This window comes from Physella acuta, unplaced genomic scaffold, assembly GCF_028476545.2.
Source record: "Physella acuta isolate Inbredline_101_S28 unplaced genomic scaffold, ASM2847654v3 ptg000225l, whole genome shotgun sequence".
Classification (NCBI taxonomy): Eukaryota; Metazoa; Mollusca; class Gastropoda; family Physidae; genus Physella; species Physella acuta.
In genome coordinates, this window is record NW_026731744.1 from 1,033,859 (window position 1) to 1,142,500 (window position 108,642).

At 47.0% G+C, this 108,642-nt stretch overlaps 2 protein-coding genes across 2 annotated transcripts; one reads left to right on the top strand and one right to left on the bottom strand.

Annotated features, from left to right (window-relative positions):
• Positions 1-23,489: 23,489 nt before the first annotated feature.
• On the top strand, positions 23,490-35,250 carry LOC131937915 (uncharacterized). The gene is made up of 2 exons (XM_059295652.1): positions 23,490-24,090; positions 33,869-35,250. The coding sequence occupies exons 1-2, from the start codon at positions 23,740-23,742 to the stop codon at positions 34,379-34,381; spliced, it is 864 nt and encodes a 287-aa protein (XP_059151635.1). The 5' UTR covers positions 23,490-23,739; the 3' UTR covers positions 34,382-35,250.
• A 19,535-nt stretch (positions 35,251-54,785) lies between these two features.
• LOC131937907 (uncharacterized) lies at positions 54,786-94,323 on the bottom strand. The gene is made up of 10 exons (XM_059295626.1): positions 93,998-94,323; positions 77,670-77,809; positions 70,697-70,855; positions 70,208-70,479; positions 66,566-66,767; positions 65,875-65,976; positions 60,065-60,255; positions 57,487-57,591; positions 55,995-57,299; positions 54,786-55,260 (listed from the first exon to the last, which is right to left on the bottom strand). Exons 2-10 carry the CDS (start codon positions 77,775-77,777, stop codon positions 55,227-55,229), a joined length of 2,478 nt encoding a protein of 825 aa, XP_059151609.1. The 5' UTR covers positions 77,778-77,809; positions 93,998-94,323; the 3' UTR covers positions 54,786-55,226.
• Positions 94,324-108,642: the final 14,319 nt, after the last annotated feature.

A 108,642-nucleotide genomic window follows, 5' to 3' on the forward strand; every position in this document is an offset into this window, starting at 1 on the left:
AGACAGGAGAGTTGTTGAATCTGAATCCACCCCTAAACACGAGTTCTCACATTAGACATTTTTTTTTACTCTATTCTGCCCTATACACCGTTACACGTACTACGCTGAAAGTCTGGGAGACAACTCTGTTGATAACTTTTTTGAAAGAAATAATTTTAACGGTAGCTTCCCCTACACCTCTGCCTAGCGATGGAAATTTAATAAAAATGAAATAAATTAAATAATAATTAAAATAAAATAAATAAAATAGGCCTAATTTTTAATAATTTTTTATTTAAACAGCTTAACTACATATTTACACTCAAACGAACTTTTTATCATCGTCACAAAACACCAGACAAGCCTTCTGCAATAAAATGTATTAAGATTCCATCCTGTGTTTCTTCCAGACTTTTCTACGGGGGTGCACTTGAAATTTTCGGGGGGGGGGGGGGGGGGCAGCTATTTCCGGGGGGGGGGGGGGCGGAAAACTGTCAAAAGTATATATTTTCTAAATAAATTTCATTTCGTTCGGGTGGGGGGGGGGCGGACTTTCTTCGGGTGGGCCCCCCCCCCCTCCCTCGAAGAGATGCCTGGATGAACTGATTCCATCACAACCCTTCCAAATATTTACAAAATTCTGACGAAAATTCAAAGGATTTCCAATATTGTACTTTTATGAAATAAAAAATTAAAATTATCCACCATATTTTTTAAAAAATAGTTCTTTGCTGCTAAATGTTTTTAAATGTAATTAGAGAAGATATTTAACCTTGTTCAACTGTAAGGTAAACCAAAAAACAAAATAGAATGAAAAACATAGTTCGTCTGTGTGTCAACAATAATTTTATGATCAAGTGAAAGCTGAACCAACAGGAAAGATGTCATTAAAGTATTTCCTGAGTTACACCACGAAACCAGCCTCTTTGTGGGTAATCTTTTGTTATGGGAGTTTTTAGTTGCACACCATGTGACCAGCGTGTGCTTTAGGGTCACGAAATTATTTTTCCGTGTCTACAAATTGTAGTCTCTTCCATGTTCACTGTCGTTGATCTCTGTCCATCCGAAAATTTCAGTCCCCTCCCCCTCGAAACTTTCAAGATCAACAACCACCCTAGCCCCTCACCCGGAGAAATTTTTTGTTTTGAAAGAACTACAGGATACATATAATCCGAAAGCAGTGTCTATTTTTGGAGAAATAACATCAAGTGTTTACGTTTTGGTGAGCTGATGGGGACAGGTGGGGGCGGGGGAGGGGGTGAGAACAGGTATTGATGGGGACGGAGGGGGCGGGGGAGGGGGTGAGAACAGGTATTTAAAAAAACTTGCTATCTCTAACGTCAGACAGCTGCTTAGTGAAACCAGTGAGCAGTGGCGTAGCTACAGCTAGAGTAAGCAAGAGATAGGGGCCCAAGGCACATAGGGGCCCAAGGCACAGGGGCCCAAGGCACATAGGGGCCCAAGGCACATAGGGGCCCAAGGCACACAGGGGTATAATTTCAAAAAGAAAACGGAAATCCAGTTTCTTTTCTACTGTAGAAATAATTACTGGTTCCAAAAAGGCCACCAGCTATTTCTTACTGTACAGGCAGTTGCTTTCGAGGGGGGGGGGGGGCGGCAAACAGGGTCCTAGATAGTGTAACAATATTAACAGTACAGCGTTGCTGCATTGTCGTGCGAGCCATTTAGAGAATTAGTCAATAAATAAATGTGAACTTCGACTCTTTTGTTAGATTGGCATCCGGCACCCGTAAATTGGCATGTATCGCTGCAAACCTCGACTGCCTGGGAAATTCCCTGCCCCACTCAACAGTGGGACGGAGTGGTCTAGCGGTAGAGGGCTAGACTGCTAACCCGTTAGTCTCGAGATCGAATCCGGGTATAAATCAGTAGACCGTCCCTGGGTTCACCCAATTCTGATGGGTACCTAATTCACGTTAGGGAAAGTAAAGGCGGCTGGGCATAGTGCTGACCACACTATCTCTTCATATGCCGAGGTCACAGAAACAAGTGAACTCTACTTCACTTGCCCTATAGACCGTCAGGTTTGAAAAAGGGAACTTTTTACTTTACTTACTCAACAGACAGCAGATCTGCCGAAAATCCTAGCTACGCTACTGCAAGTGAGGTAAGTGGGAGCAGGACTGGGGTAAGTGGGAGCAGGATTAGGGTAAATGGAGGCAAGACTGTGGTAAATGGGAGCAGGACTGTGGTAAATCTGCCGAAAGGAAAATTATAAGTGGTTGTGAGACCATCTGGACATGCACAAGCTGTTTTTGTGTGTCAACAAGCACCCAGGCTATTTGTGTCAACAAGCACCCAGGCTATTTGTGTCAACAAGCACCCAGGCTATTTGTGTCAACAAGCACCCAGGCTATTTGTGTCAACAAGCACCCAGGCTATTTGTGTCAACAAGCACCCAGGCTATTTGTGTCAACAAGCACCCAGGCTATTTGTGTCAACAAGCACCCAGGCTATTTGTGTCAACAAGCACCCAGGCTATTTGTGTCAACAAGCACCCAGGCTATTTGTGTCAACAAGCACCCAGGCTATTTGTGTCAACAAGCACCCAGGCTATTTGTGTCAACAAGCACCCAGGCTATTTGTGTCAACAAGCACCCAGGCTATTTGTGTCAACAAGCACCCAGGCTATTTGTGTCAACAAGCACCCAGGCTATTTGTGTCAACAAGCACCCAGGCTATTTGTGTCAACAAGCACCCAGGCTATTTGTGTCAACAAGCACCCAGGCTATTTGTGTCAACAAGCACCCAGGCTATTTGTGGATGTCCCCACACGGTTGTGAGACAGAAATAAGACTGGCCTTGTCTTGTTTGTCGGGCTAAATCTATCAGGGACGACACAGGCCCGAGTGTGTTGTGGCAACAATTGTCTCGCAACTCTCCGCCAGCGTCTGCTTGTCTCAGCGACCGCTTGAGCTTTGTTGGCCGGACGCCGGCCGTAAGGGCCTTGGACAATAGGGCAGAGGGAGGGGATCTGTTGCAGCAGACGGCGGGAAGTTTGCTCTGGTCGCGTGAGTTTGTTGACAGGATTGGCTACTGTTGACACGTGGGACAATACTACCGCTGGTCAATTGTTTAGCTCCACTTCTGCTTCCGCCTTTTCCTCCGCTATTTTTGTCTGTTCCTAATTTTAAGGTATTCTAAAATAAATGATTTAAAATAAAGAGTACCCAACACATAAGAACTACATCTAGGTCTAGATCTCTAGGTCTGTTTGTATGGGTGAAAGACGGTGTGTAGACTACAAAGTGAGACTGTGGGTAGACCACAAAGTGAGACTGTGGGTAGACCACAAAGTGAGACTGTGGGTAGACCACAAAGTGAGACTGTGGGTAGACCACAAAGTGAGACTGTGGGTAGACCACAAAGTGAGACTGTGAGTAGACCACAAAGTGAGACTGTGGGTAGACCACAAAGTGAGACTGTAGACCACAAAGTGAGACTGTGGGTAGACCACAAAGTGAGACTGTGGGTAGACCACAAAGTGAGACTGTGGGTAGACCACAAAGTGAGACTGTGGGTAGACCACAAAGTGAGACTGGGTAGACCACAAAGTGAGACTGGGTAGACCACAAAGTGAGACTGTGGGTAGACCACAAAGTGAGACTGGGTAGACCACAAAGTGAGACTGTAGACCACAAAGTGAGACTGTGGGTAGACCACAAAGTAAGACTGTGGGTAGACCACAAAGTGAGACTGTGGGTAGACCACAAAGTGAGACTGTGGGTAGACCACAAAGTAAGACTGTGGGTAGACCACAAAGTGAGACTGTGAGTAGACCACAAAGTGAGACTGTGGGTAGACCACAAAGTGAGACTGTGGGTAGACCACAAAGTGAGACTGTGGGTAGACCACAAAGTGAGACTGTGAGTAGACCACAAAGTGAGACTGTGGGTAGACCACAAAGTGAGACTGTGGGTAGACCACAAAGTGAGACTGTGAGTAGACCACAAAGTGAGACAGTAGACCACAAAGTGAGACTGTAGACCACAAAGTGAGACTGTAGACTACAAAGTGAGACTGTGGGTAGACCACAAAGTGAGACTGTGGGTAGACCACAAAGTGAGACTGTAGACCACAAAGTGAGACTGTAGGTAGACCACAAAGTGAGACTGTAGGTAGACCACAAAGTGAGACTGTAGACCACAAAGTGAGACTGTAGACCATAAAGTGAGACTGTAAGTAGACCACAAAGTGAGACTGTAGACCACAAAGTGAGACTGGCGTGTAGACCACAAAGTGAGACAGTGGGCAGACAACAAAGTGAGACAGTGGGCAGACCACAAAGTGAGACTGTAGACCACAAAGTGAGACTGGCGTGTAGACCACAAAGTGAGACTGTGGGTAGACCACAAAGTGAGACTGTGGGTAGACCACAAAGTGAGACTGTGGGTAGACCACAAAGTGAGACTGTGGGTAGACCACAAAGTGAGACTGTGGCTAGACCACAAAGTGAGACTGTGGGTAGACCACAAAGTGAGACTGTGTGTAGACCACAAAGTGAGACTGTGTGTAGACCACAAAGTGAGATTGTGGCTAGACCACAAAGTGAGACTGTGGGTAGACCACAAAGTGAGACTGTGGGTAGACCACAAAGTGAGACTGTGGCTAGACGACAAAGTGAGACTGCGGGTAGACCACAAAGTGAGACTGTAGACCACAAAGTGAGACTGTGGGTAGACCACAAAGTGAAACTGTGGGTAGACCACAAAGTGAGACTGTGGGTAGACCACAAAGTGAGACTGTGGGTAGACCACAAAGTGAGACTGTGGGTAGACCACACCAAAGTTATACTGTAGACCACAAAGTGAGACTGTGGATAGACCACAAAGTGAGACTGTGGGTAGACCACAAAGTGAGACTGTGGGTAGACCACAAAGTGAGACTGTACACCACAAAATTAGACTGTGAGTAGACCACAAAGTGAGACTGTCTGTAGACCACAAAGTGAGACTGTGGGTAGACCACACCAAAGTGAGACTGTAGACCACAAAGTGAGACTGTAGACCACAAAGTGAGACTGTGGGTAGACCACAAAGTGAGACTGTGGGTAGACCACAAAGTGAGACTGTGGGTAGACCACAAAGTGAAACTGTAGACCACAAAGTGAGACTGTGGGTAGACCACAAAGTGAAACTGTGCGTCGACCACAAAGTGAGACTGTAGACCACAAAGTGAGATTGTAGACCACAAAGTGAGACTGTAGGTAGACCACAAAGTGAGACTGTAGGTAGACCAGAAAGTGAGACTGTGGGTAGACCACAAAGTGAGACTGTGGGTAGACCACAAAGTGAGACTGTGGGTAGACCACAAAGTGAGATTGTAGACCACAAAGTGAGACTGTAGACCACAAATTGAGACTGTGGGTAAACCACAAAGTGAGACTGTGGGTAGACCACAAAGTGAGACTGTGGGTAGCCCACAAAGTGAGACAGTGAGTAGACCACAAAGTGAGACTGTGGGTAGACTACAAAGTGAGACAGTGGGTAGACCACAAAGTGAGACTGTGGGTAGACCACAAAGTGAGACTGGCGTGTAGACCACAAAGTGAAACTGTGGGTAGACCACAAAGTGAGACTGTGGGTAGACCACAAAGTGAGACTGGCGTGTAGACCACAAAGTGAGACTGGCGTGTAGACCACAAAGTGAAACTGTGGGTAGACCACAAAGTGAGACTGTGGGTAGACTACAAAGTGAGACAGTGGGTAGACCACAAAGTGAGACTGTGGGTAGACCACAAAGTGAGACTGGCGTGTAGACCACAAAGTGAGACTGGCGTGTAGACCACAAAGTGAGACAGTGGGTAGACCACAAAGTGAGACTGTGGGTAGACCACAAAGTGAGACTGTGGGTAGACCACAAAGTGAGACTGTGGGTAGACCACAAAGTGAGACTGTGGGTAGACCACAAAGTGAGACTGTGGGTAGACCACAAAGTGAGACTGTGGGTAGACCACAAAGTGAGACTGTGGGTAGACCACAAAGTGAGACTGTGAGTAGACCACAAAGTGAGACTGTGAGTAGACCACAAAGTGAGACTGTGGGTAGACCACAAAGTGAGACTGTGGGTAGACCACAAAGTGAGACAGTGAGTAGACCACAAAGTGAGACTGTGGGTAGACCACAAAGTGAGACTGGCGTGTAGACCACAAAGTGAGACTGTGGGTAGACCACAAAGTGAGACTGTGGGTAGACCACAAAGTGAGACTGTGGGTAGACCACAAAGTGAGACTGGCTTGTAGACCACAACGTGAGACTGCTGGTCCCAGCACATTTGAAAGTGTTTACACGATGTTGACCCACTGGTAAATGTTTACTTCTGGTTCAGACATCTGTCAGTCATCTGTCAGTCATCTGTCAGTCATCTGTCAATACATGTAGCAAATCACGAGGCATCAGGTGATGCACCTCGTGATGTTATTTAGGATGGAGGGCTGGAGCTGACCCTGAGTCCATTTGGTGAGGTACCATCAGACCATTTGGTGAGGTACCATCAGACCAACCATTTGGTGAGGTACCATCAGACCATTTGGTGAGGTACCATCAGACCATTTGGTGAGGTACCATCAGACCAACCATTTGGTGAGGTACCATCAGACCATTTGGTGAGGTACCATCAGACCATTTGGTGAGGTACCATCAGACCAACCATTTGGTGAGGTACCATCAGACCAACCATTTGGTGAGGTACCATCAGACCATTTGGTGAGGTACCATCAGACCATTTGGTGAGGTACTATCAGACCATTTGGTGAGGTACCATCAGACCATTTGGTGAGGTACCATCAGACCAACCATTTGGTGAGGTACCATCAGACCATTTGGTGAGGTACCATCAGACCATTTGGTGAGGTACCATCAGACCAACCATTTGGTGAGGTACCATCAGACCATTTGGTGAGGTACCATCAGACCATTTGGTGAGGTACCATCAGACCAACCATTTGGTGAGGTACCATCAGACCATTTGGTGAGGTACCATCAGACCATTTGGTGAGGTACCATCAGACCATTTGGTGAGGTACTGTGACCTACTTAGGTCGAGTCAGGTTCCATTTTTATTTTGACATTGTATAATACCTTATATGGAATGATTGTGCAACTCCTGGGGATTTTCCACTGTCGTATTAAGGGTGTCTAAGACTAAGAAATTTTCCATTAAGATCTGATCGAATGATTCTGATCATATGACCCTCCCAACCAATGGCTACATGAGTTGAGGATGACCTCCCCTGTGGCAGAAGTCTTTAATTGCCCCGCACACTCGCCACACGTGGCAGTTTTACCTTGATCAAGAGTCTACCTGGAACAAACGGTCCATTACGACCAAGCCGTCCATATTGTCCGGCAATAGATTCTGACCATTTGAACGTGAGAGAACTTAAGTCCTGTGTGTGCCTTGCTTTCTTAAGTTGATTTAGTCTTCTAGTATAATATTACTTGTCGCCAAGTAATTCTTGAAGCTGTAGCAGTGTTGTTTGGCCTGTGGCTAGTTTTTACAGTGGTGAAATCTGTGATAGTGTTTTTTCTTACATTTTGTAAGTTGGGTTTTGATATTTTATACATTAAATATTTTATCTAGTTTAACTTTGTGTTCTGCCACAACTGTGTTCGCTTATTAAAGGTTGTATGCAGATTGGATGAGTGTTAATTACAATAGTATCACTAGTTTTCCCTAGACATCGAATTCGAGCCCTAGTGTGCCGTTGTGTTAGTGTTCATCCATTTAGGCCGCAAGGCATTTGCATATAACCCCGAAAAAAGAATCCGGGGACGTTCTCCTTCTATCTGGCTGATAGATAGGTAAACGTTACAAAGTGGGGGCTCGCCGAGATTTAATCTGTCGTTCCAGTTGTTGGTTATATCAGTAAACACTAAGTTTAGTTTGATTTAGTTGTGTTTATATCCAGTGAAGCCGTGTTATTGAAACGCGCGCAAGGCTAGAATTATCTAGGTCAATAGCCAGACGTGTCGTCCTAGATTGAAGAGGTCAAGTACACGGCCCAACGCACCGTGTTAAGTTAGTGAACCTAGGCTTGTTGTGATTTGAAAGTTAGTGTTATGGAGTCTTTTTTGGCTAATCCCTCTTTTGAGCAGGTAGAAAAGTTGAGTAGAAAAGTTTTGATTAATGTTGTTAAGGAATTGAAATTGGATTATTCTGTTACGCAGAAGTCAGAGGTGTTGAGAGATAAAATTGTTGTTCATTTTATTAATGAAGGAGTATTTGATGAAAGTTTGTTGGCTGGTGTGTTACTCCGCGAGGAGAAATCTCTAGAAGAGAGAGAGCTTTTATTAAAAGAAAAGGAGTTAGAGGCTAAAATTGCTTTAGATAAGAGGAGGTTGGAATTAGAGTTTGGTCAAGTTAGTGATGTCACTTCTCTGGTAGATCCAAAAAAGTTGTCGGTAGGGCAAGTGATTGCCAAATTTGGGAAATTAGTTCCTAAATTTGATGAAACAGATTTGGTCGTTTTCTTTAACTCATTTGAGAGTTTAGCGAAGACATGTGAATGGCCCGAAACTTCCATTACTGCTTTATTGAGCTCTGTCCTTACTGGGAAAGCTGCAAAAACATACCAGGCACTCTCTCACGACGTTCAAAATAACTATAGTTTGGTCAAGACTGCCATTTTGAAGGCCTACGAACTGACGCCCGAGGCCTATCGGACAAAATTCCGAACACTCCGCAAGTTACCCACTCAATCATATGTGGAGTTTCTCTTTGAAAAGGAGAAAATATTGTCAAGGTGGCTACACTCTGAAGAAGTTTCTGAGTTTGAGAAACTCAGGTCACTTATCCTAAGGGAAGAATTCCTATCGTCCCTGCCTGAAGAGATACGACTACACATACTGGATAACAAGATAATTGACATCCAGAAGGCTGCTGAGTCGGCTGACACATATATGTTGGTGCATAAGAAACCATTAGTGTCAGGAAACCGCCTCAACCCCGTGCTTCCCCTTTTTGGCAGCAATCCTCCTGTTGGCCAACACGTGAAGGCATTACAGTCCAGAGAGAAATCAAGATCAACTCTCAATCGTCGAGCAGTTTGCCAGTTCTGCAAAAGACCTGGTCACCATGTCAAGGACTGTTACAAACGTCTTCAATTTAACAGAGAGGTGGTGCGTACTTCTGCGCACTATGCTCTATCCCCTCAAGCTGCCGGTTCAAATATGAACTCTAGAATTCCAAGGGACGCTAACCCTAAGTGTCCGCAAGAAGGCAGTCAAATTTCCACGCATTATGTGCAGTCACATTTTGACTGTTCTCGCCACCATCCAGTTTCTTCCGAGTCTACCGATCTCGAGGGATCGAGAAAAGTTGACTTTTCATCTTTTATTGCCGAAGCCATCATTAGCAAACCAGGTGATCCGTTGTCTCAGCGGAATATCACCGTCCTAAGAGACACAGGAGCGTCACAATCACTTCTTTTGAAAAGTTCAATGGACATTACACCTGAGACGAACACCGGAAATATTTCCATTATCCAGGGAGTGGGGACAAAATCAACTGTCGTCCCTCTACACAAGTTTGCCCTGAAACATCATCTCGTCGAAGGTGAAGTCATTTTAGGTGTGATAGATAGTATTCCTGTCCCAGGAGTACACCTACTTCTAGGGAATGACCTTGCGGGAAGCAAAGTATACCCCTGTACGGTTTCAGACCCTTTGTCAACAGTTCCAGATAATGATTATGAACTGTATCCTGCATGTGCGGTGACAAGAAGCCAGACCAAACAATTGGCTGACATAACGTCTGAACCACACCCGCCATCATCGTCAAGAAATTCGACTCCCAAATTGGAGTCTATGCTTCCAGAAAACACAAGTCTGGGCTTACCCCTGAGGATATCTCAGGAAGACATCATTAAAGCTCAACAAGTCGACGCGGAACTCAAAGCAACGGTCGAAAAATCTCTATCATCTGACGATGGAGAATATTTCTCCGAGAACGGCCTCTTCTTTCGTCGCGCTATACCAGTGAATGCCTCACCAGCCGAACCATGGTTGGGTAAAAACCAGCTGTGGGTCCCTCCACCTTATCGGCATGAAATACTTAAGCTGGCACATGACCATCCAATGTCAGCGCACCCAGGAGTCACTAAAACGACGGCGAAGATCAAAGAACTGTTCTTTTGGCCCAAAATGAGAAAAGATGTGTCGCGTTACTGCAGAAGTTGCACGAACTGTCAGTTGGCCGGAAAGCCAAACCAGACAATTCCTAAGGCCCCTTTGAGTCCGATTCCTGTATTAGAAGAACCCTTTTCAAAAATCGTCATGGACTGTGTAGGTCCCTTGCCTAAAACCAAGGCGGGCAACGAGTACCTACTTACCTTTATGTGTTCAAGTACCCGTTTTCCCGAGGCGATTCCCTTACGGAACATTAAGGCTAAGACTGTAGTCAGAGCCATGACCCGGTTCTTCACTACCTTTGGATTACCTAGAATCGTGCAAACAGATCAAGGCAGCAACTTCACCAGTCACCATTTTCAGGAAGCACTAGCCAAGCTAGGCGTTACCCACATCACCAGCTCAGCCTACCACCCTCAGTCTCAAGGCGTACTTGAGAGGTTCCACCAAACCCTCAAAACCATGCTAAGAACGTTCGCTAACAGTAACACCCAATGGGATGAGACTGTTCCTTGGATTATTTTCGCCGCGAGGGACTGTGTCCAGGACTCTTTAGGCTACTCTCCTTTTCAACTTGTGTTTGGACATTCTGTCCGTGGTCCCCTGAAGCTGATACACGAACGGTGGACAGGTACCAGCGATCATCCTGTGGAAAACTTTGACGATTTTCACGTTCGACTGAAAGCCGTGTGCGAAATGGCTCACAAGAACTTAAGAAGGGCCCAAGTGAGAATGAAAGGACTGTATGATAAGAGTTCTTGTAAACGAACATTCAATCCAGGCGACAAAGTTCTTGTGCTAGTGCCTAATCTGAACAATGCGTTATCCTTGAGATATTGTGGACCCTTTACGGTGCATTCAAAATTAAGTGATTTGAACTATGTTGTCAATACGCCCGACAGAAGAAGGAAACAGACAGTGTATCATGTTAACTCACTGAAAAAGTATTATGATAATTGTAACAATGTTCATTCCACAGCTAAAATTACTTTACCTGTATGTTCAAATGTTTCTGATGATGTGATACATGATAAATTGAAACCCCCAAAATTGGTAAATTCTTCCTTTTTAGATAATTTGAATGTCCACCTTATGCATTTGACCACAGAGGAAACCCATAGATTGTCTCAGTTATTTGAGACATTTCCCTCTATTTTTGGGGATGTCCCCAAAGAAGCGAAGGTTCCACCTCATGATGTAGACGTAGTTGACGCAAAACCCATTAAACAACACCCCTATAGAGTTAACCCGGAAAAAGCTGCTTTGATAAAAGATGAAATTGATTATATGCTCAAGAATGATATCATTGAGCCCAGTTTCAGCAACTGGAGTTCCCCATGTCTCCTAGTACCGAAAGACGGTGGATCTTTCAGGTTTGTGACCGACTTTAGGAAGGTAAATGCGCTCACCAAAGCTGATTCCTATCCTTTACCTCGAATAGAAGACGTTATTGATAAAGTTGGTCAGGCTAAGATAATTTCCAAAATTGATTTACTTTCAGGATACTGGCAAATCCCCTTATCTGACCGTGCAAAAGAAATATCTTCTTTTGTAACCCCTAATGGTTTTTATAGATACAAACGTATGCCTTTTGGTATGCGCAATGCTGGTCAAACTTTCCAGAGGGTCATTAACTCTGTCATTGCTGACATAAACCAATGTGAGGCCTACATAGATGATATAGTTGTATTTTCCAATACTTTTGAAGAACATATTGTTCAGTTGACTAACCTTTTTAGAAAATTGTCTGAAGTGAATTTTACTGTAAACTTACATAAAAGTAATTTCTGTAAAGGCTCAATTACCTATTTGGGTTATCAAGTGGGAACGAACCAAGTTCGGCCCATTGAAGCTAAAGTAGATGCTATTGTAAGGTTACCTCCTCCCAAAAATTGTAAAGAAATCAAAAAGTTCCTTGGGATGGCTGGTTACTATAGGCGGTTCTGTCAAAACTTTTCAGCTATTGCTGAACCTCTTACTGCATTATTGAAAAAGGGTGTTGAGTTTGAATGGTCAGATAAATGTCAAGAAGCTTTTTTAACCATTAAGTCATTTCTATCTAATGCTCCTGTTACGGCTGTCCCAGATTTCAGCAAGCCCTTTAAACTTGCCATTGATGCTAGCAACTTAGCCATTGGCTCAGTCCTATTTCAAGAAGACAACATGGGAATTGACCATCCCATTGCCTTTTTTTCCAGGAAGTTAAATGAAAACCAAAAGAATTACTCTACTATTGAAAAAGAAGCTTTAGCTTTGGTTTTGTCATTACAACATTTTGAAGTCTATGTCTCTTCTTCAACCAATCCAGTCAGAGTGTTTTCTGACCATGATCCCCTGAAATTTACTTCTAAGTTAGGACAGACAAATCAAAGAATATTGAGATGGTGCTTATATTTCCAAAATTTTAATCTGGAAATTTCACACATTAAGGGTAGTGATAATGTTGTGGCTGATTGTTTGTCAAGGATGTAAGATCTTATTGTATACATTGATCATGTGACATGTTTTGTGGTTCATTGGGGCCATACTCAAGTGTTGTGTTTTAACATGGAAATGAGTGGTATGATTTTTGATTTTTTCAAAATTCCTTTCCTGTTGAATATTTTGTTTATTTTCAGGTGAACCTTAATTAAAGGTGGTTTTTGATTATATGTAATCTTTTATAATAATATGTCTCATATGACTCAATTGGTATTGTAGCTAGTCATTGAAATAAAGGTCTTACCCTGGCGGGTTTACCACTTTTAATATCCAAATGGAAATATTGTAATGCCCTTTTTTGAGGGATTTTGATGTATAATTACTTTTTGAAGGGTTACTCCCCTTTCACCAATTGTAAAAGGTTGAGTTACTTCCCTTTTATGTTCAGGGATATTTTCATCTGGTATTAAGATTTTGATTGACTACATTTGTAAAACATTTTTTTTATTTCATTGCCAGATTGGTTCCTTGTGTATGCTTTTGTGGAACCTATCTGTCACTTCCAAAAAGGGAGGGGATGTGACCTACTTAGGTCGAGTCAGGTTCCATTTTTATTTTGACATTGTATAATACCTTATATGGAATGATTGTGCAACTCCTGGGGATTTTCCACTGTCGTATTAAGGGTGTCTAAGACTAAGAAATTTTCCATTAAGATCTGATTGAATGATTCTGATCATATGACCCTCCCAACCAATGGCTACATGAGTTGAGGATGACCTCCCCTGTGGCAGAAGTCTTTAATTGCCCCGCACACTCGCCACACGTGGCAGTTTTACCTTGATCAAGAGTCTACCTGGAACAAACGGTCCATTACGACCAAGCCGTCCATATTGTCCGGCAATAGATTCTGACCATTTGAACGTGAGAGAACTTAAGTCCTGTGTGTGCCTTGCTTTCTTAAGTTGATTTAGTCTTCTAGTATAATATTACTTGTCGCCAAGTTATTCTTGAAGCTATAGCAGTGTTGTTTGGCCTGTGGCTAGTTTTTACAGTGGTGAAATCTGTGATAGTGTTTTTTCTTACATTTTGTAAGTTGGGTTTTGATATTTTATACATTAAATATTTTATCTAGTTTAACTTTGTGTTCTGCCACAACTGTGTTCGCTTATTAAAGGTTGTATGCAGATTGGATGAGTGTTAATTACAATAGTATCACTAGTTTTCCCTAGACATCGAATTCGAGCCCTAGTGTGCCGTTGTGTTAGTGTTCATCCATTTAGGCCGCAAGGCATTTGCATATAACCCCGAAAAAAGAATCCGGGGACGTTCTCCTTCTATCTGGCTGATAGATAGGTAAACGTTACAGTACCATCAGACCATTTGATGAGGTACCATCAGACCAACCATTTGGTGAGGTACCATCAGACCATTTGGTGAGGTACCATCAGACCATTTGGTGAGGTACCATCAGACCATTTGGTGAGGTACCATCAGACCATTTGGTGAGGTACCATCAGACCAACCATTTGGTGAGGTACCATCAGACCAACCATTTGGTGAGGTACCATCAGACCAACCATTTGGTGAGGTACCATCAGACCAACCATTTGGTGAGGTACCATCAGACCATTTGGTGAGGTACCATCAGACCATTTGGTGAGGTACCATCAGACCATTTGGTGAGGTACCATCAGACTAACCATTTTGTGAGGTACCATCAGACCAACCATTTGGTGAGGTACCATCAGACCATTTGGTGAGGTACCATCAGACCATTTGGTGAGGTACCATCAGACCAACCATTTGGTGAGGTACCATCAGACCATTTGGTGAGGTACCATCAGACCATTTGGTGAGGTACCATCAGACCACCATTTGGTGAGGTACCATCAGACCAACCATTTGGTGAGGTACCATCAGACCATTTGGTGAGGTACCATCAGACCATTTGGTGAGGTACTATCAGACCATTTGGTGAGGTACCATCAGACCATTTGGTGAGGTACCATCAGACCATTTGGTGAGGTACCATCAGACCATTTGGTGAGGTACCATCAGACCATTTGGTGAGGTACCATCAGACCAACCATTTGGTGAGGTACCATCAGACCAACCATTTGGTGAGGTACCATCAGACCATTTGGTGAGGTACCATCAGACCATTTGGTGAGGTACCATCAGACCATTTGGTGAGGTACTATCAGACCATTTGGTGAGGTACCATCAGACCATTTGGTGAGGTACCATCAGACCATTTGGTAAGGTACCATCAGACCAACCATTTGGTGAGGTACCATCAGACCATTTGGTGAGGTACCATCAGACCATTTGGTGAGGTACCATCAGACCATTTGGTGAGGTACCATCAGACCAACCATTTGGTGAGGTACCATCACACCAACCATTTGGTGAGGTACCATCAGACCAACCATTTGGTGAGGTACCATCAGACCAACCATTTGGTGAGGTACCATCAGACCATTTGGTGAGGTACCATCAGACCATTTGGTGAGGTACCATCAGACCATTTGGTGAGGTACCATCAGACCATTTGGTGAGGTACCATCAGACCATTTGGTGAGGTACCATCAGACCATTTGATGAGGTACCATCAGACCAACCATTTGGTGAGGTACCATCAGACCATTTGGTGAGGTACCATCAGACCATTTGGTGAGGTACCATCAGACCATTTGGTGAGGTACCATCAGACCATTTGGTGAGGTACCATCAGACCAACCATTTGGTGAGGTACCATCACACCAACCATTTGGTGAGGTACCATCAGACCAACCATTTGGTGAGGTACCATCAGACCAACCATTTGGTGAGGTACCATCAGACCATTTGGTGAGGTACCATCAGACCATTTGGTGAGGTACCATCAGACCAACCATTTGGTGAGGTACCATCAGACCAACCATTTGGTGAGGTACCATCAGACCATTTGGTGAGGTACCATCAGACCATTTGGTGAGGTACTATCAGACCATTTGGTGAGGTACCATCAGACCATTTGGTGAGGTACCATCAGACCAACCATTTGGTGAGGTACCATCAGACCATTTGGTGAGGTACCATCAGACCATTTGGTGAGGTACCATCAGACCATTTGGTGAGGTACCATCAGACCATTTGGTGAGGTACCATCAGACCATTTGGTGAGGTACCATCAGACCAACCATTTGGTGAGGTACCATCAGACCATTTGGTGAGGTACCATCAGACCATTTGGTGAGGTACCATCAGACCATTTGGTGAGGTACCATCAGACCATTTGGTGAGGTACCATCAGACCATTTGGTGAGGTACCATCAGACCATTTGGTGAGGTACCATCAGACCAACCATTTGGTGAGGTACCATCACACCAACCATTTGGTGAGGTACCATCAGACCAACCATTTGGTGAGGTACCATCAGACCAACCATTTGGTGAGGTACCATCAGACCATTTGGTGAGGTACCATCAGACCATTTGGTGAGGTACCATCAGACCAACCATTTGGTGAGGTACCATCAGACCAACCATTTGGTGAGGTACCATCAGACCATTTGGTGAGGTACCATCAGACCATTTGTTGAGGTACTATCAGACCATTTGGTGAGGTACCATCAGACCATTTGGTGAGGTACCATCAGACCAACCATTTGGTGAGGTACCATCAGACCATTTGGTGAGGTACCATCAGACCATTTGGTGAGGTACCATCAGACCAACCATTTGGTGAGGTACCATCAGACCATTTGGTGAGGTACCATCAGACCATTTGGTGAGGTACCATCAGACCATTTGGTGAGGTACCATCAGACCATTTGGTGAGGTACCATCAGACCATTTGGTGAGGTACCATCAGACCATTTGGTGAGGTACCATCAGACCATTTGGTGAGGTACCATCAGACCAACCATTTGGTGAGGTACCATCACACCAACCATTTGGTGAGGTACCATCAGACCAACCATTTGGTGAGGTACCATCAGACCAACCATTTGGTGAGGTACCATCAGACCATTTGGTGAGGTACCATCAGACCATTTGGTGAGGTACCATCAGACCATTTGGTGAGGTACCATCAGACCATTTGGTGAGGTACCATCAGACCATTTGGTGAGGTACCATCAGACCATTTGATGAGGTACCATCAGACCAACCATTTGGTGAGGTACCATCAGACCATTTGGTGAGGTACCATCAGACCATTTGGTGAGGTACCATCAGACCATTTGGTGAGGTACCATCAGACCATTTGGTGAGGTACCATCAGACCAACCATTTGGTGAGGTACCATCACACCAACCATTTGGTGAGGTACCATCAGACCAACCATTTTGTGAGGTACCATCAGACCAACCATTTGGTGAGGTACCATCAGACCATTTGGTGAGGTACCATCAGACCATTTGGTGAGGTACCATCAGACCATTTGGTGAGGTACCATCAGACTAACCATTTTGTGAGGTACCATCAGACCAACCATCTGATTGAATGTACCATCACACCAACCATCTGATTGAATGTACCATCCCATACTGTGAGGTGTGTGTAACCGGAAGTGGCGGAAGTGTTGCGGTCACACACACACACACACACACACACACACACACACACACACACACACACACACACACACACACATCTAGGGGCGTGCTCTATCGGCACGAGGGAACTAATCAGACATTGTTGACATACTTCCTCGTGACGTCGCTAATGAGCAATTAATATTCAGCATGGAAACTGTTAGTTCAAATCTGAAAAGAATTATGAATACCAGCAAAACGTGACAAGCAAGCTATTGCATGATTTCAAATTGTCTGTGAAGTTAAAGAAAATGACACGCGATTTCGACTCCATGCCAAAAACCAATCAACATACTACGGCTGGGGGGGGGGGGGGATCATACATGTGGGCCTGCTTCTTGTGGAGGATGGAGGAACATTCTGGAAGTAGGAGGAGTAGAGTGACATAAAGTGAATAGCAGGCGTTTGTGTCTGTGTGCTGTTGCGCGACGTGCAGTGTGAGTGTGTGTGAGGGGGGGGGGGCAGGGATGGGCGCAGTATGACAGGCTACAAGGAATGGGGCCAGGGGCTTTGAACCCACGTAAAAATAGATTGTTTTTTTCCGGAGAGAAATAAAGGAGTTAGCTTTACATAGAGGAAAACAATTGACCCAAATCTGTGACGTCATCCCACAGTTTATGACAGCAGAGGTAAACAGCGCTGACGTGAAACTTTTCCGTTGAACGTTTGGTGAGTAGATTGGTGAGGGGGGGGGGGGGCTGCTCACTTTCTTAACCTAGTTGAAATGGGCGGGGGAGGAGTGGGCGTGGGCGGCGCTGCTGTTGTTTTATCAATGACGTGGGCTTAAATAAAAACCTGGGCTGATAAAGCTAAAAATAGCTTAGAGACACGTGGAACACTCACACACAGACGCACACACACGCACACACACGTACACATCTACCAGAGCAGGTTGTTTAGAGACATACCCGGACCTGTTGTACACAATTTGTACACATGTTCTGTGTAGCAGCGACCACAGAAGCTGCTGAACGAGTTGTGTACATGTACACATGTCCGGGATGTCTAACATTAACCGCAGGTCAAGTTTTAAGGACAAACAGGAATTGGCCATCATTGATGGCCTTGGGCCAACTGCCGAGGGACGGCCTTGAGTCAGTTGACCTCCCGTCTCCTATCGTTTGTCTCAAAGCTGCATCGGACACAAGATTTGTGCGGCTAATTCCAGATCCCGGGGGGTGTCCAGATCTGTCAGTTGACACTTCTGTCAGGTGACACTTCCTGTTGCTCACTGCCTGCTCGATGTTGACCGGAGCTGGTTACAGACCTGCTACACACGTCTGCTGCCAACAAGCAGGGTCAAGGTCACGGGTCGACTCTTGCTGTCTCTCACATCCAGTGTTTCTTCCAGACTTTTTTCTCCGGGGGGGGGGGGGGGGCACTTGAAATTTTCGGGGGGGGGGGTCTACATTTTTCGGGGGCGGACACTAGTAAAAGTGTATGTTTACTATATAAAATCCATCTCGTTCGGGGTTGCCAGATTTTGGTGAGGCTTTATTCCGGTGTGGTCAGATTTTGGTTCCCTCAACTTGTTCACGTGACTCTGGTTCTCTCAAACTTGTTCCCTCAACTTGTTCCCTCAAATTGTTCCCGTTACTCTGGTTCCCTCAACTTTTTCCTGTTACTCTGGTTCCCTCTACTTGTTCACGTGACTTCTCGGCTTACCATTTCACCATCTTAGTTTGACGAGCTCTAATTAATTATACTAAATATAAATTATACTAAATTTTATGTTTTTAACGGAATCAAAACCTTTATACTTTAGGTCAGGGGTTCCCAACCCCGTGCCCGCGGGCGCCATGGCGCCCGCCGAACGATTCGTATGTGCCCGCCTCTCACTAGAGACAGAGACAGAATTTTTTTCATAAACATTTCAAATCGAATGTTTGAGGAGGGGGGGGGGGGGTGCAAATCGAAAGTTTTGTCCCCGGGTGACGGGAAGGGTCGCTACGCCTCTGGAAGGAGTTTGTCAATTTAAAATAGGTGGTGCCTGCCACCCTACCGATATTTTAGTATGTGCTCTAGAGTAAAAAAAGGTTGGGAACCCCTGCTTTAGGCTAAATATTTTTCGTGTGTTATAAACATTACCACACAAAAGCAACCTATGCACATATTATATCTAAAATGTTTACATTGTATATTTATTTGCACTTAGTTCATAAACGTATTAATGAATTCCAAGCAAATAAACTAAATACTTGATTTTTTTTTCCTGTGACTTTTTCCTGTGGCTTTTTTCCTGTGACTTTTTTCCTGTGACTTTTTTACCTACAATCTCTATCACTAGAGGTCATTAACACGCGGACTACAAACTCCGAAAAACAAAAAGCCTAGTTTAGACATCCATCCAATCAACGAGCATGGAACATGCAGTGTCAGCCAATCAGACAGACCGTATCAAAAACTTACCCGGTCTGCGTGGGAGCGGATATTGACCGAGGCTCGTCCATTCACAAGTTGAAGGTGGGGATCTATCCTGATTGTTGCCGATTGGGTGCTCTGTGAACCTGTGGACATAGTTGTGGCGTGAGATAAGGGATCGACATGTCAGTGGCCAGCAGAGTAGGTTTAATGGTAGATTTAACGTGGTCTCAATGGTAGGTTTAACGTGGTCTCACAATCAATGGTAGGTTTAACGTGGTCTCACAATCAATGGTAGGTTTAATGTGGTCTCACAATCAATGGTAGGTTTAACGTGGTCTCACAATCAATGGTAGGTTTAATGTGGTCTCACAATCAATGGTAGGTTTAATGTGGTCTCACAATCAATGGTAGGTTTAACGTGGTCTCAATGGTAGGTTTAACGTGGTCTCACAATCAATGGTAGGTTTAACGTGGTCTCAATGGTAGGTTTAACGTGGTCTCACAATCAATGGTAGGTTTAATGTGGTCTCACAATCAATGGTAGATTTAACGTGGTCTCACAATCAATGGTAGGTTTAATGTGGTCTCACAATCAATGGTAGGTTTAATGTGGTCTCAATGGTAGGTTTAACGTGGTCTCAATGGTAGGTTTAACGTGGTCTCACAATCAATGGTAGGTTTAACGTGGTCTCACAATCAATGGTAGGTTTAACGTGGTCTCAATGGTAGGTTTAACGTGGTCTCACAATCAATGGTAGGTTTAACGTGGTCTCACAATCAGTGTAGGCTAATCCTGATGTCAAAATCATAAAGGGGGGGGGGGCACGAAAGTGTGGGGTGCCGTAGCCAAAAAAAAGGTGGGGTAGGGCCACCAATCAGAGTCTCTTCCAGGCATTTTTCGGGAGGGGGGGGGGGGGGGGCTAACGAAATGAAATTTATATAGAAAACACATACTTTTACCACATTGTTGTCGCCCCCTCCCCTTCCCGGAGCAAAAAATATTTGGAAGAAAAAATGGCACCAATAAATAAGGATCGGTCGGGTGGGGGTCGGACTTGGGTCAGTATCCAGTTGGAAAAAAACAATAGTAGGGGGGGGGGGGGGGGGGGCAGGTGACTTGTTAAAAAATGAGGCGGTGATGGGAAAGAGAGGGGGGGGGGGCAGTATTTAATGACGACCCCCCCATTACATTTAAAAACTGTGTGAGCCGCTCCTTCCATGTTTGTTTAGCCAAGGAACTTTCTAGAACATCTGTGGAATGTGGGCTATAAGACAACCGTGCTCTTGTTAGTCAAGATCCATCGGTACACGTGAAATTATGGGATATCTCTCCCACCCCCGCACACCATCTCGTGGAATGTTGTTGTACGCGGCCTGGGGCGGTTCATTCACAACTCCATCACGTGACCTGAGGTGTCGGCCTGCCACATACACCAGCTCGGTGAGGGGGGAGGGGGGCGCTAAAACAATGGCGTCACTATAGTATAGATGTTATGTATTGAAATGTTCAGGGATGGTCTAGAGTCTAGAGTCTAGAGTCTAGAGTCTAGAGTCTAGAGTCTAGAGTCTAGAGTCTAGAGTCTAGAGTCTAGAGTCTAGAGTCTAGAGTCTGAGTCTGAGTCTAGAGTCTAGAGTCTAGGCTGTGAGCATTCAGCAGAAAGCCAAGCCCCAGCATTCACATAAGCGGAAAATACGGAACGTAAAAATACGCACTGAAAACATTTACACTGTAAACATACGCAATAATAATACGCACAGTAGAGGCGCACACAATAGTTTACGTGCAAGGAAACAAAAAAAAGTATGTGGGGGAGGGGGCACCATGAGAAATAAGTTTGGTTACCTATTCTATGTCGAGACAGCGGACTAGACGATGAAATATTTAACACTGACGGAGTGCTGAGAGTGGACAGACATATGGCGAGAGCTTAGATTAGCCAGACTATTTTAATCTGGGCTCAGGTCAATGACCTCGACATACATTTTACTTTCGGCGTAGGCTGGCGATGGTACCAGAGAAAGTAAAGTACCAGAGAAAGTACCAGAGAAAGTAAAGTACCAGAGAAAGTACCAGAGAAAGTAAAGTACCAGAGAAAGTAAAGTACCAGAGAAAGTAAAGTACCAGAGAAAGTAAAGTACTAGAGAAAGTACCAGAGAAAGTAAAGTACCAGAGAAAGTAAAGTACCAGAGAAAGTACCAGTGAAAGTAAAGTACCAGAGAAAGTACCAGAGAAAGTAAAGTACCAGAGAAAGTAAAGTACCAGAGAAAGTAAAGTACCAGAGAAAGTAAAGTACCAGAGAAAGTAAAGTACTAGAGAAAGTACCAGAGAAAGTAAAGTACCAGAGAAAGTAAAGTACCAGAGAAAGTACCAGAGAAAGTAAAGTACCAGAGAAAGTAAAGTACCAGAGAAAGTAAAGTACCAGAGAAAGTAAAGTACCAGAGAAAGTAAAGTACCAGAGAAAGTAAAGTACTAGAGAAAGTACCAGAGAAAGTAAAGTACCAGAGAAAGTAAAGTACCAGAGAAAGTACCAGAGAAAGTAAAGTACCAGAGAAAGTAAAGTACCAGAGAAAGTAAAGTACGAGAGAAAGTAAAGTACCAGAGAAAGTAAAGTACCAGAGAAAGGAAAGTACCAGAGAAAGTAAAGTACCAGAGAAAGTAAAGTACCAGAGAAAGTAAAGTACCAGAGAAAGTAAAGTACCAGAGAAAGTACCAGAGAAAGTACCAGAGAAAGTACCAGAGAAAGTAAAGTACCAGAGAAAGTAAAGTACCAGAGAAAGTACCAGAGAAAGTACCAGAGAAAGTAAAGTACCATAGAAAGTACCAGAGAAAGGAAAGTACCAGAGAAAGTACCAGAGAAAGTAAAGTACCAGAGAAAGTAAAGTACAAGAGAAAGTAAAGTACCAGAGAAAGTACTAGAGAAAGTACCAGAGAAAGTATCAGAGAAAGTACGAGAGAAAGTACGAGAGAAAGTACGAGAGAAAATACACAAGCTGGCTGTATCAGTAACCACCAGCTGCTCCTTATGGTAATTCTAACCAGAGTTTCTGTTTTGTGTGTGTGTGTGTTTGGGGGGGGGGGGGCATGTACAATGGTATCTCCCCACTAGAGAAATTCCAGGCAAGAATTCCCAGGTAACAACAATCACCTGTCCGTGACTTCTGCTAGCGAGGAAATTCCCGCCTGTGACAGGAAGTTATGTGGGACTATCGTGATAACTCGAGTGATCGTTGGTTAAAACTTATCAATTCACTGGACGCAATTATTTTTAGTAACAGCTTTCCCCGAATGTTTTCATTTCCTAGATTTCGAACCATTCTTCTGACGTCATTCTACTGACGTCATTCTAGCCTCCCTAAAACGTCCATTGTCCTAGTGATGGTCACATGTCTCACATGGTGCCAAGTTGGTGCATGTCTTTAGATTGGTCAGTCTTGCTTGTTGGTCACTTGTTCGAACGTTGGTCTATCATCATTAGAGAAGAATATCTGTTGGCAGTGTTTCTTTCAGACTTTTTCCCCCGGGGCTGAAGGGGGGCTCTTGAAACTTTCGGGGGTGGGCTGTCTAAATTTGTGTGTGGACTGGGGGGGGGGTATATGACAGTAATAAATGTGTGTATTTTCTACATATATTATATTTCGTTCGGGGGGGGGGGGGTAATCGTGACGAACTGTGTAGTGACCTTTCATCAATTTTCAACTTACTTTACCGTCTGCACCCTGCTGATATACGTGGGATACTCAGCCATCTAAGTCAAGTGAATTGATTCATTCATGAAAATATTTTTAAATCACCTGCTGTAGACTCGCAGTTTAAAATTTAAAAATTTAATCCCGACTGAAACAACAGCAGGGACATGTGCCAATTTTCCCTGGGAAAAGTTCCAACCCTGATCTAAAATTGCTTCACTCTAAAAATAAAAACGGTACAAACAAATCTTTTATCTCGTGCGGCGCGCGCTGCGCCGTGTGAAGCAGACGCAAGGGGGCGCTGCGACTGATATACTCCGGTCGTCTGCTGTGAACAGCCAGAACAGAAAACAACACCGCAGTGTACGCGTGAGGTTTCATTGACTAAAGTATTCACACCATTCATAAACTTAGGACATTCCAGGATACTCTCATAAACTCGCGGTATAATTCTTTGGTATTCATGGATTGAATTCATTTTATTTATTGAAAAAAAAAAGTTTTAATATAATTTATTCCTTCAAACTTGATTATTGTATCTGTGTGTGAACTGAACTATGGAGGATAACTATAACAGCAACTATCTTCAAGTGCCTGGGGTGGACTCGAACCCCGACAACCGACTGTGCGGCAGTTGGAGGCTAGACGCCAGCGACAAGTACACGGCGGCCATCGAACTGTCCAACAGGTGTCGCGAGTTCTACAACTCTCGCGTGGTGGTGGCCAACAGCATGAAAACACGCTGGAGGGACAGCCTCTCAGACACATCCTCATCATCATCATCGTCTGCTGCATCCTCGCCGACCTCGTCGTCGTCTTCTCTATCTCAGGGCTCAGACGACAGCAGGTCTAGCAGACGACAAAGAAGCGGAGTAGATCTTGCTATGGAGAAACTTCGCGCAGAAATGGTGAGCATTGTTTCACGTCGAATAATTAAATAATTAATTAATTAGAACTAAATAATGAAATAATTAATTAGAATCACTCAAAATAAAAATAAAAAACTCGTGTTTACGGCCTCGGCAAACGGGGGACGTTAGGGTTTAACAGAACTCAAGTTGTGACTTCATTAATGGACCCCGTGGTCTCATGTTGTGACTTCATTAATGGACCCCGTGGTCTCATGTTGTGACTTCATTAATGGACCCCGTGGTCTCAAGTTGGGACTTAATTAATGGACCCCGTGGTTATGAGGGCTATTGTGGTTTGTGGAATTTTTTACTTTTACTGCCTGGCTCAATATTTGGCTCACACATAGCTCACTATCTCAAGTGTCACACAATATTTGACTCACACATAGCTCACTATCTCAAGTGTCACATATTATTTGCTCAGATTCCTCATCACGTGATCATCACATGACCTACATTCTGACTGACTTAATTGTCAACTTGGGGCCCTTGTTTCTGATGACATACTGCATGTCCATTAAGTAGAGCTCCACATCTGCTGACCACTCTGGTGACGTGTTCTGGTCAAGCCTCTATGATGTAACATCCGCTGCTAATGAACAGCCCAACAGTTATGTAACACACCTCACATCCAATTAGCACTAATGACTGGACACTTGAGCCAACATATTACATCACTCACTGACTGGTCAAAGATTTGTCCTGTATCTGTGCCATTATAGTCGTGACTCACCTGACCGCTAGCTAATTAAAGAATAATTAAGGGCTAATTAGGGCTAGAAAGGCAGTGATTTGTGAGTTTCCTTGTGTGGCGTTGGTATTCTCTCATTGAGCAGGTCAGGTCTGTGTTCGCACACTCAACACGCAGTGAGCACCAGCCTTTATATCTGTACTCAGTGAGTGAGTACTAGCCTTTATATCTGTAGAGTGACCACCAGCCTTTATATCTGTACTCAGTGAGTGAGTACTAGCCTTTATATCTGTACTCAGTGAGTGAGCACCAGCCTTTATATCTGTACTCAGTGAGTGAGCACTAGCCTTTATATCTGTACTCAGTGAGTGAGCACCAGCCTTTATATCTGTACTCAGTGAGTGAGCACTAGCCTTTATATCTGTACTCAGTGAGTGAGTACTAGCCTTTATATCTGTACTCAGTGAGTGAGTACTAGCCTTTATATCTGTACTCAGTGAGTGAGCACTAGCCTTTATATCTGTACTCAGTGAGTGAGTACTAGCCTTTATATCTGTACTCAGTGAGTGAGCACCAGCCTTTATATCTGTACTCAGTGAGTGAGCACTAGCCTTTATATCTGTACTCAGTGAGTGAGTACTAGCCTTTATATCTGTACTCAGTGAGTGAGTACTAGCCTTTATATCTGTACTCAGTGAGTGAGCACTAGCCTTTATATCTGTACTCAGTGAGTGAGTACTAGCCTTTATATCTGTACTCAGTGAGTGACCACTAGCCTTTATATCTGTACTCTCTGCCAGCACCATACATGTACGTCTGTGCAACACTAGGGTACCAAGTTCGAATCCACGCTGCTCCGTTCTGTAATCTGGTCAACTAATTATCCAGTACAATGTCATGATCCGGTCCACTAATTAGCCGGTACAGTGTCATGATCCGGTCCACTAATTAGCCGGTACAGTGCCATGATCCGGTCCACTAATTAGCCGGTACAGTGCCATGATCCGGTCCACTAATTAGCCGGTACAGTGCCATGATCCGGTCCACTAATTAGCCGGTACAGTGCCATGATCCGGTCCACTAATTAGCCGGTACAGTGCCATGATCCGGTCCACTAATTAGCCGGTACAGTGCCATGATCCGGTCCACTAATTAGCCGGTACAGTGCCATGATCCGGTCCACTAATTAGCCGGTACAGTGCCATGATCCGGTCCACTAATTAGCCGGTACAGTGCCATGATCCGGTCCACTAATTAGCCGGTACAGTGCCATGATCTTTCCCACTAATTAGCCGGTACAGTGCCATGATCTTTCCCACTAATTAGCCGGTACAGTGTCATGATGTGCTCCACTAATTAGCCGGTACAGTGCCATGATGTGCTCCACTAATTAGCCGGTACAGTGCCATGATCTGGTCAACTAATTAGCCGGTACAGTGCCATGATCCGGTCCACTAATTAGCCGGTACAGTGCCATGATCTGGTCCACTAATTAGCCGGTACAGTGCCATGATGTGGTACACCTAGCCGTAAACTGAATGAACATACCAACGTCCTAAAATAGCTGCCTGGGGCCACACGATACCTGTTATCTGGGTGGGGGTGGGGGAGGGAGGGAGTTGTTAATTTTCGTCCGTGGTGTATGGGATGTGTTCGTTACAGAGTTTCTTCCAGGCATCTCTTCGAGGTGGGGTGGGGGCTTAGCCCCCCCCCCCCCTCCCCCCGAAAAAATTCTACCGCCCCCCCCCCCCCCCCGAACGAAATGAAATGTATATAATTTATATAGAAAATATATACTTTTAACGGTGTCCGCCCCCCCCCCCCCCCTCCAGGTATAGCATTACTGAGGAAAGCGTCGACCTCACGAAAAAAACACAATGTATTTATAAATACACAAAGTACCAGCTAAAAGTTAATTGTCCTGTTAATTAAGCCCCCCGTCTCGACAATTTGAGATACGCTGTGAGCAGTCAGAAGGAAGTAAACAATAGTCAGTACTCATGACGTCACACTTGACATGTGTACTCCTGATGTGACACTTGACGTGGGTGACCACAATGAGTGTTCACTCTCTGCCCCATTAGCCAACAAAACAAACCAGCTGTTATTCGAGGCAGCACGCGAGCCCTTGCCGCCACTGAGCGCAGAAAGAAACCTTTGAATATTCATGTTCTACAGCACGTGCCGTCCACTCGACAACGGTCTCGTACAAAGATACAACCTCCACCTCGTACAAAGATACAACCTCCACCTCGTACAAAGATACAACCTCCACCTCGTACAAAGATACAACCTCCACCTCGTACAAAGATACAACCTCCACCTCGTACAAAGATACAACCTCCACCTCGTACAAAGATACAACCTCCACCGGTTGACATTAGAAAGAGCAGCGATCTATTTTTAGCATCCATGTTTATAATATATATTCAGGTGTTTAAAAGATTCTTGACATGTTGCGTCCCTTGTTGAGGCGGCTTTTCGAAGGGTCACTGTCAGACTCACTGTGAGGATCTTTGTGTTGAAGTTTTTTTTTTACCTGTTAAATTATTCACGTTCACATAACACACACACACACACACACACACAGTCGCATTGTTACGTGGGGTCTGTTTGAAACAGTTTTTGTGACTGACCGTCTGACCATCCGTGTGTCTAACGGCCGAGTAAAATCGTCGCCTCCAACAGACACGTCACGCTTGTCGTGTCTGGGCGTAACACGTGTTGGCTAGACGACCGGACAGTGTGTAGGTCACAGGTGTCGTCTGGTCACACAGATGGTAGACAATGGCGGGAAGGGACAGGTTACCAAACGACATGATTGTCTGCTGCGTGTAAACCTTTGGGTGACGTCACAATCCAATGAGTTATGGTTCGTTTCGTCGTCTTTTGTGTACAGCGCATAATTTTATTGGCTCTGGATGAGGTGGGTGAGGGGGGGGGGGGGGGGTGGAAATGGGGGACAACTAATTTGGTGCTAATGATCTGACCTAATAACTTGTGACGTATGAGTGACCTACGAGCTACTATTGACCCAGTCTGACCCCTGGTGTACTTCCTGTTGGTAGCCCGACCCCCGTCCCGTACAAGTCAACATGTCCTCACCTGCCCGACGGAGCAGACGATGGTCCGTGTCAACAGACCCCAAGCAACCGTTAAATGGCGGCAATCCCCCACCTCCACATCCCCGCTAGATTTTAGACTGACTGCCCCTCACCCTACCCCCCCCCCCCCCCCCCGTGACTATTTTGTCACAATTGCCCCAAAAATGTTGATGCAACGAATTTTTCAGATACGTCACATCTTACTTGACCCCACACGTGACGTCACACCCTACCTGACCCCAGGTGTCCCCACAAGACACCACATTGACAGACTCGCATCCCGCCCTGACGCGCGTGATTTATGACGCCTCGTGTTGACGTAACGACGCCATTAACCGAGCTTCTCGGAGTCGGCCAACTGAAGACAATTTCAAATTCTGACACGGGATATGGTCGGCCGGGGGAGGGGGGGGGGGGATCAAAGTCAAGGTCGAACAATGGCGTTGTCCTGTTGCTATGTATAAAAAGACTGAAATAGACGTGCATTATCTACTCCTTGTTGTACAATCACAGCTACAGGCGGGACCAAAGGGCGATAATTTTAACCAGCAATGTTGTGGTTTCTTATCGCCCCTGACGTTACCAGCAACTCTGCCATGAGTCACACTGTTGTGGGTAGTTCACCACGTGGTTACCGTGTACACAAGGGACACTTTACCTAGGTGGGAGGGGGAGGGGGAGAACTACGTTAGGTAAATGACATATCTGCGCATGCTTGAGAACTTCTTCTCGTGTCCTAACTTTAATCATGTCGGTGTGTAGGGGAATCGATTACTCATGTCCGTGTGTAGGGGAATCGATTACTCGAGTAAGGTATTCGATACTAGAGCGGTATCTGTTCATCAATAAGACACAAATTTTGACCGACAATGGAACAAATCTTGACCGACAATGACACAAATCTTGACCGCCAATGACCACAAAGATTAGTTGACCTTAGGGCCAGAAACAAACGTAGATTTGCGATGGCCAAGTTGTTGTAACAATTGAAAAGCTTTTAGCGAACCCTAAAGCTTTTAGCGAACCCTAAAGCTTGTCAACAAACCACACTGCCTTTTAATTCACTAGCATCAGACGTTTGAATAAGCAGGTGAAGTAGTTTAAATCAATTGTTAGTCCATCCGTCGATAATGGTGTTGATGTCTTAGTTAGCCCATGAGAATTATTTCCTTGTTGGTTCATGTGACCTACTTACATTGCTGGCCTGTGACGTATTACCCAACTCCCCGTGACCTACCAAATACCACACGACTGCTCTGTATGGTGTGACGTAGCGAGTCTATAAATAGAACTTACGTGATACGATTCCAAGCCTGCCTTCATCGTTTTATTCCCCTCTGGCTGTGCTGTGGGTGATATCAACCCAAACCCGTCAGGGGGTGATATCAACCCAAACCCGTTTTTGTAAGGTTGGCCTACTAATGGTCTCAACCTTTTCAAATCCCCCAGACAACATTGTCCTAACGTTGGTGAAATCTTCTGCTTGTAGTCACGTGATTGTAGTCAGAACACATCTGGTCACACTTCGCTGGTTCAGTTCACATTCTCTCCTACAACAGCTGGTTCTGACCATATGGACTTTAAGTCGTATGTAGGTTTAAGTCATGTGTAGGTTTAAGTCATGTGTAGGTTTAAGTCATGTGTAGGTTTAAGTCATGTGTAGGTTTAAGTCATGTGTAGGTTTAAGTCATGTGTAGGTTTAAGGCTTTACGTTTGGTGTGGCTACCATTTTTTTTATACCACACAAGTTATTTCCCTTCCTAGTCCATTAACCCGATCCAACGGTTTTTATAAAGGGTGTCAAACCGATCCAGACAACTCGCCTTCGAGCAGCCCTCCTCCCCTCCCCCTCCCCATATTCGATCGATGGATGCTCCAGGAACTTGTGGACCGGTCAAAGTCACGCGGTCAAGTGGACTCGCCGATCTATCAAAAGGGGTCAGAATGTAAACACATAAGACCCCCCACGCCTCCAACACCCCCCCCCCCCCCCCTCACACACACAAAATCTCACGAGACTGCCAGTTAAAATAGATTTCTGCTGGGCACGTAGATAGGTTACAGTCAATTTCAAAGGACATCTTTAACAGTGGCCAGTTCTTGCAGGCAGAGAGCACCAGTGGTCACCTGACATTGGCCAGTTCTTGTAGGCAGAGGGCACCAGTGGTCACCTGACATTGGTCAGTTCTTGTAGGCAGAGGGCACCAGTGGTCACCTGACATTGGCCAGTTCTTGTAGGCAGAGGGCACCAGTGGTCACCTGACATTGGTCAGTTCTTGTAGGCAGAGGGCACCATTGGTCATCTGACATTGGTCAGTTCTTGTAGGCAGAGGGCACCAGTGGTCACCTGACATTTGCCAGTTCTTGTAGGCAGAGAGCACCAGTGGTCACCTGACATTTGCCAGTTCTTGTAGGCAGAGGGCACCAGTGGTCACCTGACATTGGTCAGTTCTTGTAGGCAGAGGGCACCAGTGGTCACCTGACATTGGTCAGTTCTTGTAGGCAGAGGGCACCAGTGGTCACCTGACATTGGTCAGTTCTTGTAGGCAGAGGGCACCAGTGGTCACCTGACATTGGTCAGTTGTGTTGCTACTGCTTGAAACAAGGGTGACACAACCACCTTTCTAGACCAACCACCTTTCTAGACCAACCACCTTTCTAGACCAACCACCTTTCTAGACCAACCACCTTTCTAAACCAACCACTTTCTAGACCAACCACCTTTCTAGACCAACCACCTTTCTAGACCAACCACCTTTCTAGACCAACCACCTTTCTAGACCAACCACCTTTCTAGACCAACCACCTTTCTAGACCAACCACCTTTATAGACCAACCACCTTTCTAGACCAACCACCTTTATAGTCCAACCACCTTTCTAGACCAACCACCGTTCTAGACCAACCACATTTCTAGACCAACCACCTTTCTAGACCAACCACCTTTCTAGACCAACCACCTTTCTAGACCAACCACCTTTCTAGACCAACCACCTTTCTAGACCAACCACCCTTCTAGACCAACCACCTTTCTAGACCAACCACCTTTCTAGACCAACCACCTTTCTAGACCAACCACCTTTCTAGACCAACCACCTCTATAGACCAACCACCTCTCTAGACCAACCACATTTCTAAACCAACCACCTTTCTAGACCAACCACCTTTCTAGACCAACCACCTCTCTAGACCAACCACCTTTCTAAACCAACCACCTTTCTAGACCAACCACCTTTCTAGACCAACCACCTTTCTAGACCAACCACCTTTCTAGACCAACCACCTTTCTAGACCAACCACCCCACGTATTCAGAGGATTTAGTCACGTGATCTCGTTGGACTTTGTCGTTTCCAAACTGCGCATCAAATGTAACAATCATCTGACTTATGAAGTTGAGAGGTTGGTCAAGTTTTGTGACGCACTTCAAAGAAATAAAGCTCCACTGACCACTTGAATGACGCGGGGAAATTAGCTAGTCACTATCACAGACACCAACAGATAGTGCCTTGGGACAACCCGAGGGGGGGACGGGGACGGGGGGACGGACAGTCACAACCGGAGGGGGAAACATGAACTGATGACATAATGTGAACCAATTAGTTGATAACTGGTTCACCCCCTCCCCCCCCCCCTCCCCCCGTCCATTAACGTAACCTCCAAAGATGTCAATGATCTAACCTTGCCTAGATGGCGGACATTTCTAGACGCCACAGGTTTCATATGGCTCGAGTCTCGCTCCACCTCACTGCCGGTATGCAAGGGGGGGGGGGGGCGGGTGACCCGGGGAGGGGGGGGGAGTTATGCCGCTTGGCACTAGGGTAGATGCTCCAGTTAGATAGTTAATGTTTTGTTGAGGTTTCGGATGGCCGGTCTTGTGTTGTTGAGGTTCTGCTTGGGTTTAATGTAACTTCTTGTATGATTGTTGTTACGCTGTGATAGTGTGTAGCCCACAACGTGTGTGTAGACGGGTCATGCAGCTTTCATTAGAGGTATTCACGTCATCTGTGTTTACATTTGAAAGTTACATTTTGTTCTATCGTCATGTAAAGTTTCTAACTAGGACCTGCCCCTTACAACCCACACCAACTGACATGACACGAACCCTGACCAACTGACATGACACGAACCCTGACCAACTGACATGACACGAACCCTGACCAAATGACATGACACGAACCCTGACCAAATGACATGACACGAACCCTGACATACCTGACATGGTGGCACCACTGGCACCGGGTTAAAGGTCAGGCTAATCACGCCACAGTCTGCAACAGCAGTCATGTGACACGCTCCCTGGCGCCACCTGGAATAATTAGGGCCCCGTCTAGACCTGCAGGACCCAGTCCACGGGGCCCCGCACGGGCCCCAAGCGGGTCCACCTCGAGACATGTGCTTGGTTCATTAACTCGCCACCTCGTTAATTAGCGTGGGCGTGGTGCAAGCAAGCTAATGCCGGGCTGGATGTCTTTGATGACATGTAAATGACAAAAATGACATTTTACACCACTTACCCCCCCCTCACAAAATTACCTTCTGCATAACTAGATACAACACGGCGTTGTTGTCCCAGCGAGGTGGCCCCAGGTGAGTGGCCAGGTGAGTGGCCAGGTGAGTGGCCAGGTGAGTGGCCAGGTGAGTGGCTCAGGTAAAGGACCGAGGTATGCTGGCAAACACACAGGTGGGGGGGGGGGGGGGGGGTGCCGTGTCGCCGTACGTTGGTTTGTCAGTGCATAAAGGTGATGGATTTTTGTGGCTATATCCTGGGGACTGGTATAATACATCCTGGGGACTGGTATAATACATCCTGGGGACTGGTATAATACATCATGGGGACTGGTATAATACATCCTGGGGACTGGTATAATACATCATGGGGACTGGTATAATACATCATGGGGACTGGTATAATACATCCTGGGGACTGGTATAATACATCCTGGGGACTGGTATAATACATCCTGGGGACTGGTATAATACATCATGGGGACTGGTATAATATATCCTGGGGACTGGTATAATACATCATGGGGACTGGTATAATACATCCTGGGGACTGGTATAATACATCCTGGGTGACTGGTATAATACATCATGGGGACTGGTATAATATATCCTGGGGACTGGTATAATACATCCTGGGGACTGGTATAATACATCATGGGGACTGGTATAATACATCATGGGGACTGGTATAATACATCATGGGGACTGGTATAATACATCCTGGGGACTGGTATAATACATCATGGGGGCTGGTATAATACATCATGGGGACTGGTATAATACATCATGGGGACTGGTATAATACATCCTGGGGACTGGTATAATACATCCTGAGGACTGGTATAATACATCATGGGGACTGGTATAATACATCATGGGGACTGGTATAATATATCCTGGGGACTGGTATAATACATCCTGAGGACTGGTATAATACATCTTGGGGACTGGTATAATACATCCTGGGGACTGGTATAATACATCGACCGAATTCCTTTCATCACACGAGAATGACGCAATCAAGTTGTATTTTGTAATGAGAAAGTATGCGACATCAGGTGCTAAAGTATGGTGCAACATTTGGCCATTTGTTTAATGAGTCATTAGCTTGCTCGCAGCCTGTTGCAAAAGTATGGTGTAACACCAGACCATTTATACGTTTTCTGTTTAAAAATCCCTTTATCAACCAGCTGTGTATAGCGCACGACCTACAGCACGCGAGCACACAACAACTCACACGTTTAGCCAATCAGATTTCTTGTACACAACTGGTTTAACTTTTGGTCACTTTTTACCAAGACCACTTAACTTCTGACCCCTAACTGTCCTGTCTGTGTCCCCAACCACTTAACAGCTGACCCCTAACCTGTCCTGTCTGTGTCCCCAACCACTTAACTTCTGACCCCTAACTGTCCTGTCTGTGTCCCCAACCACTTAACAGCTGACCCCTAACCTGTCCTGTCTGTGTCCCCAGGTGTCGCTGATGGACCAGGACCTGTCCCTGATGAAGCAGCTGCTGACCCTGAACGAGACCATCGAGGAGCTCAAGTGGCAGCGACAGTACTACAGCTGCAGCTCGCTGTCCAGCAGAGACGTGGGCAGCAACTGGTCAGTCTCGGACACGGAGATGTACGAGTCGGACGATGACCTGGTCAAGCTGGCAGACAGACAGCTGACCACTGACATACAGCTGACCACTGACAGGCAGCTGACCACACTCGTCGCTTCAGATGTCGAGAAGAATGTCGTCGACCAGAACGCCAACTCCAGCAGACGTCCAGCCGACAGGGTCAGCTGTCCGCAGGATGACGCGCCACGGCCCGACCCCCCGGGCTCTGTCAGTAACGTCTGGTACAGTCAGCTGGCCAGCAGGGGTCACGTGATCAACAGCGGACCAATCGTCATCCGACATGAACGAGATCAGAATTCTTTTGATTCCGGAATCCACGAAGCAAGCGCCAGTGATGACGTCATCTGGAATGTGTGAGTGACCGGACATACGTCACTTGCTCAACATTATTTGGTGTGTTGTCCACTAACAACTCACTCATGTGCGGCTTACGACACGTGCTATTTATAGCATCCGACCAACTAAATAAGGTTGCAAACGACAGAGGATTCGAACCCGCAACTTTCTCAACACGGAACTAGTCTCAAGTTTTAGCTTTAATCGACCAGCCACAAGACGGAGAGCTGATGATGTCTCGTTCTCCAGGATCTTGTGATGTTCCATCCTCCATGATCTTGTGATGTTCCATCCTCCATGATCTTGTGATGTTCCATCCTCCATGATCTTGTGATGTTCCATCCTCCATGATCTTGTGATGTTTCATCTTTGTTGACTTCATCCAATGGATGATACAGCCAAATGACTTCTGTATACACTCCATGTAACGGGTGTCAGACTATGACAGCTAGAGTGCGCGCGTGTGTGTATATATGTATATATGTATGTGTGTGTGTGTGTATATAGAGTATGTGTTGTAATTTAATGACCAGATTTCATTTGTTGAAATGACCAAGTTTGGATTATCCAGATATCATTGACCGACCTAGGGTCAGGTGGTGACCCAGTTGTAAACATGTTACGTGCCCAACAGAATGCAGGCTTGACACCCGAGTTTTAAATACCGTGTCTACTTTTAGCATCTTTATCTTATGATACTGTGGTATCAGTCGGGGGTGACTAATTTAGTCATTCTCGTCTGCTGAGGTGACTAATTTAGTCATTCTCGTCTGCTGAGGTGACTAATTTAGTCATTCTCGTCTGCTGAGGTGACTAATTTAGTCAGTCTCGTCTGCTGAGGTGACTAATTTAGTCAGTCTCGTCTGCTGAGGTGACTAATTTAGTCATTCACGTCTGCTGATGGTGGTGTGTGAGTGATTGAATTGTGTATGTGTGACAACGGTTTGCTATAATATTTGAGGTCACATATGTGTATGTCAAGGTCACGCCATCTTCTGGATCTTTCTGATATTACTCGGCTATTTATTCCTGTCACAGGCGGCAACCTTGACCTTAGAAACTTACCCACAACACGTACAGACCTACCACTGGACCTTAGGACATACAGACCACTGGACCTTAGGACATACAGACCTACCACTGGACCTTAGGACATACAGACCACTGGACCTTAGGACATACAGACCACTGGACCTTAGGACATACAGACCACTGGACCTTAGGACATACAGACCTACCACTGGACCTTAGGACATAAGACATACAACATAACCCTACATATAAAACTGTGACTCATCCAATTGTTTTTATTGTATGTTAATGTTGTTACTTTGACCTACTTACAAGGGCGTCAGTCAAGAAACTTTCAAGGTCAACACGAATTGTCATCGGAAACTTGAGTCCAACTTTTTGAAGAAATTTAAAATCAAATCTGGACTGAAAGTTTTAATTGACACACAGTTACAGCTAGATTTAATAGACACACAGTTACAGCTAGATTTAATAGACACAGCTAGAGCTAGACATACAGTTACAGCTAGATTTAATAGACACATCTAGAGCTAGATTTAATAGACACATCTAGAGCTAGATTTAATAGACACACAGCTAGAGCTAGATTTATATGGGGACTGGGATATGAAGGTGTACGAAGGTGCTGGTTTTAACGGTGACAATTTGCTGGCATGACTCACTAGGCCGACCAAAAAGTTCTGATAAAATGTTTTATTGAAATGTGTGACATGTCTGGGGTCACGTCTGCGTGTACCAGCAGACGACTAGTTTATCGTCTGCCGATAACCTTATCGCTAGTCACGTCCAACTGCGCTTTAAACCGCCATAGATTGATCCAGTTTTTTAAACAAACCAGACTTTGATGTTAATCTGCTCGTGTCGATTGGCACGTTCCTCTGACGTCATACATTTTAATTATTTTAATTAGCTGATGAACTGGCACGACTGATGTAAATGTTGAAGTGATACCTTTGGTAAATGTTGAAGTGATACCTTTGGTAAATGTTGAAGTGGTACCTTTGGTAAATGTTGAAGTGATACCTTTGATAAAAGTAACTTAAAGAAATACTCTGTGATGATTGATTGCACGTCACTTCCCTTCTACTGCAGAAGTGAGGTGACGTCACCTACCGCCATAGTCTACACGTTTTATACATTTTATAAATACAAACTTTTTAATTTATGTTATCAATGCTGGCTCATGTCTTCCTTGAATGCAAATAAAAATGTGAAACTAAAAGTTACCGGCTTATACTTTCAATACTTGTGTTGACTAAGTGTGAGACTGTTGTGTTAGCCTTAGAGAATGTGATATTTGCGTCCCCAGCTCCGACACTAGAGGATATCGACAGCTCACGGTTTAGCTCCGAGACTAGAGGATATAGACAGCTGACGGTTTAGCTCCAGCTGTTGTATTAGGTCACGTAAAAACTGTACACTCACACTCACATGTGACATAACATACGTCATCAGAACGGCCAGAAATAGACTTTGGTAATCGACCCCGTCAAAGGGGACTGAGACAAAAAGACCCCGTCCATGGGAAGGTAATGGTTCCCATTACAATCGCCTCGAAGAAAAGGTGAAGGGAAAAGAAGTCACGGGGGAAATAAAACGGGAGTGATCTCCCCTAAACTTTCTCGAATATTCTCATAGAACACTACGGGGGATGGCAACTCGGAATATAGACATGATTTTTAATCCATTTTTAATTACTTAAACTTTTATAAATGTAATATAATCTCGTAGAAAAAAATTGCGCAGCAATTGAACGGCAAACAATATGTGTATAATAGTGCGGAATAGTATTAGTACTTTATAAATTCATATTCATTGTTTTATGAGAAATCGGAAATAGCGTAAAGTACTAGTTCCGTTCAACGGAAATTACTCAAAATGTGAAAGAAGGCAGAGAATTAGATCTTTTACTTATATGTGAAATTTCGTTATCTAGCTGAAACAGTAGGCCCTACTCAAAAATTCTTGAGTCTGAAGTTGTGGTTTCAATCGGATATGTTTAACTTTTGGTCAGTTATACAAGACTAGAGGATATAGACAGCTGACGGTTTAGCTCCATGACTAGAGGATATAGACAGCTGACGGTTTAGCTCCGAGACTAGAGGATATAGACAGCTGACGGTTTAGCTCCATGACTAGAGGATATAGACAGCTGACGGTTTAGCTCCAAGACTAGCGTATATCGACAGCTCAAGCAAGCTTTAGTCATACTAGCTCTACTGTCTTTGTATCTACAGATACGGGGTGTGGCTCGGTGGTAGAGCGCTCGGTTAGTATGTGAGGGTCAGTATCTCTAGGATACTTTTTTCTCGAGGTCAAATGGAGGTGATCTATTTATAACCTAAACTTTGGCGCGTGATCTGTTAAATTGTCTGTTGTTTCATCCTGTGTGGCTGACGGATTAGCAGACGACCTCGACGCTTTTGTTCTTCTAACGGTCCATTTCCCGCCAGGATTTGACCGGTGGCGTGAAGCCGCTTGGTCAACTGTGAGCGTTTGCAGGGTCAGTGGCCGTTCTGTAGTAGGGTCAGTGGCCGTCCTGTAGTATGGCCGTCCTGTAGTAGGGTCAGTGGCCGTCCTGTAGTAGGGTCAGTGGCCGTCCTGTAGTATGGCCGTCCTGTAGTATGGCCGTCCTGTAGTATGGCCGTCCTGTAGTATGGTCAGTGGCCGTCCTGTAGTAGGGTCAGTGGCCGTCCTGTAGTAGGGTCAGTGGCCGTCCTGTAGTAGGGTCAGTGGCCGTCCTGTAGTAGGGTCAGTGGCCGTCCTGTAGTAGGGTGAGTGGCCGTCCTGTAGTAGGGTGAGTGGCCGTCCTGTAGTATGGCCGTCCTGTAGTAGGGTGAGTGGCCGTCCTGTAGTATGGCCGTCTTGTAGTATGGCCGTCCTGTAGTATGGCCGTCCTGTAGTAGGGTCAGTGGCCGTCCTGTAGTATGGCCGTCCTGTAGTATGGCCGTCCTGTAGTAGGGTCAGTGGCCGTCCTGTAGTAGGGTCAGTGGCCGTCCTGTAGTAGGGTCAGTGGCCGTCCTGTAGTAGGGTCAGTGGCCGTCCTGTAGCATGGCCGTCCTGTAGTATGGCCGTCCTGTAGTAGGGTCAGTGGCCGTCTTGTAGTAGGGTCAGTGGCCGTCCTGTAGTAGGGTCAGTGGCCGTCCTGCAGTAGGGTCTATGGCCGTCCTGTAGTATGGCCGTCCTGTAGTAGGGTCAGTGGCCGTCCTGTAGTATGGCCGTCCTGTAGTAGGGTCAGTGGCCGTCCTGTAGTAGGGTCAGTGGCCGTCCTGTAGTAGGGTCAGTGGCCGTCCTGTAGTATGGCCGTCCTGTAGTATGGCCGTCCTGTAGTAGGGTCAGTGGCCGGCATGTAGTAGGGTCAGTGGCCGTCCTGTAGTATGGCCGTCCTGTAGTAGGGTCAGTGACCATCCTGTAGTATGGCCGTCCTGTAGTATGGCCGTCCTGTAGTATGGCCGTCCTGTAGTATGGCCGTCCTGTAGTATGGCCGTCCTGTAGTAGGGTCAGTGGCCGTCCTGTAGTAGCATCAGTGGCCGTCCTGTAGTATGGTCAGTGGCCGTCCTGTAGTATGGCCGTCCTGTAGTAGGGTCAGTGGCCGTCCTGTAGTATGGCCGTCCTGTAGTAGGGTCAGTGGCCGTCCTGTAGTAGGGTCAGTGGCCGTCCTGTAGTAGGGTGAGTGGCCGTCCTGTAGTAGGGTCAGTGGCCGTCCTGTAGTAGGGTCAGTGGCCGTCCTGTAGTATGGTCAGTGGCCGTCCTGTAGTAGGGTCAGTGGCCGTCCTGTAGTAGGGTCAGTGGCCGTCCTGTAGTAGGGTCAGTGGCCGTCCTGTAGTAGGGTCAGTGGCCGTCCTGTAGTAGGGTCTATGGCCGTCCTGTAGTAGGGTCAGTGGCCGTCCTGTAGTAGGCTCAGTGGCCGTCCTGTAGTATGGCCGTCCTGTAGTAGGGTCAGTGGCCGTCCTGTAGTAGGGTCAGTGGCCGTCCTGTAGTATGGCCGTCCTGTAGTATGGCCGTCCTGTAGTATGGTCAGTGGCCGTCCTGTAGTAGGGTCAGTGGCCGTCCTGTAGTAGGGTGAGTGGCCGTCCTGTAGTATGGCCGTCCTGTAGTATGGCCGTCCTGTAGTAGGGTCAGTGGCCGTCCTGTAGTATGGCCGTCCTGTAGTATGGCCGTCCTGTAGTATGGCCGTCCTGTAGTATGGTCAGTGGCCGTCCTGTAGTAGGGTCAGTGGCCGTCCTGTAGTATGGCCGTCTTGTAGTAGGGTCAGTGGCCGTCCTGTAGTATGGCCATCCTGTAGTAGGGTGAGTGGCCGTCCTGTAGTAGGGTCAGTGGCCGTCCTGTAGTATGGCCGTCCTGTAGTATGGCCGTCCTGTAGTAGGGTCAGTGGCCGTCCTGTAGTATGGCCGTCCTGTAGTATGGCCGTCCTGTAGTAGGGTCAGTGGCCGTCCTGTAGTATGGCCGTCCTGTAGTAGGGTCAGTGGCCGTCCTGTAGTAGGGTCAGTGGCCGTCCTGTAGTATGGCCGTCCTGTAGTAGGGTCAGTGGCCGTCCTGTAGTAGGGTCAGTGGCCGTCCTGTAGTAGGGTCAGTGGCCGTCCTGTAGTAGGGTCAGTGGCCGTCCTGTAGTATGGTCAGTGGCCGTCCTATGTAGGGTCAGTGGCCGTCCTGTAGTAGGGTCAGTGGCCGTACTGTAGTAGGGTCAGTGGCCGTCCTGTAGTAGGGTCAGTGGCCGTCCTGTAGTAGGGTCTATGGCCGTCCTGTAGTAGGGTCAGTGGCCGTCCTGTAGTAGGGTCAGTGGCCGTCCTGTAGTAGGGTGAGTGGCCGTCCTGTAGTATTGCCGTCCTGTAGTATGGCCGTCCTGTAGTAGGGTCAGTGGCCGTCCTGTAGTTTGGCCGTCCTGTAGTATGGCCGTCCTGTAGTATGGCCGTCCTGTAGTATGGTCAGTGGCCGTCCTGTAGTAGGGTCAGTGGCCGTCCTGTAGTATGGCCGTCCTGTAGTATGGCCGTCCTGTAGTAGGGTCAGTGGCCGTCCTGTAGTATGGCCGTCCTGTAGTAGGGTCAGTGGCCGTCCTGTAGTAGGGTCAGTGGCCGTCCTGTAGTATGGCCGTCCTGTAGTATGGCCGTCCTGTAGTAGGGTCAGTGGCCGTCCTGTAGTATGGCCGTCATGTAGTATGGCCGTCCTGTAGTATGGTCAGTGGCCGTCCTGTAGTATGGCCGTCCTGTAGTATGGCCGTCCTGTAGTATGGTCAGTGGCCGTCCTGTAGTAGGGTCAGTGGCCGTCCTGTAGTAGGGTGAGTGGCCGTCCTGTAGTATTGCCGTCCTGTAGTATGGCCGTCCTGTAGTAGGGTCAGTGGCCGTCCTGTAGTTTGGCCGTCCTGTAGTATGGCCGTCCTGTAGTATGGCCGTCCTGTAGTATGGTCAGTGGCCGTCCTGTAGTAGGGTCAGTGGCCGTCCTGTAGTATGGCCGTCCTGTAGTATGGCCGTCCTGTAGTAGGGTCAGTGGCCGTCCTGTAGTATGGCCGTCCTGTAGTAGGGTCAGTGGCCGTCCTGTAGTAGGGTCAGTGGCCGTCCTGTAGTATGGCCGTCCTGTAGTATGGCCGTCATGTAGTATGGCCGTCCTGTAGTATGGTCAGTGGCCGTCCTGTAGTATGGCCGTCCTGTAGTATGGCCGTCCTGTAGTAGGGTCAGTGGCCGTCCTGTAGTATGGCCGTCATGTAGTATGGCCGTCCTGTAGTATGGTCAGTGGCCGTCCTGTAGTAGGGTCAGTGGCCGTCCTGTAGTAGGGTGAGTGGCTGTCCTGTAGTATGGCCGTCCTGTAGTATGGCCGTCCTGTAGTAGGGTCAGTGGCCGTCCTGTAGTATGGCCGTCCTGTAGTATGGCCGTCCTGTAGTATGGCCGTCCTGTAGTAGGGTCAGTGGCCGTCCTGTAGTATGGCCGTCCTGTAGTATGGCCGTCTTGTAGTAGGGTCAGTGGCCGTCCTGTAGTAGGGTCAGTGGCCGTCCTGTAGTAGGGTCAGTGGCCGTCCTGTAGTATGGACGTCCTGTAGTATGGCCGTCCTGTAGTAGGGTCAGTGGCCGTCCTGTAGTAGGGTCAGTGGCCGTCCTGTAGTATGGCCGTCCTGTAGTATGGCCGTCCTGTAGTAGGGTCAGTGGCCGTCCTGTAGTATGGCCGTCATGTAGTATGGCCGTCCTGTAGTATGGCCGTCCTGTAGTATGGTCAGTGGCCGTCTTGTAGTAGGGTCAGTGGCCGTCCTGCAGTATGGCCGTCCTGTAGTATGGCCGTCCTGTAGTATGGCCGTCCTGTAGTAGGGTGAGTGGCCGTCCTGTAGTAGGGTCAGTGGCCGTCCTGTAGTATGGCCGTCCTGTAGTATGGCCGTCCTGTAGTAGGGTCAGTGGCCGTCCTGTAGTATGGCCGTCCTGTAGTATGGCCGTCCTGTAGTAGGGTCAGTGGCCGTCCTGTAGTAGGGTGAGTGGCCGTCCTGTAGTAGGGTCAGTGGCCGTCCTGTAGTATGGCCGTCCTGTAGTATGGCCGTCCTGTAGTAGGGTCAGTGGCCGTCCTGTAGTAGGGTCAGTGGCCGTCCTGTAGTATGGCCGTCCTGTAGTATGGCCGTCCTGTAGTATGGCCGTCCTGTAGTATGGCCGTCCTGTAGTAGGGTCAGTGGCCGTCCTGTAGTAGGGTCAGTGGCCGTCCTGTAGTAGGGTTAGTGGCCGTCCTGTAGTATGGCCGTCCTGTAGTATGGCCGTCCTGTAGTATGGCCGTCCTGTAGTAGGGTCAGTGGCCGTCCTGTAGTAGGGTCAGTGGCCGTCCTGTAGTAGGGTCAGTGGCCGTCCTGTAGTAGGGTCAGTGGCCGTCCTGTAGTATGGCCGTCCTGTAGTATGGCCGTCCTGTAGTATGGCCGTCCTGTAGTATGGCCGTCCTGTAGTAGGGTCAGTGGCCGTCCTGTAGTAGGGTCAGTGGCCATCCTGTAGTATGGCCGTCCTGTAGTAGGGTCAGTGGCCGTCCTGTAGTAGGGTCAGTGGCCGTCCTGTAGTAGGGTCAGTGGCCGTCCTGTAGTAGGGTCAGTGGCCGTCCTGTAGTATGGCCGTCCTGTAGTATGGCCGTCCTGTAGTATGGCCGTCCTGTAGTATGGCCGTCCTGTAGTAGGGTCAGTGGCCGTCCTGTAGTAGGGTCAGTGGCCGTCCTGTAGTATGGCCGTCCTGTAGTAGGGTCAGTGGCCGTCCTGTAGTAGGGTCAGTGGCCGTCCTGTAGTATGGCCGTCCTGTAGTATGGCCGTCCTGTAGTAGGGTCAGTGGCCGTCCTGTAGTATGGCCGTCCTGTAGTATAGCCGTCCTGTAGTAGGGTCAGTGGCCGTCCTGTAGTATGGCCGTCATGTAGTATGGCCGTCCTGTAGTATGGTCAGTGGCCGTCCTGTAGTAGGGTCAGTGGCCGTCCTGTAGTAGGGTGAGTGGCTGTCCTGTAGTATGGCCGTCCTGTAGTATGGCCGTCCTGTAGTAGGGTCAGTGGCCGTCCTGTAGTATGGCCGTCCTGTAGTATGGCCGTCCTGTAGTATGGCCGTCCTGTAGTAGGGTCAGTGGCCGTCCTGTAGTATGGCCGTCCTGTAGTATGGCCGTCTTGTAGTAGGGTCAGTGGCCGTCCTGTAGTAGGGTCAGTGGCCGTCCTGTAGTAGGGTCAGTGGCCGTCCTGTAGTATGGCCGTCCTGTAGTATGGCCGTCCTGTAGTATGGCCGTCCTGTAGTATGGCCGTCCTGTAGTAGGGTCAGTGGCCGTCCTGTAGTAGGGTCAGTGGCCGTCCTGTAGTATGGCCGTCCTGTAGTAGGGTCAGTGGCCGTCCTGTAGTAGGGTCAGTGGCCGTCCTGTAGTAGGGTCAGTGGCCGTCCTGTAGGTCCTGTAGTAGGGTCAGTGGCCGTCCTGTAGTAGGGTGAGTGGCTGTCCTGTAGTATGGCCGTCCTGTAGTATGGCCGTCCTGTAGTAGGGTCAGTGGCCGTCCTGTAGTATGGCCGTCCTGTAGTATGGCCGTCCTGTAGTATGGCCGTCCTGTAGTAGGGTCAGTGGCCGTCCTGTAGTATGGCCGTCCTGTATTATGGCCGTCCTGTAGTATGGTCAGTGGCCGTCCTGTAGTAGGGTGAGTGGCCGTCCAGTAGTAGGGTCAGTGGCCGTCCTTTAGTAGGGTCAGTGGCCGTCCTGTAGTATGGTCGTCCTGTAGTAGGGTCAGTGGCCGTCCTGTAGTATGGCCGTCCTGTAGTAGGGTCAGTGGCCGTCCTGTAGTATGGCCGTCCTGTAGTATGGCCGTCCTGTAGTATGGCCGTCCTGTAGTATGGCAGTCCTGTAGTAGGGTCAGTGGCCGTCCTGTAGTATGGCCGTCCTGTAGTATGGTCAGTGGCCGTCTTGTAGTAGGGTCAGTGGCCGTCCTGTAGTATGGCCGTCCTGTAGTATGGCCGTCCTGTAGTATGGCCGTCCTGTAGTATGGCCGTCCTGTAGTAGGGTCAGTGGCCGTCCTGTAGTATGGCCGTCCTGTAGTATGGTCAGTGGCCGTCTTGTAGTAGGGTCAGTGGCCGTCCTGCAGTATGGCCGTCCTGTAGTATGGCCGTCCTGTAGTATGGCCGTCCTGTAGTAGGGTGAGTGGCCGTCCTGTAGTAGGGTCAGTGGCCGTCCTGTAGTATGGCCGTCCTGTAGTATGGCCGTCCTGTAGTAGGGTCAGTGGCCGTCCTGTAGTATGGCCGTCCTGTAGTATGGCCGTCCTGTAGTAGGGTCAGTGGCCGTCCTGTAGTAGGGTGAGTGGCCGTCCTGTAGTAGGGTCAGTGGCCGTCCTGTAGTATGGCCGTCCTGTAGTATGGCCGTCCTGTAGTAGGGTCAGTGGCCGTCCTGTAGTAGGGTCAGTGGCCGTCCTGTAGTATGGCCGTCCTGTAGTATGGCCGTCCTGTAGTATGGCCGTCCTGTAGTATGGCCGTCCTGTAGTAGGGTCAGTGGCCGTCCTGTAGTAGGGTCAGTGGCCGTCCTGTAGTAGGGTTAGTGGCCGTCCTGTAGTATGGCCGTCCTGTAGTATGGCTGTCCTGTAGTATGGCCGTCCTGTAGTAGGGTCAGTGGCCGTCCTGTAGTAGGGTCAGTGGCCGTCCTGTAGTAGGGTCAGTGGCCGTCCTGTAGTAGGGTCAGTGGCCGTCCTGTAGTATGGCCGTCCTGTAGTATGGCCGTCCTGTAGTATGGCCGTCCTGTAGTATGGCCGTCCTGTAGTAGGGTCAGTGGCCGTCCTGTAGTAGGGTCAGTGGCCGTCCTGTAGTATGGCCGTCCTGTAGTAGGGTCAGTGGCCGTCCTGTAGTAGGGTCAGTGGCCGTCCTGTAGTATGGCCGTCCTGTAGTATGGCCGTCCTGTAGTATGGCCGTCCTGTAGTATGGCCGTCCTGTAGTAGGGTCAGTGGCCGTCCTGTAGTAGGGTCAGTGGCCGTCCTGTAGTATGGTCAGTGGCCGTCCTGTAGTATGGCCGTCCTGTAGTATGGCCGTCCTGTATTAGGGTCAGTGGCCGTCCTGTAGTATGGCCGTCATGTAGTATGGCCGTCCTGTAGTATGGTCAGTGGCCGTCTTGTAGTAGGGTCAGTGGCCGTCCTGCAGTATGGCCGTCCTGTAGTCCTGTAGTATGGCCGTCATGTAGTATGGCCGTCCTGTAGTATGGTCAGTGGCCGTCTTGTAGTAGGGTCAGTGGCCGTCCTGCAGTATGGCCGTCCTGTAGTATGGCCGTCCTGTAGTATGGCCGTCTTGTAGTAGGGTGAGTGGCCGTCCTGTAGTAGGGTCAGTGGCCGTCCTGTAGTATGGCCGTCCTGTAGTATGGCCGTCCTGTAGTATGGCCGTCCTGTAGTATGGCCGTCCTGTAGTAGGCTCAGTGGCCGTCCTGTAGTATGGCCGTCCTGTAGTATGGCCGTCCTGTAGTAGGGTCAGTGGCCGTCCTGTAGTAGGGTCAGTGGCCGTCCTGTAGTAGGGTGAGTGGCCGTCCTGTAGTAGGGTCAGTGGCCGTCCTGTAGTATGGCCGTCCTGTAGTAGGGTCAGTGGCCGTCCTGCAGTAGGGTGAGTGGCCGTCCTGTAGTATGGCCGTCCTGTAGTAGGGTCAGTGGCCGTCCTGTAGTAGGGTCAGTGGCCGTCCTGTAGTATGGCCGTCCTGTAGTATGGTCAGTGGCCGTCCTGTAGTATGGTCAGTGGCCGTCCTGTAGTATGGTCAGTGGCCGTCCTGTAGTATGGCCGTCCTGTAGTATGGCCGTCCTGTAGTATGGCCGTCCTGTAGTATGGCCGTCCTGTAGTAGGGTCAGTGGCCGTCCTGTAGTAGGGTCAGTGGCCGTCCTGTAGTAGGGTCAGTGGCCGTAGGGTCAGTAGGTGTATTTTTTGATAGCATAAATTATTTATAGACGTTACAAGTATTATGATTTATAAAAATTGTAAGTAAAAATACTCTAAGATAATTTACACAACAATCTTAACGTTTGTTACGTATTTAGTTACATACGCGGTAGAAAAGTTAACTATAAAAGAAATTTAGGCACATCATTGTGTTTTGCATATGTTTTGCCTTAGGCTATTCTATGGTCGGCCTCCCCTCAGTAGGCATTGTCCGAACATATTTTGTGTTGTTGACGTTTTATGTCAATGACAGCCTTTCAACCTTGTCGGCTTTCTGTTTTGATCCTAAGTTTTGTTATGTAATGAGCGTGATAAATGTGGGAAGTAAAGGTATTTGAACTAAGCATAACTATTGTTGCGATGAGTTGAGGGCAGTAATTCAGATGACCTTACCATTTCACGGTAATTTAATTTAAAAAAAAACAATGAAAACCGTGGACATTCTATTAAATGCTATAAATATTATGTTTAACATAATTACAATCTACATAATTCATGCTAAATATTTTTAGATGAATTATAAAAATTACTATACGTATACAACATACACACATTACATTACATTTAATTAATCATAAGTTAATTTGCACTCTCTGAATATTTAATACATAAAAGTATTAACAAATCCCATGCAAATATATATTTGTGACTTTTTTTCCTGTGACTTTTTTTCCTGTGACTTTTTTTCCTGTGACTTTTTTTCTGTGTTTTTTTTTTCCTGTGTTTTTTTTTCCTGTGACTTTTTTTCCTACAATCGGGGAATGACTGCCTTATTGGTGCCCATAAACCAGCAAAACCTGACGTCATCAAGAAGAAATTAGGTCGCCTGAAATCGGTCATGATTTCAACCAGCTGCCGTTTGCCACCATTCAAGTCTTAAATTGGATGTCTAATCAACCAGCTGTCATTAATTAGCCCGTAAACTTACCAGATTTGTACTCTCGGCGATCGTCAGACCTGTCTAGGGACCTGTTTCTCTAGGTCATTGATGACCTTCGCTGATGACCTGTTTATCTTGCATTCGATTGGTTGGCGCCCTGTCTACCAGCCCACGACATTGTGAAATAAACATGTGGTTGGTAAAGTGCGAACTTGGTACTGTCTTTTGCCCATTGATAGACTGACCCACGCAGTGCTCTCTCTCTCTCTCTCTCTCTCTCTCTCTCTCTCTCTCTTTCTCTCTCTCTCTCTCTCTCTCTCCCCGTCTCTCTCTCTCTCTCTCTCTGTGACGGCGACAGCAGTGACATCATGTTTACGTCTAAAGTCCAAACCTGTCGTTGAGACAGCTGTCTGTTGTCTGTTATCTGCTGTCTGCTGTCTGTTGTCTGTTGTCTGCTGTCTGTTGTCTGTTGTCTGTTGTCTGTTGTCTGCTGTCTGCTGTCTGCTGTCTGCTGTCTGTTGTCTGCTGTCTGTTGCCTACTGTCTGCTGTCTGACAGACCACAACAAAAACATAGCTGGTACAGAAAGCTGCAGCTCACCTGCTATATCACCTGTTGTTTTATCTGGTATGTCACCTGGTATGTCACCTGGCTGTCACTATGACGTGGTACTGTAGGACCAGACGATCATTCAAAGCTCCGTGACGTCATAGAACCCAGTCACGTGGACCGGCCAGCCAATAGAATGTGGAGATTTTGTTGACCAGAATGGTGAATGAAAACATTTTTTTTTTCGTCAAGGTCAAAGTAATTAATACAAACAGCTGATTGGTTGCTGTTGTGTTTGCTGTTGTGGTTGTTGTTGTGGTTGCTGTTGTGGTTGTTGTTGTGGTTGCTGTTGTGGTTGTTGTTGTGGTTGCTGTTGTGGTTGTTGTTGTGGTTGTTGTTGTGGTTGCTGTTGTGGTTGCTGTTGTGGTTGTTGTTGTGGTTGCTGTTGTGGTTGTTGTTGTGGTTGTTGTTGTGGTTGCTGTTGTGGTTGCTGTTGTGGTTGTTGTTGTGGTTGCTGTTGTGGTTGTTGTTGTGGTTGTTGTTGTGGTTGTTGTTGTGGTTGCTGTTGTGGTTGTTGTTGTGGTTGCTGTTGTGGTTGCTGTTGTGTTTGTTGTTGTGGTTGTTGTTGGAAAAAACAAACATCCATCTTGACGGATTTATTATAGACAACACACACACGCATATATATATATATATATATATATATATATATATATATATATATATATATATATATATATTCATGTATATATACATATATAAAACAAAGTGGGGTTAATAGACTTTGATAGAATGTTCAAACCTTCTGTGTTTTCATCTTGTTTTTTAATATTAACTTTAAACTAGAGTGAGAATGGATAAAGACGTGACTTGCTGCCCTCACCACAAGAGTAGGTAACGTGACTTGCTGCCCTCACCACAAGAGTAGGTAAAATGACTTGCTGCCCTCACCACAAGAGTAGGTAAAATGACTTGCTGCCCTCACCACAAGAGTAGGTAAAATGACTTGCTGCCCTCACCACAATAGTAGGTAAAATGACTTGCTGCCCTCACCACAAGAGTAGGTAAAATGACTTGCTGCCCTCACCACAAGAGTAGGTAAAATGACTTGCTGCCCTCACCACAAGAGTAGGTAAAATGACTTGCTGCCCTCACCACAAGAGTAGGTAAAGTGACTTGCTGCCCTCACCACAAGAGTAGGTAACGTGACTTGCTGCCCTCACCACAAGAGTAGGTAACGTGACTTGCTGCCCTCACCACAAGAGTAGGTAACGTGACTTGCTGCCCTCACCACAAGAGTAGGTAACGTGACTTGCTGCCGTCATCTCACCACAAGAGTAGGTAACGTGACTTGCTGCCGTCATCTCACCACAAGAGTAGGTAACGTGACTTGCTGCCCTCACCACAAGAGTAGGTAACGTGACTTGCTGCCGTCATCTCACCACAAGAGTAGGTAACGTGACTTGCTGCCGTCATCTCACCACAAGAGTAGGTAACGTGACTTGCTGCCCTCACCACAAAAGTAGGTAACGTGACTTGCTGCCCTCACCACAAGAGTAGGTAACGTGACTTGCTGCCCTCACCACAAGAGTAGGTAACGTGACTTGCTGCCCTCACCACAAGAGTAGGTAACGTGACTTGCTGCCCTCACCACAAGAGTAGGTAACGTGACTTGCTGCCCTCATCTCACCACAAGAATTGTTTACTCCCGTTACATACTCAAGCATGGGATCAAAACAAAAAGCCGACACGGTACAAAGGCAGCCATTGACGCAAAACGTCAACAACAAACAATTTGGACGGACAAGGGCAAACCGAGGAGAAGCCGACCAAGGAATTGCTTACGGCTAAAACATGCAAAACACAATGATGTGCCTAATTTTTTTTATAATTAATGTTTCTACAGCGCATTAACGTAAAACGTTGCAAAAGTTGAGGTTGCTGTGTAATTTATCTTATATTTTTTTTTACTTCACCCTCTACAAACTTCATGCAAATACAAATTTTTTCCTTTCTTTTTTCCCGCAACCGAAAAGCATGCCAGGATTTGTATACATTGTATCCACATAAAGTCTCAAATGTGTTTTTGTTATCTCCCCCCCCCCCCAGACCCCCTCCCCCCCCCCCCAGGACCCTCCCCCCAGGCCCCGCCCCCACCGGTCACGTGAATTAGGAGCTAAAAGTGTACGTGCACGCTTATCTCGTCCGGTCAACAACTGAGGTCAGTGACCCCTATGTAAATAAGTTGTTTGTGTCCAGCATCTCAGGCCCGTTACGTCATCACACGTGGCGGAAGTTTACTGCTTACAAGATGTAAGTGTAAGCTGTAAGGACAAGGGAGGTCAGCTCTCCGGTATTTTGTTTACATCTAACATTGTTAACGACTCGACTGAATTGTGTTTACATCTAACATTGTTAACGACTCGACTGAATTTTGTTTACATCTAACACTCGACTCGACTGAATTTTGTTTACATCTAACAATGTTAACGACTCGACTGAATTTTGTTTACATCTAACATTGTTAACGACTCGACTGAATTTTGTTTACATCTAACATTGTTAACGACTCGACTGAATTTTGTTTACATCTAACATTGTTAACGACTCGACTGAATTTTGTTTACATCTAACATTGTTAACGACTCGACTGAATTTTGTTTACATCTAACATTGTTAACGACTCGACTGAATTTTGTTTACATCTAACATTGTTAACGACTCGACTGAATTTTGTTTACATCTAACATTGTTAACGACTCGACTGAATTTTGTTTACATCTAACATTGTTAACGACTCGACTGAATTTTGTTTACATCTAACATTGTTAACGACTCGACTGAATTTTGTTTACATCTAACATTGTTAACGACTCGACTGAATTTTGTTTACATCTAACATTGTTAACGACTCGACTGAATTTTGTTTACATCTAACATTGTTAACGACTCGACTGAATTTTGTTTACATCTAACAATGTTCACTCGAGATGGCGCCTTACCTCCGCGCCACGACTTAGATATGATAGAGCTGACACATTTATAAAAGTGGTGGTGCTTTATAAAAGTGGTGGTGCTTTATAAAAGTGGTGGTGTTTTATAAAAGTGGTTATGTTTTATAAAAGTGGTGGTGCTCTATAAAAGTGGTGGTGTCGTCAGGTGTGAGGTCGGCTTTAGCAGACGGCCGTCCTGAGATCTCAAAGTAGACGTTCACTGGCTTGTTTACAAACAGCAAAAACCTGGACAGACGATTCTATTGTGGACAGGTGTTCTCACCCCCACACCACCCCAATACCCGGGACACCGGGCTTTAGATCTTGACGTGTTTTAATGAGGACAAATTGGGTAGTTTGAAAATTATCTCAGAACTTTCTGGTCAAAAGACAACCTGTTGTTTAGTGAGCAGATGCTGTTGTAGTGTTGAGACATGCTGTTGTAGTGGTGGTGAGAGATGCTGTTGTAGTGGTGGTGAGACATGCTGTTGTAGTGGTGGTGAGACATGCTGTTGTAGTGGTGGTGAGACATGCTGTTGTAGTGGTGGTGAGACATGCTGTTGTAGTGGTGGTGAGACATGCTGTTGTAGTGGTGGTGAGACATGCTGTAGTAGTGGTGGTGTGACATGCTGTTGTAGTGGTGGTGAGACATGCTGTAGTAGTGGTGGTGAGACTTGCTGTTGTAGTGGTGGTGAGACATGCTGTTGTAGTGGTGGTGAGACATGCTGTTGTAGTGGTGGTGAGACATGCTGTTGTAGTGGTGGTGAGACATGCTGTTGTAGTGGTGGTGAGACATGCTGTTGTAGTGGTGGTGAGACATGCTGTAGTAGTGGTGAGACATGGTCCGGTGGTGAGGCACGTGGTCTAGTGGTGATACATGCTGTTTCTAGTGGTGAGACATGTGTCTAGTGGTGAGACATATGTTATCCAAATGTCATTGTGTGCTGTCATTCATCTAAATGTCATTGTGTGATGTCATCCATCCAAATGTCATTGTGTGATGTCATCCATCCAAATGCCATTGTGTGATGTCATCCATCCAAATGTCATTGTGTGATGTCATCCATCCAAATGTCATTGTGTGATGTCATCCATCTGTTACGACACATACGTCACTACAGCAACCAACTAGACCATCCAGTGTTTCAACTGTCGAGATGGCCGTCTGTGTACCACGTGATTCATTAAGTGTTTAATCTTCCAGGACTTTAATTACGAGCTTAATTGTCCCGGATGGCCACGCGATAACGTCAGAAAAAAAAGGATTCACCTACATAGTTAGGTTTATAAAATATATCACTGTAAACCTGGTTAGTTAGGCGTATATCTAGGTCAACCTGATTATTTAGATTATGACTAATCCGGCTCGGTTACTTTCACTTAACACCCTTACACCAACATAAACTTGAATGAACATGGAGCAATTAGTAACTCATTAGTTCTCACCGCTCTAAGACGAAATGTTTCAAATAAAGCAATCAAGGGACAGGCTAGGGATTGACCATCAGGTGGAGGTAACTCTTCCCACCATTCAGACCAGCCAGGCTAGGACCAGTTCCCTCCCCTGCCTATCCCAGCGTAGAGGTCACGTGAGGTGCTGCAGCCAATGGACATAGCTGGAGCAAACGTTTGATTAATTGAGTAATTAATTAACCTCAGGATCGGGTGTCGTTTTTTGATGTAGATCCAACTCTGACGGCAACACTTCTGCTAAAACTCAGTAGCTAGGCAACACATCAGCCATTAGTAGCTAGGCAACACATCAACCACCAGTAGCTAGGCAACACATCAGCCATCAGTAGCTAGGCAACACATCAGCCATCAGTAGCTAGGCAACACATCAACCACCAGTAGCTAGGCAACACATCAGCCATCACTAGCTAGGCAACACATCAGCCATCACTAGCTAGGCAACACATCAGTCATCACTAGCTAGGCAACACATCAACCATCACTAGCTAGGCAACACATCAGTCATCACTAGCTAGGCAACACATCAGCCATCACTAGCTAGGCAACACATCAGCCATCACTAGCTAGGCAACACATCAGTCATCACTAGCTAGGCAACACATCAGCCATCGGTAGCTAGGCAACACATCAGCCATCACTAGCTAGGCAACACATCAGCCATCACTAGCTAGGCAACACATCAGCCATCGGTAGCTAGGCAACACATCAGCCATCACTAGCTAGGCAACACATCAGTCATCAGTATTTAGGCAACACATCAGCCATCAGTAGCTAGGCAACACATCAGCCATCGGTAGCTAGGCAACACATCAGCCATCGGTAGCTAGGCAACACATCAGCCATCGGTAGCTAGGCAACACATCAGCCATCGGTAGCTAGGCAACACATCAGCCATCAGTAGCTAGGCAACACATCAGCCATCACTAGCTAGGCAACACATCAGCCATCACTAGCTAGGCAACACATCAGCCATCACTAGCTAGGCAACACATCAGCCATCACTAGCTAGGCAACACATCAGTCATCACTAGCTAGGCAACACATCAGCCATCGGTAGCTAGGCAACACATCAGCCATCACTAGCTAGGCAACACATCAGCCATCACTAGCTAGGCAACACATCAGCCATCGGTAGCTAGGCAACACATCAGCCATCACTAGCTAGGCAACACATCAGTCATCAGTATTTAGGCAACACATCAGCCATCAGTAGCTAGGCAACACATCAGCCATCGGTAGCTAGGCAACACATCAGCCATCGGTAGCTAGGCAACACATCAGCCATCGGTAGCTAGGCAACACATCAGCCATCGGTAGCTAGGCAACACATCAGCCATCAGTAGCTAGGCAACACATCAGCCATCACTAGCTAGGCAACACATCAACCATCATTAGCTAGGCAACACATCAGCCATTAGTAGCTAGGCAACACATCAGCCATCAGTAGCTAGGCAACACATCAGCCATCACTAGCTAGGCAACACATCAACCATCACTAGCTAGGCAACACATCAGCCATCGGTAGCTAGGCAACACATCAGCCATCGGTAGCTAGGCAACACATCAGCCATCAGTAGCTAGGCAACACATCAGCCATCACTAGCTAGGCAACACATCAACCATCATTAGCTAGGCAACACATCAGCCATTAGTAGCTAGGCAACACATCAGCCATCAGTAGCTAGGCAACACATCAGCCATCACTAGCTAGGCAACACATCAACCATCATTAGCTAGGCAACACATCAGCCATTAGTAGCTAGGCAACACATCAGCCATCGGTAGCTAGGCAACACATCAGCCATCGGTAGCTAGGCAACACATCAGCCATCGGTAGCTAGGAACCCACCCACACATGATGGCTGTGTGGGGGAGAGATGGGATCAAAAGTTTCAGGATCTAGAAATCGGGATAAACAAATCCCGGCCAAACGAATCCGGAATTTTTGATCAAACCCTTTTCTCTGTCATTACACATACACTCATAGTTTAAACAAAGACATTTGTAGAGGCACAAATGAGTACTTGTCGAGCCGGAAAACCGGTTGAGTACTCGTGTATCCGGCCCTAGTTGAAGCACTAAACACAACTTGACACCACCAGTCTCTCAAGCAGTGCTAACTTCCTTCTAGTGGTACTATGTAAACACAAGGGAGGTAACCATGAAATATATTCATAATTTTAAGACGCCTAGGAGTTGTCCCGCTGAAAATTCTGTGATTTTTGGATTTGTGTGTGCATTTTATCAACTTTTTATTCAATGGTCCAACCCGCCTGTACCTAAGGTCCAACCCGCATGTACCCATGGTCCAACCAGCCTGTACCCATGGGACTTATGGTCCAACCCGCCTGTACCCATGGGACTTATGGTCCAACCCACCTGTACCCATGGTACATGGTCCAACCCGCCTGTACCCATGGTCCAACCAGCCTGTACCCATGGGACTTATGGTCCAACCCGCCTGTACCTATGGTCCAACCCGCATGTACCCATGGTCCAACCCGCCTGTACCCATGGGACTTATGGTCCAACCCACCTGTACCCATGGTACATGGTCCAACCCGCCTGTACCCATGGTCCAACCAGCCTGTACCCATGGGACTTATGGTCCAACCCGCCTGTACCTATGGTCCAACCCGCATGTACCCATGGTCCAACCCGCCTGTACCCATGGTACATGGTCCAACCCGCCTGTACCCATGGTCCAACCAGCCTGTACCCATGGAACTTATGGTCCAACCAGCCTGTACCCATGGGACTTATGGTCCAACCCACCTGTACCCATGGGACTTATGGTCCAACCCGCCTGTACCCATGGGACTTATGGTCCAACCAGCCTGTACCCATGGGACTTATGGTCCAACCAGCCTGTACCCATGGGACTTATGGTCCAACCCACCTGTACCCATGGGACTTATGGTCCAACCCGCCTGTACCCATGGGACTTATGGTCCAACCCGCCTGTACCCATGGGACTTATGGTCCAACCAGCCTGTACCCATGGGACTTATGGTCCAACCCGCCTGTACCCATGGGACTTATGGTCCAACCCGCCTGTACCCATGGGACGTTTGGTCCAACCAACGTACCCACGGGACGTGGTCCAAAAAAAAAGTTGACCAAACCAAACAAAGGTCGACAACCAAATCAGAAGGCTTTAATTACAAGGCATCTCGACATAGTATTATATAACACATAGATAACACAATCATTAAAATAAAGCCATAATTGATTATTCACAATTCAGTTATTGTAGGCGACAGCTGACAATGTCTGTCTAATACAAAAAAATCTGTTGACATTTCTGAAAGAATTGACACTGAAAAATGGCCGATCTTATGTGGCCAACATGCTCAATAGGCTCCAGACGTGGCTCTGTCGTCGATCGAGTGATTGATTTTATCCCAGAGAGCACATCAAAGGCATCACAGCTACACCACGTCCAACTCTCGTGGTGACGTAATCGTACGAGATTCACGATCCTGAAGCAGCTTGTGGTGCGCCACACAGACAGTGCGGCCAAATTTTGAGCGTAGCAGGGGAAACAACCGTCGCTTCACAAAGTTATTTTAATTTTATCAGTTATTGGACTTGGCCCGTCTTGCGTTTTGCCTGTAAAAAACAACAACAACAAAAAAACAACTATTTAACAAAGAATTTTTAAGGGTTTTTTATAAATTTAAATTTTTTTATTCAGATAATCTAATTCAATACAATTTTATAAAGGGGAAAGATGAGACAAGGAGGGAGCACTTATTAATTGTATAGATATTTTTTTTTTTTAAACTGAACTTAAGCAGTTTTTTTTAACTATAAAAACATTTTGGAATTTATTATACACAATTAATTTTTTATGACAAATGAATATAAGAATTCCCGGCTTAATGAATATTTTCAACGCGTTTTTTACATACCAAGGGAAGCTACTCTGTTAATAATCGATAAATAATCCTACCTTGGTTATATCCCCTTATGGAAAAAGTAAAAGTTCCCTTTCAAACCTGACGGTCTATATGGCAAGTAAAGAAGAGTTCACTTGTTTCTGTGACCTCGGTATATGAAGAGATAGTGTGGTCAGCACTATGCCCAGCCGCCTTTACTTTCCCTAACGTGAGTTAGGTACCCATCAGTTGGGTGGACTCAGGGACGGTCTACTGACTTGAACGCGGATTCGAACTCGAGCCTTACGGGATAGCAGTCCAGCTATCTACCACTCCGTCCCACTTAGGGAAGTTTTTTTTTTAAATGGGGAGGGGAGAGGGGTGGGAATGGAGGGGCTAACGATCGGCAAAAAGTCTTGATAAACCTTTCAAATAAAAACCAACAGAGAAGAGAAATTAACTGACTTGACCGTGGGCCGCTCCTCGTGTGTGACGTCAGACTGCGACTCCTTCTTCCTGAGCCACTTGGCCCTGGCGCCCAGATCTCTGCTGGTCCTGACTGGAGACTCGGCGCTAAACACGCCAGACGAGCCCTCGTCCTCGTCAGCTGATTCGCTGCTCTCTGACCCTTCGTAGCCGCCATTTTTGTAAAGGTCAAGGCCATTTGGGGACTGGAAATCAAAAGTGCTGTTTGTGGCCAGATAAGTGGCCGCCCCTTGTGTGGCCACCTGTGTTGCCGCCCTGCTAGAGTTGAGTTGGCCGTCAGTGGCTAGTAAATGGTCTGAGTTGTTTGGTATGGAACATTCTAGAGAATCATGGATGACCTCCAACTTGTTGACCAACGGGAGACGACCGTGCCCCGGTGTCAAGGCCGTGGCCTCTGAAAAGTTCAAGCACGTGGAGTCAGTGCGAATGCTGGAAAAGCCGTCTGTGGTTGTGTCCCTTCGTGTGTCATCGAGTGTGTCGTCAAAGACGTCATCGTAGTCCCGGCTGTCGTCAAGGAAACCGTTGGCGTGCTCCACGTCATTGTGAGCTGACCTTGAACTTTCGGCACGTCTGCGAGTGTCGGGCGAGCCCAGGCCCTGCGTGACGCCGTCTGCTGACCTGCTGGTCTGCAGCCCCGACTTCCCGCCAGAGGCCGACCTGACGCTCGCGCTGGACTTGATCGGACCTCGAGGCTTGTGCATGTGCTGGGACAGGCGGGAGTCACGTGACCAGACGTAGACAGGATGTGACGTGTCACGGGATGAGCTGAGCTCGAAATCTTTCTTGGACATTTTCCTGACCACCCCCGCGCTGTGTTCACAGGCCCCGGGCGGGGGTTTGGTTTGGGCGGCGCCATCTTTAAGCCCAGGGGTGCGGCTGTTGGTGGGCTTACCTTGCGGGCCACTGTGCGGACGGGTCTGGTAAAACTTGTGCAGGTAGTTCACAGACGGCTCATCCTGCGTGAAGGCGATTCGTCCGTTGCCAAAGACAAGTTGGCTGTGCTCGGCGCTGGAGTTAGCCGGACACGGCGGGATGTCGTCCCTCTCGCTCAGGAGCGTCATCTCGCCCTCCTGGTGCCCACACCGCTCCAAGAAACATTCGTGGCACATGGCCTTGACATTGCCGACGTTGCCGACGCTGTGACTGTGTGAGACCCTGCCGCCGTAGGACTGGGCCCTGGCCACGTCGGGCAGCATGTCCAGATCTCTGCGGCCAGTGTTGACCATCATGACGTCAGGCAGGGACATGGCGGCTGGGATGGCCAGTTGGATGGACTTCCTCATGCTGGGGACAGAGGGACAAGTTTTACATAGTTTTTTTTTTCTAACGAATGCGCTTCGTGGGGGTGATGATGGGAGGTGGGGGGGGGGGGAGGTGGGCGTGTGTCTCGTCTTGGGGGAGGGATTTATTTTGGTGATGTCTGTCTATCCGATGATAAAATCTCAGCTGTCAGTGACCTACAGTGACTCACCTGTCAGTTAACGACTCGTCCACGTCACCGCCCACAAAGTTGTTCCGGTGACACAGCTGGTTCCTCACGTGCACGTACTGATGGCGTCGTCCGACGGGGACGGTGCTGGAGGGTGGACAGGTGAAACGTGGGTTAAACATGGGTTCAACACGGGTTAAACACGGGTTAAACACGGGTTAAACATGGGTTAAACGTGGGTTAAACATAAGTTCAATTAGGTTGGGTTAGGTTGAGGGGTTTGGTTTATGATAATATTTGTAAAAACGTTAACTGAGAATACCATTCCCGCCCTTCCACCCCCCCTCCCCCCACCCCCAATGTCAAAAGCCCACCCACGCCAGTGACCGACAAATAACGATGACAGACGGTAAAACACCTCGACCGAACCAGACCATTGGTCATGTGACACGCTAATGGTCTCACGTGATAGCCATTGTCTTCCTGCCGGTTCATGTTTACGGTTACCAAGCAACCGCTCCCTAACGACCAACGGCTGCTGTCCCGAGAGATGGCAGACGACATTGATACTGGAACTATTGAGTCAGACGCGAGGTGTTGTATTAACAAATATTTCATCACACGGGAACACGTGATCATGGCACACAATTAGTCACGTGATTAGATAAATTATGCAGAGTTTTAGTCCCCCGATAGCTTTTCTAGGTAGGCGGGGTGTAATTAATGTCTCGTGGTAAGCGGGATGTAATTAATGTCTCGTGGTAAGCGGGATGTAATTAATGTCTCGTGGTAAGCGGGATGTAATTAATGTCTCGTGGTAAGCGGGATGTAATTAATGTCTCGTGGTAAGCGGGATGTAATTAATGTCTCGTGGTAAGCGGGATGTAATTAATGTCTCGTGGTAAGCGGGGTGTAATTAATGTCTCGTGGTAAGCGGGATGTAATTCTCGTGGTAGGCGGGGTGTAATTAATGTCTCGTGGTAAGCGGGATGTAATTCTCGTGGTAGGCGGGGTGTAATTAATGTCTCGTGGTAAGCGGGATGTAATTAATGTCTCGTGGTAAGCGGGATGTAATTCTCGTGGTAGGCGGGGTGTAATTAATGTCTCGTGGTAAGCGGGATGTAATTAATGTCTCGTGGTAAGCGGGATGTAATTAATGTCTCGTGGTAAGCGGGATGTAATTAATGTCTCGTGGTAAGCGGGATGTAATTAATGTCTCGTGGTAAGCGGGATGTAATTAATGTCTCGTGGTAAGCGGGGTGTAATTAATGTCTCGTGGTAAGCGGGGTGTAATTAATGTCTCGTGGTAAGCGGGGTGTAATTAATGTCTCGTGGTAAGCGGGATGTAATTAATGTCTCGTGGTAAGCGGGATGTAATTAATGTCTCGTGGTAAGCGGGGTGTAATTAATGTCTCGTGGTAAGCGGGGTGTAATTAATGTCTCGTGGTAAGCGGGATGTAATTAATGTCTCGTGGTAAGCGGTATGTAATTAATGTCTCGTGGTAAGCGGGGTGTAATTAATGTCTTGTGGTAAGCGGGGTGTTATTAATGTCTCGTGGTAAGCGGGGTGTAATTAATGTCTCGTGGTAAGCGGGGTGTAATTAATGTCTCGTGGTAAGCGGGGTGTAATTAATGTCTCGTGGTAAGCGGGGTGTAATTAATGTCTCGTGGTAAGCGGGATGTAATTAATGTCTCGTGGTAAGCGGGATGTAATTAATGTCTCGTGGTAAGCGGGATGTAATTAATGTCTCGTGGTAAGCGGGATGTAATTAATGTATACCGTTATATCACATCAACACTGACCCCGTAAAACACTAACCCACCTCACAATAGACTCAGCGGACCCACGAACCCGAATCGGCCCTGACCCGGCTGACCCACATGACCTATGACCAGTGTTCCCACTAAGCTGCGCGGTTGCGCGGCCGCGCAGTAGTTTGAACCTGCCGCGCAGTCATTTTGTAAAATATATTTATCCTTAGACTTTTAGAACACCGCGCACACAAAATGCGTAGCACACACACGCCTATGTTGCCTATGACCCACCACACACACGCCTCTGTTGCCTATGACCCACCACACACACGCCTCTGTTGCCTATGACCCACCACACACACGCCTCTGTTGCCTATGACCCACCACACACACGCCTCTGTTGCCTATGACCCACCACACACACGCCTATTTTGCCTATGACCCACCTACCCGACCCTGACGACCCACATGACCTGTGACCCACCTACCCGACCCTGACGACCCACATGACCTATGACCCACCTCCCGACCCTGACGACCCACATGACCTATGACCCACCTACCCGACCCTGACGACCCACATGACCTATGACCCACCTACCCGACCCTGACGACCCACATGACCTGTGATCCACCTACCCGACCCTGACGACCCACATGACCTATGACCCACCTACCCGACCCTGACGACCCACATGACCCACCTCCCGACCCTGACGACCCTGACGACCCACATGACCTGTGATCCACCTACCCGACCCTGACAACCCACATGACCCACCTACCCGACCCTGACGACCCACATGACCCACCTCCCGACCCTGACGACCCACATGACCTATGACCCACATGACCTATGACCCACCTGAGTGTCTGCCTCCTCCTACAACACCTCCTCCAGCGGCAGCAGTACCTCTTGACCCGGATGATGAGGGCCCGCCGGAGGATGACGTAGAGCCACGGGTTCAAGGTCTGGTTCAAGCTGGCCAGCCGCACGGCTACCAGCCCAAACACGTCGTTCGTGTTGCCCACAGCTAGAGTCACGGCTATGTGGATCTGTGGAGAGATGACACGGCTATATGGATCTGTGGATAGATGACATGGCTATGTGGATCTGTGGAGAGATGACACGGCTATATGGATCTGTGGAGAGATGACACGGCTATATGGATCTGTGGATAGATGACATGGCTATGTGGATCTGTGGAGAGATGACATGGCTATGTGGATCTGTGGATAGATGACATGGCTATGTGGATCTGTGGAGAGATGACATGGCTATGTGGATCTGTGGAGAGATGACATGGCTATGTGGATCTGTGGAGAGATGACATGGCTATGTGGATCTGTGGATAGATGACATGGCTATGTGGATCTGTGGAGAGATGACATGGCTATGTGGATCTGTGGAGAGATGACATGGCTATGTGGATCTGTGGATAGATGACACGGCTATATGGATCTGTGGATAGATGACACGGCTATATGGATCTGTGGATAGATGACACGGCTATATGGATCTGTGGATAGATGACACGGCTATATGGATCTGTGGATAGATGACATGGCTATGTGGATCTGTGGATAGATGACATGGCTATGTGGATCTGTGGAGAGATGACATGGCTATGTGGATCTGTGGAGAGATGACATGGCTATGTGGATCTGTGGAGAGATGACACGGCTATATGGATCTGTGGAGAGATGACATGGCTATGTGGATCTGTGGAGAGATGACATGGCTATGTGGATCTGTGGATAGATGACACGGCTATATGGATCTGTGGATAGATGACACGGCTATATGGATCTGTGGATAGATGACACGGCTATATGGATCTGTGGATAGATGACACGGCTATATGGATCTGTGGATAGATGACATGGCTATGTGGATCTGTGGATAGATGACATGGCTATGTGGATCTGTGGAGAGATGACACGGCTATATGGATCTGTGGATAGATGACATGGCTATGTGGATCTGTGGAGAGATGACACGGCTATATGGATCTGTGGAGAGATGACACGGCTATATGGATCTGTGGATAGATGACATGGCTATGTGGATCTGTGGATAGATGACATGGCTATGTGGATCTGTGGATAGATGACATGGCTATGTGGATCTGTGGAGAGATGACACGGCTATATGGATCTGTGGATAGATGACATGGCTATATGGATCTGTGGAGAGATGACATGGCTATGTGGATCTGTGGAGAGATGACACGGCTATATGGATCTGTGGAGAGATGACATGGCTATGTGGATCTGTGGATAGATGACATGGCTATGTGGATCTGTGGATAGATGACATGGCTATGTGGATCTGTGGAGAGATGACATGGCTATGTGGATCTGTGGAGAGATGACATCTTTATGTCCAGCAACATGCTGCAATACATCACGACATCATCTGACATCACGTCAGACACCACGTCTAACATCACGATGTTTTAAGATTGCGTCGAGTCACGTGACTGGGTAGTTAGACTTGTACAGGTACCATGGGCCAATCTAGTGGATACAATTGTCTGGGTAACCTCCCCTTTTCTGCACCAGTTGTTCCCCCTCGAGTCTGGGTAACCTCCCCTTCATATTCGCACAATTTGTTCCCCCTTCAAGCCTTCAAGAGTTTCCTATCCTTCATTATCGCACCAGTTGTTTCCCCTGCAATATCTTCCCGATACGTCAGGCGTGAAAATACCTCGCACCATTTAGTGTGCTCCGTATTTAACAAGGGGAGTAATCGCAACAAGGGGAGTAATCGCAACAAGGGGAGCTATCGCAGCAAGGGGAGCTATCGCCAGCAGACATTAAGGGAGCTAACCTCAAACATTCAAACCATGGGAGCTAACGCGGGGACTGAGACAAAGGGAGAGGACGCTACATATTCTATTCTCACCGCATCATCACCTGCGGAGATTGCTATCATCAAATAAGGGGAGGTAATGAATAGATAAGGGCGGTAATAAAGAGAAAATAGTTCACAATTAGCCTCAAGTCATAGCAGAAATCACGTGACGTCACATTTACCTCCCAACACTGCTCAGCAAGATAAAAAAAAAAACATTTTTAAATGGAAACAATCGAACAAAAGGTAGAGAATCAGTCGAGTGGAAGAGATAAGGACACGACCAGTGTGGGAGGATGTTATCTCACCAACAAATCTCTAAAACTCCGATCGATACAAATTGTTCTAATCAATCGATACTCAATCATCGATACTCAATAATCGATATTTTAAATTAGCTCACACGGTTGTAGGTGACGTCAGAAGAAGACACCAGACGACAAAATACGACAAAATGTGGACACGACAAGGTAATCAGGGGGTGGAAGGGGGGGGGGTGGGAACCATGGAGGTAATCTCCCTTGACCTCCAACATTGACATCGTCCGACCTGTCTCTTTAGTTTACCCACTCAATCGGATCCTAACCCAAGCCAGACCCTCACTAGCGCCCCCCCCCCCCAGCTGACCTGACATTATGCAAATGCTGACCTGACATTATGTAAATGTCATGGCCACATCTCATGTTTATGTATGACACCATTTACATGTTTACATGTCAGTTATACACGGCATATTTTGTTGTTAGCAGATGGTGGCGTTGGGGTACCTGTAGCCCTCAGGATGGGTGTGATGGGGTACCTGTAGCCCTCAGGATGGGTGTGATGGGGTACCTGTAGGATGGGTGTGATGGGGTACCTGTATGATGGGTGTGATGGGGTACCTGTATGATGGGTGTGATGGGGTACCTGTATGATGGGTGTGATGGGGTACCTGTAGGATGGGTGTGATGGGGTACCTGTAGGATGGATGGGATGGGGTACCTGTAGGATGGGTGTGATGAGGTACCTGTAGGATTGGTGTGATGGGGTACCTGTAGGATGGGTGTGATGGGGTACCTGTAGGATGGGTGTGATGGGGTACCTGTAGGATGGGTGTGATGAGGTACCTGTAGGATTGGTGTGATGGGGTACCTGTAGGATGGGTGTGATGGGGTACCTGTAGGATGGGTGTGATGGGGTACCTGTAGGATGGGTGTGATGGGGTACCTGTAGCCCTCAGGATGGGTGTGATGGGGTACCTGTAGGATGGGTGTGATGAGGTACCTGTAGGATTGGTGTGATGGGGTACCTGTAGGATGGGTGTGATGGGGTACCTGTAGGATTGGTGTGATGGGGTACCTGTAGGATTGGTGTGATGGGGTACCTGTAGGATGGATGTGATGGGGTACCTGTAGGATGGGTGTGATGGGGTACCTGTAGGATGGGTGTGATGGGGTACCTGTAGGATGGATGGGATGGGGTACCTGTAGCCCTCAGGATGGGTGTGATGGGGTACCTGTAGCCCTCAGGATGGATGTGATGGGGTACCTGTAGCCCTCAGGATGGATGTGATGGGGTACCTGTAGGATTGGTGTGATGGGGTACCTGTAGGATTGGTGTGATGGGGTACCTGTAGGATGGGTGTGATGGGGTACCTGTAGGATGGGTGTGATGGGGTACCTGTAGGATGGGTGTGATGGGGTACCTGTAGCCCTCAGGATGGGTGTGATGGGGTACCTGTAGCCCCAAACACCGCTCTTATTTGTCAGACTGACGTGACATGTCCAACCAGTTTTGTCAGACTGACGTGACCCGTCCAACCAGTTTTGTCAGACTGACGTGACCCGTCCAACCAGTTTTGTCAGACTGACGTGACCCGTCCAACCAGTTTTGTCAGACTGACGTGACCCGTCCAACCAGTTTTGTCAGACTGACGTGACCCGTCCAACCAGTTTTGTCAGACTGACGTGACCCGTCCAACCAGTTTTGTCAGACTGACGTGACCCGTCCAACCAGTTTTGTCAGACTGACGTGACCCGTCCAACCAGTTTTGTCAGACTGACGTGACCCGTCCAACCAGTTTTGTCAGACTGACGTGACCCGTCCAACCAGTTTTGTCAGACTGACGTGACCCGTCCAACCAGTTTTGTCAGACTGACGTGACCCGTCCAACCAGTTTTGTCAGACTGCCGTGACCCGTCCAACCAGTTTTGTCAGACTGACAAAAGACAGCTACTATGTCACCACGAACCACGTGACTAAAGCCAACTATCGATTTTTTGTGGTCTCGAGTTGTTAGATCGATAAACATGATCAGGATTATTGGGTCCACCAAAGCTGATCGATCACACGCCATAGTTATCTGTCCTCGACTGGTCCAACCATGGTCGTCTGGCCATGCGACCCCTGGACAGAGAGGTCAACTGACCCCTGGACAGAGAGGTCAACTGACCCCTGGACAGAGAGGTCAACTTACCCCTGGACAGAGAGGTCAAGTGACATCAGAACAAAAAAGGTCAACTGACGTCAGGGTAAGGTGATTAAAGCGTGCACTCGTGGTGAAAAAGTGGGTTGGGGTTACAGTTCACAATGTATCTAAGTTTTTTTTATCCGCCAATCAAACTGTGTAGGCGGCAGGTCATGCTGACATTGGAGGCTGCCACTTAGAGATAATGGCAGATCGCTAACGATTGGCCCGCTTGATGTGGTGGGAGCGGGGGGGGGCTTATTCAATTAAACGGTGTAATCTATCCAGTTGTCAAATTAAACGATAGTTAAACATTCGTTTAATCAGGCAACTATGTGACACGCCCCCACTTTCTCTGGCACGCCCCCACTTTCTCCAGCACGCCCCCACTTTCTCTGGCACGCCCCCACTTTCTCTAGCACGCCCCCCACTTTCTCTAGCACGCCCCCACTTTCTCTGGCACGCCCCCACTTTCTCTGGCACGCCCCCACTTTCTCTGGCACGCCCCCACTTTCTCTGGCACGCCCCCACTTTCTCTAGCACGCCCCCACTTTCTCTGGCACGCCCCCACTTTCTCTGGCACGCCCCCGCATCTATCTGGCACTCCTGTCTGTGGTCAAGCGTTATTGTAGACATCAGTTCCAGCGATGTGTGTGTGTGTGGGGGGGGGGTGGCTGAATGTCAAGATCGATCATATATAACACTAGACCAGGGACAAAGTGATATGGGCGCCTAAAGGATTTTACTTGGTTATTTCCCTTCGTGTGATTCAGTCGGTGGTCAGTGGGACAGTAGTGTCGCTTTGTGGATCAATATAAGAGTGTCTAGCATAGGGGTGTCATAGAGGTGTCATAGGGGTGTATAGCATAGGGGTGTCATAGGGGTGTCTAGCATAGGGGTGTCATAGGGGTGTCTAGCATAGGGGTGTCTAGCATAGGGGTGTCATAGGGGTGTATAGCATAGGGGTGTCATAGGGGTGTATAGCATAGGTGTGTCTAGCATAGGGGTGTATAGCATAGGGTGTCTAGCATAGGGGTGTCTAGCATAGGGGAGTCTAGCATAGGGTTGTCTAGCATAGGGGTGTCTAGCATAAGGGTGTCATAGGGGTGTCTAGCATAGGGGTGCCTAGCAAAGGGGTGTATAGAATAGGGGTTTATAGCATAGGGGCGTCTAGCATAGGGGTGTCTAGCATAGGGGTGTCTAGCTTAGGGGTGTCTAGCACGGGGGTGTCAAGGTAAAGTTAAACATGGCCACATCTAGGATTGTCTCTCTGTGCTTATTTATGAAGTCACACAAGAGTGGGGGTGGTGGGGGTCTAACCCCTAACATGAGTCGGCATCATGTGATCGGCATCACGTGATTGAGTACTCACCATGAGCGGGGCCCAGCAGACGGCGAAGATGGTGGTGATGGCGCACATGACGACTATCATCTGCAGCTCGATGTCTTTCTGTTTTCTTCTCTTGGCCATGGCCTGTCAACATACAGGTCCCACATCAGCTAGGTCAAAGGTCGTAGGTCAAAGGTCATGGCTAACATGTCACAAGTCAAACAAAAGTCTGCTGTCTGTCAAACTTTACCTGACGTCTGTCAAAGTTTACCTGACGTCTGTCAAAGTTTACCTGCCGTCTGTCAAAGTTTACCTGCTGTCTGTCAAACTTTACCTGACGTCTGTCAAAGTTTACCTGCTATCTGTCAAAGTTTACCTGCTGTCTAGCCGTGTTTACCTGCTGTCTAGCCGTGTTTACCTGCTGTCTAGCCGTGTTTACCTGCCGTCTAGCCGTGTTTACCTGCCGTCTAGCCGTGTTTACCTGCTGTCTAGCCGTGTTTACCTGCTGTCTAGCCGTGTTTACCTGCTGTCTAGCCGCGTTTACCTGCTGTCTAGCCGTGTTTACCTGCTGTCTAGCCGCGTTTACCTGCTGTCTAGCCGTGTTTACCTGCTGTCTAGCCGCGTTTACCTGCTGTCTAGCCGTGTTTACCTGCTGTCTAGCCGTGTTTACCTGCTGTCTAGCCGTGTTTACCTGCTGTCTAGCCGTGTTTACCTGCTGTCTAGCCGTGTTTACCTGCTGTCTAGCCGTGTCCTCCAGCACCGAGTCCGCCATGATGACGCTGTTGGTGCTGCCTGTGCTGTGTTTCCTGCGGTAGTCTCGAACCCGCGCCAGTGTGGCCACAACCACCAGGTTACACACCACCATCACCAGCACCAGCAGCAGGTTCAGCAGTGAGTACAGGTAGCCGTAGGCCGCGGTCACGGGATTGCTCGTCCTGGGGACACAAGGGGGGGGGGGGGGCTCAAACTTTGTTGTAACAATAAGATTTTATATGTTCGCGTCAAGTTTGTGCAGCTAAGTACAGGACGTGCCAATATGCCAAGTTTGTGCAGAGAAATAATGTGACGTCAGCAGACATTTGCATAAATCACGTGACCGTTTAAAGGGCGGGGTGATGTATCTGGCCAGCTCGTCACGACAGTGGGTTGCATGGAGGGGGGGGGGTATCTGTGGGGGTGGAGGTGGTCTGCAGTCGGTGTTGGCTTATGGGGGTCGGGATGTGTGCTAATTCCAAGGTCAGTTGAGGAGTTGTGGGTGGGAAGGGAGGATGCTGGTCAGGGTTGTAGCCTACAGCCCGGTTTTACCACTACAATGTTAGCCCATCTCTCCCCACTACAATGTTAGCCCATCTCTCCCCACTACAATGTTAGCCCATCTCTCTCCACTACAATGTTAGCCCATCTCTCTCCACTACAATGTTAGCCCATCTCTCCCCACTACAATGTTAGCCCATCTCTCCCCACTACAATGTTAGCCCATCTCTCTCCACTACAATGTTAGCCCATCTCTCTCCACTACAATGTTAGCCCATCTCTCCCCACTACAATGTTAGCCCATCTCTCCCCACTACAATGTTAGCCCATCTCTCCCCACTACAATGTTAGCCCATCTCTCCCCACTACAATGTTAGCCCATCTCTCCCCACTACAATGTTAGCCCATCTCTCTCCACTACGATGTTAGCCCATCTCTCCCCACTACAATGTTAGCCCATCTCTCCCCACTACAATGTTAGCCCATCTGTCCCCACTACAATGTTAGCCCATCTCTCCCCACTACGATGTTAGCCCATCTCTCCCCACTACGATGTTAGCCCATCTCTCCCCACTACGATGTTAGCCCATCTCTCCCCACTACAATGTTAGCCCATCTCTCCCCACTACAATGTTAGCCCATCTCTCCCCACTACAATGTTAGCCCATCTCTCCCCACTACAATGTTAGCCCATCTCTCCCCACTACAATGTTAGCCCATCTCTCCCCACTACAATGTTAGCCCATCTCTCCCCACTACAATGTTAGCCCATCTCTCTCCCCACTACAATGTTAGCCCATCTCTCCCCACTACAATGTTAGCCCATCTCTCCCCACTACAATGTTAGCCCATCTCTCCCCACTACAATGTTAGCCCATCTCTCCCCACTACAATGTTAGCCCATCTCTCCCCACTACAATGTTAGCCCATCTCTCCCCACTACAATGTTAGCCCATCTCTCCCCACTACAATGTTAGCCCATCTCTCCCCACTACAATGTTAGCCCATCTCTCCCCACTACAATGTTAGCCCATCTCTCCCCACTACAATGTTAGCCCATCTCTCCCCACTACAATGTTAGCCCATCTCTCCCCACTACAATGTTAGCCCATCTCTCCCCACTACAATGTTAGCCCATCTCTCCCCACTACAATGTTAGCCCATCTCTCCCCACTACAATGTTAGCCCATCTCTCCCCACTACAATGTTAGCCCATCTCTCCCCACTACAATGTTAGCCCATCTCTCCCCACTACAATGTTAGCCCATCTCTCCCCACTACAATGTTAGCCCATCTCTCCCCACTACAATGTTAGCCCATCTCTCCCCAGTACAATGTTAGCCCATCTCTCCCCACTACAATGTTAGCCCATCTCTCCCCACTACAATGTTAGCCCATCTCTCCCCACTACAATGTTAGCCCATCTCTCCCCACTACAATGTTAGCCCATCTCTCCCCACTACAATGTTAGCCCATCTCTCCCCACTACAATGTTAGCCCATCTCTCCCCACTACAATGTTAGCCCATCTCTCCCCACTACAATGTTAGCCCATCTCTCTCCACTACAATGTTAGCCCATCTCTCCCCACTACAATGTTAGCCCATCTCTCCCCACTACAATGTTAGCCCATCTCTTCCCACTACAATGTTAGCCCATCTCTCCCCACTACAATGTTAGCCCATCTCTCCCCACTACAACACAGAAGACTGTGGGCTAAATCATCATCCAGAGGTCAACTGTCATCCCCACCGTCATCGTCGTAACGACTGACCCACACGTTGACCCACACGTTGACCCACACGTTGACCCACACGTTGACCCACACGTTGACCCACACGTTGACCCACACGTTGACCCACACATACCACACGAGCGTCTAGGACTGACCCACATGGGTCACATATTTCCGACCTCATCTGATCCACTGGATCTAATTCAATATAACATGACAGCAGGATGACGCGTTCTATGGTTGGGAGTGGGGGAAATGTGGGGTGGTGGTAGGGAGAGGGGTAGTGGGTAGTGGGAGTTTGTCGGAACTGTACGTGATCGGTTGCTTCCACTTGGCATTTCGTTTTCTCTCCCTTTCTCTCTCCCTCCTTCTGTCTTTGTATTGCTTAGCTGGTCACACTGTCACGTGGTCACACAGCTGGTCAAGTGGTTACACTGTCACGTGGTCACACATCTGGTCATGTGGTCACACATCTGGTCACGTGGTCACACATCTGGTCACGTGGTCACACAGCTGGCACTAACCGGCCAACAGATGACCAAGACAATCATTGAATGATTGAACTGATTTATTCAGACCTCGCGTGCAAGCATGCTGGACGTCATCACGTGATATAAACTAATGACGTCATCCATTCACTCGTGTACATTAAAAGGTGAGCGAGAGGTCAGCTGTTTAACTGTCGGCACGTGCTGTTTCTAATTATACTGGTGTTTAATTAATTTATGCATGGCTATATTTAATTAGTAGTCAGACATTTACATATTGTTTTTATCGAATGTATGTTGTTGTGCTATTTTTGTTTCCGTCAATCTGTGCTGATAATAAAAGAATCGAAGCTAAAAATAGATGAGAGGACACAATTTTCAGATACATGTCTAGACATTGAGACAGAGAAACTCAACAATTTCTTTAGACTCTAATATTGACCCATCTCTTCTTCCCCCGTCCTGGCTAACACAGCTGAGAATGTCTAAAGCGTTAGAAGCGTACAAGTGGGTGTTGAGAACACATTGGCTGTAGTTATAGCTGGTTGAACACCCACACTAAACGGAAGTTGAACAAGCACCAAGACTTACCGGAAGTTGAGAAAGCACCAAGACTTACCGGAAGTTGAACAAGCACCAAGACTTACCGGAAGTTGAACAAGCACCAAGACTTACCGGAAGTTGAACAAGCACCAAGACTTACCGGAAGTTGAAAAAGCACCAAGACTTACCGGAAGTTGAACAAGTACCAAGACTTACCGGAAGTTGAGAAAGCACCAAGACTTACCGGAAGTCGAGAAAGCACCAAGACTTACCGGAAATTAAGAAAGCACCAAGACTTATCGGAAGTTGAACAAGCACCAAGACTTACCGGAAGTTGAGAAAGCACCAAGACTTACCGGAAGTTGAGAAAGCACCAGGTCTTTGGATACTGCAGGACGTATTCACCGAAGCCGAACATGGGCAGCAGACCGAAGAAGAGCACGAAGCCCCAGATGACCAGCATGACGAGGCGCGCGGCCCCAGGAGCGCAGTGTTTGGTGTAGAAGAAGGTGTACTTGACGAACAGAAACCGCTCGATGGCCATGGCGCTCACAATCAGGGGCGTGGTCAGCCCAAAGCAGATCATGATGAATCCGTTAAACCTGCACAGGTGCTGACCCCCGGGCATCTAAACATCAACACATCATGAATACATCATGAATACATCATGAATACATTATTATACAATTCAAAAACATACCTGAACTAAAGTCACTTCCTCCCTTCCTTAGGTTTTTAACATTTTAAAAACAAATTTATTTCTAAATAATTCACAAACAACATAAAGTTCAAATCGCATTGACCTTTGACTATCAAATGTCACGTGACCACGAGACGTAACACACCTGAATGTCGTTAATGTACGACGCCAGCGTGACCGGTGTGGTGAGGACGATGCCGATGAGATCGTTCCACACCAGCCCCGCCACCAGACTGTGGAACATCAACCTCTGGGACTCCATGCGGCTCCTGTGGAGGATCTTCAGGGCCAGGATGTTGCCCACCTGCAAGGGGTCAAAAGTCAGAGGTCATCTCGGGGTCGTTTCCAGATTTGATGTCTGCTATACGGATGCAGCTGTTGTAAGATGGGACGGCGTGGTCATTTGGTAGAGCACTCACTTCTAACCCTAGTCTCGAGTTCGAATCTCGGTCCTGACGAGTCTGCAGGACCTACCTGAGTCCACCCAGCTTTAATGGGTACCTGACTCACTTAGGTGAAGTAAAGGCGGCTGGGCATAATGTTGACCACTTCATACCGTCAAAAGGCCAAAGTCAAGAAACAAGTAAACGGATTTTCCCGATGGATCCTTTGGGCTGATAGAGAACTTTAATGTTACGATACCTGAGTATGGCTCACATTGACCCATGTAATCAACTATTATGGCGACCCATGTTGACCCATGTAATCAACTTTATGGCGACCCATGCTGACCCATGTAATCAACTATTATGGCGACCCATGAAATCAACTATTATGGCGACCCATGATGACCCATGTAATCAACTTATATGGCGACCCATGTTGACCCATGTAATCAACTATTATGGCGACTCATGATGACCCATGTAATCAACTATTATGGCGACCCATGATGACCCATGTAATCAACTATTATTGTTGTCATGCGCTGTCAATCAGGTTAATTTAATTACCATATTTCACGCTAGGATGTCTCATGACGAAATTGATTTCTCTAAGACTACCCCATGACTCCAAATCCTAAGAGATTTTAAACCACGTGACTTGTTTAATGGCAGTTTTAGCATACAACGGCCATGCGCTTATTTTTAGCCTTATTTGCATATTTGTCCAATGCAGATGCGTGTATGTGAGTGGACCCCAACCATTGTTTGTATGAAGCCCCACATCTTAACTAGCCCCACATCACAACTAGCCCCACATCACAACTAGCCCCACATCTTAACTAGCCCCACATCACAACTAGACCCACATCACAACTAGCCCCACATCACAACTAGCCCCACATCACAACTAGCCCCACATCTTAACTAGCCCCACATCACAACTAGACCCACATCACAACTAGACCCACATCACACCACAACATCACAACTAGCCCCACATCACAACTAGCCCCACATCACAACTAGCCCCACATCACAACTAGCCCCACATCACAACTAGCCCCACATCACAACTAGCCCCACATCACAACTAGCCCCACATCACAACTAGCCCCACATCACAACTAGCCCCACATCACAACTAGCCCCACATCACAACTAGCCCCACATCACAACTAGCCCCACATCACAACTAGCCCCACATCACAACTAGCCCCACATCACAACTAGCCCCACATCACAACTAGCCCCACATCACAACTAGCCCCACATCACAACTAGCCCCACATCACAACTAGCCCCACATCACAACTAGCCCCACATCACAACTAGCCCCACATCACAACTAGCCCCACATCACAACTAGCCCCACATCACAACTAGACCCACATCACAACTAGCCCCACATCACAACTAGCCCCACATCACAACTAGACCCACATCACAACTAGACCCACATCACAACTAGACCCACATCACAACTAGACCCACATCACAACTAGACCCACATCACAACTAGACCCACATCACAACTAGACCCACATCACAACTAGACCCACATCACAACTAGACCCACATCACAACTAGACCCACATCACACCACAACATCACAACTAGACACACATCACAACTAGACCCACATCACAACTAGACCCACATCACAACTAGACCCACATCACAACTAGACCCACATCACAACTAGACCCACATCACACCACAACATCACAACTAGACCCACATCACAACTAGACCCACATCACAACTAGACCCACATCACAACTAGACCCACATCACAACTAGACCCACATCACAACTAGACCCACATCACAACTAGACCCATATCACAACTAGACCCACATCACAACTAGACCCACATCACAACTAGACCCACATCACAACTAGCCCCACATCACAACTAGCCCCACATCACAACTAGACCCACATCACAACTAGACCCACATCACAACTAGACCCACATCACAACTAGACCCACATCACAACTAGACCCACATCACAACTAGACCCACATCACAACTAGACCCACATCACAACTAGACCCACATCACAACTAGACCCACATCACAACTAGACCCACATCACAACTAGACCCACATCACAAGTAGACCCACATCACAACTAGACCCACATCACAACTAGACCCACATCACACCACAACATCACAACTAGACCCACATCACAACTAGCCCCACATCACAACTAGCCCCACATCACAACTAGACCCACATCACAACTAGACCCACATCACAACTAGACCCACATCACAACTAGACCCACATCACAACTAGACCCACATCACAACTAGACCCACATCACAACTAGACCCACATCACAACTAGACCCACATCACAACTAGACCCACATCACAACTAGCCCCACATCACAACTAGACCCACATCACACCACAACATCACAACTAGACCCACATCACAACTAGACCCACATCACAAGTAGACCCACATCACAACTAGACCCACATCACAAGTAGACCCACATCACAACTAGACCCACATCACAACTAGACCCACATCACAACTAGACCCACATCACAACTAGACCCACACCACAACTAGACCCACATCACAACTAGACCCACATCACAACTAGACTTACATCACAGCACAACATCACAAGATTTCTGTCTTAAATATTTCAAGCCAGCAACATTTTTGCCAGACAAAAGTTTTAGAACATTCGGCAGTCAGCCAGTAGTTTTTACTGTAAAGGTATTTGGTTTATCTATTTTAGACCTATTTGTCTTGGCTTGACTAAACGTCGATTGTTTGACTTATGCGTTCCTCGACTAATTTGTTCCACGACAAATTTGCACCTAGACTAATCAGTTCCTATTCTAATTTGATTTACGACTAATTTGTCCCTCTAATAACAGTTTCCTCGATTAATCTGTTCCCTGACTAATCTGTTGCCTGACTAATCTGTTCATTGACTAATCTGTTCCTCGGATAATGCCTTCCTTTCATCATCCGTCCAAATACCAAACCTATTTTCACATGGTTAAAATGTTAAAATTCCCCACCTAACAGTCTTCTCCCCTAACCCAGCTGCCGTCTGCCGCGGCTCAAGAACTTTAACTCGTTTAACTCGAGCATCGTCTGCTGTTTCCGACCTTCACCTTCAGGGCAAACTATAATTAGCGCGTGGCTGGAAGGAAGAGTTAATGAGTGCTAATTTCTGGGGTAGGAAATGAAGGGTTTGTGCTATGGGATGGGGTAGCGCCGGCTAATCGGTTGAGATAATCCGCTCCTGTCCAGGTAACCCAAAATATTATGGTACATCCGGGTCTAACGGGGTCTCCACAAACTAGGTCACGTGCGAGTACCCGAATAGTTGTCAGAACAGTCCCACGGCTAAACCACAAATTATCGTGCGATTAGGCCGATGTTTTAAAAAAAACGCTTGACCAAAAAAAATGTTTATAGGAAACATTGAATGAAAATGTTTTACAGCGAGTTATAAAAACAGAATCCAGTCTGGTAGCATCACGAAGTCAGTGAATCAATACACCAGCAGCACTGACCTGCATCACCAACTAGCACCATCATCACCACCCCACAACTCACACCACCACCATCTCAAACCACATCACCACACACACACACACACCACCACCATCACTCACACACCACCACCACCATCCCCACCACCACCATCCCCACCACTCACACACCACCACCACCATCTCCACCACTCACACTACTACCACTCACACCACCACCACCAACATCCCCACCACTCACACCACCAACATCCCCACCACTCACTCACCACCTCACACACCACCACCACTCACACACCATCTCCACCACCCACACCACGACCGACTTAGCGAGACAATCAGCTAGTGCAAACGTTCCCCCCCCCCCCCTCAGTGTGATGAAAGCTGTTAACTAACCCTGTAATTACTGTCGTAAAATTTGACCGTGGAGAAACTCTGTTTACACGTGTACAGCTCCAAGTTATTTGGAAGCTGTAAGTTAGTTTATTGGGAGCTGTAGTTAGTTGATTGGGAGCTGTAGTTAGTTTATTGGGAGCTGTAGTTAGTTGATTGGGAGCTGTAGTTAGTTTATTGGGAGCTGTAGGTTAGTTTATTGGGAGCTGTAGTTAGTTTATTGGGAGCTGTAGATAGTTTATTGGGAGCTGTAAGTAAATTTATTGGGAGCTGTAGATAGTTAATTGGGAGCTGTAGGTTAGTTTATTGGGAGCTGTAAGCTAGTTTATTGGGAGCTGTAAGTAGTTAATTGGGAGCTGTACGATGCTGTGATGGTTGCTGTTCTGTTAATCCCAACCCTGTTAAGTTTATGTTAAAAATTAGGTACTGGAAAAAAACCATGTAACCTACTTAAGACAATGTGTGTGGTTTGTCTGTGTGTGTCTATGAGGTGGGGGGGGGGCGGTAGTTACGTGTGGGGGGGGGGGGGGCGGTAGTTACGTGTGGGGGGGGGGCGATGCCAGGCTAGCAGATTGTGTGGGTTCAAAAAACGTTGGTCGTTTGCTTTTCTACCTACGGCAAACATGACGGCAATAAAGTGCCGCCTACAGCCGAGATTTAGTAAAACGTCACACAACCTGGGGGGGGGGGGGGGGGGGGGATTTCCAATTCGATTATCAGAGCTATAAAAAGCCCAGCGCGCCATTTCCGCTGGCCACTATATCAACAGAAAAACTCCGTCAAGTAGTGGCCAGTAGATTATCTCCCCTTGTTTTCATAATTCACTTTTTATTGCCCAGGACTCGATACTTGAGATCGATATTCGGTCGCTGCACCCACTGCGCATGCGTTATTGTACAGGAAATGGGTTCGGCAAGGACACGGCCTTCAAGTTTACACCGGAAGTTCAACACAGTGCCAAGAAAAAAAATCTCGACAGAAAGGGTATGAAACCGGAAGTGTACAAAAACACCATAAAGTCTACCTTTGACACCTAAACACCATAAAGTCTACCTTTGACACCTAAACACCATGAAGTCTACCTTTGACACCTAAACACCATAAAGTCTACCTTTGACACCTAGATGGGCAAGTCTGAGCAATTATACTTTGTCTTGCATATATTTGCATACATTAACCTTGGTCACAGTCAACACGATGTGTGGTGTCATGTCATGTGTGGTGTCATTTCTGACTGTGTATACTTTTTTTCTACGCACTGGGTCAAAGCTCATAAGGGACCACTTTTAACTATAACCAACAGGCTCTACAGGTTTTTACAAACGTGTTGTATTTTAAACAAATGATGTGATGTTAAATAAAAAAGACAGCAAAGCTTAGTTTTGTTATAGGATAGTAAACTCCATTAGGAACAGTAGCCTACGTCATCTGCGTTTTTTTGGCTGGGGTATTACTGGTGTGGGGTGATGGGGTGTTAAGGTGGTTGGTTAGTGGGGTGTTACGATAGTGGGGTGGTGGGGTGTTAAGGTGGTTGGTTAGTGGGGTGTTACGATAGTGGGGTGGTGGGGTGTTAAGGTGGTTGGTTAGTGGGGTGTTACGATAGTGGGGTGGTGGGGTGTTAAGGTGGTTGGTTAGTGGGGTGTTACGATAGTGGGGTGGTGGGGTGTTAAGGTGGTTGGTTAGTGGGGTGTTACGATAGTGGGGTGGTGGGGCGTTAAGGTGGTTGGTTAGTGGGGTGTTACGATAGTGGGGTGGTGGGGTGTTAAGGTGGTTGGTTAGTGGGGTGTTACGATAGTGGGGCGGTGGGGCGTTTGGTGATGTGACGGGGTGTTTGGTGGGGTGACGGGGTGTTTGGTGGGGTGACGGGGTTCTTGAGAGACTGGAAGCGGTCTGAATGCCAATAATTTTAAAATCTAGACTGTTACATCAGTCAGATATTCAAATCAGTCATATATTTACATCAGTCATATATTCACATCAGTCATATATTTACATCAGTCAGATATTCAAATCAGTCATATATTTACATCAGTCAGATATTCAAATCAGTCATATATTTACATCAGTCAGATATTCAAATCAGTCATATATTTACATCAGTCATATATTTACATCAGTCATATATTTACATCAGTCATATATTTACATCAGTCATATATTTACATCAGTCAGATATTCAAATCAGTCATATATTTACATCAATCAGATATTTATGCCAGTTTGTTAAATTTAAAAAAATAATGACTCGATGAGTTTAATTTAATTGATTACAATCACAGAATGTACAGCCGATGAAAAACGTTTGATTAGGGTCATTAACCTTTTTGACATTTTGCCTAAATCTTGTGGCTGTACGCCCTGTGACGTCAGCATTTTTTGGGTAAACATAAAAAACACAGCACAACAACTTGGGTCAGGTAATTGGATTAGTAGACACGGTGGTTAGCAGGTAACACAAATAGGTGAGGGGGAGGGGCTGGTGGGGAGGAGGGGCGAGAGGAATGTGACGTCACCAGACACACATGACCAATTGACCTTGACTCACCAGACACACATGACCAATTGACCTTGACTCACCAGACACACATGACCAATTGACCTTGACGTCACCAGACACACATGACCAATTGACCTTGACTCACCAGACACACATGACCAATTGACCTTGACGTCACCAGACACACATGACCAATTGACCTTGACGTCACCAGACACACATGACCAATTGACCTTGACTGACCAGACACACATGACCAATTGACCTTGACTCACCAGACACACATGACCAATTGACCGCTACTTACCAGTCCAGCCAGACACATCAGGATGGGGGAGACGATGGTGGCGCCAGTGTACACGAACTGGGTGCTGTTGCCAGTTGTGTTCATGGTGGTCTCCTGGTTCAAATCCATCTCAGCTCAGTCTGTCGAGACGACTACATCACCTGGAACAAGATCAGATGGAGATATATATATATATATATATATATATATATATATATATATATATATATATATATATATATATATATATATATATATATATATATATATATATATATATATATATATATATATATATATATATATATATATATATATATATATATATATATATATCCCAAATGTGCATATAGCATTGCTTTAGGTGCGATAGTATCTCGCCCTTTATTTTATTTACATTTATCATTTGAGAGCTCATCACTATTTCTCACCTGGAACAGGCGAGGGGGTTGGGCGAGGGGGCTGGGGAGGGGGCAGAGAATCCCACCTGGAGCAGCCACTCAGACAATAAATAAAATCTCTCACAACTTCTCGCACTCCCCTGGTATTTTTGTTCTCTCCCTGGTGATACCGCCCACATGGCGCATCCTGTTCTCGCCTCGTTTTGTTTACCGCAGTTTACATCGAGTGATTGTGGGTGGTTTCAGTGATTGTGGGTGGTTTTTAAGGGAATGTGGGTGGTTTCAGTGATTGTGGGTGGATTCAGTGATTGTGGGTGGTTTTTAAGTGAATGTGGGTGGTTTCAGTGATTGTGGGTTGTTTTTAAGTGATTGTGGGTGGTTTCAATGATTGTGGGTGGTTTCAGTGATTGTGGGTGGTTTTTAAGTGAATGTGGGTGGTTTCAGTGATTGTGGGTGGTTTCAATGATTGTGGGTGGTTTCAATGATTGTGGGTAGTTTCAATGATTGTGGGTGGTTGCAGTGATTGTGGGTGGTTTCAATGATTGTGGGTTTGTTTTTTAAGTGAATGTGGGTGGTTTCGGTGATTGTGGGTGGTTTCAATGATTGTGGGTGGTTTTTAAGTGAATGTGGGTGGTTTCAGTGATTGTGGGTGGTTTCAGTGATTGTGGGTGGTTTTTAAGTGAATGTGGGTGGTTTCAGTGATTGTGGGTGGTTTCAGTGATTGTGGGTAGTTTCAATGATTGTGGGTGGTTGCAGTGATTGTGGGTGGCTTCAATGATTGTGGGTTTGTTTTTTAAGTGAATGTGGGTGGTTTCAGTGATTGTGGGTGGTTGCAGTGATTGTGGGTGGTTTCAATGATTGTGGGTGGTTGCAGTGATTTTGGGTGGTTTCAATGATTGTGGGTTTGTTTTTTAAGTGAATGTGGGTGGTTTCAGTGATTTTGGGTGGTTTCAGTGATTGTGGGTTGTTTTTAAGTGAATGTGGGTGGTTTCAGTGATTGTGGGTGGTTTCAATGATTGTGGGTGGTTGCAGTGATTTTGGGTGGTTTCAATGATTGTGGGTTTGTTTTTTAAGTGAATGTGGGTGGTTTCAGTGATTTTGGGTGGTTTCAGTGATTGTGGGTTGTTTTTAAGTGAATGTGGGTGGTTTCAGTGATTGTGGGTGGTTTCAATGATTGTGGGTTGTTTTTAAGTGAATGTGGGTGGTTTCAGTGAATGTGGGTGGTTTTAGTGATTGGGGGTTGTTTTTAAGTGAATGTGGGTGGTTTCAGTGAATGTGGGTGGTTTCAATGATTGTGGGTTGTTTTTAAGTAAATGTGGGTGGTTTCAATGATTGTGGGTGGTTGCAGTGATTGTGGGTAGTTTCAATGATTGTGGGTGGTTGCAGTGATTGTGGGTGGCTTCAATGATTGTGGGTTTGTTTTTTAAGTGAATGTGGGTGGTTTCAGTGATTGTGGGTGGTTGCAGTGATTGTGGGTGGTTTCAATGATTGTGGGTGGTTGCAGTGATTTTGGGTGGTTTCAATGATTGTGGGTTTGTTTTTTAAGTGAATGTGGGTGGTTTCAGTGATTTTGGGTGGTTTCAGTGATTGTGGGTTGTTTTTAAGTGAATGTGGGTGGTTTCAGTGATTGTGGGTGGTTTCAATGATTGTGGGTGGTTGCAGTGATTTTGGGTGGTTTCAATGATTGTGGGTTTGTTTTTTAAGTGAATGTGGGTGGTTTCAGTGATTTTAGGTGGTTTCAGTGATTGTGGGTTGTTTTTAAGTGAATGTGGGTGGTTTCAGTGATTGTGGGTGGTTTCAATGATTGTGGGTTGTTTTTAAGTGAATGTGGGTGGTTTCAGTGATTTTGGGTGGTTTCAGTGATTGTGGGTTGTTTTTAAGTGAATGTGGGTGGTTTCAGTGATTGTGGGTTGTTTTTAAGTGAATGTGGGTGGTTTTAGTGATTGTGGGTTGTTTTTAAGTGAATGTGGGTGGTTTCAGTGAATGTGGGTGGTTTCAATGATTGTGGGTTGTTTTTAAGTGAATGTGGGTGGTTTCAGTGATTGTGGGTTGTTTTTAAGTGAATGTGGGTTGTTTCATTATATCTGGATGGTTTCAGTGATTGTGGCCTGATTGGAAAACAGTAAGGCTTACAGTTCTTATAATAGGTGACTCCCGACCCCCTCAAATCTCACCCGGTGACTCTTGTGGAAGTGGCGTCACACTCTAGTCCTACGTGTGGGAGTAGCGTCACACTCTAGTCCTACGTGTGGGGGTGGCGTCACACTCTGCTCCTACGTGTGGGAGTGGCGTCACACTCTAGTCCTACGTGTGGGAGTGACGTCACACTCTAGTCCTACGTGTGGGGGTGGCGTCACACTCTAGTCCTACGTGTGGGAGTGACGTCACTCTAGTCCTACGTGTGGGAGTGGCGTCACACTCTAGTCCTACGTGTAACTCCCGATCAGACATGTTAAAAAATATCACGTGATTATTATTTTTTTGACTTGTAAACATATTTTTTGCCATCAAAGTTTCCGCTGACATCTCCTGGTTACACGACTGCCATTTTTTCTTTGCCTTCTCACCCCCTCCCGGGAACACTTTTCTCTAATGGACATGTTGGCTAGTTGTGTTAGAGTGTTAGAGGACAAAAACAGTTTAGGAAGAAGGGGGGGGGGGGGGGGGGCAGCATGCTTGTCGCTTTATTTAGACGAGCCATTTTGTCACTTTATGTAGTCTGGCCATTTTGTGAGTTACTTAGATTGGCCAGTTTGTCACTTTATTTAGTCTGGCCATTTTGTAAAGTTATTTAGTCTGGCCATTTTGTAAATTTATTTAGTCTGGCCTTCCTGAACGAGGCTACTCCATTAACTGACTGGACGAGTCGCCGAGAGTGACGAGGTTAAATAAGACAGCGAGAGTAGCTCATCGTGTCCAGAGTTTTTAACAGTGAGTAGCTCATCGTGTCCAGAGTTTTTAACAGTGAGTAGCTCATCGTGTCCAGAGTTTTTAACAGTGAGTAGCTCATCGTGTCCAGAGTTTTTAACAGTGAGTAGCTCATCGTGTCCAGAGTTTTTAACAGTGAGTAGCTCATCGTGTCCAGAGTTTTTAACAGTGAGTAGCTCATCGTGTCCAGAATTTTAACAGTGAGTAGCTCATCGTGTCCAGAGTTTTTAACAGTGAGTAGCTCATCGTGTCCAGAGTTTTTAACAGTGAGTAGCTCATCGTGTCCAGAGTTTTTAACAGTGAGTAGCTCATCGTGTCCAGAGTTTTTAACAGTGAGTAGCTCATCGTGTCCAGAGTTTTTAACAGTGAGTAGCTCATCGTGTCCAGAGTTTTTAACAGTGAGTAGCTCATCGTGTCCAGAGTTTTTAACAGTGAGTAGCTCATCGTGTCCAGAGTTTTTAAAGCTTTTTTGGTTCCTGTAATAAAACATGTCACCCTGTCAGACAATAATTGGCCACCCTGTATTGTGGCCACCCTGTATTGTGGCCACCCTGTACTGTGGCCACCCTGTATGGCGGTCAGCCCCAGCTGTTTAAATTTCCACCATTAGCTTCTACAATGTCGCCATTTGCATTGGACTCTTTGTCCTGGCCAACTGGAGTCTTTATTGATCAATACAGCACATCAATTCTCGCGGTCAATACAGCACATCAATTCTCGCTGTCAATACAGCACATCAATTCTCGCTGTCAATACAGCACATTAATTCTCGCTGTCAATACAGCGCATCAATTCTCGCTGTCAATACAGCACATCAATTCTCGCTGTCAATACAGCACATCAATTCTCGCTGTCAATACAGCACATCAATTCTCGCTGTCAATACAGCACATCAATTCTCGCTGTCAATACAGCACATCAATTCTCGCTGTCAATACAGCACATCAATTCTCGCTGTCAATACAGCACATCAATTCTCGCTGTCAGGGTCAATTTTTTACCTGGACAGTTAAACCACAGAAAGTTTCTCCACTAAAAGAAGGTTTACTTAAACGGAACTTAAATTGCAATAGTCTGTGGAAGACCTACATGCTACAAGATTGTATGGAAGACCTACATGCTACAAGATTGTATGGCAGACCTACATGCTACAAGATTGTATGGAAGACCTACATGCTACAAGATTGTATGGAAGACCTACATGCTACAAGATTGTATGGAAGACCTGCATGCTTACAAGATTGTATGGAAAACCTACATGCTACACGATTGTATGGAAAACCTACATGCTACGAGATTGTATGGAAAACCTACATGCTTACAAGATTGTATGGAAAACCTACATGCTTACAAGATTGTATGGAAAACCTACATGCTTACAAGATTGTATGGAAGACCCATATATCTTAACGCTTGTAAGAATGGTGGATGTAAGTGGCTGATGAAGTAAAAATTCATTTAGGATGTCACATCAGATACTGTTGTGATGTGAGGATCAATACATCATCACTACTGGCGTGATGCGGGAGTAATGATGTACACATCACCACGTACACATCACCATGTACACATCACCACTGATGTGAGAAACGGAAAGTTTTAAAGTGCCGGGTATGTTGTATGTGGTAATGGAAGCGGTGTATGTTGTATGTGGTAATGGAAGCGGTGTATGTTGTATGTGGTAATGGAAGCGGTGTATGTTGTATGTGGTAATGGAAGCGGTGTATGTTGTATGTGGTAATGGAAGCGGTGTATGTTGTATGTGGTAATGGAAGCGGTGTATGTTGTATGTGGTAATGAAAGCGACCAATTGAATGCAGGGGAAACAACATCAAACTAAGGGAGAGAAATCAAACAACATCAAACTAAGGGAGAGAAATCAAACAACATCAAACTATGGGAGAGAAATCAAACAACATCAAACTAAGGGAGAGAAATCAAACAACATCAAACTAAGGGAGAGAAATCAAACAACATCAAACTAAGGGAGAGAAATCAAACATCAAACTAAGGGAGAGAAATCAAACAACCTTTTGCGGGTAATGACGTAGTCTAGTCTCGGGGTGGCAATCTTCTCCCCACAAACTGTGATAAACGTCACGTCCGGCGGAAGTGGTTCAAGGCGGAACTAGCTTTGTCAAAGTAAAGTTTAATTGCATGCAAATGATTGGGCGGTTCCAGTACAAAATGTCACGTGATAGGTCTACTAAACAGGAAGTGCTATTTTTAGACACAATTCAAGGTCAGAAATTACGTCAGAATCGTCCGATTGTTTCTTCAAGTCCATTCTTACACAATCTTTTTGTGACATTGTCATTTGTCATTTTGATTGGACGCTAGTCCTAACTTGGGACCATAGCTTGCTTTATAAGTCATATCATCTTCAAGTCATGTCATCTTCAAGTCATGTCATCTTCAAGCCATGTCATCTTCAAGTCATGTCATCTTCAAGTCATGTCATCTTCAAGCCATGTCATCTTTAAGCCATGTCATCTTTAAGTCATGTCATCTTCAAGTCATGTCATCTTCATATCATCTTCAAGACATGTCATCTTAATTTCATGTCATCTTCATGTCATGTCATCTTTAAGCCATGTCATCTTCAAGACATGTCATCTTCAAGTATTGGTCATATTTAAGCAACGTAAAGTCTGCACCAAAGAACACAACCGAGACTAGTCTGGAAGCTTTTTCAGGCCCATTAAATCGTGTACACTGCTTAGAAAATAAATTTGGTTATAAAGCAAATATTGCTTTATAAAAAAAAACCTTTATAGCATCAAGCTTACAAATGCACTGAATATTTAAAAAATAAAAACTAATTTGCTTTTTTTTTCATAAAAGCTTTTGTCGCTCATGAAATCTGTAACATATTTTAGCGACAAAAGCTTTTATGAAAGAAAGCAAATTAGTTTTATTATCTTATTCTTTTTACTGATTCCTGATTAATGAAGACGACACGACTAAAAATATTTGCCGTGAAACGCCATCAGCAGCAGCTCGCGATATCTGAGAGACGATTATTTTAATGACAAATTAAACATGCAATTACATTTTTTTTAAAAAAGATATGCTTGTATTGTCATCGAAGTGGAACGTATTTAGAAAGTTTGAACGAGATCGCTGCATTAGAAGTAGGTCAAAATTGAGTACAATCAAAGTACATGCTACGGAAGTGAAAGTTTATATTAGATTATATAGCTTCCATTTTTACAGCTAGTGACTACTGACAACAACAACTGTCCACCCACTGACCGATAAAGGCCCGACCTTGACCTTGAGAACACGGCTAAATGCTCCATGTGGTTGTCTGTGGTCCACTCACCCCCTTCTCTAATGTAGTTAGCCCCTCCCCCCACCCCCTCCCCCACCCCCACGACACAACAGATTAGTTCGACTCGTCGTGACGCTGCGCAGGGACCCGAAGGTGGGGGGGGGGGGGGGGGGAGTGGGGCTCGTGCCACTGGCTGGTTTAACCCAGCTGACAAGTTGAACCGGAACTTGAGCTAACCCTAACCAGAGGTCTAACATTATCGAGTTCATGCTTACGGTCATAGATGCTACACGGTGACTGGAAAGTTACGGTCAATGATGCTACATGGTGACTGGAAAGTTACGGTCAATGATGCTACATGGTGACAGGAAAGTTACGGTCAATGATGCTTCATGGTGACTGGAAAGTTACGGTCAATGATGCTTCATGGTGACTGAAAAGATGCGCAACGGAAAACTGCGCACAAAAAAGTACACAAAGGCATTTTTGTTTTCTTAAATCAGGCGTTTGTGTTTGTGTTTTCTTTTGTGTTGTGTTTGCGTTTGTGTTTTCTTTTGTGTTTGTGTTGTCTTTGTATTGTGTTTGGTTTTGTTCTGTTCCCAAGTTGGTACATTTAAAAAAGATTTACCGTGGCGGAGCACGGGTATGCAGCTAGTCAAAGTATAACCACAAGTACATTGCAGCATAAAGTTTACTATTATAACTAGTTTGTATTTTGCAATTTTCTTTTTTCGCAATTTTCTTTTTTCGCAATTTTCTTTTATCGCAATTTTCTTTTTTCGCAATTTTCTGTTTGCGTAATTTTCTGGGAACCATGTTACACAGGTTGACTCCACTGTCCCCATAGTCTAGATGACCCCATGTACAGTAGCTGACCCCTTCTCTTAACCTCTGACCCCATGTACTCTAGCTGACCACTCCCCTTAACCTCTGACCCTAAACTCCAGATGCCTACTGTGAGAGATCAACAAAATTAACCTTGACATAGCAACGTGCCTGATAATTATAGAAGCAGCTAATTACCGAAGCAGCTAATTATTAGCATCATCAAAGGCCGGGTACATAAACACCCAGCCCATGCTATCAGATATTTGATGGGGGGGGGGGGGGTAGTAGACATTTTTACCGAAATGTGTTTTAACGTGGGCTAATTAAAACTCTAAAAAAATTAACTTGAAACTTAAATATTGAGAAACGTGAAATACGACACGTATGACGTCATCCAGCAGGCGACACAACTCTAGCAGACGTGAGTTGAAAAGTTTGAGCGTTCCATCATGTCAGCCTGACCTCAGTGACACAGATTTGATTCTGCTAGACCTCGTGACCAGATAGACCTCATGACCAGAGTTTTGTAACAACGTCAGTAAATTAACTGTAGATCAAGAAATGGTCAACAACAATGGTCATTTCTACGCGTCATGGGTGAGTGTGGTAGAGCGGAGGGGGGGGGGGGGGGGGGGGGGGGGGCTTTGAGTGAATGACAAACCAGGAAATGAAAAAGTTTTTCTGACGGAATTTGTGTCCTGGACTGGTCAGGTCCTGCTGGGGCACTGTGGGTCCGGCCTGGTCATGTGGTGCTAGTTACATACTGGACCTTGTGGGTCATGTGGTGCTAGTTACATACTGGACCTTGTGGGTCATGTGGTGCTAGTTACATACTGGACCTTGTGGGTCATGTGGTGCTAGTTACATACTGGACCTTGTGGGTCATGTGGTGCTAGTTACATACTGGACCTTGTGGGTCATGTGGTGCTAGTTACATACTGGACCTTGTGGGTCATGTGGTGCTAGTTACATACTGGACCTTGTGGGTCATGTGGTGCTAGTTACATACTGGACCTTGTGGGTCATGTGGTGCTAGTTACATACTGGACCTTGTGGGTCATGTGGTGCTAGTTACATACTGGACCTTGTGGGTCATGTGGTGCTAGTTACATACTGGACCTTGTGGGTCATGTGGTGCTAGTTACATACTGGACCTTGTGGGTCATGTGGTGCTAGTTACATACTGGACCTTGTGGGTCATGTGGTGCTAGTTACATACTGGACCTTGTGGGTCATGTGGTGCTAGTTACATACTGGACCTTGTGGGTCATGTGGTGCTAGTTACATACTGGACCTTGTGGGTCATGTGGTGCTAGTTACATACTGGACCTTGTGGGTCCGGCCTGCTAGTTACATACTGGACCTCGAGACCTTAATCCGCACCGTGGCCGAAGAAAGGATTGGACATTCACTGGCCACTACAGACATGTGGCTTATCCGATGAGGTCAAATGGTTAAAGGAACACCGACATGACAAACGGCCAACATAGTAAATGGCCGACATGGGAATAATTAACTAAGACCAATAAAATAAGAAAAATGTTTTTGCAATTTTATAAACAGGAGGCATCAAAAACATGATAAAAGAGAGCGCCTTCAGCTTAATGTGATATTCTGCTATGATTTTTTAATGTCACATTTTAAACATTTCCCCAAGCACATATCGACATGGCTAACGGGGGCGTCACACAAGTGCAATGAACTTCAGTCTCATGTGTGGTTGTCGGTGGGATAAGGTTGTGTGGTTGTCGGTGAGATAAGGTTGTGTGGTTGTCGGTGAGATAAGGTTGTGTGGTTGGTGAGATAAGGTTGTGTGGTTGGTGAGATAAGGTTGTGTGGTTGGTGAGATAAGGCTGTGGTTGTCGGTGAGATAAGGATGTGTGGTTGTCGGTGAGATAAGGTTGTGTGGTTGTCGGTGAGATAAGGTTGTGTGGTTGGTGAGATAAGGATGTGTGGTTGGTGAGATAAGGATGTGTGGTTGGTGAGATAAGGCTGTGGTTATCGGTGAGATAAAGTTGTGTGGTTGGTGAGATAAGGATGTGTGGTTGTCGGTGAGATAAGGTTGTGTGGTTGGTGAGATAAGGTTGTGTGGTTGGTGAGATAAGGATGTGTGGTTGGTGAGATAAGGCTGTGGTTGTCGGTGAGATAAAGTTGTGTGGTTGGTGAGATAAGGATGTGTGGTTGTCGGTGAGATAAGGTTGTGTGGTTGGTGAGATAAAGTTGTGTGGTTGGTGAGATAAGGTTGTGTGGTTGGTGAGATAAGGATGTGTGGTTGGTGAGATAAGGATGTGTGGTTGGTGAGATAAGGCTGTGGTTGTCGGTGAGATAAAGTTGTGTGGTTGGTGAGATAAGGATGTGTGGTTGTCGGTGAGATAAGGTTGTGTGGTTGGTGAGATAAGGTTGTGTGGTTGGTGAGATAAGGATGTGTGGTTGGTGAGATAAGGCTGTGGTTGTCGGTGAGATAAAGTTGTGTGGTTGGTGAGATAAGGATGTGTGGTTGTCGGTGAGATAAGGTTGTGTGGTTGGTGAGATAAAGTTGTGTGGTTGGTGAGATAAGGATGTGTGGTTGGTGAGATAAGGATGTGTGGTTGGTGAGATAAGGCTGTGGTTGTCGGTGAGATAAAGTTGTGTGGTTGGTGAGATAAGGATGTGTGGTTGGTGAGATAAGGCTGTGGTTGTCGGTGAGATAAAGTTGTGTGGTTGGTGAGATAAGGATGTGTGGTTGGTGAGATAAGATTGTGTGGTTGTCGGTGAGATAAGGTTGTGTGGTTGGTGAGATAAGGCTGTGGTTGTCGGTGAGATAAGGATGTGTGGTTGTCGGTGAGATAAGGTTGTGTGGTTGTCGGTGAGATAAGGTTGTGTGGTTGGTGAGATAAGGTTGTGTGGTTGGTGAGATAAGGGTGTGTGGTTGGTGTGATAAGGCTGTGGTTGTCGGTGAGATAAAGTTGTGTGGTTGGTGAGATAAGGATGTGTGGTTGGTGAGATAAGGATGTGTGGTTGGTGAGATAAGGATGTGTGGTTGGTGAGATAAGGATGTGTGGTTGGTGAGATAAGGCTGTGGTTGTCGGTGAGATAAGGATGTGTGGTTGTCGGTGAGATAAGGTTGTGTGGTTGTCGGTGAGATAAGGATGTGTGGTTGTCGGTGAGATAAGGATGTGTGGTTGGTGAGATAAGGATGTGTGGTTGTCGGTGAGATAAGGCTGTGGTTGTCGGTGAGATAAGGTTGTGTGGTTGTCGGTGAGATAAGGATGTGTGGTTGGTGAGATAAGGTTGTGTTGTTGGTGAGATAAGGATGTGTGGTTGTCGGTGAGATAAGGTTGTGTGGTTGGTGAGATAAGGCTGTGGTTGTCGGTGAGATAAGGATGTGTGGTTGTCGGTGAGATAAGGTTGATGTACTAATACGATGACAATTACCTAACCCCCCCCCCCTATCCATGGCACTACCCGTTAAGTCGCTGAACACTATGGAAGACGTCACAACCCCGAGCGATGTACAATAATTAACCCCCTCCCACTCCCCCAACTCCCTCCCCCGACCTTATGAGACGAATGAGTAGCCGCAGTAAGTCTACAAGGGAGGCTATACATCATTGTGTTCTGACTAGAGGACCAGTGAATTATCTTTCTTGATTACACCCTGGCGCTCACTATATCATGGGACTCGCTGGCTGGGGGGGGGGGGGGGGGGGGCAGCACTGAACTAGTGATGTCAGATGTCACGTGTATGGATGTGTAGAGGTCATCAGACCGGGGGGGGAGATAATTATTTGAGATGAAACAATATGAGGGAAGTAACCGGCATTTTTAGGGGGAAGTAATCCATTGTGTAGGTATTTCTTTACTTCCTACAGTTGTTAAATTACTCCGCCTGGTGCACCTTTTGTTGACGTGAACCAACAGGTTTGTTTACATCTTGAAGGTCAAGCGGAAGTAGATGTCACGTACAACAGGAAGGCTGACTGACTGCTGATCATGCGCAGATCAAGTCAACTAAAACGTCTAGACAACGTGGATATTTGGTATGGATGGTCACTGGTCAGTGTATCCAAAGGTGGATTGATTGGATTGAACATGATGGATGTCCTGGCTGTTGTCCGACCGGAAGTGGTCAGGATATTGTCTTGTTGAGATAGATCTGATAAGAGGTCAAGGTCAGTCTAGCCAGACAACGGAAGTCTGTCTGATAAAGATAACGTCACTAGCTATCGAAGTGACGTCATCTACAGTTGGGAGACTTCCTCAAAGGACATACAGCTTTCAAATGTCATACATTTTGACATATAGCTTTCAAATATCATACGTTTTGACATATAGCTTTAAATATCATACATTTTGACATGTAGATGGACACACTTTTTTCGACAAAAAATTTAGTTATATTGATTGTGATCATTTGTTGCTCAAAGTTTTCTAGAATTTAAGTTTTCACTGGAGTCTGTTACATCATACATCTCCGTGTGTGGATCACCTGAGTACCCCAGACCTACAGGTAGGTGACTGGCTAACGACGTGTCAAAACACGATGACACAGTCACAAAACGTGACGACACAACTAGGTCATGTGTACACCGGATCCACCGATGTCAGTCGTGTCACTGTGACCTGCTGCTGTGAACACCTGGCACACCTTCCTGCCACACGAGTGACCTGCCACTGGCCTGCCACACCCAGGTGTGGCAGGCGTACGGTGTGGGGAGAAAGTGATCCAAGGTGTAACAAGAATAACATGACCTGTGCTGTGTTTGAGGTGTGTGCTGTAAAATTAGCATTTCAATACTTCGTGAACTTTGACCCACTTGCTAACCCCATTTCCCAGATCTAGGCACGGCTGTGATTTAGTCTATCAAGGTTAGTTATCTAACAGACCCATAATGACTGACAGACTGACACCTTGGCTAACAGACTGACCTATTGTCTGACCTAATGACTGACAGACTGACCTAATGACTGACAGACTGACCTAATGGCTGACAGACTGACCTAATGACTGACAGACTGACCTAATGACTAACAGACTGACCTAATGACTGACAGACTGACCAAATGGCTGACAGACTGACCCCTTGGCTGACAGACTGACCTAATGACTGACAGACTGTCCTAATGACTGACAGACTGACCTCTTGTCCAACAAACTGCCGACATGGACGTACTATGATCAAGCGCGTGTGATCTCTTGTCTATAAATAGCCGCAGCCTGAAGTGTGAGTACTTATCTTTGTGAATGGGCAGTTGTATGAGAGGAGAGGGGGCGGGTCTAAGTCACGTGGTCATTAAGGGATGAAATCCAGGGGAGCGTGCGGGTTTAATTACTCGAGGCAATCAACAGAGACGGTCAGGGTGGGGCGGGGTAGTGTGTAGATACCATGATACCACCAAACACCATGACAATTACGTAATGACAATATCACCATCAAACACCACTATAATGGACGGGATAACCTTATGTAAACAGTTTAACAACCAACCAAAGCTTAGTAACATCACTAGTACACATAGACACAACATCACTAGTACACATAGACACAACATCACTAGTACACATAGACACAACATCACTAGTACACATAGACACAACATCACTAGTACACATAGACACAACATCACTAGTACACATAGACACAACATCACTAGTACACATAGACACAACATCACTAGTACACATAGACACAACATCACTAGTACACATAGACACAACATCACTAGTACACATAGACACAACATCACTAGTACACATAGACACAACATCACTAGTACACATAGACACAACATCACTAGTACACATAGACACAACATCACTAGTACACATAGACACAACATCACTAGTACACATAGACACAACATCACTAGTACACATAGAACCCAATGACATCACTAGTACACATAGACACAACATCACTAGTACACATAGACACAACATCACTAGTACACATAGACACAACATCACTAGTACACATAGACACAACATCACTAGTACACATAGACACAACATCACTAGTACACATAGAAGCCAGTGACATCACTAGTACACATAGAAGCCAGTACACGTATGATAATTAAAAAATTCCTCAAGAATTTGTTGTTGTTTTTTTTGGCGATCTCACAGGAATGTATTTCTTAGACACACTCTCGCTACTCACATACACACCAAAACTTTCTTAGACACACTCTCGCTACTCACATACACACATACACACCAAAACTTTCTTAGACACACTCTCGCTACTCACATACACACATACACACCAAAACTTTCTTAGACACACTCTCGCTACTCACATACACACCAAAACTTTCTTAGACACACTCTCGCTACTCACATACACACCAAAACTTTCTTAGACACACTCTCGCTACTCACACACACACCAAAACTTTCTTAGACACACTCTCGCTACTCACATACACACCAAAACTTTCTTAGACACACTCTCGCTACTCACATACACACATACACACCAAAACTTTCTTAGACACACTCTCGCTACTCACATACACACATACACACCAAAACTTTCTTAGACACACTCTCGCTACTCACATACACACCAAAACTTTCTTAGACACACTCTCGCTACTCACATACACACCAAAACTTTCTTAGACACACTCTCGCTACTCACATACACACCAAAACTTTCTTAGACACACTCTCGCTACTCACATACACACATACACACCAAAACTTTCTTAGACACACTTTCGCTACTCACATACACACCAAAACTTTCTTAGACACACTCTCGCTACTCACATACACACATACACACCAAAACTTTCTTAGACACACTCTCGCTACTCACATACACACCAAAACTTTCTTAGACACACTCTCGCTACTCACATACACACATACACACATACACACCAAAACTTTCTTAGACACACTCTCGCTACTCACATACACACATACACACCAAAACTTTCTTAGACACACTCTCGCTACTCACATACACACTCTCGCTACTCACATACACACATACACACCAAAACTTTCTTAGACACACTCTCGCTACTCACATACACACATACACACCAAAACTTTCTTAGACACACTCTCGCTACTCACATACACACCAAAACTTTCTTAGACACTCTCTCGCTACTCACATACACACCAAAACTTTCTTAGACACACTCTCGCTACTCACATACACACATACACACCAAAACTTTCTTAGACACACTCTCGCTACTCACATACACACTCTCGCTACTCACATACACACATACACACCAAAACTTTCTTAGACACACTCTCGCTACTCACATACACACATACACACCAAAACTTTCTTAGACACACTCTCGCTACTCACATACACACCAAAACTTTCTTAGACACTCTCTCGCTACTCACATACACACCAAAACTTTCTTAGACACACTCTCGCTACTCACATACACACATACACACCAAAACTTTCTTAGACACACTCTCGCTACTCACATACACACCAAAACTTTCTTAGACACACTCTCGCTACTCACATACACACCAAAACTTTCTTAGACACACTCTCGCTACTCACATACACACATACACACCAAAACTTTCTTAGACACACTCTCGCTACTCACATACACACCAAAACTTTCTTAGACACACTCTCGCTACTCACATACACACCAAAACTTTCTTAGACACACTCTCGCTACTCACACACACACCAAAACTTTCTTAGACACACTCTCGCTACTCACATACACACCAAAACTTTCTTAGACACACTCTCGCTACTCACATACACACATACACACCAAAACTTTCTTAGACACACTCTCGCTACTCACATACACACATACACACCAAAACTTTCTTAGACACACTCTCGCTACACACATACACACCAAAACTTTCTTAGACACACTCTCGCTACTCACATACACACCAAAACTTTCTTAGACACACTCTCGCTACTCACATACACACCAAAACTTTCTTAGACACACTCTCTCTACTCACATACACACCAAAACTTTCTTAGACACACTCTCGCTACTCACATACACACCAAAACTTTCCACCCCCCCCCCCCCCCCCGTATCTCTCTTTCTCTAAACCAAATATCTTAACGTTTTTTATTTATTTAGAAAAACAGTTGTTTCAAGCCTTAAAGTTGTTCAACACCAATCCTTTATTGTCCTACAGACACGGGTCATGGTCCCTCATTGTCCAACAGACACGGGTCATGGTCCCTCATTGTCCTACAGACACGGGTCATGGTCCCTCATTGTCCAACAGACACGGGTCATGGTCCCTCATTGTCCTACAGACACGGGTCATTTTGTCCAACAGACACGGGTCATTTTGTCCAACAGACACGGGTCATTTTGTCCAACAGACACGGGTCATTTTGTCCAACAGACACGGGTCATGGTCCCTCATTGTCCTACAGACACGGGTCATTTTGTCCTACAGACACGGGTCATTTTGTCCAACAGACACGGGTCATTTTGTCCAACAGACACGGGTCATGGTCCCTCATTGTCCTACAGACACGGGTCATGGTCCCTCATTGTCCAACAGACACGGGTCATGGTCCCTCATTGTCCTACAGACACGGGTCATTTTGTCCAACAGACACGGGTCATTTTGTCCAACAGACACGGGTCATTTTGTCCAACAGACACGGGTCATTTTGTCCAACAGACACGGGTCATGGTCCCTCATTGTCCTACAGACACGGGTCATTTTGTCCTACAGACACGGGTCATTTTGTCCAACAGACACGGGTCATTTTGTCCAACAGACACGGGTCATGGTCCCTCATTGTCCTACAGACACGGGTCATGGTCCCTCATTGTCCTACAGACACGGGTCATGGTCCCTCATTGTCCTACAGACACGGGTCATGGTCCCTCATTGTCCTACACTAGCGGGCCTATGAAACAAGAAAGACAAAAGAAAAACTTACCTGGTGGATTAAATCCGGCATCTCGTGTAATCCAAATAATCCAGAAACACACCGCCGTTATGTAACACACTACACACGGGCCACACGGTGATTTAGATCCACCGCTCTACTAATACGATCCACCCCTCCACTCAGTCGATCCACCCTTCCACTAAGTGGCCATCAACTGAAAGCACGAGTTTGAAACTTTTGCCCGCACTTCATCAACATTCTTGGTCGTCTGCTAAAGACAATCGCGAGTCAGTGTCGGGATGTGATGTCATTTCATGCACCTGTAGCGGGGAGGGAGGGGTGCACTCGGCGGTTAACCGCGCTGGCGTGGGCCGCTGGAGTCTCGTCTGCTACCGTCACGAGCGCTGGCGTGGGTGGCGTTACAAGACGTCACGCGTGAGAGGTGCCGGTGTGATATCGGTGGCCAGTCAAGCGTGGCGCGGCAGGCAGGGTGACACAATAAAATAATCAGACAGCTTCTTGTGAAGGTCACGGGTGGTCGTGTGGGCTTGGCATTTGAGGGGGGGGGGGGGGTGACTAGCCGATAACGGCTGGGTCCTAGTGGGTGGTTAGTGTAGCTGGTCACAGCTGGGTGGTAAGTGTAGCCGATTATGGCCTGATGGTGACCGTAGTTGGTGTTATTAACCAGATTTGAAATCGATGACTAATCATTTTTTGAATGTTCATGTCATGATCGACCTTGTTTAGATTGCCATAATGACCAGAGAGTATGGCGGCATGCAGCATACGAATCAAGTGGTTAAGGACGTCAGTTGAGACGCTAAACATTGACAGGCCGAACAAGGCCAGCGGATGTGGGGAACATCATATGGTGTACCAGGATTTCTCTCCCTTGGGCTATAAATAGTTTTTTTATTATCCAATGGGAGATAAGGTCTAATCTAAACCGGAATGGCGATATGTCATTCAGTGACATATGGTAATATGAATGACATGTGGCTGGCTTTTATTGTATAATGAGTTGACATTACGTCTGTGATTTGATTATGTGGTATACGTCGAGACTGGGCTGGTGTGGGTCTTTAACCGACCGTTGGCCTAGTGTGTGGGTCTTTAATCGACCGTTGGGTTAGTGTGTGGGTCTTTAATCGACCGTTGGGTTAGTGTGTGGGTCTTTAACCGACCGTTGTGCTGGTGGAAGACTGGGTTTCTTTCATATATTTTTGTTTGGGTACTGTGGGAGGGGGCAGGTTTTAGATTTTCTGGGGAGGGTGGCGGACTATGATTATTTTTAAAATTTCGTTCGGGGGGGGGGCTGTCGGTGGACTGGTCTAGTAGGTCCTGGAGTAGACGGCTGGGCCATTGTTAGGTCCTGGAGTAGACGGCTGGGACAGTGTTAGGTCCTGGAGTAGACGGCTGGGCCAGTGTTAGGTCCTGGAGTAGACGGCTGGGCCAGTGTTATGTCCTGGAGTAGACGGCTGGGACAGTGTTATGTCCTGGAGTTGACGGCTGGGACAGTGTTAGGTCCTGGAGTAGACGGCTGGGCCAGTGTTAGGTCCTGGAGTAGACGGCTGGGCTAGTGTTAGGTCCTGGAGTAGACGGCTGGGACAGTGTTAGGTCCTGGAGTAGACGGCTGGGCCATTGTTAGGTCCTGGAGTAGACGGCTGGGACAGTGTTAGGTCCTGGAGTAGACGGCTGGGCCAGTGTTAGGTCCTGGAGTAGACGGCTGGGCCATTGTTAGGTCCTGGAGTAGACGGCTGGGCCAGTGTTATGTCCTGGAGTAGACGGCTGGACCATTGTTAGGTCCTGGAGTAGACGGCTGGGCCAGTGTTAGGTCCTGGAGTAGACGGCTGGGCCAGTGTTAGGTCCTGGAGTAGACGGCTGGGCCAGTGTTAGGTCCTGGAGTGGACGGCTGGGCCATTGTTAGGTCCTGGAGTGGACGGCTGGGCCAGTGTTAGGTCCTGGAGTGGACGGCTGGGCCAGTGTTAGGTCCTGGAGTGGACGGCTAGCATCCGTCCATTCTACGACCCAACTCGAGTAAGATTTGAACCAGAACCCAGCGAGAGACAGAGCAACGTTGGGTTGACCAACCACCTACACCCTGTGACCAACCACCGACACCTTGCTACCTGTGACCAACCACCGACACCCTGCCACCTGTGACCAACCACCGACACCCTGCCACCTGTGACCAACCACCGACACCCTGCCACCTGTTACCAACCACCGACACCCTGCCACCTGTGACCAACCACCGACACCCTGCTACCAACCACCGACACCCTGCCACCTGTGACCAACCACCGACACCCTGCCACCTGTGACCAACCACCGACACCCTGCCACCTGTGACCAACCACCGACACCCTGCCACCTGTGACCAACCACCGACACCCTGCTACCTGTGACCAACCACCGACACCCTGCTACCTGCTACCAACCACCGACACCCTGCTACCTGTGACCAACCACCGACACCCTGCTACCTGTGACCAACCACCGACACCCTGCTACCTGTGACCAACCACCGACACCCTGCTACCTGTGACCAACCACCGACACCCTGCTACCTGTGACCAACCACCGACACCCTGCTACCTGTGACCAACCACCGACACCCTGCTACCAACCACCGACACCCAGCCACCTGTGACCAACCACCGACACCCTGCTACCTGTGACCAACCACCGACACCCTGCTACCAACCACCGACACCCAGCCACCTGTGACCAACCACCGACACCCTGCTACCTGTGACCAACCACCGACACCCTGCTACCAACCACCGACACCCTGCTACCAACCACCGACACCCAGCCACCTGTGACCAACCACTGACACCCTGCCATCTGTGACCAACCACCGACACCCTGCTGCCTGTGACCAACCACCGACACCCTGCTACCTGTGACCAACCACCGACACCCTGCCACCTGTGACCAACCACCGACACCCTGCTACCTGTGACCAACCACTGACACCCTGCTACCAACCACTGACACCCTGCTACCTGTGACCAACCACCGACACCCTGCCACCTGTGACCAACCACCGACACCCTGCCACCTGTGACCAACCACCGACACCCTGCTACCAACCACCGACACCCAGCCACCTGTGACCAACCACCGACACCCTGCTACCTGTGACCAACCACCGACACCCTGCTACCTGTGACCAACCACCGACACCCTGCTACCAACCACCGACACCCAGCCACCTGTGACCAACCACCGACACCCTGCCACCTGTGACCAACCACCGACACCCTGCTACCTGTGACCAACCACTGACACCCTGCTACCTGTGACCAACCACCGACACCCTGCTACCAACCACCGACACCCTACTACCTGTGACCAACCACCGACACCCTGCTACCTGTGACCAACCACCGACACCCTGCTACCTGTGACCAACCACCGACACCCTGCTACCTGTGACCAACCACCGACACCCTGCTACCTGTGACCAACCACCGACACCCTGCTACCTGTGACCAACCACCGACACCCTACTACCTGTGACCAACCACCGACACCCTGCTACCTGTGACCAACCACTGACACCCTGCTACCTGTGACCAACCACCGACACCCTGCTACCAACCACCGACACCCAGCCACCTGTGACCAACCACCGACACCCTACTACCTGTGACCAACCACCGACACCCTACTACCTGTGACCAACCACTGACACCCTGCTACCTGTGACCAACCACCGACACCCTGCTACCAACCACCGACACCCAGCCACCTGTGACCAACCACCGACACCCTACTACCTGTGACCAACCACCGACACCCTGCTACCTGTGACCAACCACCGACACCCTGCTACCAACCACCGACACCCTGCTACCTGTGACCAACCACCGACACCCTACTACCTGTGACCAACCACCGACACCCTGCTACCAACCACCGACACCCTGCTACCAACCACCGACACCCTGCTACCTGTGACCAACCACCGACACCCTGCTACCTGTGACCAACCACCGACACCCTACTACCTGTGACCAACCACCGACACCCTACTACCAACCACCGACACCCTACTACCTGTGACCAACCACCGACACCCTACTACCTGTGACCAACCACCGACACCCTGCTACCAACCACCGACACCCTACTACCTGTGACCAACCACCGACACCCTACTACCTGTGACCAACCACCGACACCCTGCTACCTGTGACCAACCACTGACACCCTGCTACCTGTGACCAACCACCGACACCCTGCTACCAACCACCGACACCCAGCCACCTGTGACCAACCACCGACACCCTACTACCTGTGACCAACCACCGACACCCTACTACCTGTGACCAACCACTGACACCCTGCTACCTGTGACCAACCACCGACACCCTGCTACCAACCACCGACACCCAGCCACCTGTGACCAACCACCGACACCCTACTACCTGTGACCAACCACCGACACCCTGCTACCTGTGACCAACCACCGACACCCTGCTACCAACCACCGACACCCTGCTACCTGTGACCAACCACCGACACCCTGCTACCTGTGACCAACCACCGACACCCTGCTACCTGTGACCAACCACCGACACCCTGCTACCTGTGACCAACCACCGACACCCTGCTACCTGTGACCAACCACTGACACCCTGCTACCTGTGACCAACCACCGACACCCTGCTACCAACCACCGACACCCTGCTACCTGTGACCAACCACCGACACCCTGCTACCAACCACCGACACCCTGCTACCTGTGACCAACCACCGACACCCTGCTACCTGTGACCAACCACCGACACCCTGCTACCTGTGACCAACCACCGACACCCTGCTACCTGTGACCAACCACCGACACCCTGCTACCTGTGACCAACCACTGACACCCTGCTACCTGTGACCAACCACCGACACCCTGCTACCAACCACCGACACCCAGCCACCTGTGACCAACCACCGACACCCTACTACCTGTGACCAACCACCGACACCCTACTACCTGTGACCAACCACTGACACCCTGCTACCTGTGACCAACCACCGACACCCTGCTACCAACCACCGACACCCAGCCACCTGTGACCAACCACCGACACCCTACTACCTGTGACCAACCACCGACACCCTGCTACCTGTGACCAACCACCGACACCCTGCTACCAACCACCGACACCCTGCTACCTGTGACCAACCACCGACACCCTGCTACCTGTGACCAACCACCGACACCCTGCTACCTGTGACCAACCACCGACACCCTGCTACCTGTGACCAACCACCGACACCCTGCTACCTGTGACCAACCACCGACACCCTACTACCTGTGACCAACCACCGACACCCTGCTACCAACCACCGACACCCTGCTACCAACCACCGACACCCTACTACCTGTGACCAACCACCGACACCCTACTACCTGTGACCAACCACCGACACCCTGCTACCTGTGACCAACCACCGACACCCTGCCACCTGTGACCAACCACCGACACCCTGCTACCTGTGACCAACCACCGACACCCTGCCACCTGTGACCAACCACCGACACCCTGCTACCTGTGACCAACCACCGACACCCTGCTACCTGTGACCAACCACCGACACCCTGCTACCTGTGACCAACCACTGACACCCTGCTACCTGTGACCAACCACCGACACCCTGCTACCTGTGACCAACCACCGACACCCTGCTACCTGTGACCAACCACCGACACCCTGCTACCTGTGACCAACCACTGACACCCTGCTACCTGTGACCAACCACCGACACCCTGCTACCTGTGACCAACCACCGACACCCTGCTAACTGTGACCAACCACTGACACCCTGCTACCAACCACCGACACCCTGCTACCAACCACCGACACCCTGCCACCTGCTACCAACCACCGACACCCTGCCACCTGTTACCAACCACCGACACCCTGCCACCTGTGACCAACCACCGACACCCTGCCACCTGTGACCAACCACCGACACCCTGCTACCTGTGACCAACCACCGACACCCTGCTACCTGTGACCAACCACCGACACCCTGCTACCTGTGACCAACCACTGACACCCTGCTACCTGTGACCAACCACCGACACCCTGCTACCTGTGACCAACCACCGACACCCTGCTACCTGTGACCAACCACCGACACCCTGCTACCTGTGACCAACCACTGACACCCTGCTACCTGTGACCAACCACCGACACCCTGCTACCTGTGACCAACCACCGACACCCTGCTAACTGTGACCAACCACTGACACCCTGCTACCAACCACCGACACCCTGCCACCTGCTACCAACCACCGACACCCTGCTACCAACCACCGACACCCTGCCACCTGCTACCAACCACCGACACCCTGCCACCTGTTACCAACCACCGACACCCTGCCACCTGTGACCAACCACCGACACCCTGCCACCTGTGACCAACCACCGACACCCTGCTACCTGTGACCAACCACCGACACCCTGCTACCTGTGACCGAAACCTAACCCGAGAGGCTGCTAACACAGACATTAGCCTGAACTGATTGTGGATTGTGGATTGAATTAGCTGCTCTGCCTCAAGTCTCCAGAGATCATCACGTGACCCCACTAAATATTTAATCGACTGTTGAGTAAAATATTTCAAGTGGTTGTTGCAGTCATTTGTTTTATACCTGCATCACGTCACGCGATAGGGTCCACCAAACATGGCTGTCAAGAATTGATTTGTGTGTCGTGTTGTTCATGGCAGGCTGCAGGTAACTGACATTAAATCACAGGTAACTGACATCACAGGTAGCTGACATTAAATCACAGGTAGCTGACATCACAGGTAGCTGGCATTACATTACAGGTAGCTGACATCACAGGTAGCTGACATTACATTACAGGTAGCTGACATCACAGGTAGCTGACATTAAATCACAGGTAACTGACATCACAGGTAGCTGGCATTACATTACAGGTAGCTGACATCACAGGTAGCTGACATTACATTACAGGTAGCTGGCATCACAGGTAACTGACATTACATTACAGGTAGCTGGCATCACAGGTACCTGACATTACATTACAGGTAGCTGACATCACAGGTAGCTGACATTACATTACAGGTAGCTGGCATCACAGGTACCTGACATTACATTACAGGTAGCTGACATCACAGGTAGCTGACATTACATTACAGGTAGCTGGCATCACAGGTAGCTGACATTACATTACAGGTAGCTGGCATCACAGATAACTGACATTACATTACAGGTAGCTGGTTTTGGGTAGCTGAACTAGCCAGCTGGGTGTAATTGTAATCAATCTGCAGTTGTTTAATGACGTCATAATATGACGCGTTATGCTACACGTGTTTCTCATAACTGTTTGATTAGAGTCACATGACTGCTGCTAATTGTTTGCTAGCTGGGCTGGAAATCATTTCACATTGTGTGTGGGGGGGGGGGGGGTAGTCTGACAATGTAAGGTTGTCTAGGCAACACGTGCTATATAAAAGACAGTTGGTCTCTGTGTGCCGGTGTCATATAACGGCAGTGTAGTTATTGTCACGGCTAACAGCTTGTGACGTCACCATCACGTGATAATGTGTCGTCGTCCCCCCGGCGTCAGCGTCACGTTATAACCCCCCCCCCCCCTCCCGTCTCTAGTTACAAGGTGGGTCTACAATTTCAGCAACTTTAAACAAGTATCGACACTGTAGCGGAACTTCTACAATTTCATCTAGTATCGATATCGCTGCTGTAGGTTCATAATTTTAATACAATTTCAACTAGTATCGATATCGTTGTTGTAGGTCTATAATTTTCATACAATTTCAACACGTTCAACAAGTATCGATCCCGCCGCTGCGCCAGAAATCGAATACGATTACTCTCAGGCAACCCAAAAATGGAGTGGGGAAATTTAAGCCAACACGCAAATAAGGACATCAGTTCGCTTCTATTTGACCGCATCAGTTCGCTTCTATTTGACCGCCATTATCCTAGAAATGGTTGCCAGAAAAAAATGTCGATGTTTCCCTGTTTTCCATAGTTGTTTTGTTACCTTATTGGCGGAGGGTGGGAGAGGGGGGTGGGAGAGGGGGGTGGCCTGGGTGAAAGGGGATAATTTATTTTACCTAGGGGAATAATTCTTTTTTTTTAACCTATGGGCGATCATTTTTTTAGCGAAAGAGGAGTATTTCCCTTTTTTTTACGAAAGGGGGATAATTCTAGTGCTAGGGGGAGATAATTTTCAGGAATCTGCAGCTAAGTGGATGAGAAACTTGGTCAAAATGTCAGCTGATCTAGGTGAGTGGTGGGATTGTGGGATTGGGAGAAAGTATTTCACGGACCAATATCCGTTAGAGCTAGTGAAAGCTAGAAAATCTTGGGCAATCTTTCAAGGTGAAATCTGTCATAAGTCTTCTGATGTCCGAAATTTGTCTTCACTGATCTGTCTTCTACATAGAGCCACATCTAATGTTATTGTGTTGGATGTAATGAGGGCCACATGTGTGATGGATGTAATGAGGGCCACATGTGTGATGGATGTAATGAGGGCCACATGTGTGTTGGGTGTAATGGTGGCCACATGTGTGTTGGATGTAATGAGGGCCACATGTGTGATGGATGTAATGAGGGCCACATGTGTGTTGGATGTAATGAGGGCCACATGTGTGTTGGATGTAATGAGGGCCACATGTGTGATGGATGTAATGAGGGCCACATGTGTGTTGGATGTAATGAGGGCCACATGTGTGTTGGATGTAATGAGGGCCACATGTGTGTTGGATGTAATGAGGGCCACATGTGTGATGGATGTAATGAGGGACACATGTGTGATGAATGTAATGAGGGCCACATGTGTGTTGGATGTAATGAGGGCCACATGTGTGTTGGATGTAATGGGGGCCACATGTGTGTTGAATGTAATGAGGGCCACATGTGTGTTGGATGTAATGAGGGCCACATGTGTGTTGGATGTAATGGGGGCCACATGTGTGTTGAATGTAATGAGGGCCACATGTGTGTTGGATGTAATGAGGGCCACATGTGTGTTGGATGTAATGGGGGCCACATGTGTGTTGGATGTAATGAGGGCCACATGTGTGTTGGATGTAATGAGGGTCACGTCTGTAAAGTTTTGTCGACTTGAAATCTTTTGGTTCGAGGCACAACGAAGGTACAGACCGATATAAACAGACGACACATTAACAGACGACACATTAACAGACGACACATTAAAGTCACTTTCAGACACCAACAGCTAATTGACTGGTCAGGCCGGAGGTCATTGTCCTATAGGTCCAACCTTCAATTAGCTGCATCCATTGGACTTAAGAAGATTGACCGAAAAACTATCCGATCCGTCAATTTTAACCATTTTAAACCATCAAAGCCAGACAGGACAAATGACAGTCTTTGATAAGTCCAAACAGTTTCTGATTAAGTTAGCGGGTTTAATGAGCGGAAAGTTCTGGATAATTACCGCAGCGTCATTTATATCTTGCTAGAGAAAGTTTTAAGAAAGTTACTTCCCTTGGGGGCTGTCTTTGGTCGTTAGTTACTGCTGGTCGTAACATGTGTGCTCAACATCACATAACATCACACAACATTACACATCATTATACAACATCACTGTGGCAATCACAACATCACAGTGGCAATCACAACATCACACAACATCACTGTGGCAATCACAACATCACACAACATCACTGTGGCAATCACAACATCACAGTGGCAATCACAACATCCCACAACATCACAGTGTCGATCACAACATCACATTGTTGATGTAGTACGATCTGATGTTGTAGCATATTTTCTTGTCTAGGAAAAGTTGTTGCTTCTTTAAACTGAGTTCATGTCATAAAAGCCAAACTTTGCGTGATTGACATGATGTTGGATTATCTACCGGAAGGTAATTAATTAATTAATTAGAGGCGAACCACGAGAAAACACGAATAAAATACTTGAGTACAACACGCAAACCTAAGCGTGGGGTGAACAACAACGTCATGCAACCTACCAACCTCATTATTTTCTGCCATGCAACCTACCAACCTCATTCTTTACCGTCATGCAACCTGCCAACCTCATTCTTTACGTCAAGCAACCTACCAACCTCATTCTTTACCGTCATGCAACCTACCAACCTCATTCTTTACTGTCATGCAACCTACCAACCTCATTCTTTACTGTCATGCAACCTACCAACCTCCCTCATAACTGTCATGCAACCTACCGATGTAAAAGATGTGATCCAGTCAACATTAGCCTACCAGTGTTTCTTCCAGACTTTTTTCTCCAGGGGGGCATTTGGAATTTTCGGGGGGGGGGCGGTAGACTTTCTTCGGGAGGGGGGAGGGCGGACACTGTTAAAAGTATATATTTTCTATATAAATTATATAAATTTCATTTCGTTCGGGGGGGGGGGGGCGGTAAATAAAATTCGGGGGGGGGGGGGCAAAGCCCCCCCCCCCCCTTTTTGATTGAATGACGAAGTTTGTGAAAGTAGAACTGCGCATGTCAATTTGCTGGCCTTTCTGTCTGGTCACATGACAGACACGTGACCAGACGTGTTTTTTACGTCACTTCCTCTCGCTCCATGAATGATCTCACCCTGGATCTAAACCAAGGCGGAAGTTGACTTTTTGTTTACCAGACGTAATGTAGCCTCAAGTCACGTGTTGACCGTACTTTGAGTCGGGAACACAATGTGTGGAGAAGAGAAAAGAGCGACACACGCTTTTATTTTTGTTTTATATCTAAAGACAATTTACCTTTATTTTTGTATTATATCTAAAGAAAATTTACAATATTATTTTTTTTTATATTTATTTTTTAAAAGTCTATTATTACAATGTTTTATAATTGTTTTTTTTTCAGTATTTATAATATTGTAAAGATGTAAGATTCAATCATTGGGGTTTAAAAATACTCAGCGGATGATTTTTTTGATACCGATGTTCGATAATAGACTCGTTAATAAAATATGTGTGTTGGGTTGTCGGTAGTATAGTAGTCTCGACTAGTTTTATGGTGAGAAATTAGGTTTAGGCGTATGGTAGGACTAGGGTTAGGGAAAGGGTTAGCATTGACATTAGCAAGACATGTGTGCATTCAGTTAACTACCAGTAACCTAACACCCCTTTTTAAAGAAGATTCTATTATCAGACACTGGTACAATAATTTCCACCAATCAGCACCACAAAACTACCACAAATGTTTAGACCACAAAACTACCACAAATGTTTAGACCACAAAACTACCACAAATGTTTAGACCACAAAACTACCACAAATGTTAACCTCTAACCTGTACCTGTATCTACCACCGTCTTTTCACAGCCAGGTAAAAAAATAATTACCGTCTGAGTTTCTAAATTTACCGACACAACTCAAGCGCAAAACGCCGGCAATTTTTGGGTCAGAGATTAAAGTCTTGATAAAGCTATCAAATTGTTTTATAGCGTGCATTTCCTCATCTGTTGTGTCATTTTTTTTTCTACACGCATCGCTGGGTTGGTGGTTCAAGTTAGGGTTAGAGGTTAGGGTTAGAGGTGACACGAACCTGCCAGGGTTAGGATTAACTGACACAAACACCTGCAATTAATTAATTGGCACACCTGTTGACTTCATACAATGAAATATTTGCAGACCAAAATTAATTAATTTATTACACTTCCTTCAAAGTAGGATCATAAACAAGGATGTGTCTCAGTCAACACAAGGATGTGTGACATCAGGATGTGTGACATCAGGATGTTGACAGTCAACATCAGGATGTGTGTCCTCAGGATGTGCGACATCAGGATGTGCGACATCAGGATGTGTGACATCAGGATGTGTGACATCAGGATGTGTGACATCAGGATGTGTAACAGCCAACATCATGATGTGCTACTCAGTCCAATTTTTTGTGTTGCTATACTATTACATTAACCCAGCAACCGTTCGGCGAGTTATATTTGGTTTCTGTAAATTTCAAAACGTCACAATCTCACAATCTCCCCCTCCCCCCTCAATTTCTCACCCAACGACTGGACAGATTCGGTCTATCTCTTGTTTTCATCATCTCATGCCGCGGTCAATACCTCAGGCTGAGACGGTGTGAGAAGGTAGCCTGTAGCAGCGACATGGTAGCCTGTAGCAGTGACACGGTAGTCTGTAGCTCTAATAGTCAGACGGTAGCCTGTAGCAGCGACATTGTAGCCTGTAGCTCTAATAGTCAGACGGTAGCCTGTAGCTCTAATAGTCAGAGGGTAGCCTGTAGCTCTAATAGTGAGACGGTAGCCTGTAGCAGCGACATTGTAGCCTGTAGCTCTAATAGTGAGATGGTATCCTGTAGCTATAATAGTGAGACGGTAGCCTGTAGCTCTAATAGTGAGACGGTAGCCTGTAGCAGCGACATTGTAGCCTGTAGCTCTAATAGTGAGACGGTAGCCTGTAGCTATAATAGTGAGACGGTAGCCTGTAGCTTTAATAGTGAGACGGTAGCCTGTAGCTCTAATAGTGAGACGGTAGCCTGTAGCTCTAATAGTGAGACGGTAGCCTGTAGCTCTAATAGTGAGACGGTAGCCTGTAGCAGTGACATGGTAGCCTGTAGCTCTAACAGTGAGATGGTATCCTGTAGCTATAACAGTGAGACGGTAGCCTGTAGCTCTTCTAGTGAGACTGTAGCCTGTAGCTCCAATAGTGAGACGTTAGCCTATAGCAGTAACATGGTAGCCTGTAGCTCTAATAGTGAGACGGTAGCCTGTAGCTCTAATAGTGAGACGGTAGCCTGTAGCTCTAATAGTGAGACGGTAGCCTGTAGCTCTAATAGTGAGACGGTAGCCTGTAGCTCTAATAGTGACATGGTAGCCTCTAGCTTTTTAAAGGCTAGATCTAGATGGCAGCTTGTTTTTAAAAAAACTGAATCTTATTTGGACAGTCAGATTTATTTTTACACAAGACGATTGCTAAATCCTTTCCAAGGCAAAATCTAATAGAATCTTTACAGTACCGCTAGTGTTCCATTGAAAATATAATAGAATCTTTACAGTGCCGCGAGTGTTCCCGTACCTCAACAACATAAGAATCTTACCGTACTTGATGTGGTTTTTATGTTAGCCAACATTTTGTTGCTCAAAGCTTTGATTTTCGGCTTTGAAAAAATGTCAAAGAAAATTCAAATATTAAATAGTGGACAAATTACCTTTACATCTGGTTTTGTAATTGTAAGCAGTCTCTCAAAGTGTACCGAACCCTCGTCGGTTGGTCGTTTATTGATGGTCGAAAGTGGGTCAAACAAATCAGTCGTCTGCCAATGAATTTAGGCAGCTCTTTTTTATTCTTGTTACAAGGCATTCGGCCATTTGACCATTGGCTAGCTGAACGGCTATTGGCATAGCTGAATGACCATTGGCTAGCTGAATGGCTATTGGGATAGCTGAATGACTATTGGCTAGCTGAATGGCTATTGGGATAGCTGAATGACCATTGGCTAGCTGAATGGATATTGGGATAGCTGAATGACCATTGGCTAGCTGAATGGATAGTGGGATAGCTGAATGACCATTGGCTAGCTGAATGGCTATTGGGATAGCTGAATGACCATTGGCTAGCTGAATGGCTATTGGGATAGCTGAATGTCTATTGAGATAGCTGAATGACCATTGGCTAGCTGAATGGCTATTGGGATAGCTGAATGACCATTGGCTAGCTGAATGGCTAATGGGATAGCTGAATGACCATTGGCTAGCTGAATGGATATTGGGATAGCTGAATGACCATTGGCTAGCTGAATGGCTATTAGCTATTTAAATGTCCTTAAGAATTGTGGAACGAGCGAACAAAATAAGTCAACAACTTTGATCAGTCATGTGACTTGTGACTTCAAATCGTCTCTGATTATTTTTTTTTATTTAAAAAAGTTGCCTGGGACAAAATCAATTATGGTTTCCAGACAAAGGTAATGAGGCGTTAGAGGGGTCATTAAACTAATTAAAGGTTTCTTGTCACGAAAGGTTAGCCATCGCTACCGTCTAGACGGTTCAAAGCTTTGGACCGTCTGGACGGTTGAAAGCTATTGAGGTATTGACCGTCTTGACCATGCGGATCTTATTTATATCACATTGAGACAATCGGCATTTGAAATGTAGGCAAAACATCTCTCTTTCTGTGTGTGTGTGCGCGCGCGTGTGTGTGTGTATGTGCGCGTGTGTGTGTGTATGTGTGCGCGCGTATGTGTATGCGCCAATATCGTGTCAAAACATTCTAGAATGTCCACACCAATACCAGATGACCATCCGTCTAGACAGTCCCGACCAACCAGTGGCAGATGACCACAGGTGTCCATCACTCACAGCCCAGGTGCACGTACGTGTCATATTGAACTGTCCGGTCGTGGCTATTTTTATCGGTGTCACTCTACACGCGGTCACAGCTGGACAACCCGTGAAATATTTCAACAAATTAGATTGGCAACGAAGGAAATAAAAAATAAAAACCGGACAAAAAAATTAGCCGTCCAGACGGCCAAGACTTTGAGCTCAGGGCTGAACCGCGACAGCCGGGATACACCAGCTACGCATGTGGCACCAGCTACAGCCGTTGTTCGCTCATGACAGCGTCCGATGTGTCAAAGGGAGATAAGTTTTTACAAGCGAGAATATTTCTCTATCTGCACTAACTGCCCCTGCCGAGAGAGCATATTTACGTTTACC

Bases quoted from the DNA above. Each gene is read 5' to 3' on its own strand.
- LOC131937915 (XM_059295652.1), top strand. From the start codon at position 23,740: ATGGAGGATAACTATAACAGCAACTATCTTCAAGTGCCTGGGGTGGAC. The intron at 24,091-33,868 runs GTGAGCATTGTT...CTGTGTCCCCAG, and splicing joins AGAAACTTCGCGCAGAAATG to GTGTCGCTGATGGACCAGGA.
- LOC131937907 (XM_059295626.1), bottom strand. From the start codon at position 77,777: ATGGATTTGAACCAGGAGACCACCATGAACACAACTGGCAACAGCACC. The intron at 57,300-57,486 runs GTGAGTCACTGT...CTCTGTCCCCAG, and splicing joins GACGAGTCGTTAACTGACAG to CATGAGGAAGTCCATCCAAC. The intron at 55,261-55,994 runs GTCAGTTAATTT...TGTTTTTTACAG, and splicing joins GAGGAGCGGCCCACGGTCAA to GCAAAACGCAAGACGGGCCA.